Source organism: Crocodylus siamensis, chromosome 4, assembly GCF_052110815.1.
Source record: "Crocodylus siamensis isolate JL-2025a chromosome 4, ASM5211081v1, whole genome shotgun sequence".
NCBI lineage: Eukaryota > Metazoa > Chordata > Crocodylia > Crocodylidae > Crocodylus > Crocodylus siamensis.
Window position 1 is genome coordinate 166,079,951 of NC_143398.1, and position 144,179 is coordinate 166,224,129.

General features: G+C 44.3%; 1 long non-coding RNA gene across 1 annotated transcript; it reads left to right on the forward strand.

The window, feature by feature from the left end:
- The first annotated feature begins 48,015 nt into the window (after positions 1 to 48,015).
- LOC149867128 (uncharacterized) lies at positions 48,016 to 111,435 on the forward strand. The gene is made up of 5 exons (XR_016441612.1): positions 48,016 to 48,070; positions 53,635 to 53,743; positions 70,095 to 70,217; positions 78,895 to 78,973; positions 111,191 to 111,435. It is a non-coding gene; the product is annotated as an uncharacterized LOC149867128 (long non-coding RNA).
- Positions 111,436 to 144,179: the final 32,744 nt, after the last annotated feature.

Here is a 144,179-nt window from a genome sequence, read left to right on the forward strand (position 1 = left end):
TGGTTGGAAGATGGCACTTGGAGGTGGCAGACCAAATCCATAGCTCAGACAAAACATGTCCTTGATAACACAATGGGGAAGTGCTTAACAAAGAAGGGAAGAAAATTATTTGTGAAATCAAACCTAACTGAGCACAAACACTCCTCTTAATTGGGACACCCCATGTGAACAGCTTGTTAAAGTGAATTCTCTGATTACAATGATAGTCCCTCTGCTGTCAGCAGACTGCATCTGTTCCCTGGGAGACATCCCACCAAAACTCTGTCTATACCATTATTCCATCTAAGCTGTATAACTGGACTGCACCACATTTTCATGAAGTTGTGACCAAATCAAGTCCTGGTACAGTATGCCTGCTTAGTGTAGATGGAGGCAAAGAATGGGGAAGATTATTCCTTTTCAAGAGCACACATCACATACAGGACCTGAGCAAGGAGGTTCCTCACAGAGAGTCCCACCTTTTGCTTCACCAGAAGGGACTGCAGTTTGTTCTTTTGGAGGCCAGGCCACCAGCCCTTTCTAGAATGCTGAGACATCCAAATTGTATATTTTTCCTTTGACACCTTTGTGGTGATGTTTCATCCCCCAACCCTATCCAGTGTCTGCTTTCTTCCCCATCAGTGTAGATCATCACAGCCACTGAAATAATGGCATGGTTCAGAGAATGCTTCAGGCAAGGCTGACTCCTGCACTTCTGCACTGGAGCAAGAGATCTATGTACCATGGTTAATCTGGGAGGTGCCAGGTCCCAACTCAAAGCTAGAAATGGTTTGCTTCGTGTTAATTGAGGATTTGTGAACCTTTCAGGCTAGCATTTGAGTTGGGTTTGCTAAACTAACTAGAATTTGGATTTTTATAATCTCTCATTAAAGAATGTGGTTATTTTTTAATTCCATTTGAATTCAGAATCAAGTGTCACTTAGAAGGAAGTTCCTGTAATTCCTCAAAATGTGGGCTGGCCCAACAGAATGCCCTGTGCTGGCCATTTTTCAATGCTTCTCTCTCTTTTTCTCAGTGCTCCCCTTAAAATTCTCTCTCTTTTAACAGTGTCTTTCTTGGGAGAACTGTAAACTCAAATCCAGAATTGAGCCAAGCATTCAGGATGCTCGAATAAGTGCAAAATTTGGCATAATAAGTTATTAAATAATACATGTATGGTAGATGTGCATCCATGAATCTTAGTCATGGTCCGTGGTTTCATTATGTTGTTATACAGACACATTCATTCTAGGATGTTAAAAAAAGGAGTGCAGATAGTGTGGTGCATCATCCCATATAATATGACACATTTTCCTCTAGTTAAAGAGAAACTTGAAGCTTTCTAATATGCTAGGGGCCTAGTGCTACATTTTTCAGTTTAAGATCAAAGCAAAAACAAATATAACTTTATTGGAATGTGCACTCGTTTGCTAGCTTATATATTAAGTTTAAGAAAAAAGGCCAAATATGGTCAAAATAGTCAAAATTTCATAATATTTATAGCTATTACATTTAAATGTACGTCTCTTATTCAAATTAGTGAAACAAAATCTAGTTTTCTTGAGTGTCTTGGCAGTGCCTCCAGTACTTCACTATCAGTAATTTCTACAACTGAATTAATACTACCACACCTGAGTTATGTTTTTTCACTAGCATGAAAAACAGGCTGAAGGACTCTGAAACAGAAGAGAGGCATTACCAGGAATGACTAACGGAGAGTAAAATCACAGAAGAAAGGGTAGTTTGGATAGTGGAACATCAAGGCCATTAAAAAGGAAAGGGGTTCATTAATGTCTATAGAATGAAGAGACATTAGCAGGAAACACAGAGATTATGAGCCATGAAGTTAATTGACTCTGCTTCCTGAACAGAAATGTCACTGCCCCTTCCAGGCAGTTGGTTTTAAAGGTTAGGTATAGCAGAAACAAAGGGGGAAAGGGGGAGTGGACCATTGCACCCCTCTATTCCCCCTTATCTGCCCCTAGATACATTTAGAGCTTACAATTTAAGTAATTGTCCATACTTGCAACAACATTTAAAGCATAAATAAACTAAATTAGAAAATGTTAGCTGAACTTTGATACAGGCCTTCAAAATGCAAAATATTTAATTTGCATAGAGTTCTTTCTCCCATGCAGAGTTCCACTGACCCTTAAGAATCCTGCCAAACCATGATACAATCCCTGTTGGTCAAAATTATCCAGAAGCTGATCCGTCAAACTTCATTAAATGTTTAGTTTCAGTAAATGACTGTCACAGGGACACTAAGGTGCCCTGTTTCTAGGAAGAAGGGTAGCTGCCAATCATAAGGGGAATCCAGGTGATGGTTGCTGGGACAACCAAGCTGGTCATGTGATCAGAAGGAGGCAGGGCCAGGCCTTTATAAACAGCTCAGGCCGAAGCCCAGCAAGCAGTTCCCTTTTGGCACTTGTAGGAGCAGGAGGAACAGTTCCCTTCTAGCAGCTTGGGTGCAGGAGCTCGGCAGCAGAGCAGAGCGGAGCCGATGGTTGCAGTCTGACCACCCTGGCGGCTACTGCATGGTGAGGGTGGCCAGAACCCTGATGGGGAGGCTACTGTTAGAGAGCCATGGGAGCTTAGTTCCTATGTTTGAGTGAGGAAGCTGGTTGTCAGGTTATGGCCGGTGGGCTTATGCTTCTGTTTAGTTTGCTGTGTAAACACCAGAGGACCGGGTGAGGCTGTAGGGGTATGAGGAGGCCTCACAGGGGCTCCCCAGCAGCTTGGGGGTTCCTGGAGCCTTGTGTGGGCACACGAGTGGTGCCTGAGAAGGCACAGCTGTTCAGTGCCGAGGCGGCACAGCGGGTAGCCCTGTATGGGCGATAGTCAGAGGCCTGAGCAGGGCAGAGGACCCCGACCAAGGGTCCTAGCACCAGAGTGGAGCCTGTAGGGCCCCGTGTTGGGCTCCAGAGGTGGGAGCCACACGAGAGGAAGCCTAGGGTGGGTGCTGTAAAGACAACGAGCCCAGCCAGGGTGAGTCAGCGGCTATATAGAGCCCCGAGACAGTGACGAGAAGCTGTAGGAGTGGGCACGTACTTTTGAGAGGCCCCAGGCGGGGCACGTGTAGAGAAAGAAACCTCAAAAAGGGGGGCGTATGGTTGACCAACCCCCGGGAGGGTACGGACAGGAAGGAGCCCCAGAGAGGCTCCACTGCAGTGAGAACCTCAAGGGGCCAAAGGGGCCAGGTAAGGCTCTGGCCGCCTGAGCCTAATTGGATACAAATCGTTAACCAGAGCTCACAGGGGGCAGGTAAGGCTCCGGGCGCCTGAGCCTAAATTGGATACAGATTGTTAACAAGAGCTAAGAGGGGCCAGGTAAGGCTCAGGCCGCCTGAGCCTAAATTGGATACAGATTGGGGTACAAACCCAGAGGGGCTAGGTAAGGCTTAGGCCACTGGCCCAGTGGGGAAGAATACTGTTAGTAAGCCCAGTAGGGCTAATCAGTTGTAAGGGGCACTGGTTGCGTGACAAACCCAGGGGTGCCAGGGAAGGGGCGTTGGTTGCGTGCCAGGCCCAAAGGCGCAGGTAGCAAGTGGACCTGATAACGTCTGGAAGAGTTGTGAGGCTTGGGGCATGCTAAAGGGGAGGTAGGAGGCATGCGTAGCCCTAAAGGCTGGGGTGCACCTTGTCTCCCCATTCTGGAATGGGGGGACAGTGTAAGCAGGTTATTGTGGTCAAGGGAATCAAAGGCAGCCTCCCATATAGAACCAGATATCATCAAAGACATGACAGGCGAGATAGAGGGTGCTGGATGACGTACTTGACACGGCAGGGGGCGCTAGTGGGATCACAGCCGCTCCTAGATCCCACGCCGTGACAATGACTAACCATTCTTGTCAATCACGTATATTAAGTTTATATTATTTCGTCATTTTAAATGTTAGAACTATGTAACTCCCATTAGGAGTTGAAATTCATCATCTCATACAACAGTTGAAAATTATACTTCCCTAGACTGAAGTACAAAGAGAGATTGGATTTTATGTCTGACTTTGATACCGTAAAGAAATAATCACCTCCCTACAGATAAAATGCAGACATAAGATTTATGTTATGCATTCGGTAAAATTTTATCCAATTTAAAGCAATCACATTAATTAGCTGAATTAATTCCTGTTTAATTTATTTACACTGCCTAGAACTGTGTCTTGAATGTATAGCTCCACTACTTGCTATGTACTGTTTTTAAAAAGCGATGATGAGGCAGCACCAGCTGTAAGTCATGTTTAGGCTATAGCTTGAGGCCAGACCAGGACTAGGTAACACTGAAGACCTGGGAGTCAAGATTCACAAGTTATCCACCAGCTTAGGCAAAGTACTCTCCTTGAGAGATTTAACCAAACCCTCCCCCTCACGCCATGCCAGAATCAGGAGAAAAAAAAGGCATCTTGGGCACGTCCACACATGCAGGCATGTGCGCTTTCAACAGCTCAAATAGCAGCAACACAAAAATATGGCGGAGATTTGTGCTTCAGCAAGTGTGCCTGAACGTATACTTTGGTGTGGGGCCAATTGTGTCACTTGGGGCAGACTGACCCTGCCCAGCTTCTCCTGTATCTTCAGCCAGGGGGAGCTAGAAGCCAGGGGCCAGCAGTATAAAAAGCTGCCCTGGCAAGCAGCTCAGGGCTACTTGCCCTCAGGAGCTTCTGAGGGAGGAACCTCAGGAAGGAAGTTGGTCACACCCTTCAGGCTGTTGCCATTGCTGCAAGCTTGGTCTCAGGAGCTTCTGGCTTGTTTTCAGCACTTTTGAAGGTAAGTTGACCACATTCCTTCCTGCCTTGGGTGGCAGCAGTGGCTGCTGCTGCTGTTGGAACCACCCGGGTGACCACAGGGTGGTTCCTCTGCTGCATGCCACTGACACCTCTCGGGGAGGGGCCTTCACACTGCATCACACCCCAGCTTCTGCACCCCTGTTCCAGCTTGCTGCCCAGCCCATCACCAAGCCATGGTTGTGGGGCAGCCTGGGGACGGAGCCTGCGCTGCATGTGAGCCCCTTGCCCACCATCACTGCTGGAGCCTAAAGGTGTCTTGCCTGCCCCAGCTGCCTTGGCAGGCCACCCCTACCTTCACCTCCACTTTCACCTGAAGCACACCCTGAATGGCTGAACTGGATGGCTACTACCACCGCTGCTGCCGTCTGTTCTGCTGCTGCCTCTTTCAGGGGGGAGAGAGATTCCTTGCTGCACCACCTTGCAGCGCTCAACACCACACTTGCATCGGATTATTCCCTAATTGACTGATTGCTCCTGCACTCCCCCACAACTGCCTCACTGCATATGATCCTGCTTTGCTTTCCTGCCTATTGCTGCTGAGTGCCTGGCTGGAGGCCTGAGGGGGCTCCTGGACTGGTCTTCAACAAAAAAAAGCCCCTCTACTGCTACAGCCATCTTTTTACATTTGCCTCAGCAGCCTTCTCTGTGTGTTGTATTTTTTGCCCTTGTGTTGTAAGTCCTGAAGTCTGTTTCCCCTACCCTGGTGTTTGTTGTGTGGCTTGAGTCTCCCCAGCCTGTGTATGTGTTTCTCTCTCCCCCACATTCCTTAAGCATAGCCCTCCCAGGTTTTTTGTGGCTCTTTTCTGTGGGGCTGTAGCTTAGTGAGCTCCTGCCCCTATTAGATTCACCAGCCCCACTGTTTATTTTGATTTTCTCTTATTGTTTTCCCCTCCCTCACGTAAAGCAGTGGGAGGACAGGAACCTTCTGGGGCGGGATGCCCCCACAGAGCTTCCTGTAGTCCCCACTATGGGGGCAGATCCCAGCCAAACCCCCAAAGGGATGCATGCCCCTGCAGCCCCCACCCCAGAGGCAGAGTCCAACCAACCTACTCAGGGAGTAGAGAAGCCTGCAACCTCTGCTGCAGGGGCAGGTAGGACTCTGATAGGGAGAAAACAGTGCCAGGGGGTCTCCCCCAGCGGGGTTCCCAAGCCCCCTCCCCCTGCCATCTGGGACCAAGGGCAAGGGCAATGTGAAGGTTTCCTCTTCAGCCTCCTCCATAGCTGGGGGTAGGAAGGGCAAAGGCCCTGCCCCCAAGCCTAGACCACTGGTGCCTGAGAGGTGGAGTGGGGACCACTGCCCTTAGTCATGTCCCCACTGTAGCTGCCCCACTCCCCCAACCCTCACCTTCTTCTACTGGAGCCTGTCCACCTGAGGACCACCCCATGGCTGAGTGGGTGCAGGTCCCCCCTTGGCACAAAGCCAAGAGGAAGGCCCAGGCACAATTGGATCCCTCTGACATAGAGGACTCCTCCCCCCACTCCCAAGATCACCACAAGGGGGTGGGGAAGAGCAACACAGCTCTTCCCAACTGTTCCTGACAGCCTAACCCCTGGAAAGATCAAATGGATGATTCCTGTGGATTCTGGGGCTGCTGGACAGTCCAAACACAATTCCATGGAGGAAGCCCCTCACTCTGCTGGCCAGGGCCTACCCCCTGAGACCATGGGCACTGAGGCTAAGGCCCCAGTCGACCCAAAGGAAGGTCTGGCAGCAGAACTTCCCCCTCCTCCAATGATCTGGGGGAAACTGGGGCCCTGAGGCTCACCCCAGTGAGTCCTGAGGAGGGAGTTCCCCTTTCCCTGGACCCTGAGGTGGACACCGAAGCCACCCCAGTGCCTGATGGGTTTCTTCCCTCCCCCTTCCAAAAAAAGCCTCACTTCCAGCCTTCCCCATTGTCTTGCACGAGAGGGGGTCAGGGTGGGGTCCCCTAATCAACAGGCCGATCTTGTTGGGAACCCTGCACAGACCCCCCAGGACTCCAGCTCTACCCTACCATCTTGTGAAGGAGCCCCACCTCACCCCTGTCCCAAGGGGCTCCAGAGCTCTTGCAATTCCAACTGGAGTCTGGGGTCTTAGGTACCACTTTAACTCTCTAGTCCACTGAGCAGCCCACTGAGCCCCAGGACCAGGAGGATGATGCCTGAGAACCAGCAAGCTCCATGGAGCCTGCGGACCTCTTGGTCCTGGCGGTCCCCAGGGGTGAGCTACTTCCATTTCTTGACCACAACTACACACAGCAGTCTGCCAGCAAGGTACAGCTTGCCTTGGACCACTGGGGAGATTTTGACAGCATCCTCACCACTACAAAGGTGCTGGCAGGGGAAGGCAAGGGGCCCAAAACTGCAATGCCTGGATGTATAGACAGACCCGTAATTTCACAGATTCCCTCTATACTTATGGGAGGGTGCTGCATGAGCCAGTGACCTCACACTGGGCGTTGAGATGTGTGAGGCCCCTGCTGAACCATCTACTCCACCCCCCAGCCATGAGGTAATTTAAGATTGTAGCCCTCAACATCCACGGCTGCAGAAAGGGTCTCTGGAGATGCCAGGTGCTCTCCTTCCCACAGGAGCGGGGGCAATCCCATGGTATGCTTACAGGAGACCCTGATGACTTTGGCTGATGAGCCTAAATGGTGGCTGGAGTCGGGAGGCAGGGTCTTTTTTAGTCGCCTCTCAGCCACCTCTTGCAGGGTAGCTACCCTGTTCTCCCCAGGCCTGCAGCTGGAGCTTCTCCAGGACGTTGAAGTGGTGTCAGGCCGCCTGCTGCACCTCCAGGTCCAAGTGCTAGGGCTAGTCCTGGACCTTGTGAACATGTACGCTCCTGCAAAGGACCCAGAGTTAGCAGATTTTTTCTGCCAGGTGGCCACTTATATCAGCACCCTCAACCTTTGTGAGTGCCTGGTTCTTGGTGGGGACTTTAATATCACCCTAAACATGCAAGACCGGTTGGGCAGAGAGCAGAACCAGACTGCTATGGGTGTCCTTCGGGAGATCCAGACAGACTACTCCCTGGTGGACATCTGGCGTGCCTGTCGCCCTACTGACCCTCCTGCCTCCACCTATGTGAGTGTGGGGGAGGAGCAGGCATGCCACTCCTAGTTGGACTGGGTTTATATCTCTCTGCTGCACTTTGCCTGGGCCCACTCCTCTGGCATCTGGCTGACCCCTTTCAGCAATCACAACCTTGTCTGGGCCCAGGCCATGCTAGGACCTGGGCATCCAGGGATGGCCTACTGGCATTTCAATCCTGGTCTGCTAGAGAATGTGGGCTTCAGGGAGCCTTCTTGGATTCTGGCTGGCCTGGCAGGAGTAACGGACAGCTTGCCCCTCGGCTCGGACATGGTGGAACGTGGGGAAGGTGTGCGTCTGGCTTTTTTTTTTTGCTGCAGCTACACTCGGGGACACACCTGGCAGAAGAAGGCAGTCCAGGAGCAGCTTAAGCAGAAAGTACTAGAGCTGGAGAGGCATCTGGCCACTGACCCAGCTAACCTGTCTCTTTGCAGAGAATGTCAGGAGAGGCAGGAAAAGCTTTGTGCTCTGGATGACCACTGCACTCATGGTGCATTTGTCTGCTCATGTGTCCAGCTCCTTCAGGAGATGGACTGTGGCTCCCGCTTCTTCTATGCCCTGGAGAGGAGGCAGGGAGCCAGGAAGTACAATACCTGCCTTCTGGTGGGTAGGGCTCTGCAAAGCTTCGGTCCCTGATTCGATTTGGCCTGATTCAGTGGCTGAATCTCTGAATCCAAATCGAATCAGAGGACCCTTTAATCTTGCCAAATCAAATCAGAACCCTCCAAATAGATTCGGAGAGATTTGGTGATTTGGACATAGACACAGCTTTAAATGTTTTTTCTACATACCTGTAGGTAGCAGGCAGCTCATAAATCCTGTGATGCTGGGACACTTGGAGTGTCCCACAGAAATGCAGAGAGCTCCCCAGCATGCTTGGCAGCAGACCTGGAAGTGGACCAGAAGCACTTCTGGTCTGCTTCCAGGTCCACCAGGGAGCGCATGGGGGGAGGGGAGCTACCCTGTGTCCTCCCAGCTTGGTGACTGGTGCCTCCTGGGTCTGGGAGGGGCCACCCAGGGTCCCCCTGTGGCCAATCACTGGGAGGGTGTGGGGGGGCCCCCTTGCAATTCCCCAGAGGACCCAGAAGTGGACCAGAAGTGCCTCTAGTGCATTTCTGGGTTTGCTGCCAAGCATGTGGAGGGCCCTCTGCACGCCTGTGGGACGCTCCATGCTCCCCAGCATTGCAGTTCTAGCAAATCACGCTGGTACCTCAAGGTATGTAGAAAAAACATTTAAAGTTGTGTCTGTGTCCAAATCACTGATTCTGCAAATCAGCATTGAATCTTCAGATCTGGATTCGGCTGAATTGAATCAGAGACAGTGATCTGAATAAACTAATCAAATCACTGTCCCCAATTTGGGCTGAATCTGAATTGAATAGGGCCCACTTTGCATACCCCTACTGGTGGGTGATGGCACCCCCTCACGGATCCAGGTGAGATGCACAGGCTTTCTACGAAGAGCTCTTTTCCCAGCATCTGACTGATGCTAAAGCCTGGCAGACCCTGTGGGAGGGACTCCCACAAATCAGTGCAGGTGACTGGGACAGGCTGGAGGCTCCTCTCACTCTGGCTGAGTTTTCAGCCACCCTTTGCCTGATGCCTGGTGTGGTAGGGCACTGTTTGTGCCTGCCACTTTAAGACCTGGGGCCAAGCACCCAGCAGGTGCTTAATTGTGGTGGCCATTTTAAAGCTCTGGCCGCCTATATAAACAGAGCATTTTGCTGTTGGCTGAAAGTACAGCAACATCACTTGGCTGTGAGGCTTCATGGAACACTCTGAAGGTAAGGGAGGAGCTGTAGGGGGTGGTCAGGAGGCTTCTGGTCCTAGACATGACCTAAAACTGCACCCTGCCGGGAGCGGGTAGCCTGGTGGGGCTCTCAGTGGTGCAGGAGCCCTCAGGAAATGCCAGGCCAGTTACCACTGCAGTTGGGTTGGGGTGCCTTAACCCCAGCTCCCACAACCAGGTGGGTTACCCTTTTGTAGAGTCTGGAAGGTGGAGCCCAGTGAGAGATTAGGTTTCTAAGTCTATAGCCATATCTTGAAATCCCCTGACTAGTCAATGCTGGGGCCAGGACCAGAAGGGTCAAAGGGCTGGGGCTCACCGTGAGGGATGCCCAGAGCTGAGGGCCGGGGTTCCAACTGGCCTGGAGGTGAGGCCAGGGCCAGTGTAGCCAAAGGTCCTGGGGGGACCACACCCATAAGGAGGAGCAGCTCAGGGAGCTATGCAGCCTGGAATGACAGTGGAGTAGGCTGCCTAAATGGAGAGCTCCAGGTGGGATTCAAACAGTAAGATTCTGGGGCCCAGAGTGCGGCCAGTGATGTTGACAACAGAGGATGCCATCTGTGAGGCATAGGCTGCGGTGTAGGGTAGGTATAGAGCTGCAGATATCGCCCCCCGGCATCAAGGCAAGTAATGGGCAGCCTCCCACTAATTAATAAATTAATTAATAAATAAATATCAAGGCGTGGTGGGTGAGAAATTGGGTGGCTGGCCCAGAACAGGTGGGTGGGCCAAAGGTAAATTGGCCCTGAGAAGACCCCCTGTTACACCTGGCAACAAGGCACTGGGCATTGGTGGGCTGACAACAGAGTTCTACTTGGCCTTCTGGGATGTCCTCAGCCCAGACCTTGCTGTGGTCTGGGTTGAATACATTCGAAGTGAGGAACTCTCCCTGTCATTCAGGAGGGCCATGCTGACCCTCCTGCTAAAAAAAAAAAAAAAAAAAAAAAAGGGGGGGGGGGATCCCCATGATGTCAGGAACTGGCATCCTGTGTCCCTCTTCTGCACTCGCTGGACTTGCAGTCTGTGCTGATGGATGTGATCCATCCCAAACAGATGTACACAGTGCCCATCTTCAACCTGTACCTGGTTTGGGACCTCCTGGAGTTGGTGCGCTGGGAGGGCCTGTCTTTCGCCCTCCTATCCCTGCACCAGGAGAAGGCGTTTGACAGAGTGGATCATGGGTACCTCAAGCACGCTGTGGGTCTTTGGCTTCAGGCCCTGCTTCATGCAGGCTCCCCAGGTGCTATACACCTCTGCAGAGTGTTTGGTCAAGCTCAACTGGACCCTGACAGAGCCCATCCCATTTGGGAGGGGGGTGCATCAGGGCTGCTTCCTGTCAAGCCAGCTGTACACATTGGCCCTGGAGCCTGCCCTTGTTCTCCAGTGGAGGTGGGTGGTGGGGTTGATGTTCTGTGAGCCGGTGGTGTGGCTGGTCCTGCCAGCATATACTGACAATGTACTCTTTGCAGTCCAGGACTTGGGCAACCTGGTACAAGTAGAGTCCTGCTCCATGGGATCCACTGGAGTGCAGGCTTGCTGCTTTACTTGGGGGTCTACCTGTCCCCCACAGACCCAGCCCAGCCAGAGAACTGGCAACAGATGGAGACAAGGGTGGTTGAGCAGCTCTGGGCATGAGCAGGGCTCCTGAGGGGTGTCTCCCTGTGTGGGGGAGTGCTGGTCCTGAACCAGCTGGTCCTGTCCATGCTCTGGCACTGCTGACACACCCTGCCTGTGCCACCTGAGGTCCTGGCAGGGCTTCAGAGATGGGCACTGGAGTTTTTCTTGCCAGAACAGCACTAGGTCACTGCAGAGGTCTTGAGCCTCCCTTTGTGGGAGGGTGGCCAGGGCCTGGTTTGCCTCTGTGGCCAGGTCCTGATGTTCTATCTTCAGGCCCTGCAGCGTGTGCTATACAATGTCAGTAGCCATGCAGCATAGGGCCACCTGGGGTATACCTTCCCCTGCCACTTCTGGGGGCTCTGATATGACTGGCAGCTCCTTAGCCTGCAGGGTTTCTCTGTGCAGGACCTGTGAGGACTGCCAGAGTTCTACCAGGACCTCCTCTGGGCCAGGTCCCCTGCAACACTCACCTAGGGTGCTGACTTGCTCATCGAGTGCCTCCTCTGGAACCCCCAGCTGGAGGTATCAACAGCAGAGGCACCCTGGTTGTGACAGAGGTTGATCCTGGCTGGTGTCACACATATTGGAGACCTCCCGGACGACGATAGGCAGGAGTGGGTGAACCCCACTGCACTGGCCCGGCTCATGGGTCTACCTATGACACATGCAACTTGCTGTCTGGTCCAGGAGGTGAAATCTGCCCTACTTCCCAATGCCTTCGCTCTTGTTGACTAGGTCTTGTGCGATGGCAGTCCCCATCCCTGATGTCCTCCAGCCCACCAGAGTTTGTCATGGGTCCAGCCACTTGCCCAGCCTTATGGCACTCCCCATTTCACCACCTAAGCTAGCTGGAGGACACCAGACCAGTCCTCTTTTCCACCATCCATTGCCGCCACCTCTACATGCTCATGTGCTGCATGATCCATCATGCTGCTGTCATGTCCCATCCAGATGCTGAGTGGTAGGACTTGCTCAGTGAGGGCATGGCTGGGGCACCCCAGCACCTTATTCTGTAATCCACCCTCATCCCACGAGCCACTGGGGACCTCGGCTGGCAGCTCCTCCATGGAGCTGTTGCCACGGGCGTGTATGTGATGAGCTTCACAGTCACCCTGTTCTCCTGCTCCTTCTGTGGGCAGAGGGAGACCCTGGCGCACATGACCCTTGAGTGTACTAGGCTGCAGTCCCTCCACTTCCACCTCCAGAGGCTCTGGTTGAATTTTACACCCCATGTTTTTGTTTTTGGTCACCCCATCCATGGCCCCTCCAGGTCTCAGGACCTCCTCCTGGCCCTGGTCAAGTGGGCCCTGTACTTGACCAGGAAGGAGGCTCTGGCCAGGAAGGTGTCCAGAGACTGTGGGTCCACTTTCCTCTCACTTGTCTGTGCATGTTTCCAGGCAGAGCACCAGTGGGTGGCATCCACCAGCTCCTTGGGTGCTTTTGAGGACCAGTGGGTGCAGCCCAGGGGCTCTGCTCTGAGTGCGGCTAAGGGGGACACCTTTTCACATTTTGACTCTCTGACCCTTACATCACTCCTGTCCTGTTTTTTGCCTTTGTTGTCCCAAGTATTTTATTGTAGTATTCACCCATTAGCCCTCACACAATAGGGGCTACTAGTTAGCTGGGTGGCCTTAGGGCCCATGGTATTTGAATGTTACAAATAGATAGGAGCTTCTGAAAACCAGCCATTTGGTATCTGAGGACACTAGCTTCTTGTGCCAGCTAGACTTCTGAAGCAGCACTAACCTACAGTGGTCCCTGTACCCTCTACCCACTGCAGCAGTCTGGCAGTGGGGGCTGCTGCCTGGCTGTGACCTGCTGCCACCTGCAACAGCATCTGCCCTGTTAGACCTGTGACCCCATGGCTTCACACCTGCCAGAGCCAGATGGAGACTGAATGGCTGTCTGGGCTGTGATATGGGTACTGCAGGAAAGCCGTCTTCACCTCTGGGTCGTGGCTGCACACTTGTCCTTCATGAACCACTACTGTCATGCCTTCTGGTGCCCCTGTTCTGCCATCTGGGCATCCATCACCTGAAAGATGTGCTCCTTGCAGTCTGCTTGAACTGTCCCCTGCTTTGAACTGTTGAAGTGTGTCCTCTGGGTTTCAAATGCAGTCATCCACCTCATGCCCTCTAGCTGGGTCTCTGGTGCTGGCCCTGGGCAGGCTTCTCTGCCCAGATCCTACCACTTGCCTTATCAGCAGAGATCCTAGTGTTCCCTGTTTAAAAACTGTAAATTCTCTGATTTAAAAACCCCCAAATTCTCTCATTAAAATACGCCAAATCCATGTTCTTCTATGATTAAAATGAAATGCCACCATTTAGAGATCAGTCAGGCAATGTTTTATTAATATATTTAAAATTTTAAAGCAATTTGGAAGCCTACCAGTGCTTCTATCATAATAATAATAAAATGAATTCTAAATATTTATACACTTTGTATTTACTTTTGTTTTTATCATAGAAAAATCAGTACTGCCCCTGTCCCCTTTGCTCACCAAGATGTGGGATGCTGATCAACACTATGCTGGTGCTCTGTCCCTGCCCATGCCCATGCCCCTCATTCCCAATCCACAGCCCCCAGTGCCTCTCACTCCTGACCTGCAGCTTCTGCCTGACCCCACTAGCTCCCTCCCAGACGCAGCTCCATCCCAGCACCAGGATACGTGTCCAGCTACAGCTGTTCCACCCACTGCTTTGTGGCTCTGAGCTTACTGTTAGGCTCCCTGCTGTGCCCAGGCCCCAGTGATCCCCCTGCCCATTCTGGGAAGCCTGAAATTAGGGCTCAGGAACAGGCCTTTTCTCTTCCAGGTTGGCCTCTCACTGCACAGGTTGCTCTAGGGGGGCAGGGAGGCTCTAAGCCTGGCTCTGGAGGCCTCTCTTACCCAGAGCGATGCCCCATCCCTGATCCCCATCTCTCTCTCTCTCTCTCTCTCTCTCACCCCTGCTGCCGCCACCACCCCTCCCCACAGCCCATCACACCCCAAGTGATTCCTGGGACCAGAAGCCCCACTGGGTTAGGTCCACGTGCCAGCACTGGGCATGGGACAGGGCTGCAGTGTGGCAGTTGTCCTGTCTGGCAGCTGGGCATGTAGGGTGTGAGATTTGTGGGGGAATGGATACGGGTTGGTGTAGGTGTGGGGTTTGTGGGCTTGGCTTGAGGTGGGGTTGGGGGTGTGTTGGGGACTGCTTAGAAGGGGTGGGTCCATGTGTCCTACTTGCCATTGGGCCAGGCCAGCTCCATGGAGGCAGGACCTGGCCTAGTCCACTGGTGCATGGTTCCTGCATGCTGTGCTGGCAGCCCCAGGTGGCAGCAAGGGCCAGCCTGGTCCTGCCTGAAGGCACACACTAGTAGGCCAGGCTGGCTCCATGCACCACATGTAGGCCCCGGATCTCAGGAGGTACCACACAGCTGGGGACTCTGCCTGCACTGGGCCATGAGCTCCCCAACAGCCTTCTACTGGCTGATGCTGGGGGACAGGGCGGGGACGGACTGTGCGCCATGCAGGAGGGCAAGCAAGGGATCCACCCCTCCCAAACAGTCCCCTTTACACCCACAGACCCACCACCCACAGTGCCCATACCCCATGTCCCTCCTTACTGGGGACAGAGCCTGGGTTCAATCCACTGCTGAAGCCTTGCCCCGCTGCTGTTTGCTCCAGCACACTGCCCATGCCCCTGCTGCTCCAGCACACTGAAGCAGTGCGTTGGAGCAGCAGGGGCATGAGGCAGGCATAGAGATGCTCTAGCCAGGTGCTACAGCATCTCTTTGGAACAGCCAGCCTCTGTTTGCCTCTGGGCATGTTCTAGGAGTGCGCCCGGTGCCACTTTTTTTTTTATACCAGAATGTCCCAATATCAAACTTAGAGTCCATGCTGCAAATATGCAGTGCTGAGAGAATTTTTTCATTTCTAGCATGCCTGTTGAGGCATCTCAAACTGCTTTGAGATGCTACAACTGGCATATGCTTGCTCGTCTGGATGTGGCCCCTCTGTTTTTTGGCATTACTTAATTAGATCAGGAGTTTCAAACCCATTCCTTGAAATCCTAAGAGATGTGGATCCCAGGTCCCAATTTTGATTTCTATTTTTTTCATATAAATGGCTGTACACTACACACTGGAAAAAAAAGAGAAACATAAGATAAATACTTTTACAACCCCCAAACTTCTACTGTACTGTCCTTTTACTGTAAGGGTCACTGAATGCCTCCTACAATAAAGAGAAAATGACTGCATTATGTCAGTCTTGGCTTTGTAGACATGGTCATACCTCCACCCCTGCCAACCACCCCCTTAACACACACACACACACACACACACACACACTTACACACGTACACACTTATTTTCTTAGCGTGCTTTATGGCACCTTTTATAAATAACTGGACATATTCATTCTAACAAGCACTTTGGCCAGTTAGTTCATTTCTGTATAACCCCTTGCAGTGCTATTCAATAAAATACGAGTAATTACCATAGCAACTGCAGCATGTGGTACATATGGTGCCTCTGAGAAACAAAGCATTTTCTTCATTTTTTTAAAAAAGCCACACACATTCGATTGCAATATGAAATGATGTTTTACAGCCTTTATAAGAAAAAAATATTTTCAAGCGATGAGCCTTCTCACTCTTTTTTTTGAAGCTCATATACTCAGTTTTCTACATCAACATCTTTTTAATTTCCTCATTTCCTCACATATTATCAGAGTGTAATTTTTCATAAAATGAAAACAATAGGTAAGAGGGGTTTTATAGAGACGGGAAGGTGCAAAGTAGCTATGTGCACAGCGTATGTCATCTGGTTCTCTCCGTGCTATTATTGGTTTGCAGTGAAAATGTGCAGACCAGGCGTGTTCCTAGAAGAGTGACATTATAGGGTTATTAAGATATCACACCAGGATGGAGATATAATATGCTGGCTTAGTGCTTGCAATCTCATCTCTTTCTAATGGCTGGGCCCTACAACTATAAAGGCCCTCTAAGACTGCATGGTCAATCCTTCCTGATGACCTGCAATTTTTCTAAGTATGCAACCATAGTGCATTACCTAGGTTTGAAGTTATGGAGGAGTTTTAAATGACAGGGAGTCTTGCGGAGAAGAGTTAACTGGGGGAAGCCGAGTGTGCCTACTGATCAAGAGTTAAAGGTAAAATAGTGATCTGGGGCTTTGAACTCAGCAAGGAAGTTTCATAGTAGAGTGAATTCTAAAATCTCCCTAAACTAGAAATCTAGGAAAAAAGATAGAGAAGGGGAGAGGGCTGCTACTCTCTGCCGACTCAGCGTAAAGGAACAAAAGAGAGAAACTCTTGGTCAAGGAGTTATTTGGACAATGTTAGCAATGAAGTTCCTTTTTCATAGGAAATGAATGTTTGCTATTTTCAATGCATACATGTAGGTTCTTGCTTTTTCTATGGAGATGGAATTCCAGATTGTTTGTTTTCCACTTTTCCTCAGTTTGTGTGTAGATAATTTGTTCACCCTGTGACAGATCACATTTTGGGGCGGGAGTGGGGGAAGGGATAGCAAGGGACACTAGGGACTACATAGCCTGTCCTCCAAATTATGGGACACTGAAATGCTCTGCCCTGCCCTGAAATGCTTCACCCTTACCTGTGTTTTGTTAACTACAAGTGTTGTGGCCTTATTGGCTTCAATGGGAATGAAGGGCATCAACCTGTATTTAATAGATTCTACGAGCCTGATCATCACCCTCTGGAAGTAAAACTCCACTGAAGGCAGCTCTAATAGGATTCTCTTTATCATATCACAGCGTGCTCCCGTATCTAGAATTGCTCTTTCTACCTGCCACAGAGGCCCTGTAAGAGAGGAGAAAAGGGCCACCTCTGTTGAGGCTTAACATTTCTGTGCCAACTCTGGTTTCCAATGCTCCACAACCCCCACAGTCCCTGCAGTCTTCCTTCTTGTCCCCTCAGCTTCAGTGTCCCTAAAGACCAGGTGTAGACAGGCGTTTCCACAGAAAAGATCATATGGGTATATACAGTCTTTATTATCTAAGCTCAGTAGTTTGAGAAACAGAATAGCATATATCCCCTTTTGGCTGTGCTACAGGCTGCTGCACTCTTTTTTTTCCCCTTCTCAGCACAGATGCTGAACGTGCCAGGAGGCCTTCACTGGGCCTGTAGGAGGAGGCTGAGTGCTCTTTGTGCACTGGAGGACGGAGAATCATGCACAGAGGACCTCTCCCAAGCTCAGATGTCATTTCCATGACATTAACTATTAGACAACCACTGCGATTTCAAAAGCAGAAGTCCATTTTAGTGTTAGATCAAGCCCATAAACCTAGCACACAGGGTAAATTTGCTTGCACTAGGATGCGCACTGCATATTATAAACAGAAACATAGGTATGTGCAGCACCTTTACTGACTTAACTTCTGCAGTTTATTACAGTCCTTTGTTTTAGTGTTTTATTTCATTTCAAATATAAATGATCCAGCAAACAACTGGCTGTACAAATTAATCCTGTGGTCTTCAAACCATGAAGCCCTGCTGAAGAAAATATTAGTCTAAAAGACTTGATGTAGCTGCCTGCATGTGTGAATCAATCAGTTGATGTAATTGGGAGCTAAAATAAATATTACCCTTTAAAAAGAAGATTACTTGTTATTATTTTATATCTGAGGAAACCCAGCTGTAAGCAGGTGGCAAAAATGACCTAAGATTTTAATTAATAATGTCTTCCTCCTGCTTCATCCCTTACTTATATCTCTGTACATCAGGAGCAGTGCGAGCCATCCTGATGCTATTATTTTCGTGCAAAACTGATGTAAACATCTTTTCTCTCCTTGGGACCATATTACTTACCATGTCTTTAAAACATAAATCTTGGACTGGGGTAATATCCATCTGAACATGACTTCCCTTCATAATGATGGGTCACTTCATTTAGATGTATCCATGTCTAGTTTTTACTCTCACTTCCTGAGCATCAACTTTACAGATGACAGCCACTAGATAGCGCCTTTTCCACAGTGATAACATAAGCACTATAAACCTGTTTGTGTTTGAGAATATTTTGCTGAGACGCAAGGAATTCAGTGACACAGGGAATTATTATGCACCATTCATTTCCTTGTAATTTAACTCTCAGTGTAACAAAAGCATAATGTATAGTCTGGTTTACGGGGCTGATTTACAACAGTTTAAGCAAAAAGACGATTTCCTTCTCCCCTTTTAGTGCTGACATCAGCAGACAAGAATTGTGCATCTCATAATGTGACATCACCATTGACAGAGCAATGCAGAATAATATGTTGAAAGGTCTGCTGCAAATAGCAGCAACACAGAAAGAGGCAAACTTGGAGAGGGATGGGCCCATCACTTTCACTTCTGGCCACACCTAACCACAATAAAGCAAAAGAATGATCTTTTACCAGTGTCTGAGTGGAAACAGCAAGGAAGAGAAACAGGAAACCCACCCTATCCTTCTGTTGTGCAATCTGGCACCTTTCCATACTGTCTACAGCACATCGGCTGGAATGCAGGAGCATATCCCAGTCATATGCTCAAACTTTCCTTAGGATATTTTTTCTGTATTTTTTTTCAGTGCTTCAAATCTCATCAGGAAGCTCATGTGATAGGAAAAATTACTGTAGTTGTTAGTGCTGTGCTAATTGTTTGGCTAAATTCATGGAGCCCTATGGTCCTTTTAGATCAGCTTTTCATAAAGTAGTAATAGAGCAGTCAAAGGATTCCCTGGAGAAATCATCAGAAATAGGACACCTCCCTAAAAGATATATCAGTTGGCATAACCAGCACTGCGCCAACATCTACAGGAGCCCTGCCTACAAGAGACATATTGGTGACATACTAGGGGGTATGCCTGATTGCTGGAGAAGCCATGGGCAACCATGTTCAAGTTTGGGTCCAGTCTGGCCATGGCAGCTTTTCAGATATGGTGCCAAGTTTAGCAGTGTCAGGGGAGGGGAATCAGTGAATTTGCTAGTTCACCTAAGTAGGAAAGATAAAGACAAAACACTATGCCCATCTACATTTCAAGAACTCTACTATTACCCTAGCCCAGAGAAATCAGTGGTTTAAAATAATGTTTCTGCTACTGCAGGGGAGAAAATATGTTTCTTTCAACCTAGGTCAAAGTGGTCCCTTCCCTGCCCACAAATGAAAAGCTGAAAGCATGTTTAGCTGCGGCTGAAGCTTGAAATTTCACAAGAATGAACTTTCTCATCAGACTTCTGAGTATTCTGTGGTTCAGCCTAGGTCAAAACTACCACAAGGCACATACCACAAGAGCAGTATTTGTCACAGTATTTCTGAACTCAGCTGGAACAACATGCATATACTGAGGAAAAAACAGCATGTTGTAACCTACATGTTCCCAAATCCAGCAGTGAACTATAAGCTTAGCATGTGGTGCTGTTGCTAATGTAGCTAGTAGCCCTTTAGGTGTAAACAGAGATGTCCTTATTTTCAGTTGAGAGACATAAGGAAAGCAAGAATGATAAAAGGAGATGGAATAGTTTTTGTTGAAAGTACAGGAGACAATGAAGTAGGAGTAGGAGTTACAATAGCTGCCTTGAGAGAGCAGTCTCATCTCCTGTTAGCCATGAATGGCTCATCCTTTCATCTTTCACGCGCGCGTATCAGAGGTGACACAGAGAGGAGAGGAAGGTCTAGAAGAACTAGAAGACAATTACCTTTTAACTGCGATGAGGTAGTGACCCATTTTTTGGAGGAGTGAGCATGCATAGTAACCACCTGGCAACAAGGTGAGTTGCGGGAAAAGGTGCACAACACCTTCATGAGGTGAGGTCTCAGAAAGGTGATTGGCCAGGAGAGCAAAGGTTCTGAGTGACAGGTCACTTCATGATATGATTGGTTGAGAACATGATTGACACCTAGTGTCCTGCCAGAGGTATTTAAGACCATCGCTGAGGAAAAAGTGCACGTGGCTGGGGTGTGACTGGGCGCAACTGGGGTGTGACTGGGACTGTGGAGCTTGATTGTGTTGGCCAGGTTTGTGAGAGAATCTTGCGTCAAGGTGAGAGTCAGAGCCGCTGAATCCTTGGTGTCTAACAGATTATTCAGCGGTGGCTGTGATCCTACCAACAAGTCATTGTGTCAACCGAGTACACTCAGTGGTTGGCTGGAGGAGCAGCCCTGATCAACCAAGTGACCAAGTGGCCATCGAGGGTAAAGTACCACTCCTTCCCGGGTCAAGCACGACACCTCTGGAAGAGAGAAAAGTCCTGTAGGGGAGACGGGCAGTGGATTTTTGCTTTGGTAAAAGTGCTTGCTCTGATCTTAGAGTACGTTTATGACCAGCTACCCTGTATTACCTGCAACAACACTGCATGTTTGAGAGAGAAGCCAGCATTTGATTTTAGCCCTATGTGTACATATAGTTCTGCTGTTCTTCTTGTATACATGTAATTTCTCTTTTACTTACCTGCTCCATTGTACTTTGTTATTAAGTTTTGCTTACATTCCAATATCATCTTGTTTTTTATATATATTTTTGGGTCTGTGATTGTTATACTTGGCCAATTAGGTGTCAGCTAGAGCCAGGCTGGAGGTTTAGGCTGACAGGGGCCTATTAGGCTGCCCACTTCCTTATAGAGGCAAGTTGAGTGAGAACTAACAACTCTCATTTGCCTAGCTGAGTTTGTCCTCTCTACTGCTGGGATGATCAATTCCAAGGCTGGAAGAGTTTGGGGCCTGCTGAAGCCACAGGCTCCCTGGGCTGCACCCCACCACTCCCAAGGGCAGAGGCAGGAAGCAGAAGGCATAGGAGGGAAGAGGAGCCGAGGGACCCTGGCAGCAGTAACAGCCAGAGTACCGGGGTGGAGTGCTACCTAGGCAGTAGCCCATGGGCTAGTGCTGGATTTAGGCACAAGGTAAGGAAGCTACAACTTAGGGCTTCACATTATGAGGGGTCTAAATAAGAAAATAATACAGTAAAACCTCACAAATCTGGCATGCCCGGGACCAAGCATGTGCCAGAAATTTGAAAGTGCCGATTTTTTAAAACTGGCACTGCAGCCGGTCACGGAGCTGGGGATGGATGGGGGGTGGGGGGTAGTGACAGTCAGTCCTGGAGCACCAGCTGCATGCAGAGCAGTGGCACAGGATACTTCATGGAGGTGGCAGCAGTCATTGACATAGCTTAGGGCCCCAGCATGTCATAATCCGACCCTGCCATGGGCTGCAAATTAACTCCTCACAGGCTGTGTCTATCCAATGCAGTTTGTTCCTTGCAATAAGAACACAAGTTCATAGAGAAAAGGGGACAAACGTGGATAGCACAGTTGCAAAGTAAGGACTTCCACCCCAACACCCAGACCAAACATTGAGTTCTGCTTATTTATGAGCATAGAACACAATACCCGCCAATGAAGAGAGCACTAGCACAGTACGCTCTGTAAGAGAAGAAACAGCAGCTAAGGAAGGAAGGAGGAAGCTAGAATGAATCCACTTTGGAGTAATGCTGCCGTTTAATCTGCTATCTTCTAGTCAAGCTGAAGATCTTCTAAACTGACAACTCAATATTAAAACTAACCTCTACCCGTGTCTGTAGGTTTGTCACTGGAGTACCAATAAACTTGATGAACAGAACTGTGTACTTTAACAACTGTTATGTCAAGAGTCCAGACCATGAAACACCCTCCCATACAGAACAATCTGCTACATCATTGTTGCCTTATCTTTATCAAACACATGAGTGATTCTCTAAAAGATATTCACTAAGAATGTTGCAAATTTAAAACTAATGTGTGGACCAGCAAACAATGAAAACATAGGCTTTCTCTAATGGAGTACTGAGTTAATGTGAAAACCAAGGGAGAAATCTAACAGAATCTAACAATCCCTGCACCTGGCGTTAGTACTTGTGGCCTTCTGCCTCTGTCACTAGGCAAAGCAATGGAAGCCGTACTTTGTAGCAAATGGCTGTATTTCAAGGAACCCATTTATCTTAAAAACACATTACCAAGGCTGCTCAAAAGCAGCTGGAACGTCTGGCTCATGTTACAATCACTTCATTGGGCTCCATGTGTAGCTTCTTCATTGCAGATAATGGTAGCAACATAACTGCAGGGCTCGGGGATTCTCATTTTACTACATCCACTGCTTCACTCATGGGGTTAAGTTCCAATCTGATGAAAGCAGGTGTGAACTTCGCTGAAGCCAACATTTTGTACAGTAGAGTCAAAAAGGAGCTTCCTCATGAAGCCCTACTGAGTCCCTTGGTTCTGTTCTATTCAGAGTCTTCTCACTACAGTAGGGGAACACCTGTCAATCTAAACGAGTCATGAGAAATCATAATATCCTGATATGATAGAAAAATTATGACTTCCATGAAGCCCATGCAAGGATAGCTTAAAAATGTTGTGAGCCTACTGGGCTACCGTGGAGTATATGACGACAAAAAACAGTGAAATGTGGGTTTTACTACAGTTAGCTCTACAGTTTATGCTAGTGATACTCATAATATCACTGAAGTTTCATGTTTTGCTTCTGTTTCAGTGCAAATAACTGTGTATTTCTCCTGGGAACTATTTTTGAGACTTCATGGAAGTTATAAACTCTCCCAGCACCACCAATGAAATATATCCTTACTAGAGATACAAGCAGTATAAAGTTATGAGGGTTTTTTTGGATTATAAACATGAGAAAATACAAAATAAAACATTTTTACTGCTTTTAACAAATGTAACTTCCACTGAATTTTCAGATGAAAAGGAATGGTTAAGATAGAGTTAAGGCTAAGAAGGTTTACCTCTAGAATATTATTGTACTATATTTCATAATAATGTTTTAGATTTAAAAACATCAAACAAAAAACCAAACACCATGTACACAGGAAATTCCAGCACTATCCTACACTGTCATTACAAGCTCTTACTTGGCAACAATCACTGTAATCTGTGGAAGTGTTCTGTAAAGTTTAAATTGTGTTTTAAAATCCAGGTTAAAATTCAGATGATCCTGGTTAGCTGTTCAAGATGTGTGATTATGTTTCAGTTCTGCTAAGATAACTTACAAACTCACACTCATAGCCCAATATATATATTAAAATAGGCTCTACAGTTCAGTATTTGGTTAGTTAAGCAGTTACAGCTTGACAAATGCCCAGATAGGGTAGATGGAATCCACACACTGAGCAATAATACCAGACAGTGGGTGAGTCTACACATTGCCCTATGGCATTATAGCAATGAGCTACATTCCTGTACTGCGAGCTACAGTCACATAGCAATCACACAGCACTAGCTATGTTGCCGTACCAGGAAAATTTAAGCATGCACTGCCTGTATGGTGTAGTACAGGCAGCTACTGCGCTGTGTTTTAGTATTTCCAAAAGGAAGTAGTAAAGTGTGGTGCAGTAACAATGTCGCCATACAGTGATGTGTAGATACACCCACAGGCTCAAAGATTTGGAAGTTGAGATCTGATGCCATACAAAAGAAGCAGCAGCAGCAGCAGCTATGCAGTCTGAGTTGTAACAATTATATATTTCACAGCAAACACTGAATAGTTAATTGCCCTATTCCCAGTTCAAATAATCTGAACCTTGAGTATTATTCCATGAACTATTTAAAAAACTAATTTTGAATAATTAATCAATTGGAGAATTTTGTGATTGTTTGTGATCAGAAAGAGGCAAAATTTGAATAAATTATTTGACAAGAATTATTCATTTTTTCTCTTTCAAAAAAGCCTACTAATGGCATTAATGCACTCAGCAGGGAAACTGTAAACCATGTAAAATTTGCAATACAGGGTTCCATTCTTATAGTTTAGTAATCAGTTCTGTTCAGTTTACAAGTTGAAGAGTTTGGGGTTTTCTTCTCTTTTTCATATTTCATACTTTCTAACTACCTTCCAAGTTAGTTATGTCTTGCAAAGTTAACTTAGACCCAAGTCATGCTGAATTATTTCATTTCGTTGGTTGTTACTGCAAATAAGCAGAGAGTCTAAAGCTTAAATTATAGTCTCAGAAACACATAATGAGTTGTATCACCTTTATGTTATGGATAGGGTTTGTAGAGCTGCAAACAAATCAGAATTAGAAACAATACTCTGCTGGCAATGCAGAAGAAGGAATTCCATCAAACTCCTGCTTCCATACCTGGTTGATTTCTGTATCACTATCAGGAATATTAAGCAGTGAAATATATTTTCAAAGTCAGCAGATGCATGCTATTAACAGATCTGTTGAGCAAGGCTCTAATTCTACCAAAATACTTTTCATAGTTGGCCCACATTTTAAATTTTGTGTGACATCTGGTACTTTTCATAAATGTTGTATTTTAGGATTTTTTTAAATTGTACATTTCTTTTAATGTGGCTTTAAAAGGCAGTATATTTTCCTTTCAAACAAGTTTACCTGGAAATCATTAAAAATACTGCTAGATTAAATTCATATTCATTTTATGATCTACTAGAAATATCTTCAGTAAGGGACTATTTTCATGTCCCTGCAGTGTGAAATTCACACCAAGCAAATCTACAGCTATGCAATGTTTTAAGAGACGATAAGAGTCTGCATACCCAATTTGTCTTTTGGCTTTTCTGGGGGGGCAGGGGCGTTAATTTTCTGAAAGGACAGGCTTAATAGGAAAGATCTTAGCTATTGCAAGTTTTAGAGTTAATGTTGCCATTAATGTTTTAAGTATTAATTGTTCATGCACCTAAAATAGGTGAACTGTATAAACTGAAAATTAAATCAGTAAAATAGAGCTGAGTAAGTAGTGGAGTCAACAACTGTTAAGCAACTGTCCAGAGTAGTGATTCTTAACCAGGGTGCCATGATTGCGATCCTTTGAAAGATGCCATCAGGTATGAGGAGTAGATAAGTGCAGGTTTAGGTATGTCCCCGCCTAGTCAATCCCTGCCCTCATTGCTTGGCCCCTCTACAAGGAGATAAGCACTGTAATACATAAATTAGTTTTTGAAACTGGTTGCCACATAGTTCACAAAAGTTAGGGATGGGTGCTTCAAGTCCCTTGAGGGGTTGCTCAAGTCCAAAATGGTTGAGAACCACTGGTTTAGAACTGGGGTGCTCAACCTCCAGGAAATTTGGTGTGGAGTGGGATGAGGCAGGGAAGCAGTGGCTGTTAATACTGCCATCTCTGTTCCACTGCCAAAATGCCAAGCCCTGCATGGTGGGTCTGAGAGTCTGGGTAAGACCCTCCTCACACAGCCCGATTGTTTCCAGGCCATGCTCCCTTTCCTCTGAGTGGCTGGGTTGGCACTGGGCCATGCCCCCTCCCCCTGTGCAGCTTGTTTGGGGCCAGGCCATGCCCCCTGCAGCCTCCCTCCACCATGGGTCTGAGTCACGCCCTCTTCCCTTCACCTGGCCAGGTTGGGGCTCAGCCATGCCCTCTCCCTACTGCAGGGTAAGGCCACATCCCCTCCCTCCAAACAGGTGAAGCGGGGCTGGGCTGCTCCCTGATCCCCTTCAGATAGCCAGATGGGCCCTGCCATACCTGCCCCAGGTTGGGCCCACCAGCTGGATCCAGCCTGCAGAAGGACTGAGCACTACGCATCTGGTCTTCTGGATGAAAAGGTTAAGAACCATTGGTTTAGAGGATATAAACCTCCTTCTGCAGGTTGACTGCACAGTGGTCTTTTTAAAAAAGTCTTACAGCTCAGTATCAAAGGCTTCCTGATAACATGATTTAGAAACGATATTGTCTGGGCAACAGGAGACTAGATTTTTGTTTACTGTGTGTGATCTGGCCTTCTTTGTTCTTATATGACACTGGAACACCTTGAGGAAAAGATTATTACTGTTATCATCATCATCGTTAGTTTTGCTTTGGTTAAAAGGAAGTGTGGAGAAAAACAGAGAACATAATTAAAACAATCCTTCAAAAATCATAGATGGAACTGGTTGGACCTGACCCTCTCTCACTGTTACCATCAAGCTTCTGATCACCCAATTTCTTTTTTTCTAGTAATTTTCCTCATGAATACTCCTATTTCAGCATGAGTATCCCAGCCTGTCCACCATCTTTCCTATACACAATTTGTGAAAGTAACAATTTGGGGGTTAAAAATAAAATGATTAAGAGTACCTGTCTTGATTGCCAATGAGTTCAGGAATCCAGGCTCAGGGAAAGTACCAGCTCCTTGAATTTGTATCCAAATATTAATTTTTATACTTTCTTCTTCACCCAAACCCATTTTTTACTGAGATTAAATAATTTGTTGCCTATGACAGTGGCTATCTATAACAGGAGGTACTAGCAGTTCAAGTGAAGCATAGGTAAGTCAAGTTCTCAAATAGCTTTGACCCAAATCATTGAGAATCACTTATCATCATAACAATAGTGACTTGCACATACAACATATTTTATTATTAAAGAATCACAGCAAACATGTTGTACCAACAGTTAGATCATGCCAAACCAACTTGATTTCATTCTTGGACACATTAACTAATATGGTGCATGAGAAAAATGCAGAAGATGCAATATACATGGACTTTACCAAGATTTTTTATACAGTCTCACAAGGAAACTGGAGAACTGCAGTCTTGGTGGAATTACTATTAGGTAGATACACAACTGGTAGAATAACTGCAAGCAAAGTGTATCTATAAAAGGATCTGTATCAGAATGGCAGGATGTCTCAACTAGGATTCCACAGGGGTCTGTTCTGGTCTGGTCTGGTGCTGTTTAACATGTCTATTAATAATTTGGATGCATGAACTGAGAATTTCCTGATCAAGTCTGCAGATGACACAAAACTAGGAGGGGCTGGAAACACTTTGGGGGATAGGAGTTGAGTTCAATACAACCTTGTTAAATTAGAGTATTGGGCTATCAATAACAAAATGAAATTCAACAGAGACAAATGTAAAGTGCTACATCTAAGGAATATAAAACAACTGCAAACATACAGAATGGAGGAAAGCTGCCTAAGCAATAGCACTACCAATAATGATCTGGGAGTTACAGTGGATCATAAACTCAATGCAAGTCAGCAATATGATACTTTTGCAAAGGAAAGCAAATGTTATTAACAGAAATACTGTGCGCAAGCCACAGCAGATGACAGTACCATAGGGTGGCCATGCAACCTGGTTTGGCCAGGACACTCCAGGATTCTGTAGCCCAGTCCCAGCCGGTTGATCAAAAGTCCCAGACTGGAGTCCAGTGGGGAGGTGGAGCAGCATAGTGAGCCAGGTAGGAGACCAGCAGGCACCACTGCTCCTGTACAGGAGCAAGGATGTGTGGGTGGGGTATTGCCTGTTCCAGGCCATCTGCTTTGCTCCAGCCTAGAAACAGTAGTGCCTGCCTGGCCACCTGCCCAGCATACGATGCTGCTCTGCTTCCCTGCTGGACTCTGGCCCAGGACTTTTGACCAGCTGGCTGGGAGCAGGCTACAGAATCCTGGAGTGTCCCAGCCAGACCAGGACATATAGCCACACTATAGTACAGGGACAGGTAAAATACAGCCTGTGGGCCAGATCTGACCAGCCAGGCACTTTCATCTGGCCTGTGGCACTCACCAACTAGTTGTACCCTGCCAAGCCCTTCTGACCATGTATACACACCCACCAACATACCCTATTGCACCTCACTCCCACCCTCATGGGCAGAAGGGCCTGGCCAGCACATAGCTTCCCGGCTGCTTGATTTTCCCGGTGTCCTGCTCGCTCAGGGAAGCAGGTGGGGAAGTGGCCTGGGTGAGGGCAGAGATACAGCTGGGTGGGACTATGGAGCATGGGGCTAGAGGCAGTGCAAACCTTGTGCCTAAGGGGGTGGCACCAGCACGGAGCTTGGGTGGGCAGCATGTGGGTATGAGGGAGGGTGTGGGTGTGGGGACACTCCCACTTGGCCCATTGCATGCAGCCCTGGTAGACAGTGGTGGCAGCAGCAGCAGCGGGCGTGGGTTCTCAGGGCACTCATGCCCAGAGCAGGCACTGGTGCCCGGTGACACATGGCTCTGGCCAGCACTGCACATTGCAGTGAGGAGTGCAGCGCCGGCTGGGCTGTCCCTATTGCCAGTGTTCCCCACCATGCATGCACAGGCCCCACACTCATGCACCACAGGAGGCAAGCTCCAGGCTCTGGAGCTGGCTGTTTGCACCACGGTCCCTGATGTGCAGGTCCTGTGCATGTGGGAGCAGGGACAAACTAGCCTTAGGGTTATTCGTGCTATAGACGTGCCAGAGCCAAAATTAGAATTCAGTTTTTCCTAAGCCTGCGTCCAATTTTTTGGGGGGGTGAAGGTACTATGTATTTAAATAAAAGACATAATGGGATGAATCCTATTTTACCTATTTACATAGGCACATAACATTTTTGGCACTTAGAATTAATTTAGTTTCTTTTTGCACATATGTAGCTATACTCACCCTGTTTCCTTTCTGAGCATATTTAGAAGGCTGCACTGTAACCATGGGTGAATCTAGGATTTTGAAAGGTGGGGTGCAGACAATGTGCTGCATCATCCCATTTAACACAAAACATTTTTCTCCAGGTTAAAAGAAACTATAAGCTTTACTAATATGTTAGGAGGCTAGGATTTAAGATTGAAGCAAAAGCAAATATAACTTTATTGGAATAAATTCAAAACAGTCCATAAGGCTGTGAAATTGGAACTAAATTACCAGGAGCAACTAGCAGACAACAGAATTGCAGAGGAAAGTCTAGCTTGGTTAGTGGAACATCAAGACCATTAAAAAGGAGACGGGGCCATTACCACCAGTAGAATTAAGAATTTGGAAGGAATCAGGTAGATTTTAATGAGCCATGAAGTCAATTGACTCCCTCAACACTGCCTGACCAGAAATGCTGCTGCCACTGCCAGGTAGTTGGTTTTAAATTTTGAATGTAGCAGGAGTTAAAGTGGGGTGCACTCCACCCCCTCCTCCCGATTCATCCCTGCCTGTAACCATATAGGCTTCAGGATGGAACAGAATCTCTGGGTCATGTATGACTCCCAAAAACTTTTGTCAGAGAAACAAATGTTACTTAGTGGCTGTTTGACATCACAGGAGTACAAAAACCTTCTCACCTTTTAGTAGATAGTATACACTTGCCCAGGGAATAAGAAGACCAGGTTCTTGGCAACCTAATTCAGAGGAGATCTGAAACTGCTTCCTAGAAAAGTGCTTTAACCACCAGGACATATGCTAGGCATTGCCTAGAACACTCTCTAGCCCACTGGAAAGCCAAGAAGGGAAGATGTAGAGCCAGGAGGAAGCAAGCAAGCCTGGAATATGTGACTCAATGAATCTGGCCCTAGCCCCATCACATCCAGTACTGTTTATCTGATGAATATCAACGCAATGTGCAGAAAAGCCGTAGGAGACAAAGGCTAAAGCAGATGGAAATAGCATCTAAAACTGTTTAAGCGCTAAACGTTGCCCATATGTGGCTACATAAGTGCCAGTTAGGCACATTAAGGTGAAATAGGATTCAGCCTTATATAAAGTGATACAAAAATATTTTCAAAAAGCTGTGTTTTGTTTTGTTTTCCAAAGACATGACTTATTAAGCATCTTCTTTCAACAATACTGCTAAAAACAAGGATGGGTTCTGATAAGATCACAATAAATAGAAAGAGTGTGTGATTATGGTGTTTGATGCCATGAAAACAAAGATGTTTCAAAAGCTTTATGCAGTTTTCTTTTGTCATTTTATAGATTATACAATATTTTGGACAACAACAATTGGCTATTTCTCTTTATGACTTCCATCAGCTTTTATTTCCAAGCTTAAATGCTTGAAAATGTTTGTTCTAATAAAAATCATCATTGTCAGCAGTCACAAGGATGACAGTTTTACAGTAGATAGGGAAGTCATCAGTGAATCCGGAGATGAATGAAGAGATCAATCTGAGATCTGCCTGTTCAGCTGCAGACATGGCAAACAGTTCCAGGAGACAGAAATATATCCTGGTGCTGCTGGGGCATAGCTCTTTCCCTTTGTCTGTCTTACCTAGCTGTCTCCATTGAGGCAAGTTTGCTCAAAATTGTTGATTCCCCGTTGTGCTTCATGGTGCCACTAGGGATGATTCAGTGCTCAAGTCTCCCAGGTGTTGAAGTTAATATCACATTTTATCAGATTTGCCTTCAAGGTGTCCTTTTGTCTAACTCTAGAGTTGTGACCATTGGTGAGTTGGGAGTACAGGATCTGTTTTAGGAGCCAGCTGTCAGGCATCCATATGACATGTCCTGTCCAATGGAGATGGTACCATAGAAACATGACACAATAATAACATAATATATAAAACATAACCAGTAATTTAAAAGCTGAATCATTATTTTCATGACTTCTACTCAGATTCCAAACTATAACTATCTTAGAATAAGTCCATGCTTCACTCCAGTTCCTTATCAAGAGCTCAACCAGGAATTCATCAAGGAACTGGCTGAGGCTGTATGCTCCCAGTGCATAGTTGTCATGGGAGACTTCAACTACCCAGACATTTTGTGGGAAGAGCACTTGGCCAAATCCAGACGGTTGAAAAACTTCCTCATGTACGTGGATGAGCTCTATCTAACTCAAGAAGTCTATGGACTGACAAAAGGCAAAGCGCTGCTTAACCTGGTACTGGCAACGGAGGATAATCTAGTTAGTGACCTAATGATCGAAGGTAAGCTGGGAGAGTGACCATGAGCTGATCATTTTCACTATTCACCGTAAAGCTGGCAAGTCAGTCAGCAATGCTGAAGTCACTGATTTCAGGAAAGCTGACTTAGACAAGCTCAGGAGGCTTGTTGGCGAGGCCCTAAGGAACCACGACCCAAAGGGCAGGGGAGTTCAGGATAAGGGGTTGCTCCTCAAGGAAGCGATCCTGAAAGCACAAGAAATGTCTATCCCATCTCGGAAGAAAGGCAGCAAAAGGGCACAGCAGCCCCCTTGACTCTGCAGGGAACTTGGGGACCTCGTGCATCTAAAAAGAAAAACCTATAAAGGATGGAGGACTGGAACCACTTCAAAGGAGGAGTATTCTGCTGTGGTCTGGACCTGCAGGGAGCGAACCAGAAAAGCTAAGGCTGCAATTGAATTCCAACTGGCTACATGTATCAAAGACAATAATAAGTCCTTGTTTAGATATGTGGGGAGGAAAAGCAAGGGTAAGATTGGACTCCTGCTAAACCAAATGGGACAACTGACAACAGATGCCCAGGAAAAAGCCAACCTGCTCAATGGGTATTTTGCGTCAGTTTTTCACCAACCCCAAGGGCAGCCCTGCTCAATATGGTAAGGGACAGCCAGGGTGACAGAGAATTGTTACCCCTACACCAATGTTGACCATGTAAAGGAACACTTTGAGAGGCTGGACACCTTCAGGTCAGCTGACCCTGACAATCTACACCCCAGGGTACTCAAGGAGCTGGCTAGCATCATAGCCCAGCCACTGGCACGGATCTTCAAGAACTTGTGGTGCTCTGGTGAAGTGCCCAAAGATTGGAAGGAGGCCAATGTGGTGCCTATCTTCAAGAAAGGGAGGAAAGTAGATCCAGGGAACTACAGGCCAATCAGCCTGACCTCTACCCCAGGGAAGATCTTGGAAAAAATTATCAAAGAGACCATTCTTGACAGATTGGCTGATGGCAAGATCCTGAGGGATAGCCAGCATGGGTTTGTTGTGGGTAGGTCTTGCCTGACCAATCTCATCTCCTTCTATGACCAAGTGACATATCACCTAGATAAGGGTGAGGAGATTGATGTCATATATCTTGATCTTAAAAAAGCCTTCTATTTGGTGCCCCATGATCTCCTCATGGAAAAATTGGCCAACTGTGGCCTCACCTACAGCACAGTCCAGGGGCTGGGGAATTGGCTCCAAGGTCAGACCCAGAGAGTGGTAACAGATGGAAGTAAATCATCATGGTGTGCTGTGACCAGTGGGGTCCCCCAAGGCTCCATCCTTGGGTCTATACTCTTAAATATCTTTATTAATGATGTAAATATTGGTATCAGAACCAGGCTGGCCAAGTCTGCTGATGACACCAAACTTTGAGGTAGAGTGTCCACACCTGAGGATAGGATGGTGATCCAGGCTGACCTAGACAGGCTCAGAAACTGGGTGGCTGAAAACCTGATGGCATTCAACACTGAATAATACAAGGTACTCCACCTTGGGGAAAAAACCCCTGCAGCATGCTTATAGGCTTGGCTGTGCTGTGCTTGCTAGCACCATGGCCAAAAAGGACTTGGGAGTCATGATTGACCACAAGATGAATATGAGCCACCAGTGCAATGTTGCATGTGGTAAAGCAAGCAAAACACTGGCTTGCATCCATAGATCCTTCTCAAGCAAATCCTGGGATGTTATCCTCCCGCTGTACTCGGCCTTGGTGAGGCCACAGCTGGAGTACTGCATTCAATTCTGGGATCCACAATTTAGAAAGGATGGGAAGAAGCTTGAGAGAGTCCAGAGGAGAGCCACATGCATGATCAGAGGGCAGGAGAACAGGCCTTATGATGAGAGGCTGAGAGCCATGGGACTCTTAAGCCTGGAAAAGCACAGGCTCAGAACGGACCTGGTGGCTGCCTATACATATATAAGGGGGGTCTGGGGGATCAGGATCTGGGGGAATGTCTGTTCACCAGAGTGCCCCAAGGGATGACAAGTTCAAATGGTTACAAACTCCTCCAAGACCACTTTAGGCTGGACATAAGGAAGAACTTCTTTACTGTCCAAGCCCCGAAGGCCTGGAACAGACTGCCTCCAGAGGTGGTGCAAAGGACTCCTTTAAGAAGTGTTTGGACTCCTTTAAGTGTTTGGATGTTTATCTTGCTGGGATCCTTTGACCCCAGCTGACTTCCTGCCCCTGGGGCAGGGGGCTGGACTCGATGATCTTCTGAGGTCCCTTCCAGCCCTAATGTCTATGAAATCTATGAGAATAAGTCCATGCTTCAGTCCAGTTCCTAAAGGACAGGTATCTATATCATGAAGCTATCCCATAACTGGTACCCTAGGGGCATATCAGAAGTGAGGCAATAGTTTGGAGGGGAAAACTCATATGTACAGATTGTCCCACTAAGGCAGTACTAGTATTACCATACTTTCTTGAATACCACATTCCCCCAAATAAGTTATGTACCTTGTTTTTAAGAAGGCAGCATGAAGAAAAAAGTTTCCAGAATTATGGCCACATAAAGCAGTGACAGAGCCTAATATTCAGCTCACTCACCCTCCCTTTCCTACTCAGGCGAAAGCTAGTTTTAATCCTTGAATAAGCAGTAGCTCTTGGCTGCTCAGCCAAAAGCTGAAACTAGCTACTGCTGAAGACTGGACTCCATTAATGAACACAGAATTTTCACAAGGGCTAAAAGCAGTCTGCAGGGCTGTGAAATAAGAAAAGAGAGACCAGGAGTAGCTAACAGGTAGCAAAATTATAGAAAAAACAATAGCTTGCTTAGTGGAACACCATGACCATTAAAAAGGAGACATGGTCATTAACACTGGTGGAATGAAGAATGATTAGCAGGAATTATAATGAGCCATAAAATCAATTGATTCCCTTATGACTGCCTGAATAGAAGTGTCATTGCTGTTCTTGGGCAGTTGGTTTCCAACTGCTGATGGAGCAGGAATCAAAGCAGGGTGTGACCACACTACTGCACCCTCCCTGGACTGGTCCTTGCCGGACTCCACCCCTCCTTGCATACAGCTCCTGAAGGGAAGAGAATTAAAATCAGCACCAGTTATCTTATAGTATCTCCACGCTTCTCTTCTGGGCAGCAAAAAGACCATCCCTGCTTAAGATACACACCCCAGTTTTGGAAGGATAATTTTGAGGGGAAAGGTGAGTGTAGTATGTGAGTAAATACAGTATTTATTTATGTGTTTATTCATTCATTAGATTTATAGGTGGAAGGAAGTTGGTCTTCTGGTTCAGGCAGTAGGAGAGGCATCTACTAATCTGGAGTCAAGTTTCTGTTCTGCCACACAGTGGGCATGTCTATACAAGATGCTATTGTGCGGCAATTACTGCACATTTATTTAGTACTTGTAGAATCAAGTACTAAATAAATGCACAGTAACTGGAGTTACTGTGCAGTAGCACTGGTGAACACCTTTTTAGCGACACTACTGCTCAGCAGCCTAATACTGCACAGTAGCATATTAGCATTGCTGGTGTGGTGACATGCTACTATGCAGAATTAGTTGGCTACTGAATAGTTAGTGTGTCATGTAGACACGCCCACTCAGCGCATCTACACGTGCCCCTATGGCTCTGTTGTTACTACACTATGCTGGCAGCACGTGGCTATTTTTAGCCACTACATTGCCGTAGTGATGCGCTATAGCAAGGGAGCACATCACTGTGATGATGTAGCTGCAGCATCATGGTTTTTGCCCACTGGCGCTAGGTAGCCATAGCATGTGGCTACAGTGATATAGCATTTTGTGTAGAAGCGCCCACTTTGTCTGAAATTTTGTTTCTACATCCATAATAATAATGGTGTTTTATTTTCATAGTTAGTAGGGTCGGAAGGGACCTGAGCAGATCATCAAGTCCAACCCCTGCCATGGCAGGAAAGAGTACTGGGGTCAAACGACCCCAGCAAGGTAATCGTCCAGCCTTGTCTTAAAGACCCCCAGGGTAGGAGGGTTGAACCCCAAGTGTATAGTTCCTGAAGACAAATTGCCATCCTGTTCCTTCCTGACATACTAGGTGGATCTACACATGAAATTAGTGCGACGCAATAAACTCCAGCGCAGTTCACGCCAGAGTTTATTGCTTCCAGGCATAGGGTTTACATGTAAGCCCAGGACCATAGCACATTGAGTTGGGGCAGCACAGCTCCAGATGGCAGGGGGCTGGGGGCCATCCTCCACCCTTGTCTGTTTTCTCCATTTGGAACCTGATGCAGGGAAGTAGTTACGCTTATGGAAATTAAAGCACACAAGTAGTCAATGGCAGCACCCATTCAACTGCTCAAGTGCCCTCATGAATGACAACCCTAGACTGTAAGCTCTTGGAGCATGGGCCATCTCTCGCTATGAGCATGCAGAACACCTGGCACAATGATACATGGTACTGTAGCAAACAACAAGGCTGTGGATAAGCTTGAGCATTAGGATATATGGATAAACTCTTCACTGAGCTGCACTGGCATCATTCCTGTTCACTGCGCATTAAAAAAATGTTACTTAGGCTATACTCTGCTTTGTTAGACAGAGCTAAATCTGGACTAACTCCATTGACTTCAGTGCAGTCATCTCAGCTTTTTACTGGTTTAACAGAGAGGATTTGGCTTGATCTCTCTTGAAGAATGAACCCCTTTCTACTTAAAAGAACAAAAAAAATATTTGGGGGGAGATAAAAATAAACAAAAAAGAGAAAAGAAGAGAATGTTTGGGGTGAGAGAGAGTGGGAAAAGGATGAAAGAAAATGGAGGCTTTTGAAAAGACTTCCAATTGGATTAAAATGATGATAAATGGAGGTGCAGCACAGGGGTCAGGCTCCTCTCGATAACAGGATCTGAGAGTTCTCAAACAGTTGGTGTCTGTCAGTTATGTGGGAGCCCCTTTGGTCTCTTGTGACTAGGGTTTTTCATCGTGCATTTCTGACAGGATAAAGCAGAGCAGCTAAACAGGATAATTCCCACATTCTGCCGGGTGAGTCATTTCCCTCATGCTTTTGAAAGCCTTGCAGGCGAAGGGGAGCCATGCTGACAAAGCAGAGGAAGTGCACTTTTTTGGATTTCATGGGGCGCCTGGTTCAAACATGTGTCGCCGTTACAGAGAACACCTGCAGTACAGTTCAGCAGCAGTCTGGCAAACACAGCCAACTGGCTCAGCTGGCTCTCTGCACAACATGTTGGCTACAGGGATTTTTAACTGTCCGGGCAGCATGATGAAACCTTCAACTGGTACATTCTTCTCTCTTTTATTATACAGCGAGAAGCAACGATTGAATTAATGAAGCTGTTAAATGCAGAAACGATCTACATGGTAAAGAGCCCCATAGTGTGCAGGGAAAGAGATACAGAATAATGATGTTGGGCAAAGTTTAGCTGAACTGAAGTGGTAGCTGGTGACTGCACTGCTAATGCTCCTCAATGCCAGTCTATCATTAGTGCTGTAAAATACTACTTGCGTTAAGAGAGCAATTTGAGTGGTTGATAAAGATTCATAGCTTTGTGATTAGAAGACTAATTAAACCCCTGTGGGTCATAATTCATTAATCAAGCATTAAAATAATCATTTACAAGTGCGACAATTTAGTCTCAGGTATATGCTGAGAATAGGCCTAGGCTGCTTGGGCTTTGGCAGTTCCAGATGCTGTGCCCCATCAGGATCCCCTGGGCCTAGATGAATCTTAGCTGTGCTGTAGCATGGGACAGCCCCATTGAGCTGTTAAATGCTGTAGCTTATACCTAGTCTAAGGTGCTCTCCACATTGCAACAATCCTAGTAACCAGTATCTGATGTCTCTTCACAACTGCCAAACTTTATCATGTGCTCCTGTGACGTATGGTCCTAACCAGCTCCCAATATTCTCCTGCACTCATGCCTCATGGCTGCAGCACTCCTTGGTGCTAAACAGTTCCCTTCCCCTTTTGTGCTGATTGATAGAGTATCAGACAGCACCAACAGCTGTATTGCAACACCATGCAAAAACTACTTAAACTCTTCACAGTCAAAAGCAAACAGCAGCACAAACGTGCTTGGGTAACCCCCAATGAACAAGGGAGGAGACCAAAACTCTGACCGAATTGCACAATACTACACTTGACATTGATGGACACTCTGGAGAAGAAAACATCAGAAATGAAACCTTCAAATGAAAGTATCTTAACGAAGACCATGGCAGAAGACCTGTCTCACCTATCAGCTCTTACATGGGCTGATGGGAGGTGGGAGGCAGTGTTGAGAGCAGAAGTGGGGGAGACTCTTACCTGCTTTGGGGACTTAAAAAGTCCCCAGCTGCTGCTCCAACAGTATGGCCTGTAATCCACAGGGGACCCATGCAACTAGGACTGTGGGGAACTAGAGTCACCAAGCTTCACTGTGGGAAAGGAGATGTGACCATGCCACTGCACACCCTCTGGATGCACCCCTGGAGGAGATTCATGTAAAAATCAGCTGAGCCGAAACACTGTCCCCTTCCAAATCATTCTTTCCTTAAAACTTACAACTGCTAGGATGCCTACAAATCACTTGAATCACACAATGACTGATTGCAAGGGTGTGCTGATACTTCTGTTAATTAAGAGTATCCAGTTTTTGATGTCACCTTCTCCACCAGCCACCTGTTCATTCTTCTCACCCACCTTTTATCACATTATATGTATATCTAATATCTCTTTGGCAGGGACTGTCATGATTAGGGATGTATAGTGTCTAACACAATACAGTCCTGATCCCTGATTCAGCTTTCTAGACCTTCCTATAATAATACACAGTTGTCAAAATACACAGCTAACCCTTATGTAACTACACAGGGGTTATAGGTCGCTACTAGGCTAAGTACTTTGATTGCAGCAAGAATTGAGAGTCAGCCAGTGCAACATGGGAGCATGGGTAATATGTGCTCATATCATCCCACCCCATAAGTGTCTCTTGCATGAGCTGAAGTTTCTTTGTCTTTTCATAGGTTAACTTAAATAGAATGTATTACAATAGGCCAGCCTGTGGAAGATACACAGTTCATACTGGATTGGGCAAACTCCGGTCTTCTGGTTACTTGTAGGTAGGGCACTTTTTTCTATGTGCAGATCCAAAAGCAGATAGAGATCTGAGAGGATACAACTTGCAAATCATACTGAAAAAAACCCCAGTGTTATTTCATCTGAGGATGCAGTCACAATTCTGTACTATTTCTCTTGGTGCCTCTTACTCATCAATCACAAGTTATATCTAAATCCACAAGGAACAGATGTCTGGGTACCAGTGTTTTGATGCCTGTGAATGCAAGAGTTATAACCTTTTACTAAGCTAGTCACAAACTGGTTCAGGGGTCAGGTTATATAAACCTTCAAATAAATCTGGAATCCCTTTAGGTCCATCAGTCTTTCCAGACAGAGCATCAGAACAGATCCACCTCTGCAGAAAGAGCAAGGATATAGTCTGACATCAAAATGAAGGAAGCAATGATTTGACCACAGTAATGGCGTAATTTTTAGTTTCTCAGTCTCCAGACTCATTCCAAAGATAAGATCCTGACTGTGCCTTTAAGTCCGAGCTGAGTGAAAGTAGCTGGGATAATCCCATGATTGTCACGAATGTCATAAGATTCTCAGGCAATTCATAAGCTGTGAGGCCCCTCAGGCCAATATGTCTTGAGAAGCCAGAATAATGCAATGGTGAATACTTCCCCAGCTGATTCAGGCAAGCAGCCTGAGAGGTAACAAAGATTCCCATTGCAAAGTTATCCTACGGTTCAAAAACTGGACTGTTTTGGACACAGTAGCATGACAGTGGGTGGTCAAATGGGGCATGAGCCCCAGGCATTGCCTAAGGTTTAGAGCACTAGAATGGAGCTAGAGGGATACTACACCTTTCTATCCTCCATTATCGCCACTCCCAACACAGTAAACCCTGTACTTTCCCTGCAGTTCCTCTGCTGTCCCGAAAAGTGGCAGTGCATTGTACAGGAACAGTGACCAGTTTTGCTGCTACGAGGGAGATGTCACCTCTACTTCTGCTGCCGAAAATTTGTGTTTAAATAGCAAGCCAATACATGTACTGGAGTCAAAAAAAGGAGGTGACACTTCCCCCTGCAGCAGTGAACCACTGGTCACTACTCCTGTAACGTGCACTGCCACTGCTTAGAGCACAAAACTGACCAGTTATATGTGTGCTAGGACAGATGACTTTCTGAACCTGAGATCAGATGCAAGTTGCACAGCCTGATCCTTTAACTTAGGCTAAACAGAATACTAAACAAACGCTGACTTGAACTGTACCAGCAGCATTAGAAAGCAGATTTTAACTGCACATTTTTCTGCTATCCAGTTCATAGAACTTCAAGCCCAAGAATGCAAGCACTTGTGGTTTTTGCATCTTGCCTATGCATTATACTCCTAGAAATGTGAATAGTGAATGAACCCATTTTTTGACACATTAGCATTTTGCACTATCTTTGCCCAGGTGTAAGCAATCATACACGGCAGATAGAGAATCATCGGACCTGTTGACAGCCAATATTGCATTAAACAGCAAGGCATAAAAGGTCAGGGTCATCTTTGGGTTAGAACAAAAAAAGCACGTTTGCCTTTTAGAAACTCCGTTTTTTAGCTCTTTCTTCTCTGGAGAGGGGTGCACAGGCATCTGTACAGCCAGTCTATATCCCTTTCCTGTATTATTGCTAACACATCATCTTATTACATTCTTCGGGTGTAGCAGCAGTTTTAAAGCACTCTTGAAAGAAACAGGACAGAATCCTGACCTCTGATGTATGAGAGGAGTGTTGAGCGAGACTTACATGCCAGTACACTTGTCTTCTGCCTGGAGCCATATCATCTCAGGATGTGATCCTGTCAGATCTTATAAGGAAGGTTAGTACTTGGATGAGAGACTTTAAATCTAAGGCCTGCAGTTACTGTTGGTAGTTCATTGAACCAAAATCCCCAGTACGATGGTAGAGGTCACTGCAGAATAGAAAGTGCCATTTCTTATCTGAAACACTCCTAACTACAGTTGGTTTTGTCCAACCAAAAAATGCAACATCCAGGAGAATTTTTTTTATGTTTTAAAAACATTTTCCACTGGGGATATTGAAAGCCTTGGGCTGGATTGACTCAGATCAGAACATCTTGTTGTATTAGGAACTTCAGACTGGAAATGACCTTCTGGGCCTATGAGACTAGTCCCCTGCACTTCCAGTCAACCATCTGTCCAAAAGTGCTCACAAGTATATGTACCCCCATCCCTATTACACACCACAGCCACAGAACACCCAGTAAACTAACTCAGAAAGTTTCAATCCAGAGTAATTCAACAAAACAGTATGCATTTCCCCCTCAGTGCATTTCCTCCTAGGACGTATAGTTCAGAGTCTTATCCTTGCCCATGGCAACAGTTACAGCTGTTTGTGCTGTGGCAGCAGTGACAACACCCTACAAGCCTCTACAGCACTTGGAACGACCCCAGCACCCCTTCTCTCACTGTCTAGGTGCCAAAATTCCTACTTATACCTGTTGTCATGTGCATTACAGTGGACTTGCCATTTTACAGATAACTAAGCAGTCAAGGCTGCCGTCATGAAAAGCTTGGAGCTTCCAGCACTATAGTGAAATTTGATTTTGGCTCGACTGTGAGTCTCATTTTCTTGGCTAACTTTCAGCCAGTACCATCATGTTATCTGCAGTTTCAAAAGGATGCTGTATTTCTTTACTACCTTTCCCAAAACACCTGTAGTATTGCTGACTTCTGAAGTCCACTTCAGAGCTGGCTGACTGCCAGTCATGCGAGGAAGAGATATAACTATGTGGTGCTACTGCACTGTGTAGTCTGTAGAGGCATTTGGGATTTCTCTAAACTGTAAACAGTATCCCTCTTTTGTTTTGTTACCTATTTAACACCTATTGACAAAAAATATAACATTTTTTCATGACCAGCCACTACATGAACAGAATGAGCGAAAATGTTCATGTATTCATATAGTGTTGGCCCAGCCTTTATCAGAAATACCAAACCTGACAAGGTCATATAGACCTGAGAACTCCTGTCTTGCAGTTTGCTGTAGCTTCCCTCTCCAGCTTCCAATCATCTCCTGTTTACACAAAGATGACCTCCACAGAGTTTGCTTAATCTATCCACTTGCTGTTCAGAGCCATGAGACCACAAAGTAGATATGCCTGAAATCCAGCACCAGCATCGCACTGAATATGCTATTGAAGTAATAGAATAGCATGGCAATATGAAGCTTTCTGTAGCATAATCAGCATTCTTTAAGGGAGCACCCGTGTATCCCTACACTTGACTCTCTCATTAGGCAGAACCACATGCTGGTAAACCAACCCTTCAGTTTCAAGGGGTGCAGGATTTCTCTTTTCAAAGTGCCATCATCTTGAAAGCACCTTAGCTTGCATTTTGAGGTGCTCTGCAATTTTATGGGTTTATAAATTCACTATTAAAAAGGGGAGGCATCATTTTATGTTAAAACCTTTCAGGAAGTGAGCATGCTTTCTGAGTTCCCCAAGAAAGAATTCCAAAGGGAAAAAGCAGGAGCGTGAAAGCCTGGAAAGCACTATATTTTCTTGAAGGGTGGGCAATCAGGCAACCTCCCAGAATCTGTTAGGAGCTGCCTTCCATTCAAGCTAAATGAAGGAACAGTTTAATTATTTTGTTTAGCGATAGCTGAAATGACGGGAAGTCACTTCCCAGGGACGAGGCCCAGGCAAGCCTGGACAGTGGCTGGGCCAAGCGTCTGAGATCAAATACTGGGGTGTGAAAATGATTCGATTGCACCTGTGTACGTGCATGTGTATGTGAGAGGCCTTGTTTGTGCTTACCTGCCACTTCCAGCATATGTTCTGGCACCAGACAGGAGCTGTGACCACCAGACACCTGGCCATGTATGTGTCCATGCACTTTTGGCTGCTGTGCATGACTCCACTATGGTGGCTGTTCCACAAAGTGCTCTGGCATGGTCTCAACTGAAGAAGGGACTACAGCTGGCAGAAGGCACAGGAGTGTCTTCCCATGCCTTCGCCAGCTCAGACAGTAACCTTACCCTGATCAGCAGAAGTGGTGTGACTGTAGAAAGGAGAGCTCTTCTGTGAGAGAAGAGCTTTGGGTTTCGACCTAAGCAAAGTTTTGCTGGGAAAATGTAGTAGATTAGGTCAGAGAAACCGAGGAAAGCTCCACAGATACACGCAGAGAGAACAAGCAAAGAAATCCTAGGGTAAGCCAGAGACCCTGAGAGTAGCATGCTGGCTGTAAAGAGACTTTGAATTGTGAGAAGGGAAATGATTTATTGCTACTTGATTCTTTTGTATTTACAGAATAATGTATGTTCTTTGTAAATAAACACAACTGCATCAAAGAAATAGCTAACTTGATCATCTGCTTTTCCTAATGGAAACAATGCACAAAACTGAAGTATGGCTAACTGCTAGAACTTTTTGGCCTAAGCAGAGATTAAATTCAAGATCAGTTGAGAATCCTGTGACTTATGAGACCTGTCTAATTCAGCGGACAGGTATGCATAAGGTAGCAGAAACCATTACAAGGATAAGGTGCATCATTCAGATCCACATTTACATTAAGATTTCCATCACCCACAAGGTTAAGGATTATTTGGATTTTGGATCCCAGTTTTGGTCTTTCTTTACAAGCTGATTGTTGCTAACAGCAATAATAGTTGTACACAATCTTTGATGGCTCACAAAAACGAAGTAAAACAAACAAACAAAAATAATCCTCCTTACGCAAAAACTCTTAAAGTGTAACAACACAAGTAGATGAAGGTATGTATGAAGCTACTTATAGGAAGATCAGCATGTAAATGAGTTTTGTCATTAGCATTACCACCCTCATTCTAATGACTAGGATAATTACGCCCCATGTGAGTAATACATTTTCAGAAGCCTGAGCAAACTCAAACTGAACTGGGTGCTTGCATAATTGACCGAAACACTGGTGTCTTCTCTTGACAAACCTGACTCCCAAGTGCTTATGAAACATTACAGCTACAGTACAGTACGCATAATTACAGCATAAACAGTGCCAAATAGACATTCACAGAGGGGTATGTGGTCATCATAGCTGGAACATTTCCCAGAACTGGTAGGTTTTCAGAAGCGCCTTAAATGAGGAGAGAAAAGGGGCTCATCAGGTAAAGATCAGCATTTTATTATTGCTGCATTGATGAATTGGGAACCAGTCCAAAGAGCAGAGCACAGGAGTGATATGGTATAATTGATTTAATCATCAGAGTAGGAAGTCTGGCTGGTGCACTCTGGATCTGTTGAAAGGGAGGCAGAGCATTTGCAGTAAGGCCCAGATGAACAGCACTGCAATAACTAACTTGCTTGTGGTGAATACATGAAGCAGGACAGTGATTTTCCACCAGAGTTCTGGGGCACCCTGGGGTGCCACACAAGATCATTTGATGCTATAGGAAGTGTGAGGAGATAAGCAAGGTGTAAGGATTTAAGCAGATAAAGGAAGGCTCTCGTTCTCCCTGCCTAGCTGCTCCTCTGCCCCCACTGCTGCCCCTGCTGCAAGGATGTAAGCCCTGTAATAAATTAGTTTTTGAAATGGTGTTGCTCAATTCATAAAAATTATGGCAGGGTGCCTTGAATCAGTGGTTGTGAACTACTGAACTAGGCCCATGGCCTCAGCAATGTGCTAGTTAAGGGAATATCTTCTGGCAAAATCTTTAAGACCAGGTGTGCCCAGCTCATCAGATCCCATAGGCAGGTTGAGCTGTGCAAGACCAGTGTGTGGGGTCAGTCTATAGCCAGATCGTACGCATACACTGACTGTGAGCAACAAATCGGGCCACAGACCAACCCTGTGTGCTGACCCTGTGTACCTGAACTGGCCATGGGTGGCCTCATATGCCAGCCTAATCTAACACATGGAGCCATGTAATCTGGCCCACGTTTGCTCAGCGGCACAGCAAGACAGCTCTGTATGCAGGTCAGCCACAATTCATAGAGCAGGACTGGCCGTCACCATACTGATGTCAGCCTCAGAGGTAGTGGCTATTTTTGAGCTGTCCTGCAAAGACAGCCCTCACAGTTACACTACTATGGGTCCAACCATTTGGAGGCAGGGGAGCAATGGCAGCATTGATTGCTATAGTTCTAGAAGAGGGATTTGATTGCATGCTCTGGGAAAACATGGCAATTAATGCTGCCACTATGCCCCCAGATTTCCAGACCTGTGAAAAACCCCACAGGCTGCATGATATGGCTCTACCCAATGGACTCTACATTGAGCACCACTAATCAAGGCAGTAAAAGGCTAGTGCAGTGGTTCTCGGCCTTTTTAGATGCAAGGCAACCCTCAGAAAATGACAGCTCCTAGTATTCACCCATTTTTGGACTTCAGAAAATTAACACTGCATGGCACCTTGCAGCACCCTTGAAAGGATCTCACGGCAGCTCAGGGTGCTGTGACATCCTGTTTGAGAATCACTGAGCTAGTCAAATAATAGCTGTGCTGTTTTAGGATGAGAGCCCACACAATCAAGCATAACCTTGAGATGGTTTCCAGTTTCATACCACTGAAAATGAGATCTGTGAAACTGTCCTAACTTATTCTACTCATGTATCTTTGTAAGTACCTACCCTGCTACAGCAAGACTGGTATACAAGAGGGGAAGGCAAAGGAAGGTTCAAGAGCACGTCTGAGTACTGCTCAGTTGTGCAGCACTAATGTGTTGCAGACATGAGCACTCAACCCACAGAATTGGGAGAGAGTACCAAGTAAACCAGTGAGGGCCATAGGTGGATCTTGGTTTTTGAAAAAGAGGGTGCAGTATGGCACATTATCACATACAGCACAATGCATTTTTCTTTGGTTAAAGAGAAACTAGAAGGTTTACTAATACGCTATGGGCTTGGAGCTACATTATTCAATTTCAGAACAAAGCAAATACAAATATAACTTTACTGGAATGTATAGTACTTTTCTAGATTATATATATAGTTTTAAAAAACACAAACTAGACAAAAATAGTCACAATATATTGTTTCATTACTCCTCTAGTCACTATAGTTTAATGTACGCCTCTTATTCAGGTTCATAAAACAAAATCTAGTCTTCTTGAGTGTCTTGATGCTGCCTCCAGCACTTCACTGTCCATCATTTCTACTCCCAAGTTAATATTACCACACCTGAGTTAAGGTTTTTAGCTAGAGCTAAAAACAGTCTGCAGGGCTGTGAAATACAAGGGAGGCATTATCAGGAATGGCTAACAGACAGCGAAATAGTAGAAGAAAAGAGAGCTTGAATAGTGGAACATGAAGACCATTAAAAAAGAGAGGGGCTTATCAACACTTGTGCAAAGAAGAAAGATTAGCTAGAATCAGGTAGATTACAATGAGTCATTTAGTCAATTGACTCCCTCACTGCCACCTAAGCAGAAACGCCAGAGCCCTCCCCAGGCATTTGGCTTTAAAGTTGGGTTGGAGTAGGAATCAAAGTGGGGTGAAACTGCACCACTTCACCCCCCTGGGCTCTACCTCTGAGGGCAAACCTTTTTTGGCAGGCATGGGGTGCTTGACCCCTGAAGCCCTCATGGAATCAACGCCTACACATTACCTTGCTTTCTGCTCGCTGCCCAATTTACTGCTGTGTTCTCTGTTCCCTTTCCGAACTGCCACACAGAAACGTTGCCTGTGCCACCTGTGGCATGCATGCCACAGGCTGACCACCCCAGAACTTAACTAAGGAAGCAGAATCCAGGGCAGCTCATTCTGTCCTCTTGGCTAAAGGCATAGTTGGCAAGGAGAGCAGAAGCAAGCTTAGATGAAGCATGTGGTGCGCATAATAAGAGAGGCAGAGATATAACCAATATCCCTATTGTGAGCCTTTATTCCTGCAGAGGAGGCTAGAAGGGGAAAACCTGGCAGAACACTGTCAGGGAAAGGAGGGAAAGAGAAGACAAAAAAAGCCATGCTGGGCTACAGAGAATACTAATAAAGTTATATAACAGGGGCTCAGAGAGAGAAAGACTTATAAGGGTATCCTGAGTTTGCCAAGAATAAGTTACATCATATGCCATATTTGCCTTGGCAGAAGTTATATATCAAATCAGAATACTTAATCAAAGCCTTGGAGATGATTTCTTCATCAACATGCTTTATTAAAAAAGCTATTTGGAAAAATAGCTGACCTTTTATAGGTCATTTCTCTTTTTCTAGCCAATCAGAATCCGTTGTTCCCTGAGGTCCTAATCAATTATCAGCCCATTTATTTCATTTGATATGAAGACTGTGCCCAATTAATTCAAAGATGTATTAAAGTGAAAGGTTTTAGAATTGAAATGAACGTATCTTATTTTCTGTCATGTCTTGCTCTGGGAAATTAAATTTAAATAAATGTTAACGGAATTGTCAATAATGCATTGCATAAAGGTCACAATGGTCGGGCTTTAATAAATGGGATGTTTTTATTTCTTTATTATTACAACCTGTTTTCTTCTTGTGTCTTGAGGAAAAGAATAAGAGTAGAATTTTCTCTCATTTAGCATCTCTGTGGCACTGGTACAGCTGAAGCTTCACTGCACAGCATTATGATTTGATGCCTTCTCAGCCAAGACCATAGTTTGATTTTCTGTCCCCAATCTGTGATCATAATTAATGTAACGTTAAATAGCCTCTTCATTTGACATTACGTCAGATAAGCTGAACTCGGTGGTGGTTAAGTGGCCCATTAGAATGATTTGACTATGCAGAGCTAATATTTCTGATTCTACAACAAAAGTCTTTACCTGTTTGAGAGTTTATTTCTGGAGAAATAGGTATGTACAGGAATGGATCCAGATGGGGTGTAGTGGTGTGACTGAACCTCCCCTTTAGGATTGAACCACACCACAGAAGCATCCAGAGACTGTTTTAGTCTCTAAAGCAGGTGAAAATCCCTTTCCCTTTCCCTTTGTACTCAGAGGCACACACCCTCCCCTCTCCTTCCTTCTCACCCCTGTCTGCCACTGTTGCTTTCCCCACTATCCCAGGGGTGGGAAAGCACCAGAGCTCTTCCTATCAACCTGAGCGGGGCTGTGCAGGGGCTGGGCTCAGCTGGGAACAGAGACAGTGGCAGCAGAGATGGATGGCAAGGTTCTCCTTCCCCTTGCCTAGAATTACTCTTCTGCTGTGCTGTTGCTGCTGTCCCTGTCCCCAGCACACCCAGCCCCCTGTACAGCCCAGCTTGTTCTGGAGCTTCTCCCACCCCAGAGCAGTGGGGAAAGTGGCAGGTGGAGGAGGGCTGAAGGGAAGGGAAGGGGAGGGGAGGGTACAGGGGACTTTCACTTCCTTTAGGGACTTAAAGAAGTCCCTGAAGGTTCTCAAGAGTGTCTGCCCACACCAGTAAGGACAGAATAGGCTGTGAGCCAGGCATGCACCCAGCCCTGAAGTGCAGGTTGCTGCTCCTGCACCCACTTTGGGAAATCCTGGTTCCACCCCTGCGTACATATACAGAGTATCTTATAAAACTGCAAAACTTGTCAATTTCATCCACCCTGCCAGTTGGGAATTTCCTCCTGATTTCACCTTTTTTAACTTTTGTCCCATGTAATTTTGCTCTGGAAGAATTGTAGAGTTAATCTCTTTATGGACGAAGTGTATAATTCAGTGCTTCACAACCAGAGGTGCACAGCAATGTTAGCACTTTTAGATGTGCAAGCATGATTCACAAGAGATTTCAAATAGGAATTCATAGGGGTAAAAACATTTTGACTTCTTGTCTTTCTGAGTTCTATGCTACAGAAAAACTGATCTACATTTCTGCAGTCAAAAAAATGCGTGAAAACTAAGAGCTGGCATTTTTCTAGTGATACTACGAGCCTGCAGAAGGGATGCTTTGCATCTAAGAAGGTTGAAAAACACTGCTATAACTGGATATACAGAGGCCCAGGGCTCTACCCATGTGGATCCAATTGCAAGTTTCCTCAATAAATTGTAAGGCGCATTGGCATTCATTTGGACTAAAGGCCTATTAACCGCCTTATCATCAGGGATCCAGGTTTCTTTTTGCCATGGAAAAGCATGGTCAGACACAGATTTTCTCATTTTAAGGACAAATAAAGAAAGAAAAAAAGAAATGGTGGGTTTTTCCTTGCAGGCTGGCAGAGTTGTAGCTTGTGAGTGGCTGGGAGGAGCAAGAGAAGGGAGACCAGCAGTGGGTGCCATGTGCATGTACACATACACATGGCTACCAAGCAGCCCGGAGAGCAGCTTCCTCAAGTAAGTCTGGCAGGGGGGAAATTGAGGCCCCCCATAGTGAAGGTGGGAGGGAGGAATTCAGAAGGGCTGGGGATGCTGCCCAGCCCAGGGCAGAGCTTGGGACTGGGCAGCATCCCAGGTGGGGAGTGGGATGAGGCCACAGGTGGCTCATCCAGGGAGCAGGGGAGGACTGGCTTCCCACTGCTGTGTGCACTCCTGGGGGGGGGGGCAAGTGCCCACCAGATCTGTGTGTGGGGTGATGGTGGGCTGCCTGATGTGGGCTCAAACTCCCTGCCTTGCTGCATTCTCCCCCAGGGGGCCTTCATGGTGCCCTGGGCAGGACCTGGAACAGCAGGGCAGAACAGGGTGGGAAAGCTCGGTGCTGCTGTCGCAAACCCCATGCTACCCTGGGGAAGTGCACCCTGCCCACCCGGCAGCAGCGGGACTGGCAGCATGGGGTTGTGCCCCTCTCTGCTCTGGGGCAGGGAGGGTGTACCTCACCATGGCAGTGCAGGGCTCCCAGCGGTGGCAGCAACAAACTTCTCTGCCTGGCCCCCCTCACTTCTCTGCCCTGCCACTCTGGGTCCCACCCACTGAGCTACGGAGGCCCCAGGAGGACGGCAGCAAGGTGGGTAAATCTAGCCCGCAGTAGGCAGTCTGCACACCCCTCCCCACAATGGGCTCCACTCTGGCCATGCCACCCATGTGGGAGGGGGAGCCAGGCTTCTGCTCCACCACAGCAGCCACTGCTTCGCACGGGTTGCAGCGGGGCTCGGGTGCTCCTGGGGGGCAGGGAGCTGCAGAGCCAGGTCCCTGGCCCCATAGCCCTGGCAGCTGGCATGACTGGGGGGGAAGAGGGTGGAGAGTGAAAGGTACCAACAGGGCCCAAGATGCTGTGGGTAGGGAGTGAGGGGCTGGAAGGCTGAGAGTCAGGAGTGAGGGGCAATAGCATGGGCAGGACACTGGCCTATCTGGGCTGCTCAGTGCCACAAACTAGGTGGGGGGAGGCAGCTGCAGCTGGACCTGCAACCCGGTGAATGAAAGGGGCAGGAGAAGCTCTGATTTTCAGTGATAAAAAATGCAAAAACAGATGCCAAAAGTTATAGGTATTTAGAAATTATTTTATTATAGTGATTGAGGCACTGGTAGGCTTCCAAACTGCTTTAACAGTTTTAATATATCAATAAAACATTGTGTTCACCTGACACCTATCTATATAGTGGCATTTCATTTCAATCACAAAAAAAATGCAGATTTGGGGGTTTTTAAAATCAGAGAATTTGTGATTTTTAAACAGAGAAAACCAGGATCCCTGATAGACACTTCACCAAAATAGAATTTTAAAAAGCACTCAGTACTAGCCTAACTCTGCTTCAGTGGGAACAAAACTAAGCTGATGACAAGTACTTTTGAAAGGTTACATGCCTAACATCCATGTATAGGATTGTTATCGCACCAAGGAAGTGGGAGCCTGGAAATAGTGTGCACAAGTTGTTTTTGTCCAACTGGTAGGTTTTGTAAGTAAGTGGACATAAGTAGTGGATTAGAACACATCAGATCAGAATGGGTCAGAGCAGACTCACTTAACTGAGCTTTAGTTAAAGCACTCCTGACACCATTTTGAAACACAAGATGCTGAATACACAAGACACTGCAGGTATTTTAATTAGAGTCCCAAGAGCCACCTTAATTAAAACACACCCTTCCCCATCCTGGAGCATGTGTACAGACACCCCATGTAATCAGGTGCATCTGGAACGTGTGCTGTTACACACCAGGTGCGGCAGGTCTTCCAACTCAGCAGACACTGAGTTCTGCCACATGATGTTGATCAGTCCCATATTTAATTGCTGCACATTGAGAATGATGGGAGTGACACTGCCAGACAGACTGTTTTCTTTGGCAGAGATAACACATTTAGAAGGGCTTTATTGAGCAGAACTGTACAGTATTTAACACTTCTGCAACAATAATTCCTAACAGAATGGTACACAGTAAAAGAGAGCAATGTTACAAGGATGTGTTGGAAGTTCCAGGGGAAAAAAATGGAAGTAAATTACAGAACTTCCTCTCACAGATGGGATATATGTTTTCTGTGCATTTTGCCAAGATCTGAAGAAAGGATTGTTTCAAGCCAAAGAGTCTGTGTATTCAAAATGTGCTTTTTAATTCAGTGGAAGGCATTGTGTTCTTATCTTGATGGCTCAGTGTAGGGATTGCTGCAGGCAGATATGCCAGCCAGCTGCAGTTAGATGACCTTGGGCACGTCTACACAAGACACTTAATACACAGTAGCCTAATAACACTGTGCATGCAGGGCAAAAACCATGTTAATATGCTACTGCATAGCAGTATTAGGCTACTGCACAGTAAGTGCCACTAAAAAGTGTTCATCAGCACTATCACACAGTAACTACTGTGCATTAGTGAACATGTAGATGCGACTTTTATGTAGAATTTTGTTCTTCAGTGTTGTATGTTCACATTTTATATAGGGGCTGTGATTATGGACTTCCAAGTGTCCCAACAAGATATGCAGAATGAGAGTTCCAGATAGTTAAAAAAATAATGGGGGTCTGGGTTCAAAAATGTAATCTATAGTTTAAGTGGGGGGGGGAATAGGGAAGAAACCTCTGCTGAACAGTTTAGCTCCTTCTTATTTTAGCAGCAATACTGACCAAACAATAAGCAGTCTTAATATAGAATATAAGCTGCTGAAGTTGTAGATGTCAGTGGCTTAAGATGGAAGCAGGTGGCATGTGCTCTAGCATAAAGGAGGTTCTAAACCATGGTGCTGTTGCAATCTCAACTTCTGGGGGAATTCTATTTTTATAGCCAATTCCTAGTCCCACTAAAGTGATGGGTATTTCCCCTTGACTGACTCACAAAGGGCTAACAATGCCCCGCAGATGTTCTGTAGTTTCAGCTTTCCTTTTAAAGGCAGTTTCTATCTGCTATGATGGCAGGGGAAAAATCTTTGAAACATGACAGATGTATAACCAATGCAACAGCTGCTTGAACTTGCAGAGAGGCTGAAACAGTTCAGGGAGATGTGAACTGACCCTTTCATTTCCATGGATATTAATCCCAATTCCAAATGTGATAATCAATAATGCTGATAGCTACAGTATTTCACAGCTTAAAGCATTTAAGAAAGAAGTACTGTATTATGGAGATCTGAAAAATGGATAGGACTTTAACAGCTTACAGGGCTGAGCAGGGTTATGACTGTTTTTTTCTGAAGAGTAGCTCAGCTCTCAGAAGTTTAAGAAATGCGACTAAGGTACTGAGCACCATCAGTTCCCACTGAGCTCTGGGGAATCAGGTAACAGAGCTTATTTTGAATTTTTATCTTGCATGCGTTTTAAGGCTTTAAACCAAAATCATTCCAAGCTGCTTCCCAGCCTCAGCTGTACTCCAAAGCTGAACTAGCATTTATAACTAAACCTGTCTCTACTTTGAAATATTGTGGCTGGTATAACATTCCAGGAATGGAGACTGTAGGTTTCTAAGGATTTATTTGTAAGTATGGATAAGACTGAACTCATCTGCCAAAGCCATCTGCATGCAAAAATTACTTATTACTCTAACTATTCTTATTATTAAAAGAAAAAAAAAACTTCAAATAATTACTGCAAGTTTGTGGGAATATGGATTCAATCAAAAACTGTTGGCTATTTTTTCCTGTTGCAGTTACGAAAGGAGATGAGGTGTTTAAATTACTAGATTTCACATGTGGAAGAAATAAGTCTGAAGGAAATAGCACAGGATTCCTTCCAAGCTTGAATTACAAATTATTCTAGGACCCAGGAGAGGAGGAGAGCAGAAAACAAGATTTCTGAAGATTCTTTGTCAAGTCAGTTTCTCAATCAGTCTTGAAAGGCACCTTCAGGACCCAGTTGGTTCCTTCTGTTGCATTCACCAACTAGTATGGAAGCTGAAAGACTCTAGTTTATACCACTCTTGACTAGTGCTAATATGATGTGCTGAAATATTTATCTGGTACTAAGGCATGGTAATGTCAAAGTTGTATGAAACATGAACTAATTCCCAAAAGATTTTACCTCCTAACATGAATCCAGCAGGTTATGTGGGGCATACAGCTCATTTACAGGCCTGAAGGTGCTCTTTACAAAGCCATATAAGTGTGCTGTACAGCTATTACTGACCATATATCCAATACATGGGAATTCTCACCTCTCTTATTTCAATCCCTTTCTGTAAAGCAAGAACAATGTTTTTCTCGTTGTGTCTGAATTTTCTTCCCTAGCTCTTAAATCTAGTAATTCAATATACAAACAGATCTCAGGCACCCAGATAGGAAATATAAGGCTACTTTGCTACTGCAAATATCACTGATACAACTAAAGTGGCATGTGCCAGGAGGTACTGTTCCTTGTTTAAACACCTACACATCAGTAAAGAGATTTCTGCCTAGAGGTTATCTTCCCTCTGGCATCAAGGTAATTTCTGTCTGGTGCAATGCAGTTTCCATGTCGATCGTTGCCAAGAGCATTCTGCAGAGAAACAGCAGTAAAAAAAAAAGAGTGGCCGTGTTACTTTATTTTTTCCCCTTTTTTTACTAATTGACCTTGTCAAGATAATTACTGCAGATCATGAGACACTGTCTGTTGCATTTGGGATGGAAAACTTAACAGTTCTGAGGAAAAGATATTAAAAGAGCTTGCTGCATGGAGTGAAAAGCAATCGCAGAGTGATCTTAAAAGCAAATTCTTCTTTTTTTGAGAGCTAAGAAAATCCAGTGACATAGGAACTTGCTTTGCACAGGCTGATGGTAGAAACAAGAGTAGACTTTGGATATTACTACTGCAACAGATATTTTCATTGCAATGACAAGCATAGCACAATGATGCTCTGTTCTGTATTATGTAAACAATTTGCATTCTTCTTAACCATTGAGATTAATCCATTGTCATCTTGTTTACATCTATTTTAAATGTAGCTTTTTTACATTCTGCTTTCCTCCCCAAAGCACTCTTGAGAGACAGTGAGCTGGAACATCTCAGCAAGGGGTTCAGGAGTGGCAGGTTGCAAATTCAAACCATTAACATGACAGCCCATCTGATCTCAACCACACAAAACTGCCACCATCCACGACTACCTCATTCCCACATGGGAACAACTGCTTTTAAATGGAAACTACCAATGTCTGGTGCATTGAGATTCAAAAGTGTAGTGGACCGTGCCTCTGGGTCATGGGTTCCAACAAGTAAACTACAGCTTCACGAGAAAAGCTGTGCGTCCCAATTCAGCTCCCCCTCCTATTTTAACAACAGCACTGGCCAAACAATAACATCTGTAATAGTGACTGAGAGTTTCTGAAGTCACAGGTATTATCAGTTTAAAGTAGAAGACGGTACAGTGTTATCCAGAGTAGAAGATATCCTAAATCATGGTCCAACTGAAAGAAAGCTCTCACTGACTTCAACAGGATGAGACACTGGCCATATAATAAAAAATTAGCATTTCCCCAAAGTGAAATATACCCCCTGGGCCACACCATGCAGGATTAATCAGGCCTGGCAAGTATTTTGTGAATCTCAGCTTTTATTTTCTACAATCAGGTCTGTATTCATCATGACCATGAAAAACTTTGAAAACATGACCTGGGATGTAAATGATGACATGTGAACCCTCAAGTTTGCAGAGAGCCTGAAGCAATAGCTCTAAGAGGTATGAACTGCCCATTTGCTTAATTTGGTGCTAACTTGGATTACAATTATGATTATTTCAACGTTGACATCACTAGTTATTCCAGTCCTCAAAACTTGAAAGAAAAGAGAAGTATATTGATTGCAAAGACATACTACATTGGGTCAACACTTATTTTAGGCAGACCTTTGACCATCATGTAGTAGGGCTGAGGCTGATTGTTTTCATCTTTCTAATGGATTGGTCATCTTTCAAATGCTAAAACACTAAATCAGGCTGTTGGCACAAGCTACAGCTTGAACTGATCCTGCCATAGATTGGAAGAAGTTTTAATCTGGAATGGATGCGGATAGTAGGAAGGGACTAACCGTTCCCCCCGAAGTGTGCATAGATTGCGTTACCTTTCCATTCTTTCACCAGGTTGATCATGAAACTAAGCCTAGTCTTAATAGTTTACAGCTGTGCACTCCTCTATGAATGGCACATGGACAAGTAATAGTTGTTCCATTATTTTAAAAAAAAGTGGTAAAAAACACCAGTGGTCTGCTCTGGTTGAATTAGCATTATTAAAGACACAAAAACCCTCTTTGCTTTCTGCACTTTGCCAAGACACTGTAGAAGTAATTGCATTAAAACAGTTAGTAATTCCTTTGTTTACATTATTCCAGCTGTTCTCCATGTTCTGCATATCTTTGGTCAACTCCTTTAACATTATATCCCATCTCCTGCTGCTATAATGTGTGCTAGAGTTTACTGGTTCCTGTTGGGCTGGTGTTCAGTACATCAAAACTTTTTCATGCCTGTGATGAGGTCCTTCAGAGCCCAGACTTGGTTGCTGTTTGGAAAGGGAATGTAGACCAAGCCAGGATTACAATTTCAGATTTATAGCACTGAAAATTGCTGCAAGATGTTCCCAGCAGGAATTATTGACCAGCAGTGAACAAGCAGCAACGGATGCCTGAGTGGAGAAGCTATTAAAATATAGAAGCACCACTTAACATTGAAGAGAAATGCGTTTCTTCTTCCTATCTTGCCTCTCTGTTTTTCAAATAACCACTCAACATTAAAAAGGAGGCTCCTTAAGAAGCCTCCATTCTGTTCTTCAGGAGATACTGAATGAGAGATCAGGGCTAAATATGACTGGAGATCTGCTTTGGTGACAAGTGCAGATGTTGAAACATTAGAGCACTTCACACTTGAGAGCATTCATTGTTCAGGCAGGAAGGAGTCTAGCAGTCAGGGAGCTGGGGCAGAGGCTAGAAATGTGCCTGCTACTTCATAAATGCAGTTCAGCAACGCTCAGTTTCACACACATTGTCCACAATTCCTTTGTTGGAGGTTAGGGGGAAAAAAATCTAACTGAAGCCTTTTATTTCTCTAGGTCTTTTATAGGAGATATGCACAAAGGTTTTTATCTAGGACTTTTTACTGGAAGGAGAGAGATGTGGCTTCTTCAGTTAGAAATTTCCACCTGCTATCTGCTGAGGACTAATTTCCTGCTTAAAATTGCAAGGTGTTAAGGGCAGGGACTGTAGGAGTTCTCATCAGGATTGGGGTCTTTAAGCATGATCATAGTATAACATTTTAAACAGAGATATCAATGTAAAAAGATCAAAGAATCTCAACATTCTTTTAAAGGAGTCAATTTTAGCCCCCTCCGAGACAAAGAAATATGACCATTCCTACTGTATAGGAGAAGAAACTGAGGCAGAGACAGTGGTAAGTGAACCCAGTAACTTTACCAGAAAACCATCTTTCCGTGAAGAGTATTTCAGAAAGAACATGACATCACCCACACACTCAAATCACTTGTGTACTGTATGTTCTTATGGGCCAGAAAACTCTGCCTGATGCCTGACCAATTAAACTGGCAGCTAATGTAAAAATTAAATCTTTACATCAGAAAGACGCAAGATGCTGTCAACTCCATTATTCTGAGGTTTAGAATAACTCATCTGACAATATTTTTCCCAGCGGTGCTATGACCTCAGGGCAGCAAAAGGGTGTCAGTTCTCCTTTCTGCACTGATACAGCCCTAATGTCAGATTTATTTCTGCAAGGGATGTTTCCTACACAGGACTGCTTGGTAACAAAGTGGTATCTGCAAAACAGCAGTCAGACTGTTCTAATAAAATATAAGCCAGACATCTCTATTTAGTATGCATAGGAGAGGCATAAATGCCATTTATTGTTTAGCATACATGATGAAATAATATATTTGCTGAGGAAGAGAGAGGTTGATCCCCATTATTACCTTAGATTTATTTCTCCAGTCTCTGATGTTTCATTTACAATAAGCTTCTTCCTTGAGAGGCAGCAGGTTCGTATGCAGCCCTACACAGCTTGGAAGTGGGTTTTCCTTCTCTCCTGGAAAGCATCCAGTCCTCCTTATCTCTAAGGAAAGGGCAATCCCCTAGAAGAGCAGAGAGCTGGAAACCTGCCATGTATGACTGTCGCATCAGTTTAATTTTACCGGTAACAATAAAGAGGGTCAGCACCTAATGCTGGAGACTGTGGTGTGCATGCTGAAACTGCTAATTTCCCTGCCCCCTAGCCCTTCTTAAATTATGAAGAGCTGAAGCAGTAGAACCATCTGCAATACAGTTGCAGTCATCTGCTTGCCAGAGAGCTGAATGGCAGGCAAGCTCCTTACTTGGAATAACTCAAATTCTTACAGCTTTCAGCTAGTTAGATGTGGGATGGGAATGAAGTCAAAGGAGCACCAAGGCTATGAAATTTGAGGCCTTATAAGTGCATCAATGCTCCATCTCATTCAACCTGCACCCTCCTCTCCCCCGTACCATTTTCTTGCCTTAGGAATATCAGAAGAATACAGAAGCTGAAATCATACCCGCCATTCTTTCCCTCTTTGTAGCAATAATAGCTATTTATTTGACCATGAATTTCATATATTCCTGTTTGGTTTTTGTGTATCCAACATCTTTTTGGCCTAACATGTTTCAATGGAGTTAAAAGATCTGCTTGTATTTTTCTTCCTCAACTTCCCTATTTATTATTTGCAAGCATAAGCAAGTGGGCTGAAAGTGAGGATGATGACTTCAGAGCATTTATATTTCATATCATTTATATAGCACCCTTGTTGCACATACCTCAAGAATCCCGTATCCAGTGCACATTCCAAACTTTTCATCTTAATCCCAAAACTTAGACAATGGCATAGACACATACTAACAGTGAGCTGATTGAGTATTGTGGGTGTTACCAATATGCAGATGACCAGAACAACTTCTTAAACTACAGGTACCACATTTACTCAAGTACAAGATGAACAGCATGGAAGAAAAAGCCCCTCATCTTACATTTGCACACAAGGAAATACATTGTCTTTAAATATTAAGTACATTGTCTATCATTAAACTGCTGCCAAAAAGCAGCATGTGCTCAGCAATGGAAATCAACTATGAAGTTTAATGAATGCAGCCAACACCAAGCATGACTATAAAACACATGGCCCATATGGGGCAAACATGCTGAAAGAAACCTTTTTTTTTCTTTTTACAAATTTAATTAAAAACCCACTTATCACCTACACTCACAAAGCTACACATGTTGAGCATCCTTGTTTTACCAAGACTTCATAATATACAACTACATATATTAAACCCTTAAACGACTTACATCAGCTTTCCACAAAAAATATTATTCTTTAAACCGAACCCCATGAAAACTTACCTTAGTAACCATCAGAAACTCTCTGGGCCTCCCATCAGTCCTCTCTGCAGATTTAGTGAAGCAAATGTGTCCACTCCTTTTTCTTCCACTTCTTCTTCACCTCTTCTACTCCAATCTCTTTCTTGCCCCAATTGATGTAGTATTTCAGTTCATGCTGTCTCAGTCTCAGGTGCTCTCTTTCAGTGAAAGCCAGCCCCTTAAACATCCTGAGGTTTCTTACTTTCCATAAACTAGTTTTAACACATGGTATTAAAGTCCTTAATAATGTTTCCTCTGGGCCCTTTGGTATGAATGCATATAGTACCATCTCTTGTGCTAATGACAAGTTTATTTTGGTGATGCTCAAAAAGCAGTGGACCCTCTCCCACACCCTCTTGCATATGTACACTCCCAAAACACATCCCACTGTTTTTTCTTCCTTGCACTTCTCCCTTGAGCTCATCAAGTCTCGTGTTGCATCTTTCTCACTGGCAAGATAGTTCTTACAACCATCCACACTTATTTTTTTACCCACTACTGCTCCCCACACCTTCTTCACTTGTTCTTCTGTGACATTTCCTACTGGTGCCATCCTGTCTCTCTGCTTTACTGATTTCACCAATTCTTATGATTCTTCAAGACCTCCAGCCCTACCTTTCCCATTTTATACCTCTGCATGAATCCTTCCATCCTGATGTAATGAATTGGTAGTTACCGTGCCCATGTACTCTTCAGAGAAGTCTGATACACTCCCTATTTCCTTAAAATTGCAGCTGCATGAAATAAGGTGATACATGCATGCTGCTATCTCCTCTCCCTCCATTACCACCTTGCATTTCGTACTTCCATATTTTGCACAGATGAACAATCCCAAGTCTGGCAGCCCCTACCTTCCTATCTCGCTTTCTTTGTGCACTTCAGCTCTGGCCAACCGTTCTCCTTTGGCCTTCTAGAAGAACACATACATTTCCTTCTGTACTTTTGCTATCTGATACCATGTCAGTGGGAACATAATTCCCCATGTATAGAATAACTGGCAGTAGCACAGCCTTAAATGCTGCCACTTTTCCAGCAAAGGACAGAGTCCTTCTGGACCATACCCAAACTATTTGCCATACCCTTGCTGTCACCTTTTTCTATACTATATCACCTTTCACTTCAGAGTCCATTGGGATCCCTAGCACTCTGATCTCTCTCTCTCAATTGAAGGCCCAACTTCTCCAAGTCCATCCCGTTCTCCGCTTCCATTATGGTGATTTTTGATCCATTTAGTGCTATTCAACACTACTCAACCCCTGTTATAGCCTTCACTACCTGGGGACCTCCAAGGTCTTTCACCCCTGTGGGTTCAGGTGGCCACAGCCATGCCTGGCCCCACTCCTTTCCTTGGGTCTTACACTCCCTGAGGCCCAGGTGGCTGTATCTGTGTCTGGCCCCCTTATCCACAATGTTGTGGGGGCTGGGGTTATTAAGGCTCCCTGACCTGCCTTTCACTGGAGAAGTGAGCGGTCCTGGTATTTGAACGGGGCTGCCATGCCACCAGCAGTCCCACCAGGCCTCCCTATCCCGGCAGGGTGCAGTTTTAGGTCATGCCCAGGACCAGGAGCCTCCAAGTCATCCCCCTAGCTCCTGCCCTTACCTTGAGAATGTTCCACGCCGAAGGCAGCCACATGTACTTCTCCCTTGGCTGCAAGCAGCTAACTGCTGTCTTTGCTCAGCTGACCTTTGTTTCATAGATTTCATAGACATCAGGGCTGGAAGGGACCTCAGAAGACCATCGAGTCCAGCCCCCCCCCCCGAAGGGCAGGAATTCAGCTGGGGTCATAGGATCCCAGCAAGATAAGCATCCAATTTGCTCTTGAAGGTGTTCAATGTAGGTGCTTGAACCACCTCCGATGGCAGACTGTTCCAGACCTTGGGGGCTCAGATAGTAAAGAAATTCTTCCTTATGTCCAGCCTGAAACGGTCTTGCAGGAGTTTGTGACCGTTTGACCTCATCATCCCTTGGGGCGCTCTGGTGAAAAAACATTCCCCAGATCCTGGTGGTCACCCCTGATAAACTTATAGGTGGCCATCAGATCACCCCTGAGCCTGCGCTTTTCCAGGCTAAAGAGCCCCATGGCTCTCAGCCTGTTGACGTAAGGTCTGTTTTCCTGACCTCTGATCATGCACACGGCTCTTGTCTGGACTCTCTCAAGCTTCTCCACTTCCCTTTTGAATTGCGGAGCCCAAAACTGGACACAGTACTCCAGCTGCAGCCTCACCAAGGCCGAGTACAGTGGGAGAATGACGTCCTGGGATTTGCTTGAGAAGCATCTATGGACAAGCCAGCGTTTTGGTCGCTTTAGTAGCTGCAGCATCGCATTGCAGGCTCATGTTCATCTTGTGGTCAATCATGACCCCCAAGTCTCTTTCTTCTGTAGTGCTAGCCAGCGTAGCACTGCCGAGCCTATAAGGATGCTGCAGGTTTTTCCTCCCAAGGTGGAGAACCTTGCATTTTTTGGCGTTAAACACCATCAGGTTCTCATCCGCCCATTTGCCTGGATCACCCCCCTATCTTCTGGTGTGGATTATTTGCCCCAAAGTTTAGTGTCATTGGCGAACTTGGCCAGTCCGCTTCCGACTCCAATATCCACATCATTAGAGTCAGAAGTGGACTGGCTAGGTTCACCGATGACAATGGCTTGAAAATGGCTGCCTTAATCAGGCACCTGTTGGCTGTCTGCTGCAGCCCTTAAAGTGGCTGGCATCAAAGATGCACTGCCACAAACTGTTCCATGCCACACAAAAATAGTAGTGGTGACTTGGGGTACCTTTGCCTCACCCCTGTATGGATTTTAAAGGCCCTGCTTAGGTACCCATTAATTTGGACGTGACTCTCCACTTCTCTATACAAAAACCTGTATGCATTTCTCTGGGAACCCCATTTTTCCAAGCACCTCAAATATGTAATAATGATCCATTCTGTCATACACTTTTCTTAATCTAGGTTTGCTATGACTGTGTATGTTTTCCTCTTTTGGATGTGGGACAGTGCATCTCTGATCTCTGTGATTGCTTTAGAGATCCTTATACCTGGTACTGTGCATACTTGGCATTCCTTCTCCCCTTCTTGAAGAGTAAGATCCCAATGGCTCTTGTAAAATCTTTCCCTGCCTCTCCTGTTTCTACTATTTCCTCAAAAATTTCCACTATTTCTGTCCCTACCCATACCCAAAACTTCTCATATTCAACTGAAAGTCTAGAAAGAGACTGTTCATTTGTATGCCTCATTTATTCCTTTTCCCCTCTCTTCTCTTCTTCCATTGTCATTTTTGTTTATGCAGCCTATTAAATAAGTGTGATTTCTCACCCAAACTAGTACTCTATAAAGTACATTCCAGTTGAAAATGTCCAAAGATATGAATGCTTCAGAAGGCCACTGGTAGTGTTTCTCCTTGGCGGGCTGACCCATCTCTAGCTCATCTTGGCCAGCCAGAACTGGCAATAACTCCCAAACTTCCACCTCTATTGTAAGAGCAGAACTGATGGAAAGAGGTCTCATCTTGATGAGCTCCCTTCCCTCCTATTATTCCTCCAATCAGAGTTCTCAGGATTGTTCATTTCCCTTTCTTTGTATAGGAATAATTCCCCTGCCATAGTCTTGAATGGGGGAGACAAGCTGGCCTCCAATAAGCCAAAGATAACATTACGTTTAATAAGTTACCTTCAAATTAGAAAAAAATAATTTGAACTACATATGCATATTTTGGTTCTGTCAGACTTGAGGTTTGGCAGGGTGAGAGATACAGCTGGGTCCTAAATTAACAGTAACTAATAAGGAAAAAGACCTAGGCATCCTTGATGAGATCTCAATGGAAAACATCTCGTCATTGGTCAAAAAAGTGAACACAAATGATAGATCAGTGAAACAGTGAAAATATAGTAGCATTTTGTAAGTGGACACCAAATTCTCATATGGAACACTATTCACTTTTGGTCGCCCCATCTTAAAAAAGACATAGCAGAAATAGAGAAGTTGAGGCACAAAAATAATTCCTTTCCAGGTGCACTGCCTTGTATTTGTCAACATGGGTGTTCCTCTGCCATTACATGGGTCATTCTTCCACTTCGGTTAGACTTTTCCCCATAACTGTTATGAACTTTTTGACCATAACTGTTATGAACTTTTTGACCAATTCCTTTATTTTTCTAAACTCCTCCTTTCTAAAACATTGTGTCTCCATGTTATTTTTTGGTACCTGGAGGATGTTGAACTTAATGAAAATAAGTCATTATTGCTTTCTGGTTTATGTATCATTCCATCTTAAATCAACTCCTGTTATAATTCCTTATGACTAATAAGAGATGCCTGTCCTTCAAGAAACAACTGTTTAACTGTTGAAAAATTGTTACTCTAAATCTTTTCCCTTTGCAATACTTGATCAAGTATAGTTTATATGTGGTTAGTTGTAATCCCCCTATTATTACTATTTTATTTGACTTGGCTTCTTCCTTAATAATGTGCTCATCAGAGAAAGCTTACAATTTTATATTTGAATCCATATAGACTCTGTTGCATGATCCTCTCAACTTAAAATTTTACCTTATTAGATTACATGGAATATTTTAGGTGTAGTACTACTCTGTCACCTCTATGACCTAAACTGTCCGTGGGGTATAGTTTATAGCCACGAATTGCAATACCCTATTGATTTTTGTCATTCCACTGTGTTTCAGCAACGCCTAATATATCAAGGTCCTCTTCTCATAGTAGGCAGGAATTTCTAGGGCTGTCAATCTGGCTGTCATTCATGAGCACTAAAATCCACTAAAAATAAATTAGAAGAAAAGAGATCTGACACTGAGAAGCTCTAATTTGAAGATATTAAAGAAAGGAGCTTTTGTCGAATGCGACTCATTTGTAATGTGTCATATAACACGACCTAAACTGTTTGACAAGAACAAATTACCACAACACTCCCTATCAAAATAAGCCAAAACCTCTTGGATATACAAATAAATCCCAACTCAAACAGTGGAATAAAGTACTGTATTACAGGAAATAATTTTCAATGAATAATGGTGGTAAATAAGGAAAAGGAATGAATCTACTAATCAATAATTAATCAAGTGCTCTTTCTTTTTTCATAAAAGAAGGCATGTTTTTAAATCTTGATTTAAAAATCAGTCTTAAGGGTGGATTTTGTAATTCAAAAGGGCTACTACTACATAAAGCAAAACAGAGGCATACAACTTTAAAAAACCCCAAAAAACTCCCCAGCCCTCTGACACCAACAAAATGTAGATTAACTGCAGAAACAGACAAAAGGCCACAGAAGCAGATCAAAGGGAGAGCAGCTTGGCTAAGTATGATGGAACATTATCATAATGAATGTTGTGAGTAAGCAAGATATTTTAAAATAATTCTTTTGATCTTTTCAGAAGTCATTTACTATCATTGAGAAAGGCTTTACTTAGCAAAAAAAAGAGAGAAACTATTTTAAGATTTTAATTTTATTTTACTACATCTACAACGACTTTAATAGATTTTAAGGCCAGAAGAGGCATAGTTTGACCTTTTATAGTCCAATGGTCAAAGAGCCTCCTCCAGTAATTCCTGCACTGTACCTTCTGATCGTAATTCCTGCTGCTTCCTTTAGAGATTTAGAAGGAAAAAGAAGCAAAACAGGATGCTGCCTGACTGAATCAGCTGAAATATGGGAACTGCCATTCACAGAATAATTCTACATCAGTCCACACAAAAATGAATCAGAAGGCAGATTTAGGTATCATAAGATCTAATACAATCACTATTATTTTAGCAGGGATACTGTTGACAGTTTAGGGTGAGAAATGCCTTTTTTTCAGAAGCTTTTCTAGGCTCTGTTAAATGGCTATGGCTGTATTCCTTGGTCTGAAAATTATCTAAGATACTCAGGGCTGTTTACAATAATTCTTAGTGCCATTTTTGATGCCTCCTTTCCTCCCTCTCTCCAACATACAATTCTGCCTTGGAGTTAAAGATGCATGGCAGGCTGAGTGCTCTGTGGGGCGGGAAGTCATTATGTCTTATTAAGTCTGACTGACTAACCCTTTTGTGTGGTAGCTGAATATAATTAAAACACACTTTCATTGCTAAATGCGTAGATTGAGCAGGTTTTTTCCCCTTACTATTATTAACCTTTCAGGTGACAGGTAAGTTAAGGGATATAAAAATCCAGCAATTATATCATTTTATAAAATCCTGAAATTATCACTTGGTCACAAACAGCATTGAACAACAGCTACACATTCTTTAGTCCAACTGAGCATCCTATACAGGAGAAAGAATTCATGAATACAAACTGCCTCTCTTTTCAAAAAAGACAGCAGACTTTCTCAAAGTGTTAAGTTGTAGAGGCAACCACGCAAACAAGCGCAGGCAATAGTTCTTTCATATTTAATGTAGTGGTTAGCTTTGTAAGATTCCTTTTTGCAGTCCTGGCTTAAGTTTCAGAAATTGCCAGAGTCATTCTAATTTTTTTAAGGCCTCAACAAGCTGGTAATCCCTTCCACCCTTGTGGGAATTCCTGCAAGGAACTGAGCAGGCTTAAATATGCCAAAAAAGCAGTGTTTGGCATAAGCAAGTGATTGTAGCTGCTGCTGCTACAGTAATTTAAGACAGGCAGCAGCTGGGAAGGGCCATTTCTCATGGTAACCCTTTCCATGTGTGTCCTCCACCCAAATGCAAAGTCAAAAATCCCCCTCTCAAAGGAGCAGCTTTGAAGTTTTTAAGTGATATTTAACTCCAGCAACATAACCCCTTTTCTTGTTATAAAGTAACCAGTAAAATAAGAAACCACACCCCACAATGTCTCCAGGACTTTAAAGAGGAGACTTAAAATAGAGGAAGGACACAGGACCTTGCCTTGCTTTGGAATTTGAGGAATTGTGCTAGTTTTTAAAAGGGTTGTTTGAAGTAAAAAAATGCAAAGCCACTCATTGAGATTTTAATCTCCTAAATTCAAACAACAGTAGTAATAGAGCTCTACCATAGGAACAAGATTACGGCCTGATTTTTGGCCGCTTCTCTGAGATACAGTTTGAATTCATATGCTTTTAATTTTGAAAAGGAGGAAAAAGAGAGTTTTGGAAAGGAAGCGGGCATAAAAAACAATATACCTACATACCGGGAGCTACATTTAAGAGAACATAATTGTTACAGAGCTGGTGAAGAATTTTTTTGTCTTTCTGGGGATAACTTTAGCATTTTCCGGTTGCTGTATAAAATGCAGCCCCCACAGAGTCACATGACTCTTATGACTCTTTTCAAATACAGATCATGACAATGTGGCACAATATATTGCTATTGGTAGAAAACAATCTTATCAGAAAGTTGCATGCTTTCCTCCAAGTACAGGCCTTAGACAGATCCGGGAGGGGCGTGATGTGGTGCAGTTGCACCTCACTTTGATTCCTGTTTCACCTGAACTTTGAGGCTAGGGACAGACATTGCACATAAACCAATTTAAGTGATCAGAACCTGGTTTAAACCTGTAACAGAACAGATGTTCAGTGCACATAAACCAGTTTGAAAAGGCTGAAACTGGTTTGAGATAAACCTGGTTGAATGCAGTATCAGACTTAACTGATTTGGATCAAACAGGTTTGTGCAATGTCTGCCCTAGACCCCTTCCTGGTTTAAGTTAAATAAGAGTCCCCCAGCAGCCTGCCATGCTCTCTGGGCTGGCCCCTCCTCTCCCCTCCCCTCTGCTTCCTCACTGGAGCTCTGGCAGAGACAGCAGGCACAGCAGCATCTACCTGGCTTCCCCTGCCCCTCCCCCCCCACTTCTGCTCACTGCTGAAGACAGCACGGACTGTAGCTAGCATGTGGTATGCTAGCTAATGCTGAGAGGTGTCTGTATAAGGCAGACAGGACAAAGGCAGACAGGACAGTGTCCACTTAGGGCTTTTTGGAGCCAAACAACAGCTAATATCCCTCCTTGGAATGTTCCCTTCCTTGGAAAAAGTTGTTTAATAAGAGCTTGAACTAATGAGAGAGACTTTGTTTTCTGATGGTGTACTAAATGCTGATAACAGAGCTGATCAATGCTGTGTTATCAAGATGGGACGGAACCCACTCCCCTAATCAGAGCATACTGCCAGGGCCTGGCCATGCCCTGCTTCAGCTCAGCACGGTGGAACAGAAGGGAGGGCTGCTCTAGCATCCCCCTGGCTTCTAGCCTGAGCCACTGCAGGTATGTGCTGCCATTTCCTCAGCCCAGAGGGGATCTCTGTGTGGTTACAAACTGATTCAGCCTAGAAAGGTTGGACTAACTTGCAAAGATTGAATCAATTCAGGCTCAGGCTTTTTGAATATCTGTCCCTAGCCTGGGAGGAAGAACACTATTGCTATTCAGGTAGTGCTGAATCATTTCACTTTGTGGCTCATTAGCATCTCTCTGATTCCTGCTAATCTCTCTCCACTCCAAAGGTGTTAGTGACCCTCTATTCTTATAATGTTCTTGATTTTCCACTATTCACACAATCTGTTCTTCTGCTAGTTTACTGCCTGCTATTTTGCTGTCTCTTAGCCATTCCTGGCTTCTTTTCTATTTCATAGCCCTATGAACTGTTTTTAGCTGTAGCTAAAAACCTTAAATAAAGTGAGGTGATATTAATTCAAGGTGTAGAAATTTCTTATATTGGATCCACTGCCAAGATAGTCAAGAGAGCTAAATTTTGTTTTACAAATCTAAATAAGAGACATACATTTAACTATAATGACTACAGGACGAATGGCACAATATCTTTGACTATTTTGGTTCTTTTGGCCTAGTGTGTGTGTGTGTGTGGGGGCGGGGGGTTAAACATATATATAATCTTGTAAAGTAGTCCACATTCCAACAGTTACATTGTTTTTGCTTTGTTTTTAAACTAAACAATGCTGGTCCCCTAACATATTAGTAAACCTTTTAGTTTCTCTTGAACTGGAGAAAAACATGTTGAGAAAAATGTATGGAATATCATCCTAAATTCACCCATGGCGATCGCTTTACATTAATTATAATGTTATGAGCATTATATTTTTGGAAAAGAGTGCAAAATCATCAGAGGTTCTCCTGTTTCCCCCTCCTTAGTGTTTTAGGCTAAGTTCTAAGATTGGACAAACACTGAAAAAAAATTTGTTCAAATAAAAGTGATTTTTTGATGGTGGTTTATCGATCCTTTCAGCCACTTTCTGCAAACATTTGCATGAATTAGCTTTTTGCATGGCAGAGAGGAAATACTCATGCAAATACATCTAATATTCATGTGAACATATAATATAAATGGACTTGGAAGTCATCCATTCAACATTTAGGAAAAAGTACTTTATGACTCAGGCAATGCCTCACATCATGAATAGCAAATTTAAATACAGAATATTCAAAGCAGAGAGCAGGAGCAAACACTGAGAAATTCATGGGCTGATGGACTTTGATAAGCCATTAATTAAATAATTTCAAGTACATTTATAAAACTCTAACTATATTCAAGGGCATTTTGAAAACAAAATTAGGCTAAAATCATAAAATACATTGATAGCGTAAAATAGCTTACCCACTGCTCAGAAATCGCAATACGTAAAGCCCTGTTCAACATCAGCAGTATCTGTGATATCACACTGCTCATTACAGGTTTTCTTCTTTTACTTATGTACTGCACATTCTGTTTTATGTAGGTTGCAATTGCTTTAGTACTTTTATTGGTCTATTCTCTCATCAATTTGTGAAGAATTTACAACAGTACTAAAACAGAGGCATCCATCTAAATCCTCAGGAAATCAATAAATGAAAAACTCTCTTTTCTATTGACAGAGTTTATGTAAGAGATTTGTATGGTTAGTTTTATTTCTTTAAGGCAAAATAAACCCCAACACATACAAAACCTCAAAACAAAGCAACCCAAAAGGGGTGTAAGAGAGCTGAAGACTCATGAAAGATGTTAGACTGACTTCTCTGAAGAGCAAAGCTTTCTACTTATAGTCCATCCCCCATATCCCATAGGACATCACTTACTGATTAGATTACCTCTCTAGTCCGCTTTCTGCATTCCACTGCATGGCTGGCCAAGTTTATCAAAGCCACTTACCTGTGAAAACAGCATGGCACACTCCATGGAGCTCACTTGTGAACTGTTTTCCCAGTTATAAGCAGTGACTGAATTCTGCATTCTGTTGGCATCTACCTGTGCCTGGAGATCTTATCATTAGCATGCTGGCAGATAATGCAAGGTCAGTGTGCAAGCCTGGTGACCACTGGGAGAGATGAAGAGATCCAGGGCCTGCTAAATTCAGTCCTACCAAATGTTTCTATTTATGACTGGATGTCCTTGTAACCAGCTAAGATGAGCATCACTGGTACCAGTAAGTAACACCAGAAAAAGAAAGTGCCTTAAGGCCAAGGCCATGGACAATAGCAGATCACTCTATGGTGAGCTGGAATGAATGCTTGGTACTCACCCATCCAGACATCCTAATGCAATATGGAGCAGCTTTTTGCACCACAAAAGCAAGTAGCAAGATAGATAGTGAAGGGAATGGCTATTTCATGAGCTGGATGGGGACCAGAAATATGAGGAGCTGCTCTGGCCAATGCTGGCAGTATCCCTTGTTGTATTTAAATTATCCCAACAGCCAGAAGGGCCAGCAGAAATGTGAAGGAAAGTTACTCCATTAGAAGAAACAGAAAGGGACACCTGTATGAAACTTTATGGTGGTAGATGTGACTAGGGAGGTTAGCTTTGCAGCCTTAAAAGCTAGGAGATAAGAGTTTTCTTCGTTATAATAAGCATACAGACTAGGGGTAGACATTACACATAAACCAGTTTAAGTGATCAGAAACTGGTTTAAACTTGTAGCAGAACAGACATTCAGTGCACATAACCAGTTTGACAATGGCTGAAACCAGTTTGAGATAAACCTGGTTGAATGTAGTATCAAACTTAACTGATTTGGGTCAAAGTGGTTTATGCAATGTCTGTCCCAGACCCCTTGCTGGTTTAAAATAAACCAAACTACCCCAGCATCCTAGCATGCTCTCTGAGCTGGACAGGACTCTCTGCTCCACAGTAGAGCTTCCCCTCCTCCCCCCGCTCCCTCACTGGAGCTCTGGCAGAGACTCCAGGCACAGCAGGGTCTCCCTGGCTTTCTCCTGCCCTACCCCTCTGCTTGCTGCTCAAGCAAAAATCCCCCTGTCCCTTCCTCCCATCTCCCACAGCACAAACAACAGCCCTACGGACCCTAGGCATATGGTGCGCTAGCTAATGCCGAGAGGTATCTGTATGTGTGCCTATTCAATTTCATTGGGACAGGCAGACAGAACAGTGACCACTTAGGACTTTTTTTGAGCTAATCAACAAGTTAGCTGGTAAGCTGCTTAAGAAGAGTTTGAACTAATGGACTGATGGGGTGGTAAACACTGTTGTGAGCCCCCTGCTGGCTTTCTTGCCTGTCAGTTTGCTGCAGACAGTATAAAGAAGCAGGGAGGGAGACTGAAAAGCTCCATATCATCAACAGCTGCATGCAGTGCACACTGTGCCATGCCTCAGAACGCTAGCAGAGGGCTGGGGTCTGACAACACTCCCGCTCCTTGAGCAGCTAGTGAAGAAAAGCATGGGACCATGCAAGCAGACCTCTCTAATCAGAACGTCCTGCTGGGGCCTGGCAACACTCCCCCCACCCCCCAGCTCAGAATTGACAAAGGGAAGGGAGGGCTGCTCTAGCCTGAGCGACTGCAGACATGTGCCTGAATTACCTCAGTCCAGAAAGAATGGCTGTCTGGTTACAAACTGGTTCAGCCCAGCCAGATTAGAGTAACCTGCAAAGGTTGAATCAATTCAGGCTCAGGCTTTTTGAATATCTGTCCCTAACTAAATAGAACACAAGACTTCCCCTCTTCCCAGTACACCACCTGACAGCAATTGTGAGCATCATCAAAACTCTAGGACAGAATAATGGGTAAGCTAATGCATAATGAGCAGCCTTAGGTACCTCAGCTTGTTTGTCCAGTTGTGCATAGATTTCTGGTAGCATTCCTGACTCCATGTTTCACTGTTCAATGATCAATGTTCACTTTTGCTTTCTTGTGTAGTATGCAAAATATTGAAGACAGCTATTATAGCAATCATAGATTAGTAACTTGTCAGTGCAAGAGGGATTCAGGCAAGAGGCCAGATACATTCAGGAGCTTTGTATTCTCAGAAGTTCTGCCTCCAATCCCTAGACTCTTTATCATGGGGACTGTTATGACCAAAGCGTTTTCTTTCGTGGGGAAGCCCTACAGAATGAAGGTGTGACTATGAATCCCCAGAAGCCTGTCCCAAGACCAGAAGAAATGATAACACAGAAAAAGCTGAGACCACCTTCTATGAAGGAGGAGAAAGGGCGTTATGTATTTGGGTTTCTAAGGTTTGGGGGGATGTTTTCAAATTTAAGGGGAAACATTTTCTCTGAAAATAAAAGCAAATGATGAAAATATTCCTGTTCAAAGTGAAATTTGATTCCCTATGACCCTTTTTATCCTATTTCATTCCCTCAATCTTAAAATATATTCCCTCAATCTTAAAAAAAATGTTTGAAGTACTTTAAACTACTTGACATTGTCCCTTTAAATATCTACCAAGATGTGTATACAAGGTGAATATTTGCAGCATTCACTAGCTAATGGAAAATCATTTACTCACAATTTTTTTCTAGTGGTATGTGCTCCATTGCTGCTGTGTGCTGTCCACTGTGCTTTCATACGCCATATAATGTATGGACTTTACAACCTAGAAAAGATATGTCATAAAGAAGAACCATAACTTCATCACAATCAAGGTAAAACTTCCACTTTTATGGGTGCCTGTTTTTATCACTTCTGCATTTTATGGTAACTATTAGATCCAAGATATAAAATTTAATTTATGTGTTCAAAAAGTTTAAATGCAATCTTGAAGAACATTGCTTTCAGGTTAACAAAAATGAGAGCACAACTGAAAGTAGGCAGTGGTACATTTGAAATATTACTCAGCATATTATGTGAAATCTTCATATTATTTTGGGGTATTTTGAATATAAAAAAGCTTGTTTTTTGCATTCATCAATAATTTTCTTAACTTCATAACATGGACCTCACCACAGGATCAGACTTTCCAGAAAATATCTCTTCACTGACCAAAAATGTTTTGATAAAAATCACTGTTGTGCCAATCACAGCTGATTTAACAGATTTGGTTTCTTAAGGTGTTTCTGGAGCTGACATGGAAGAGGGAACTGAGAGCAATGGTGTCTATTCTTTTTTGGATCCATTTGGATGTATAGAGAAGTTTTGAAAGGTTGTCTTCTTGTTTTTAAAAACTATCCAGGGATTTTTTGTAATAGAAAGGAACACTGGTCTTTGTGGGAAGAAAGGAAATTCCTTGGAAAACTAGAGAACTAGTATGGGGACATTCAGCCACCAGTTGACAGGATCAAACTAACAGACCATTTAACAAAGAGCTTTTTCTCACAAGTGTTTGTAGAATTTGAGTTAATAAATTTTAAGACAAACAGACCCAACACAAACTCACATGGAGAGAGAATAATTGATTTTGTATTTTTTTGTGACACGTAGATGAGGAAAAATGTGTTTTTTTAAGGTGAACCCTTCTCCCTTCTCTCCCCCCAGTTTGTGTATATCCTGAAAAAAACACACGATGACTGCAGAGTTACTGAAAGTATGACATCATAGGAGAATCAAGACACTTGGCATGTAGTAGAGGACAGGATTTGTAGTTAACCTATGTGAAACTGTTGGCATTTTGTTTGTTTTTTTTAACTTTCACTTTAGTGCCAGAGTAACATTTTGGAAGAAGCAAGCCAGTTAAGGTTCCCAGGCAAATGCAGTTATACATAAGCATGCCCCAACATACACCAAGTTCTGCCTAAAAAAAAAATCCCGAACAAACCAAAGACCGTATTTGACATCCTTATAATCCTATGGTGAAAATCAATTAGAATAATGCATACAACCCTCTCAGCCAGTGGTTCTCAACCTTTTCAGACTCAAGGCACCCCTCAGAAAATGCCAGCTTTTAGTTTTCAAAATTTTTTTACTGAATTTCATAGATTTCATAGACATTAGGGGTGAAAGGGACCTCGGAAGATCATCGAGTCCAGCCCCCTGCCCAAAGGGCAGGAAGTCAGCTGAGGTCATAGGATCCCAACAAGATAAGCATCCAGTTTGCTCTTGAAGGTGTTCAATGTAGGTGCTTGAACCACCACCGCTGGCAGACTGTTCCAGACCTTGGGGACTCGGACAGTAAAGAAATTCTTCCTTATGTCCAGCCTGAAACGGTCTTGTAGTAGTTTATGACCGTTTGACCTCGTCATCCCTTGGGGCACTCTGTGAACAAGCGTTCCCCCAGATCCTGGTGGTCACCCCTGATAAACTTACAGGTGGCCATCAGATCACCCCTGAGCCTGCGCTTTTCCAGGCTAAAGAGCCCCATGGCTCTCAGCCTGTTGTCATAAGGTCTGTTTTCCTGACTTCTGATCATGCACGTGGCTCTTCTCTGCACTCTCTCAAGCTTCTCCACATCCTTTTTGAATTTTGGAGCCCAAAACTGGACGCAGTACTCCAGCTGCGGCCTCACCAAGGCTGAGTACAGCAGGAGAATGACGTCCTGGGATTTGCTTGAGAAGCATCTATGGATGCAAGTCAATGTTTTGGTTGCTTTAGTAGCCGCAGCATTGCACTGCAGGCTCATGTTCATCTTGTGGTCAATGATGACCCCCAAGTCTCTTTCTTCCATAGTGCTAGCCAGCATAGCACTGCTGAGCCTATAAGGATGCTGCAGGTTTTACTTCCCAAGGTGGAGAACCTTGCATTTTTTGGTGTTAAACACCGTCAGGGTCTTGTCCGCCCATTTGCTGAGCCTGTCCAGGTCAGCCTGGATCACCCACCTATCTTCTGGTGTGGATGCTTTGCCCCAAAGTGGTGTCATTGGAGAACTTGGCCAGTCCGCTTCCAACTCCAATGTCCACATCATTAATGAAGATGTTGAACAATATGGGTCCAAGGACAGAGCCTTGGGGGACCCCACTGGTCACAGGGCACCATGATGAGTGACTTCCATCTATTACTACCCTCTGGGTCTGACCACGGAGCCAATTTTTCAGCCAGTGGATCATGGTGAACCCAAGGCCACAATTGGCCAGTTTCGCCAAGAGATGATCATGGGATACCAGATCGAAGGCTTTTTTGAAGTCAAGATATATAACATCAATCTCTTCTCCCTTGTTCAGATGATAGGCCACCTGGTCATAGAAGGAAATGAGATCAGTCAAGCAAGACATACCCGCAACAAACTCGTGCTGGCTATCCCTTAGGATGTTGGCATTGGCCAATCCATTAAGGATGGCCTCTTCAATAAACTTTTCTAAGATCTGCCCCAGGATAGAAGTCAGGCTGATTGGCCTATAGTTAGCCGAATCCACTTTCCTCCCTTTCTTGAAGATTGGCACCACATTGGCTTTCTTCCAGTCTTCAGGCACTACACCAGAGCACCAGGAGATTTCAAAGATCTGTGCCAGAGGCTGGGCTATGATGTTTGCCTGTTCCTTGAGTACCCTGGGGTGTAGATTGTCAGGGCCGGCTGACTTGAAGGTATGCAACTTCTCAAGGTGTTCCTTCATGAGGTCAGCCTTAATGGAGGGCAGGGAATCTCCCTCACGTGGACCTCCCTGTCCTGTAGCGGGCATGGGCGTCCCATGGGACTGATGAAAGACTGACGCAAAGTACCCATTTAATAGGTTGGCTTTTTCCTGGGCATCAGTTGTCAGTTGCCCCATCTGGTTCAGCGGGGGTCCAATGTTGCCCTTGCTTTTCCTCCAGCTCCCCACATATTTGAAAAAGGACTTTTTATTGTCCTTGATGCTAAAGAAAAATAATAGAGCAATTCTTTTGTTGCAAGAAACTTAGAAGGACCACAGCTGGTCAGGAAGATGTTAACATTACAGTTTCATATTTGAAATCTCTGGGTTTCTCTTGTGAATTATGTTTGCACCCCTAACAGTGCTAACATTATTCAGTACCCTGTGGTACTCATGAAAGGATCTCAAGCACCACACAGTACTGCAGCACCCTGGTTAAGAATCAGTGTGCTAAGCGCTCTTTTTACATCTAAGAAAAAAACTCCAGCCCGGTCTTCAAAATTCTTTGTGGGTTTTGTCTAAGCTGCTGGACAAAACATCACTTTCTGTTTGCTTACATTTTGTGCTGTTAGAGTCCCAGTAGCATAATTCTCTAAACAAGCTTTCCAGCACAAAAACCTGATACTTTGAATATAAACCAGACATGTCAAAATGCAGGCCTTCTTCTTGGACTGTAAGCATGCGGGGTGGCTGGTTTCTAACCCATTTCTCTGAAGGTCACCATTAGGGTAGATGAATAAGTATCCCTTTAGCAGTCTTCCCAGTATCCATCCCTTCTTTGCCAGCTGAGTATTTCTGTCATCGATTAATTTTGCTTTCCAATGATGAGTTGGAAGCTCCTACCCTCAGTGGTTATCAGAGAGAGATTTCATTCTGGGCAAGCTGACAGAAATATACCATGGCAGCAGCATCTTCAAATTATGAACAGTACAGGATTTTTCTGTAAACATCAATTTTTCCAGATTGCTGCTGCCTGAAAGCTTTAGCAGCTACACTCACAACTCACTGTGTCTATGCTAGTAAATCTTGTGCCTATTTTCCAGAAACAGCATAACTGCACCAATGCTAACAACAATATATCTGTTAGCATACACCAAGCCAAGGTTTTTGAGTAGGGCTGGATATGCCAGAGGAAACCTACATTAAAGCTAACACTCCTAGAAAATAGGCAAAAAAAATCCCCAGCCTAAATGAAGAAATCAGGTTAAAAATTAAAGTGATTGCTAATTTTGGGTGTTTCCATGATCTGCCTGCTCAATTTACCAGAGTTTGATACTAAGCACCTACTATACTGTATAAAAACATAGTAAATATTCTATGAACCCTCGTTCAGACCTAGTTAAGGATTACCTGGAGGGCTTAGACGTATCCAAGTTGGCAGGCCCGGATGACCTTCATCCGCAGGTACTGAGGGAATTGGCTGGTGTCATTGCAGAACCATTAGCACGGCCAAGTCCCTGAGGACTGGAAAAGGGCCAATGTGGTCTCTATTTTCAAGAAGGGGAGGAATGAAGAGCCTGGCAACTACAGGCCAGTCAGCCTCACTTCTATCCTGGGGAAGGTCTTTGAAAAAATTATCAAGGGCCACATTTGTGAGAGCCCTGCAGGGGAAGTGATGTTGAGGGGTAACCAACACTGGTTTATGCCAGGCCAATCCTTCCTGACCAACCTGGTCTCTTTCTATGACCAGGTAACAAAAAGCTTAGATGTGAAGGAGGAAATTGATGTCATTTTCTTGAACTTCCAGAAGGCCTTCGACACAGTGTCCCACCCAATTCTGGTGGGCAAGCTGAGGGACTGCGGCATTGACCAATTCACAGTCACATAGGCGGCAAACTGGCTCTAGTGGCAAACCCAGAGGGTGGTGGTGGATGTCGACCTGGGAGGGTGTGGGCGGCAGAGTCCCCCAGGGCTCGGTCTTTGGGCTGGTGCTGTTCAACATCTTCATTAGCGACTTAGACGAGGGTGTGGAGAGCACTCTGTTCAAGTTCGCTGATGACACCAAGCTGTGGGGTAAAGTGAATACACCAGCAGGCAGGAACCACATCCAGGCAGACCTGGATAGGTTGGAGAAGTGGGCGGATCTGAACAGGATGCGGTTCAACAAGGACAAGTGCAGGGTTCTGCACCTGGGGAGAGGGAACCAGCATTATGGTTATAGGTTAGGGGCTGACCCTCTCGGCAGCACAGAGGCAGAGAGGGATCTTGGAGTCAGGATTGACTCCAGGATGAATATGAGTTGCCAATGCGATGAAGCAATAGGCAGAGCCAACTGCACCATGTCATGCATCAACAGGAGCATCACTAACAGGTCCAGAGAGGTCTTGCTCCCCCTATATGCGGCGCTGGTCAGGCCGCAGCTGGAGTCCTGTGTCCAGTTCTGGGCACCACACTTCAAGAGGGACGTGGAGAACCTGGAGAGGGTCCAGAGGAGGCTACTCGTATGGTTGGGGGCCTCTGTGGCCAGCCCTATGAAAAAAGGCTGAGGGACCTGAATCTCTTCAGTCTCTGCAAGAGGAGACTGAGGGGGGATCTTGTGGCTGCCTACAACCTTATCAGAAGCCACCAGCAGGGACTGGGGGAAAGTCTGTTCACCAGGGCCCCCCTTGGAGTCACCAGGAACAATGGCCACAAGCTGAGGGGGAATAGGTTTAGGTTAGCTATTAGGAAGAACTACTTCACTGTAAGGGTGGCCAAAGCCTGGAACAGGCTTCCCAGAGAGGTGGTGCTCTCACCTTCCCTGGAAGTCTTCAAGAGAAGACTGGACAGGCACCTGGCTGGGGTCTTATGACCCCTCCCACCCCCAGTGCTCCTTCCTGCCCATGGCAGGGGGTCAGACTCGGTGATCTGTCTAGGTCCTTTCCCAGTCATTAATTCTATGATTCTTATCGATGCTTACGTGGTTCTATATTTCAGAATAGGGCAGAAACCAGGCAGAGTATCTATTCTGTATATATGTAGTTAGGCTTTGCATGCTTGTGTAAAGTGAATAAATATGGTTCTTATGGAGTCTAAAGTGCCCATGTTGTTTCTTCATATTGCTTTTTTTTGTGAAAAGAATACAAATCACTAATATACACCTTCTGAAAATCAGAGCTATCTAAAGTGTCTCCAGTTGGGTATCCAAAAATTCAGAAGCTGAATAGTTGCTTCTAAAACTGGCCTAACTGAATTCATCTGTCCTCCTTCAGATAAACCCTTCATACCTGCAATCATGCTGCTCTTCTTGTCTTAATTTTCTAGTGGTATTGTTTAGAAGTGATATAAACTGAACCCTTTACACAAAAATATATTCCTGTAGGGAGTGGCATTTTGCACTATCGTGGCTGGAAGTGTCAAGAACACTACAGGAACAAAAAGGATTCCTACAAGAGCCATTTAGTTGTATTCTCCAGCATGCTTCATTTCACATTTTTCATTCTTATTTCTTTAAAACCATTTGTAATAAAGCTACTGACTGAAGTGGAAGAGCTCACCTCAACTGTAAAGTCATTGCATAGCAGAAAATTGCACAGTATCTGAATACCAAACTTATCTAAGATTCATGGAATGAATTATACATATTGCTTTGCCTTAAAAATGAAACCTGGTGAAGTATTACTGTAATTTAAAAATCTAAGTGGATTTGTATAGTGAGATTTAAATTTTAAACCTGTTTAAATATTGAACTGATTGGGGGAGAAATATTTGAAAAATGGAATTCAATAGAAAAATTCCCATTCAAAGTAAAAACACTCCCCCAAACTATTTTTGCCTTAAAAACAATACAAAGTAAGGTATTTGCTGGTCTAACATCATCAGTTAAAAACACATAAAAGTCATGGTCACCTGAATGAATTAATGTCTCAGAGTGGGAACTTATTTTGAATTAGGAATTCAAGTCAGCTTCCCCAGCAGGGCATTAACCAAGGCATTCCAGGCACTGTAGATTGTGGTAACTACATTTTTTTTTTTTTACCTTGCATGGACAAAGTTACTACTGGGTACTGGATGTGTTGCATTTTTCAAAGGCTGAGAAACAAATAATCTCTGAGCTCTCAATCCCGAATACTGATCCCCTTTCTCAGAAGAAGCAGTACTTTACTCTACAACACACCCCACTGAAGTCAGTGCAACTCCTCACAGAAAGGAAGTACTACTTAATGTCAGCAAATATCAGAGCCACTCCAATCTGCTAGATTAGCTGGCCAGATATACGTCCCTACCTGTGAACTGATGCTGTTTTATCCCATTTGCCAAGTTTTATTTCTCCTCCTACACCAAATGTGATTATAGAGTTTTATGGGCATTGCTCCCCTGTGTAAGAGTGACTGACCATCTTGTTCAAAACTCACTTGGCTCTTTGATAAGCATTCCTGCAGGTTGCTTTTGCTTACAGGACTGAAATATTTACTTGACCACACAGCACAAAATGTGCCTGCATTAGTGAGGTCATTTCGAAAGTTAGCTGAGATCAGCCATTGGTTTTAATAGTGTTACACAATATGCTTCCTATGCCATGTGTCTTGGAAACAAATATGCAATAAAGCATCCTGGTAAAATTAGCCAGACAGATGGCTGAAATAATACAAGTGAGATGGACTGCTAAATGGATAGGTAAGGAGATAGATGGGTGTTTCAGAAGACAGAGAAAATGATAGTTGATTACAAGGACAGATAGAAAATGGAAGGTATTATAAAAAGAAATATGGGATAATATAAACAGAACCCCTAACCCAGTTGACTGTAAATCCCTTTTCCTTAATTGGTTTAGAAACTGTGGGCTGTAATGTGAGACAGAGGGCTCTCAGCTGCTTTTCTTCTTTGCTGCCTGGAATCACATTAAGTGGAAAACAATAGCAGAGCTGACAGCTCCTTGTCTGTAGGGGCACTTAGAGCTAATCTGCTATTGAGACTAATACAATTATACAGGATTATAGGATTGCCACCGATACATAGATTAGGAAACTCTCAGGGGGAAAGGACAGATTGAGGTATTACAAAGGGGGGGGAAAGATACAAAGGTCCTCATTATTCAAAGGTCAAGAGAAAAGCCACAACGACTTCTTAGAATTCTGTAGTTCTCTGTTTGTAACACACAAACACAGAGGTAAGACTGAGGGAGCAAAGCAAGATTCTTGCAATGATTTTGGCATTACTTTGCTTATTCCCTGCTCAAAGCCCTTGAAAAGTCCTGATCTATCTGAGGTCACAGAAATGCTCATTTTAAATTGCTCTCCCATGGGGCTACCATGTCAATGCAGTTCTTTGAGAGGGAGGTGAAACCTAGACCTACATTTCAAATAGCAGCTACCTGGCCTAACTTTTCCCCAGCATATGCATTCATGCCACATGAATATACCAAGCTTCTCATGGAGAAGTATGAATTCTCATGCATAAGCTTTGAATGCCCACGAATACCACTAATTCAAACAGTGATCTTGCCGTGCTCCGTTCTCCGAGAAGAATTACCACAAAAGTGTGTTAACAAAACAAAGCGCGTTAAAGGTACTCTCTATGGGCATGTCTATTGTAGATACTGTAGTACTAAAAACATATCAATATCTGGGTATCTCATAATCTTTTTTATCCTCTCACCAGCTCAGGGTAGGGAAAGTTTCTTACCAGTAAGCACAGTTTCTTTTTTCCAGATGTATTGTCCAGACACACATTCTCATATGTGGGGATGCAGAGACCAGCAGCCTGTTACCAAAGGCTTTTTTGTATTAACAGTACCTGTAGTGTGTTCTCCAGCCCTGCTCCCAGCCCTTCCCCACATCAAGAGAATAAAAAATGGAGAGCAGAACACACATCCTGATCCTCATTTTCCCCTCAACCGCAGAGTATAAGGAAGAGGGCACAGAGAACGGGATTCAGAATGTGGTATGCTGACAATACATCTCAAAGAACTCCAGTTACCAGTAAGTAACTTCCCTTTCTCTTTTCAATAATTGTTCACACACACATTCTCACATGTAGGCCACTCCAAAGTAGTGCCCACAAATCTGAACATGGGCCTTGAACCCCCTAGGCAAGCACCAATTTGCATACCGCTCCATTCCTTGATGTATGACAATAGCACAATACTTGGTGAAAGCATGAACTGAGCTGTGTTCCTGCTCTGCAAGTCACCAGTGGAAACACAATATACAGAAGCAACGCATATAGCCTGAGCTCTGGTACAGCAGGCTTATATCACAGTTTGTCTGACATAACAATACTTGACCCAGTCTGAAGTCCAGCTGGACAGCCCCTGGGCAGAAATAGCTGTGACTTTAGATCACTCAGCTATGGCTATAAACAAGCACTGAAGCTTATGAATCGATTTAGTCCTGTGAAAGTAATAGGCTAAGGCCCTCTTAATATCAAGGGTATGAAAAGGAGCCTCAGCTTGTGAGGCCCAAGGCTTGAAAAACAGACTGGCATGTAATATGCTGACTAAAGTGAAATTTGAAAACTAGTTTGGACAAAAATTTAGGGTAAGCTTCTCATGTTAACCATGTCTGGGTAAAAATAACATACAGAGCATTTAGATATAGTTTCATAGTTTCTAGGGTCGGAAGGGACCTGAGCAGATCACCGAGTCTGACCCCCTGACATGGCAGGAAAGAGTACTGGGGTCAAACGACCCCGGCAAGGTGATTGTCTAGCCTTGTCTTAAAGACCCCCAGGGTAGGAGCCAGCACCACTTCTCTTGGAAGCTGGTTCCAGACCCTAGCCGCCCTGACAGTGAAGTAGCGCCTTCTAATATCTAGCCTAAACCTACCCTCTGCCAGCTTGTGACCATTATTCCTGGTCACTCCTGGTAGAGCCCAGGGGAACAGGGACTCCCCCAGTGCCTGCTGGTCCCCTCTGACTAGTTTGTAACAGGCCACTAGATCCCCCTACAGCCTTCTCTTGTGGAGGCTGAACAGGTTCAGGTCCCTGAGCCTCTCCTCATAGGGCCTGCCCTGCTGCCCCCTCATCATCCCTCCTCTGGACCCTCTCCATGTTGTTCACATCCCTCTTGAAGTGCGGCGCCCAGAACTGGATGCAGTACTCCAGCTGCGGCCTGACCAGCTTGAGCTGCATCTGTGGATGCATGACAAGGTGCAGTTGGCCTTCCTGACTGCATCCCTACACTGCCTGTCAGACCAACCTGGTGGCCTTCTACAACCAGGTCACCAAATCCTTAGATGCAGGGGTAGCAGTGGACATAGTCTTCCTGGACTTTTGGAAGGCCTTCGACACTGTCTCTCATCCCGTTCTCATTAAGAAACTGGGGGAATGTGGTGTCGACACCCACACAGTCAAATGGGTTGCCAACTGGCTGGAGGGTAGATTTAGGCTAGATATCAGGAGGCGCTACTTCACGGTCAGGGCAGCTAGGATCTGGAACCAACTTCCAAGAGGAGTGGTGCTGGCTCCTACCCTGGGGGTCTTTAAGAGGAGGCTAGATGTACACCTTGCTGGGGTCGTTTGACCCCAGTACTCTTTCCTGCCATGGCAGGGGGTCAGACTCGATGATCTGCTCAGGTCCCTTCTGACCCTAGAAACTATGAAACTATGGAATCGTTAAGTATGTTAGCTTTGTCATCTGGTGTAACTACCAAATTTCCTAGCTTCTCCTGCAGGGGCCCCACGTTACCCAGGACCTTCTTTTTGTCCCTTGTGTATTTAAAAAAGGACTTCTTGTTGTCCTTGATCCAGGAAGCTAGTCCCAGTTCCATCTCTGCCTTGACCTTCCTGACTGCCCCCCTGCATCCATGAGCAACCGCAGTATAATCCTCCCTGGTGATGGCCCCTCCCTTCCATTGGGCGTGCACCTCCCTTTTAGCTAGGAGACATTCCTGGATGCTTTTGGTGAGCCATGGGGGCTTTTGCGCCCTCCTGCCCCCTTTGATCCATGTTGGGATTACCTCCCTTTGGGCTTGGAGAATCATCTCCTTAAGGAGCGACCACTCTTCTTGGACACCTGGCTCCCCTCCCCTCCCCTCCAAGACCTCAGTGCTTTCCCAACTATTCTCCTTAGCTTACTGAAGTCTGCCCTCCTGAAATCTAGGGCTGCTGTCTTGCTGTAGGCCTTTGCCACCTTACGCTGGATGGTGAATTCCAGCAGGCAATGATCGCTGTCACCCAGGTGGTCAAGCACCCACAGCCCCCTCACCAGGTCGTCACCCATGGCCAGCACCAGGTCCAACAAGACGTCTCCCCTGCTGGGGCTGTGCACCTCATGGGTTAGATGGAGGTCCTGCATTCTGACTAGGAACCTCCGTGAGCAGTCAGACCTAGCTGACTGCTCTTCCCAGCAGATGTATGGAAAGTTCAGGTCACCCATGATGACCATGTCCTTTGACCTAACTACCTCTGTGAGCTGACTTAAGAATTCCTGGTCTAGCTCTTCCCCTTTGTTAGGTGGTCTGTAGTAGACCCCCACCATTAAATCTCTCTCCCCCTGACTGTCTTGTATTCTAACCCAGAGCACTTCAGAGTGCCCCTCCTCTGATACTTTGCTAATTGACGAGGATGTGTATTCCTCCTTAATGTAGAACACCACACCCCCACCTTTCCTCCCTGTCCTATCCCTCCTGTACAGCCTATAGCCCTTGATAGTCACTGCCCAGTCATGCGTTGGGTGCCACCACGTTTCAGTGAGCCCCACTATGTCTGTGATGTGATCACCTAACAGGAGGGTAAGTTTCTCTTGCTTGTTTCCCATACTATGAGCATTTGTGTAGAGGCATTTGAGGCCTCCTGTGGATGTGTGCACTGGCCCCCTACTTTCAGCATTACCCTGGCCCCTGTTGCTTACCTGTGTATATGTTCTGCTCATCCGTCTAGGCTGGGCTATACATTTCCTCTTGCTGTGCTAACTGCCACCAAGGGCACTATTTACAGAGAGATGAAGTAAGGAAGAGATGGGAATAAAGTGCAGTCCACACTCAGGCACCTACCCATTAGACCATGCTGCCTCAATACCTGCCAACTAGGGATGACAGGGAATGCTAGTCACTCTGTCTTCAGTGATTTTCTTATAAAGTGGTCACTGGCAGGACTTACACACTAGGGCTGTGCAAAGCTTCAGTCCCTGATTCGATTTGGTGGAGATTCAGCCAAATTCGGTGGCTGAATCTCCAAATCTGAATTGAATCATGGACGCTTTAATCTCTCCAAATCAAATCAGAACCCCCAAAATCAAATCAAAGAGATTCAGACATAGAGACAGCTTTAAATGTTTTTTCTACATACTTCTAGGTAGCAGGTGGCTCATGAATGCTGCAATGCTGGGGCACATGGAGTGTCCCACAGAAGCATGGGGGCGCTCCCCAGCACACTTGGCAGCAGACCTGGAAGTGACCAGAAGCACTTCCAGTCCGCTTCTAGGTCCGGCAGGGAGTGCACAGCCCCCCCCCGCCACCTCAGTGACTGGTGCCTTCTGGGTCTGGGGAGGGCATCCAGGGTCCCCCTGAGGCCAATTGCCAAGCCAGGCAGAGCCCTCCTGCACTCCTATGGGATGCTCCATCTGCCCTGAGCCACACCTGCTACCTCAAAGTATGTAGAAAAAGCTTTTAAAGCTGTGTTTATGTCAAAATCGTTGATTCTCCAAATCGGCATCAAATCTTCAGATTCAGCTGAGGCTGGATAATCACTTAGGTGGGGTCATTTGACCCCAGCATTCTTTCCTGCCATGGCAGGGGGTCAGACTTGATAATCTGCTCAGGTCTCTTCTGACCCTACTAACTATGAAACTATAAACTGAATCAGGGACAGTGATCTGAATCAATGAATTGAATCAACGTCCCTAATTCGGGCCGAATCCAAATTGAATAGGGCCCGCTTTGCACACCCCTAGTACAAACCCTGTACATGTCTATCATAATATAATGAATGATTTTTTCCCTATTCATACTGTCCTTATTATAATGCCAAATCAATCAAACTTGGATGAGAACTCATTCCTTCAAACTGATTCCTTCAAAGAGTTTTGGAACTTGGGACTGGTCCAGAATGACTAGAAGAGGGCCAACATGGTACTTGTCTTTAAGAAAAGGAAGAGGGATAACCCTGAAAACTATAGACCAGTTAGTCTGACTTTAGTCCTGGGGGAAAAAAATGTTAAGGAGGCCATCAATTACAAGCTCATAACTGATGGGGTATTAAGAAACAACTAGCACAGTTTTGTCAAGGGTAGGTCGTGCCTAAGAAACCTGAAATTCCTTTTGTGACCAGGTAACTAACCAGCTGGACAAGGGACATGAGATTGACATCATTTACTTAAACTTCAGTGTAGCCTTTGATTCTGTTTCTCATGAGATTCTCTCAGTTAAACTGGAGGGTACTGGCCTAGACCAATCCCAGAGAGTGTAATAGATGGAAAGGCCTCATCCTGGAGGTCTATCCCCACTGGTGTCCCCGAGGGATCGGTGCTCTTTAATATCTTTATCAATGACTTGGATGAGGGGGTGGAAAGTGCAGTGATTAAGTTTGCAGATGACACCAAGCTGTGGGAAAACACAGGGACAACAAAGGATAGGGTAAGGATCCAGGATGACCTTGACAGATTGGTCCTACGGGCTGAATGGAATCAGATGAGGTTCAACAGGGAAAAGTGCCGGGTCCTACATCCGGGTAGGATGAACCTTCACCATAACTACACAATGGGTGGTGGTCCACTGGCTGGCACAGCATCTGATCAGGACCAGGAGGTAACAATTGACCAGATGAACATGAGCCAACAGGGCAATAAGGTTGCCAGCAGGGCAAATAGAACTGGTGTGCATCAGCCAATGTGTTGCCAATCAATCCAGGGAGGTGCTCCTGCCTCTCTATTCAGTGTTGGTGATGCCACAGCTGGAATACTGTGTCCAGTTTTGGGCACCACAATTCAGGAAGGATGTGGATAAGCTTGAAATGGTACAGAGAAAGGTCACCCATTTGATTAGGGGCCTGGAGGATAGGCCCTATGAGGAGAAACTCTAAAAACTGGGTCTGTTCAGTCTGATTAAGAGAAGACTGAGAGATGACTTGATAGCAGCCTACAGATACATCAGGGGTGAGCACCAAGATCTAGGGGAGCAACTCTTCAGGAAGGAACCCCTTCAGAGGACAAGAACCAATGGGCACAAGCTAACTGAGGAAAACATTTAGGCTGGACATAAGGAAAAACTTCTTTTCCGTAAGGGTAACTAGAATCTGGAACACACTCCCAGCACAGGTGGTGTAGTTGCCATCCTTGGAGGTGTTCAAGAGGAGGCTGGATAAGCACCTCGCTGAGCCTGTTTGAGCCCAATAACCTCCGCTCATGGCAGGGGACTGGATTTGATGATCTTCCAGGCCTTTGATTCTATGATATGAACTTAGCCATTGACTTCAATAGGGTTACCTCTATGATTAGGGATCACTCATGGGAGTGAGAATTCTTAGTATCTTGCCTTACTGAAGTTTCATGTCTAGAGTGTAAAATAAAGTAGCTTGTGGATTGCTCTAACTTGCACCAAGCACCATTCTAGCAGACTGTATGGACAAAGAAGATAATGGTTGGTGTCCAACCCCATTAGGGTCTTGCACAAGTATATTTTGGCAGGGCCAAAGACCTGACTAATCTGATTATGGGTTGGGATAAGCTTTGGATGGTAGCCTCTTTTTGGCTAGTGCAACACACTCAGAATTAGGAACACTTGGCTGACTGGAAATATTTTAATTAAATCACAGAAAGAGTCAATGAAGACAACTTCATCTTGTACCCTAGGAAAAGATCCAGCTACTGTAAACATCTGGGAAATCTGTGTAGGAGAAATGCCTAGCAGTGACTGCTTCAGGACCATCATGGAGGTGTTTAGGAGAGTTTCAAAGCACATTCTTTGGAAAAATACATTTTAGTTATGGTCAGTGATTCAGTGCATATAAATTCAGGACCAGGCAGTCACTCTCAGTGCATTTCTCTCTCATGTCCCCCAGTGCCAATAGGAGGTTTGCAGAAAGGCCAAGGCTAGAATTTGACCTTTCTGTAATAACTACATTTTTTGTTATTATTTATTAGGAGATCAATATCTTATTGCTGCTTTCAACATTATTCAGTTGGAAAACAAAATTCACCATTAGGAGCACTGCCTTGTGTGCTGGCCCTATTCTTCCTCATTCTTTTCTCCATTCCATTTCTTCTTTTGTGTGGGTTTTTTCCTTCAGCATTTCCTTCCCTGCAGCATCTCCCAATTACTAGGCCACTCCATCCACTGAAATGGACTGCAATTGACTAGGTAATGCTTATATAAATATACCCTTGTTAAGGGGCAGAATCAATACCTTTATGAGATGAATGTAGAGGAAGTTATGGCTCAGCCATGTTTCAGAAGATGACGACACTTATATTATGTTTTTATCTGTAAGGTTTTTTAGCAAATAAATATCTAGAATATTTTTGAACGCAGCATTTGAAAGGGAGATTCTTCAGGATTTAAATATAACATACAGGACACACACATATATCAAGCTCGCCAAGTACCTGACCTCCCAAGCTTAAAAGAAATGAAGTATCCAAGTCCTACCTTTTGTAGTACTGAATTTAAAAAGAAAAAGAACATAGGGGTGAGAAAAGAAGACTATGATGCTAAAGAAGCTTGCTGGGCATTTTATTGTATCGTAGATAAGTGAAGATGAGCACACTGATGGTGTGATCAGAATCTGTGAGTGATGCACACAGCTCACCAGCTGGTCAGGGTTGGGACAGAGGCTCAGGTGCAGCTTAGAATGTAAGAGGCTGTTAATGGGCAAAATGAAGTAGGAATGAGAAAGCTCCATAATATATTCTAAAATGGGACAAGTGATAGAGTGACTCATTTTAATGGGTAGAAAGCATCATATTAAAGTGGAAGTAGGGAATGGGAGAGTGGAGCCTAAAGAAGAATTTAGTAGGGAAGGGGAAATAGATTATAGTCTAGAGAAAGGAAGGGATTTAGAGAGAGTGTACAAGGAGAAATCTATGGAAATAAGAGTAAATATTGAGCAGACAAGGCAGAGAAAGGCTATGTCAACAGACCCTGAGAAGACTGTGGCCCAGCACTGGAGGACGTCCATTCCCTTTCATTTGTTTTACTATCCTGCAGAAGGCCTGTCCTTGTTTCCGTTAGAATCAATGGCAGAACCCCATCAGCTAAACTGGACCCTGTGTAGCTTTAACTTTGGGTACATATGAATTACTAAATGTTACCTGCATATGAACAATGGTCCATGATCTGCATGAATAATTAGAAAACTTCTAGCTGAAGATTAACATATAATTTGGTCTGTTATACCTCTATAGATAGAGTGACCATATGAACCAGATTGGCTGGGACAGTCCTGGATTTCAGAGGATGTCTCAGGATCCTGGCAGCTGGAGAAAATTGAAGCAAAAGATCCAACTGGCACAAAGGTGCCTTCATATGCTGCCTCCCAACTCAGGAGCCAGGCATGTGTGGGTGCAGTGGCAATGCGTACGTGGTGCACAGGGGTGCACTTGCACCCCCTGAGAGTGCTGATGCACCCCTAACAGGCTGTCCTCCCCACCTAGGTGATGGGCAGGGGGGCAGGCAGGAGTACCAATGCCCACTCTTTGAGGGCCAGCCAGGGAGTGGGAGCACTAGATGAAGTGCTGGGGCCACTTCCTGGAGCACGGCAGCCACTTCTGGGAGTGCCATGGCTGCTTCCTGGTCAGTGAGATTGGCTGCAGGGGGACCCCCCCCCGCAGATGCTGACTGGTCACTGGGGGGAGCACATGCCTCCCTGACTAAGGTGGCACCAGTTACCCATGTGTGGGTGAGTTCATGCCAATCTGGGACTTTTGCTTCAATTTTCTCCAGGGAGCCCAGCCAATGGGCTGCTCCCTGGTCCACACTCTGCTGTGCTGTAAGCAGAGTTGCTTGCACAGCAGAGTCGGGGTGGGACAGGAAAGGAGCAATGGGGGTGTTTGTGTGTGTGTGTGTGTGTGTGTGTGCACGCGTGCACATGCGCACACATGTATACTATCCTGCTTGGTCCCATTTCTGGGAGCCATGGGTCAGGGGGGAGAAGAGGGTGCACCTCACCCTGTTCAAGATTTCCTTCAAATATTATGGTCACCATACCTATAGAGCAACAGGGCAGCCAAGCTTCAGCCCAGTCCTACAGGCTCCAAAGCTGAAGCCACATTGTTCTAAATAAAGGGAATGTCCTCTGAGAGTAGATCCCTTGACTTTGGAATTCATTTATTTCTCTTAGTCTCAAATAACATGAATCCAATGACTTACGGGATAAATGTCACAGTTCACTTTTCTGCCCATGGATTTGAGTACATGTAATAGTAAGAATGGAATTTTATTGAAGATGAATGGGGAATCTTGGTTTGCTATATCTGTGGGGAACATGGATGAGCATCCTTTACAGCACATATATGAATTGCACAAAATAAACACATGCATGTATGCCAGTAGTAGTGCAGAGCTGTGGCATTCAGAGGAACATAATACAGCTGTAGGTGTAGGAGTATGTGTGGGATTCAGAATCAAAATAAGTTTTAGTTAGTACTGGACCATCTGGTCTCATTATATACCTAAGCAAAAGACCACAAATGCCATACAGTAAACTAGAGAGATAAGTTAACATATTGGTTTTCCATGCCAAAGGAATATAATCTAACATTATATATGAAAGTACATTTACTTTGTAACATGCTGGAAGGAAGTAGCACCGACATTTATGACAGGTATTACCCAACTTTCTGTTTCTAAGTTCAAGTAATAGACACAAGCTAAAAGGATGTGTTACAGATTTGTTTTGTATGTGTGTAGGAAATTTTAAAAAATCTTTGAGCATCTAAAATGTAAAATAAAAAAGGTAATAAAATATTGTTTAGTCATTCATGAGGCAAACACACCTACAATCCAAGAACAGGGAAAAATACATTTTTTGTTGCCAGATTATATACATAGCTTTGAACTTCCTTAATATGAGTAGCAAAGCATGTTTACAGTGATATAACAAACTATGCACCTGAACAGAAAAGAAGACGTATAAAGGAAATAAAAGTCAAATATATAGGGAAGATCAGCATCAAGAAAGGAGGGAGGAGAGCAGGCAAACCGATTTCATTTAGACAATATTAGGGGCTACATATTTAAAGCATTACAGTACCAATACGTGACTAAAAACAGTGCTTAGACATGCAAGACTGAGAGACTAAAGACTGTTTCCATGATCACGAAAGGGTGGAGATGTGCAAAGAATAATAATGTAAATACAATGGGGCGAAAATTTTCAACACTGAATTTGTCATTTAGGAGTGTTTCTCAAAAGAGATGCCCCACCTGACATACCATAAAGGGATCTGATTTTTTTGAAGTGCTGAGCTCCTGCTGTCTGACAATTAAGCCCTTCTTTGCAGTCTCAAAAGTTAAACATTCAGAAATTGAGGTAGAATTGCTGGTCCTGTTTGACCCACAATTACAGAGTCCATTTCATTATCCATCATATATATTTTTGTATAATGCGTTAGGATCATTTAAGATTAAAATATAGTTCACTATGGGAAAGATCCCATAGTATGTTACAAAGTGATAATTCAAATGCAATTTACTGTGTTTTGAAGTAGGTGACACCAGCTGTGTAGATGCATTGAGCAATGCTACACAACACATTGTTTTAGGACAGGGGGTAAAGAATATTGCATCAAAATGAAACTTCAGGGAGAATCAGGGAGGCAGATTCTGATGGCGTTTTTATACATGCTCCAGCACCGGGTGGAGGGGATTGCTTTAATTAGAGTGGCGCCAAGAGCCACTCGTCAAATGAGCTTTAGTTAAAGCGTCCCCACCACTGTTTTGAAGTGCAGGGACACCGATACACAAGATGTAGGGGCTAGCTGGAGCACAGCAATTACCATGTTCCAGCAGACTTGATTAATCATGTCTGCTCCAATGCACTGTAATTACAGCACATCTGTGCAGCCTCCTGGCTTATATATAGGCACCCTAATTTCCCAAATTGGAATGCATCTAGAGCTGACTTTGGGTATCTAGTGAAGAGCACACTGGATTTTTTTAGTGACCAAAAGTGTTTTGTATTATCTGAAGGATTGCATTTTCAACAGCACAGCACCCACCATAGCACTATTTTGCCACTGCACACTATTGTACTAAGGGTGCAGTCCCCACATTCTTGGCCAAGATGGCTGATCTTCTAGATAGGGCTTTAAACTAAGGTTGCATGGGGATAGGGAAACACCAACTGGAGCTTGACCGGAGACTGACATGCAAGAAAGCTCCATAGATAGGTACACTAGGACAGCCACTCTAATGGGAGCTGAGGGAGTAGTTCTTTTTAAAGAGTGACAGGAAGTTGAGGGCCTCAGTAGGAGGACTCAGGTGCCTGTACACTAATGCCAGGAGCATGGGGAACAAGCAGGAGAAGCTAGCCCTCCTGCTCCCCAGTGAGCATTATGACCTAGTAGGGATTATGGAGACCTCATGGGACTCCTCCCATGACTGGAGCATAGCCATACAGGGCTACGTCCTTCATAGAAGAAAAACTCAATCTAGAGTTCGCCCAAGAACTGACAGAGGCCACATGTGACAGAGGCCACATGTGCATGGAACATGGTCGTCACAGGCAACTTCAATTATCCGGACATCTCTTGGGAGGAACTGTACTCCTGACCTGCACTGAAGACCTTTTTCTGACTCGGGAGGTATACATGCCAACCAGAAGTAATGCTGTTCTAGATTTGGTCCTGGCAACAGGAGATGACCTGGCAACCAATTTAAACATAGAGAGCAGCTTGGGCGACAGTGACCATGAAACCATTATATTCACTGTCTGTCACAATGCAGACAAATTAGATAGCAGACTTGGAGTTTTGGACTTCAAGAATCCAATTTTAAACAAGTTCAGGTTGCTAGTAGGGGAAGCACTCTGGGACCAGGGACTGAAGGTGAAGAGAGCAGATAAAGAGTGGTCGTTCCTTAAGGACTTGATCCTTGAAGCACAAAGGAAGTCAATTCCCATGTGGAGGAAAAGTAGCAAAAGGGCTGGGAAGCCCTCTTGACTAAACAAAGAGAGCATGGTCTTCTTAAGAAAGAAGAAAGAGACATACAGACAATGGAAGCTTGGGACAGGCCCCAAGGAGGACTATACAACAATGGTCCACACTTGTAGGGATCAGATTAGAAAAGCTAAGGCAGCGACTGAACTAAAATTAGCAGTAGAAATCAAGGAAAACAAGAAGTCCTTCTTCAGGTATGTAGGGAACAGGAGAAAAACAAATGGGAGCGTGGGGCCACTGCTCAGCAGCTCAGAACAGCTGGTTACCAGCACTCAGGAGAAAACTGAACTGCTGAATGACTACTTTGCTTTGGTCTTTCACTGGGGCGAGGGGAAAATCATGCCAGATAGGGTACAGAACGAGAAGGGTTGAAATGACCACCTGCCTACCATTGCTGTAGAACTCATGCTTGATCAATTTAAAAAGATAGACGTATATAAGTCATCAGGACCAGATGAACTCCATCTGAGAGTGCTGAGGGAGCTGGCCAAAGTCATTGCAGAACCACTGGCAAGGTTCTTGCCAAATTCATGGCACTCCAGAGAGGTCTCTGAGGACTGGAAGAGGGCCCATGTTGTGACCATCTTGAAGAAAGAGAGAAGGAAGAACCTGAGTAACTATAGGCCAATTAGATGAACATCTATCCCAGGGAAAATCCTGGAAAAATTCATTAAGGAGTCTATGTGTGATAGGCTTGAAGGTAGGATTTTGAACGACAGCCAGCATGGCTTCATTGTGGGCAGGTCTCATCTTACCAACCTCATCTCCTTTTATGATCATATAATTCGCCACCTGGATAAGAGATAGGAAGTTGACATTGTATACCTTGACTTCCAAAAAGCTTTTAATCTGGTATCCCATGATGTTCTCACAAGAAAATTGGAGGATTGTGGGCTTAACTGTGAGACAGTCAGGTGGGTGGAAGCTGGCTTGGGGTAGGACCCAGAGAGTTCTGATGAATGGATCTGTGACATCTTAGGGATAAGTGGCCAGTGGTGTCCCACAGGGGTTGGTACTTGGTGTAGTACTATTCAACGTCTTTATCAGTGATCTGGATGTGGGGGTGAAGAGCTCACTGGCCAAGCTTGCAGACAACAACAAGTTATGGGGAATGTGGTCACACTTGAAGATAGGCTGCAGGTACAGGTGGACCTAGACAGGCTGGCAAGTTGGGCAGATCGGAACTAGATGCAGTTCTACATCGACAAATGTAAAGTGCTCCACCTGGGGACAAACAATCCTCAACACACCTACTGGCCTGGCAGAGCTAAACTGACCAGCCAAACTGACCAGCACCACAAATGAAGGGGACTTAGGGGTAATTATAGACTATGGTATGAATATAGCTGTCAGTGTGACGCTGTAGCCAGTAGGGCAAATAATACCCTGGCGCACATCAATCTCAAGTAAAACCAAGGAAGTGATTCTTTGGCTTTACTCAGCATTGGTGAGACTGCAGCTGGAGTACTGCATCCAATTCTGGGCACCACACTTTAACAAAGATGTGATAAAGCTTGAGAGAGTCCAGAGAAGAGCTGCCCATATGATCAGAAACTTGCCTGGCAAGCTATACAAGGAAAGGCTTAGGGATCTGGGACTCAGCCTAAAAAAAGAAAAGGCTCAGAGGGAACTTGGTAACAGCTTACCACCACACCAGTGGAGTACATCAAAGGCTCAGTGAACAACTGTTGACCAGGGCACCCTTGAAAGACACCAGGAGTAATGGTCACAAACTTCTGGAAAACAGTTTCAGGCTCAACATTAGGAAAAACTTCTTCACAATTAGGGTGTCCAGACTGTGAAATAAGCTCCCTACAGAAGTGGTTCAATTGCCTACCTTGGAAATCTTCAAGAGGAGAGTGGACTGGTCACCTTGCTAGGGTCACTTGACCCCAGCCATCTTTCCTGCTTGGTGCAGGGGGCTGGACCCAATGGTCTTCCAAGATCCCTTCCATCCCCACAATCTATGAATCTATATAAAGTCATATTGGTACCTTTGCAAAGCCGTAATGATTAGAGAGCAGCGAAGCTACAACTGTAGACAGTAAAACTGATACAAATTTGTGCAGGTAACTGTCCTTGTGGGAAAGCACCTTTTCATAAATATGCACAGCATTAGTGGGTTTATATGTGGATTTGGACTGGAAGATGGGATAGCTCAGAAAGCACAGTTACTTTAGACAATGCAGAGAAATGTACAAGCATATTTGGAAGACTGTTTTGATCACAGATGGAAGAATTCAACTGCAAGAACCAAACTTTCTAACCATACCGGCGGTGGGGGGTGGGAATTAAAGCAATCCTTTTCAAGCAAGGAGCTGATTGAAAAGAAGACATATCAAGCCCTTTCCATTATATTTAGTTTTGGGATCAACTACTTAACAGCTCTCTTGGTTTGACAAGCAGACTAGGGCCACATATTCTTAAACACCATCCAGTCCTAGGTAAAGTTGGGTAAACTACCTTGGTTGATTAAGATTTCCCCACAGTCCGAAAGTGAAAAACATTTAAGTTTTAAAAATACATTTTTAAGGATTCTGGCCCATCACTCAGATATGGGACAGCAGGGGTCAGTCTAATGAGCTTATAAGCCCCACGTTAACTCCTCTATCCTTCCTGACAACTAATTCTCTCATGTTTTGTCATTTTTAAAGCTGTAGCCAATCTCTCTCTTCTGGAGTCCAAAAATAATGATCACCAACAAATAACACTAAAATAAGTGGATGCAGTAGGTGTTCAGTACCTCTAAAATTTAGACCATTAGCACAATGCAACTCCCATCTGGTATGCTCAGAGGTGCCTGACACATAGAGGAGGCTACCAAGGGCACAGACAGAAGTGACAATTTTATGCCTGATCTGGCCACAAAAAGTGATCTATAGCTGTGACCAACCACAAATGCATGGCTGCAGACCACTTCAAAAGTAGATGATCAGGAGAAAATCTGAACTTCCATTGCGTGAGTAATGAGATGAAGATGTTTCAAAACAGAGCATCTTCTGTAACTTCTGTCTGTGTTGCCTCCCAGCCTTGAGCAGTTTTCAGACTGGGAAGGGGGAAAGGGAGTGGAGGGAGTTGGTCTCAGATTTCTTCAGCCCCTGCTGGAGGGTGGGGTAGGTGTATTGCAGCCCCCTGCCTCCCCAGGGTGAGGAGGCTTCAATTCACCCATCTCACCCTCCAGCACACCACCTAGGATGCATTCCCTCTCTTCCCGTTCCCCCCTCACATTCTGAAACAGGGACAGGCAAGCAGAGAGGATGGGTTGTTGCTAAGGGAAACCATCCACAGGCTCCCTCTCAGAACCTAATTTGCTAGATTCCCCTCCCCTGGAAACAACAGTGAACTTCTGCTTAGTTTAGGGGATCATTGTAACTCAGACCTTTTCCTGGAAAGTGTTCTCAGTTACAGAGGGGAGCTGCACCTCTGTCTGCACCCCAAGAATACTAGGCTTTGACAATGTAGCTGTAAGAAAGCTCCAAAGTCTCTAGCAACAGCAAAGCTTACATCAAAAACAGGAGGTAATGACTAAATTAGAAAGTGATTCTTGGTGCTCTGGGTACATCAGGAACAATTGCATCTTGACCACAACAGCTGTGGCTGGGGATGATGGAGTCAACAGTCCAAAAGTGATCCCTGAGAGCAGGCTATCTAGGACTGATGCAACCGTAGAGTCCTTTTACAGACATCAAAATGAGACAACTCACTATGTTCAAAGCAAAACTCAAGGCCATTTCTTTTTATAAAATGTTTCCCTCTACACTGCTCTGAAGAGAGAAAAAGACAAGAAGGAAAGGGGGAAAAAAACCTCAATGTTTTCTAAAGCACACCCTTACAAAGATGTGAGAAGGGGGTGGAGAGTTCACTCTTCAAATCCCCGCTTGAAGTCAATTCTTTGCTGCTACTGAGGTACCACAATCATGGCTGCACACTTGAAAGCAACTTTCTATGGAAAAAAAACACAAATACCCCTTACAAGCAGGTTTTTAAACAATGTTAATTAAAAGATTATGCACGTCTAATATTTCACACTGTGGATCTCATAAGCTCTCACTGCTTTGTTGAAACTATAACTCACCTAGCTAACATTAGATTCATGCATTACAAAGTCAGAAGGGACCACTATACTCATCTATTCTCACCTCTTGACTATAACACAGTACATAGAACGTCACCCAGCAATTTCTTCATCATGTCCAATAATTTATAGTTCAACAGCAGCCTCTCTTTTAGAAGGACATCCAATCTTGATTTAAAGACTGAAGGCAATGAATTTACCACATCCCTTCGTCATTTGCTGTAATGGTTAATTATTCTCACTTAAATTTGCATTCTAGTTCCAGTTTGCACTTTTGAGACTTCAACTTTCAGCCATCAATGCTGCTTCTACACATGGATACCAAGTCATGTTTTCACCCACTCATGACATGTTGTATCATAACAGATTTGTATTTCTTGTACACTAAATCTTTAATGCTGAGGATGGTAAGTTTTTGCTTGTTAAAACCTTAGCAAAGACTTTTAAATGTTGGCACACCACAGTATAATATTTCATTTTGGCGCAATTTCAATGACTCAACGTTAATGGCACACAGTAGTCCAGATTTTGAGAAGTAAAAATATTATGTGCACTTCATCTGTTTGTTTAACGTGACTGTTCTAATGAAGGCTGCACTCTGCTGAAGTATGGAAAAAGCTTGCAAGCACAGAGATGGCCGAAAGTTAATTCGACAGTTCTGATCCCATTCCTGCCCCTGCAGCCAGATATGTGACCATGAGGAAATAAATGAACCTGTCTCTATAAGCTTAGGGTAATGTACTAAAAAAATGCTTTGCAACCAAAGTTGGGGTGCTAACCCATGAACATGAGCACCCCACCAACTCCCATCATGCATACTTATAGCACTGTGTGAATATATAATGTTCATATATATATTTTTTTATGTACCACATACAGATCCACCACCTAATAAATTTTGGTACAGTTTATACCCTGCTTTTAATCATGTCATAGTTTCATAGTTAGTAGGGTTTGAAGGGACCTGAGCAGATCATCAAGTCCAACCCCCTGCCATGGCAGGAAAGAATACTGGGGTCAAACGACCCCAGCAAGGTGTTTGTCTAGCCTTGTCTTAAAGACCCCCAGGGTAGGAGCCAGCACCACTTCTCTTGGAAGTTGGTTCCAGATCCTAGCCACCCTGACAGTGCAGTAGCGCCTCCTGATGTCTACTCTGAATCTACCCTCTGCCAGCTTGTGACCATTATTTCTAGTCACTCCTGGCAGTGCTCGGGGGAACAGGGACTCCCCCAATGTCTGCTGGTCCCCTGTGATGAGCTTGTAACAGGCCACTAGATCCCCCCTCAGCATTGTCTTGTGGAGGCTGAACAGGTTCAGGTCCCTGAGCCTCTCCTCGTAGGGCCTGCCCTGCTGCCCCCTGATCATGTGAGTGGCCCTCCTCTGGACCCTCTCCATGTTGTTCACATCCCTCTTGAAGTGCGGCGCCCAGAACTGGACGCAGTACTCCAACTGCGGCCTGACCAGTGCTGCATAGAGGGGGAAGATCACCTTCTTGAACCTCCTTGAGATGCATCTGTGGATGCATGACAAGGGGCGGTTGGCCTTCCTGACTACATCCCCACACTGCCTGCCCATGTTCATCTTGGCATCAGCGATGACTCCAAGATCCTTTTCTGCCTCTGCACTGACGAGAAAGGAGTTTCCTAGCCTGTAGGTATGGTGCTGGTTCTTCCTCCCCAGGTGCATCACCTTGCACTTGTCAGTGTTGAATCCCATCCTGTTCTCATCTGCCCACCCCTGTAACCTGTCTAGGTCTGATTGTAGCCTATTCCTCCCATCTAGTGTGCCCACATCCCCCCACATCTTAGTGTCATCAGCAAATTTGAACAGGGTGCTTTCTACCCCCTTTGTCCAAGTCTTTGATGAAGATGTTGAACAGTGCAGGCCCAAGGACCGAGCCCTGGGGGACCCCACTGCCCACATCCCTCCAGGTCAAAAATGACCTGTCCACTACCACTCTCTGGGTGCGGCCTTCCAGCCAGTTAGTGACCCATTTGGTTGTGTAGATGTCTACACCACAGTCCCCCAGTTTTTTAATGAGAATGGGGTGAAAGACAGTGTCAAAGGCCTTCCGAAAGTCCAGGAAGACTATGTCCACTGCTACCCCTGCATCTAAGGATTTGGTGACCTGGTCATAGAAGGCCAGCAGGTTGGTTGCCCCTAAGCATAACCTCCCCTGCTGGCCCCTCGTGGACATGTGCCAGGATAATTCTCTTAAAAAGCTTACCCAGGATCGAGCTAAGACTAACTGGTCTCTGTTTCCCAGGTCCTTCTTCCTCCTTTTTTGAAGATGGGAACCATGTTGTCCCTCTTCCAGTCCTCTGGCACCACACCAGAGCACCATTAGTGCTCGTAAAGCTGTGCCAGGGGTCCCGCAATGACCTCAGCTAATTCCCTCATCACTCTGGGGTGGAGATCATCCAGACCAGCTGATTTAAATACATCCAGTCCCTCCAGAAGTTCCCTGACTAGATCCTGTCTGACCCTTGACCTAGTGTTCCTCCCCTGGGGCCTGAGGGGGGCTCAGCGGGGGGGCTGATCCGGTCTGTGCTCAGGAAAATGGAGGCAAAGAAGTCATTAAATAGGTTAGCTTTGTCATCTGGTGTGACGACCAGATTTCCTAGCGTGTCTTGCAGGGGCCCCATGTTACCCGGAACCTTCTTTTTGCCCCCAATGTATTTAAAAAAGGACTTCTTGTTGTCCTTGATCCAGGAAGCTAGTCCCAGTTCTATCTCCGCCTTGGCCTTCCTGACTGCCCCCCTGCATCCCTGAGCAACTGCAGTATAGTCCACCCTGGTGATGTCCTATTATAAGAATCCCTACTAGGTCTACATCATCTTCCACACTCTAGTTTGCGTATTTTTTCAAAGTTCTTTGCTATTGCTGTACAGCTTTCATTCTTGGCAAGGGGACTATTTTATGTTACTCTTATCTGAAATTCTGTTACCTTTTTCCATAGCACCTTGACAAATTTGACTTTCGTTTTCTCTAATGTTGAAATTAATTCTCTTCCTAAGGAGTATATATATTTCTCTTTCATGCTAATGGCATTCCTAACAGATGTCAGTTTGGTGATAAGGCTCCTTGGAACCTGTTGTAATTTTCTTAAGTTCTATTTTAAATGTGTCCTTCCCCCTGCCCCCCCAACCCCCACCCCCAACTTCCTAATTTTCTTTACCAATAGTTTGGACTCTTGGTTAAGGAGAACATTATTTCTTCTGAATAGGTTGTGCTCTTCAGTAGCAGCTGTAGCACCAGAAACATTTTACACCTCCCTTGTCTAGTGCCTTTTACTTTGCAGCCCTGTAGCTCCCTTTTTTAACTATCCCAAAGCATAGAAGAAGAGCAATGATGCAGCTAGGGTAAGGCACCTGGAGTAGTTCCCCTGGGTGCTGACATGGGGGGTGGGGAAGGAAGGCTGCTGCTGCAGCTATACAATCATGCTAGAAGTGTGGCAGTAACCCCATGTGTGGCAGCTGCTTCTTAAAGCTTCTACTTCATCTTTTAAATGTAGCTTCTACAATACCTTACATTTCCATACATCATAGGCATATGGACACAAAGGGTCCCCCTTTGTACTCTCTTTGAGACATCTCATTAGATATACATCACATTCACATTTGGTAAGCAAGCCATCAAAATGGTTTGCATGACTGCCACAGGCCCAACTCTCAGCATTTACAGAGCTTTTCTACATGGGAAGGATAAGGCACAGTAGCTGATGTGTTATAAATTTTCATACCGTATCTTATGGCACTATTTCCCCCCGCAGCCTCACTTTTTACATACAGACATGCCTACACTGCATAATAACCCCTGAAATGGAGGTAATTTAAGTACCTTAGGGTGGTGAATCACAAGCATAATGAGCTCATTGTGCATCCTGAGTGGGTGTTTGCCAGTCACTGTGGGTTGGGATGGAGGGAGGACATGTGGGTGAGGGGAAAGGAAGGCTTACCTTCTCATGCTATTGCTGCTTCTGCCATAGCTGCAGAGGCATCAGCTTCACTCAGATGGCAGTGGCCCTATGGATGGGTTCCCTAATAGACCCTGATGCTCTTGTCACTCCTCCCTTTCCCCCAGTACACACATATTGGGAGTCAAGCTATGCCTGCTCTGGCAAAGCCTCCTGCGGGCAGAGGGAAGCACCATTCCACTCGCTCTCCACCCCCCAAGATACACGGCTTGGTGCAGCGCTGCCTTGCCTAGCTCCTATAGCTGGGCAGGGCCACACAGGGCAGACCCTGCTGTGGCAGACTAGAAGAGTGAGATTCACCCAACCACCTAGTCAACACCTGGGTCTGCTGACCGATCACGCAACCCTATTGGTGCACTGTGGTGCACCAACAAGTAGAGGCAAGGAACTGTGATTTTACAGATTTCATGAATTCTGGCATTGCCTGCAAAATCTGTGGGGGTTGGGGAGGAGAAGAGAAAACTTACTGAAAATAAAATGTCGGCTCGCCAGATGGGCGGGGCGGGGGGGCTGCACAGTCGAAGGGCTGCCAGCAAGATGACTGCTGCCCCCACAACCCTTGCCACTGATTGACTGCTAGGGCTGCCTGTCATGTGGCCCTGCCCCTCTCCACCAATCAGCGATGAGGGCTGAGAGGCGGGCCATATGACAGGCAGCCCTTCCAGCCAATCCGCAGAGAAGGGCAGGGTCACTGGGGCCCCTCAGCCAATTAGAGATGTGGGAGACCCTGCTCCACCCACAAAATGGCTGCTAGGCCCCATGTTCTGCCTATGAAATTCATGGGCAACTGCTCTCAATTCAGTAGATCCCTCCAATAGGCCCTCCTGAGCTACATTATCTGTTTTGGGGGTGTCATACTTCACTGGGGCACACCCTAACAAGCTCAGACTGTGTATATGGGAAGGTGACCTATCTTAGGGCACAGTTGTTTTCCCAGGTAAAGCAGCCCATAGTGATAGAACCTCTTGGCTACTTCTCACACCTGTCCCAATCACCTGGGGGACCTTTTCCATTGACAAAGAGCACTTACATTGTATACAATAAGAGTATATTGTCAATGTGACAGTATAATCATTTTGACTATACTCCTAAGTCAACCTCATTTATATCTGTGAAATAATTAGATACTGAATTCTACCGCGGCACCATAAACTACACGAAACCCAGCATTCTAGGAGTTAATTCTCTGCTAATTCTTCTCTCCATTTCACACTCAAGTACATAGAAAAGCTTCTAGATCTCCTTCAATCAGAAGCCTTAATTAGAAGGGCCCTTGCCTGGACTTAATTAAGTCCTAAGAGAAGAGCCCAATCAGGTAGCTTTCTAATGACACTGCCGATCAGACAGCAAGGTTTGATGGCAAGAAAGCTGCAAATCAAAAGGCAAATTCTCACAACAGTGTAAATACAGAACTGGAAACCCTCCCCCCACCCAGTGCCCAAGAAATAACTCCAGATTTACATCTGTTTAACCGAGGAAGGATTGTAGCTCCAAGTTTATGACACTGGCCTCTTTTACCTCTCTGAATCTCTCAGACTTGTTTCTTGTGCAGGGGTGGAGCCAAATAGCAGTGAGGAGCAAAGTATTTTTGGAGACAGTAAACCAAGGGCTTCAGTGAGATATTATCTCTTATGTGTAGACAGTTTTGCAATCTCATACATAAATACATAAATGATGAAACTGTGAGAGTTTCCTCCTCCTCTACTCCTATTACCCTTGATGGATGATATATTCCCATGATACACCTGGGCATTGTGATCCTCAGCATTATTTGTGCTTACATTGTTCAAACAATAGCAAAGGTGAAAAATGCCGTTTTATCTCTATACATAAACAACAACATGAAAAAGCACTTACCCTGAAAGATCTGTTTATTCAACTGCTGTTGGCAACCACTAGCCTGAATACATTTGAGAGTGCTAGAAATAAGGAGAACAGAGCCCATTGTGGGGTCTGATAAGTAGGGAGTGCTCCAAAGCAAGATAACTGTTAGGCAAGAATCAATCAAAACCAAACTGCTACTGTAGCTGCTAAGTTTTAAATACTGGACGGTGTCAGACCATTCATTCAGGGTTCAGATGAGAACTCTGGTACCAAATGCAGCAACTACTGAGGCCCACACTTAATTTCAGTCTATAAGAAATAGCTTTGAAGTTGTGATATATGATAATTGATCAAGTCCTCATTATCTAAGTACTCAAAATATTGTTGCCTGTATCTCACAACAACCTTTGAGATCAAATTTATTTACAGATGGGGAACACAAAGGACAGAGAAACAATAGCCAATGCATAGCTGGCTCTTCTGGCACCCAGAGTGGAAGGGGACTGTGTGAGGGGGTACTGGGCTGAGCACCAGAAGGCAGGAGGTGGCACATAGTCCTACCTGCCATGGCAGTGGCTCACCATGCTCTGGCAGCATGGGCTGTGGCTGATGTGGCTGTGAGATGGGCTCCCCACATACCTGCTGCAGCAGCTCCAGTGGTGCAAGCTCCCTGAGGGCTGCCATTCTGGAGCCCCTTCTAAAACAGTACCCAAGCTGGTGCCCTGCACACCCACCCCTAGTTATGCTGCTGTACTACAGGATTTGCCCAAGGTCATACAGAAAACAGGAAGTTTATAGATTCATAGGTTGTAAAGCTGGAAGGGACCTTGGAAGATCATCAGGTCCAGCCCCCTGCGCTAGGCAGGAAAGACAACTGGGGTTAGCAAGGCGACTGTCCAGTCTCCTCCTGAAGCTTTCCAGGGTAGGCAATTGCACCGCCTCTGGAGGGAGCTTATTCCAGTCTGGACACCCTAACTGTGAAGAAATTTTTCACAATGTTCAGTCTGAAACAGTCTTCCAGGAGTTTGTTACCATTACTCCTGCTTTTCCCCAAGGGCACCCTGGTGAACGGTTGTTTGCCGAGCCCTTGATGTACTCCCCTGATGTAGCGATAAACTGCTACAAAGCCACCACTCAGCCTTCTCTTTTTTAGGCTGAAGAGTCTCAGATCCCTCAATCTTTCCTTATATGGCTTGTTGTGCAAGTCTCTGACCATACGGATTGCTCTTCTCTGGACTCGCTCAAGCTTTATCATGTTCTTGTTAAAGTGTGGGGCCCAGAACTGGATGCAGCACTCCAGCGGTAGTCTCACCAATGCTGAGTAAAATGGAAGAATCACTTCCTGGGTTTTGCTTGAGATGCATCCGTAGGCCACAGAATGGGGTGGGACACCCGGGCCATGGCCCAGCCAACTTTTGGCATGTTCATTTATATAACCCACAAATGTGCAACTGTCATTCCAGTTAAAACTATATAGCTTTTTTTTTTTTAACTGCATAGCTAGCTAAATGAATGTGCTAAAAGTTGGTTTGGGCCATGGCCTGGGTGGCTCACCCCATTCCACAGCCTATGGATGCTTTGATTGATGCACACCAGAGTATTATTTGCCCTACTGGCTACAGCGTCATACTTATGGCTCATATTCATACCATAGTCTATTATTACCTCTAGGTCCCTTTTATTTGTGGTGCTGGTCAGTTTGACTCTGCCAAGCCAGTAGGTGTGTTGAGGATTGTTCACCCCAGGAGGAGCATTTTACATTTCTCGATGTTGAATTTCATCTGGTTCTGATCTGCCCAACTTGCCAGCCTGTATAGATCCACCTGTATCTGCAGCCTATCTTCAAGTGTGACTACACTTCCCCATAATTTTGTGTCATCTGCGAGCTTGGCCAGTGAGCTCTTCACCCCCACATCCAGATCATTGATAAAGATGTTAAATAGTACTGAACCAAGCACCAACCCCTGCAGGACACCACTGGCCACCTCTCCCCAAGATGACATAGATTTGTTCATTAGAACTCTCTGGGTCCTACCCATCTGACTGTCATACAGTTAAGCCGACAATCCTCCATTTTCTTGGGAGAATATTGTGGGATACCAGGTTAAAGGCATTTTGGAAGTCAAGGTATACAATGTCAACCTCCTCTCTCTTATCCAGGTGGTGAGTTACCTGGTTGTAGAAGGAGATGAGATTGGTAAGATAAGACCTGCCCATGACAAAGCAGTGCTGGCTGTCATTCAGAATCCTACCTTCTGTAAGCCTATTGCACATAGACTCCTATCCCAGGGAAAATCCTGGAAAAAATCATTAAGAAGTTAAGCTAACTGGTGTGTAGTTACCTGGGTCCTCCCTCTTCCCCTTCTTGAAGATGGGCACAACATTGGCCCTCTTTCAGGCCTCAGGGACCTCTCTGAAGTGCCATGAGATTTGGAAGAGTTTTGCCTGGCGTTTCTCAATGACTTCAGCCAGCTCCTGCAGCACTCTTGGATGAAGTTTACCTGGTCCTGCTGACTTATATATGTCTATTTTTTTAATTGATCACACACCAGTTCTACGGCAATAATAGGAAGGCGGTCATTCCTACCATGCCCATTCTCTACCCTATCTGGCATGGTTTTCTCTTTGGCCCGGTGAAATACCAAAGCAAAGTAATCATTCAGGAGTTCAGTTTTCTCCTGAGTGCCAATAACTAGCTGTCCTGAATTGTTGAGCAATGACCCCACCCTCCCATTTGGTTTTTTCCTGTTTCCTACATACCTAAAGAAGGACTTCTTGTTGTCCTTGATTTCTATTGCTAATTTTAGTTCAGTCGCTGCCTTAGCTTTTCTAATCTGATCCCTACAAGTATGGACCGTTATTATATAGTCCTCCTTAGGGCCTGTCCCAAGCTTCCATTGTCTGTATGTCTCTTTCTTCTTTCTTAAGAAGACCATGCTTTCTCTGTTTAGGCAAGAGGGTTTCCCAGCCCTTCTGCTATCTTTCCTCTGCATGGGAATGGACTTCCTTTCTGCTTCAAGGATCATGCCCTTAAGCAACAACCACTCTTCATGTGCTCCTGTTGCCTTCAGTCCCTCAGTGCTTTCCCTACAAGTGACCTGAGCTTGTTGAAATTGCATTTTTGAAATCCAAAACTTCAAGCCTGCTATCTAATTTGTCTGCCTAATTTAACACGAGTCTCCTAACTGGAACTGTTTTTCTTTTCTATGTCCTGCCCAGTGTTTTCCAGACTTTTGATACCTGGGGTACATTTTTTTCTGGGTTAAAATTTGTGGCACACTTGAAATTTTATGGCACCCTAGTTGAATGTCACTGAGCTAGATCTAAATTCAGAAAAGCCCTGGAGGAGGTCTTGAGCCTAAAAAGAAAAAAAAAAAGAAGAAGAGAATTAGTGACTTATCCCGTTCCACTTAAAGGCACCGGAGGCAGGAGCTCACCATGCTATGCCCTGCTCTTAATACTGTCTGCCTGCTCCTGACCTCTGATCTGTACCTCAGAGGGCAAGGCCAGCCCCTGCTGTTGAGGCTGTTTCTACAGGTCTCACACCCTGGTGACCACCCCTGCGGCCTCTCCTGCCAGCCCCAGAACATGGGAGGAATGAGCCAGGCTGCAAAGCATGGCTCTGCCTGTATCTGCCTGGTCACCTGCCCATCTGCTCACAGCAGAGTGAGCTGCTGGGAGCACTGGGGTTGGGAAGAGGCAGCACACAAGCTGGTGCCTGGGGAAGGGTAAGGACAGGGAAAGGCAGCAGTACTTCCCAGAGGAGCAGCTGGGACAGGCATAGGATGCTGGACAGAATTTACCCCAAAGGGATCTCACAGCACACTTCTGAAATTCTCACAGCATGTCAGTGTGCCTTGGGACACCCTTTGGGAATCCTTGTCCTAGCCCATGATAGCAGAGAGAACCCTACAAGCTACTTCACAACATGTAGTGGCAGCAGCCTAAACCTTGCAGTCCAACTGAGTAAGGAAGAGAAAGCTGATTTAAAGATATTTCTCTCCTCTTCAGTTTTGCTGGGCTGTGCCTGGAACACAAAGACCAAACCAAAGCATCTGGCCCAATATTCTGCATTCAGAGCATTTGATCCATTTTAAGCTGGTGCCTTTATATTTCATCAAGAATAGCCTTGCACTTATGCCCTGGGGCATGATAAAATTCATTATCTCCTCTCTCTTATCTTCTCTATTACTTTGCTGCTTTTCAAATTAAGTAATCCTCATCTTTTTAACCTCATCTGGCATGGACTCCCTCCCTTCTCCACTCTATGCCTTTTATAATTTTGCTTGCTCTTGTCTAGATTGCTCTCCGCAATGTCCATTTAGAAATGAAGCAATCAGAACTGAATACAGTACTTAAACTGAAACTGGAACATCAATGGGTACAATTTCATATCATTCTCTCCCCGTCTTTAATACAATTTAACCGTTTATTTATTTTTTTGACCAGTGCTACGTACTGAATTGACATTTTCACTGAAGTTTTTCATGGGCAGTTACAGCTCAGTCAGAACCAAATGCACATGTTTGCATGTGTGTAAGTGCAGTTTACATTGTCTCTTCCAAAATGCTCTTGCCAACATATATTACCAAATTTCTTTCCTTTGCTGGGAGTTCCCTGCCATTATCTCTCAATATTGTCTCATTGCCTACCCTCTCACTTTGCAAAATTTGTTGTCAGTGGATATCTACACAAGGAATTCCCCTCCCCCTTCCTATCACTACTCTGGTCCCCAAGTTTCCCCATCTGAAGTCACAACAACTGTAATTCTAGTGTAGAACAGACTCCATGGAGTTTAGGCCCTCTGTCATCTCACGCAGCTAAGAGCAACTTGGGGTAATGCACTGTTTAAAATTCCCAGGCCATCTAGAGCTAACATTTTTTCCACTGCTGAAGGTAAAAAAGAGACCTCCCTAGTATAAAGGAGCTGTTCCTCTTGGCTAGGGACAGACATTCAAAAAACATGAGCCTGAATTAATTTGATATTTGCAGGTTAGTGTAGGTTAGTCTAACCTGCAAAGCTTGAATCTATTTGAAGGTGGATAGGCATTCCCTTTTCATTCTAGAAATGCAGGCACATGTCTGCAGTGACTCAGGCTAGAAGCCAGGGGGTGCTAGAGCAGCCTTCCCTTCCATTCATAATGCTGAGCTGAGGGAGTGGGGGCATGGCCAGGCCCAGGCAGGGCATTCTGATTATTCCCCCTCCCCCCACCTTAAGCTTCCCAGCAGGGAATGTTTATCACCCCTCAGTGTTTATCAACCCATTAAGAAAACAAAGCCTCTCTCCAAACCCCTCTTAAACAATTGTTCCAAGGAAGAACATTAAGCTACCTGTTGATTAGCTCTGAAAAGTCTGTCTGTCTTTGTCCTCTCCCACAGCAGTGACTGTAGCCAGCATGTGGTCTGCTAGCTAATGCTGCGGTGTCTGCATAAATCAGAGGGGTGGGGAGAATAATCCATGCTTAGCAGCAAGAAGCCAGGCAGAGGCTCTGTGCCTGCAAGTCTCTGCCAAGCTCCAGCCAGGGAGCAGAGGGGAGGGGCCAGCCCTGCTGTGGACCAGAGGGCCCTGCCCAGCCCAGCCCAGAGAGCATACGGGTATGCTGGGGGAGTCTGGTTTATCTTAAACCAGCAAGGGGTCTGAGACAGACATTACATAAACCAGTTTGAGCCAAATCAGTTAAGTCTGATACTACATTCAACCACATTTATCTCAACTCAGTTTCAGCCATTTTCAAACTAGATTATGTGCACTGAACATCTGGTATGTTACAGGTTTAAACTAGATTCTTATCACTTAAACCAGTGTGTAAACTTATGTGTAATGTCTGTCCCTAGCCTTAGAGCTCCAATAAAGAGTAGATGGGTTTACGAGTATGATTTGCCTGTTTGCCTACTAAGTCACAGTGGGCAAATCACTTCCCCACACTGTGCTTATTTCCCCTCCCAACCTTTGTCTATTTAAATGGATTACAAGTTATTCAGGAACTCTTTCTGCCTCTGTAGCTGAATAGTGCCTAGTACAATGAGGCCTCTGTCTATCTTGGTGCTATTTCGGTTCAGTCAGTGCTTCCCTAAGAAACTTCATAGATGATGGGGGGAAAAAAGAAAAAAAAAATTAACAGAAAATTACTAGGTATCAATATACTAAACACAGAAATTACTCCTGGGTTCATGTTTTCTTGAGAAACACAAGAAGGATTACACTCTCTTTGAACTACAGTAGTAAAACCTTTGAGTACCTTCACAACCATGAAGTGGATCATTCCTTAGAGGCTATTCATCGTTCATGTCTAAGCCCAGGCACCAGAGGAAGTGTTACCTCAATGAAAAGACGTAATGGAAAGAACAGATCCTTTTATTGTGATTAATGGTTTAGGCTCCTGGACATCAGAGATAAACACAATCCAAAGCCCTGTATTCATTCTTTCCCCAAATCCTGACCCTGTTTGACAACCCCATTTCTAACCCCAATTAAGGTCTTGCTCCTGCCCCAGTAACTGGTTATTATCAAGGAAAATAGTCAATGTGTAATGGTTTTGTAGATGCTGGAGAACTCCCTCAGAAACTGCTAATACAATACTAAGCCTGTATTTGCAACCACCTGTTATTTGCAACCTTTCTTTGCAACCTAGAAAACCATGGGTGTTGTACAAACCAGCACAGTGGTACCAGAAGTAGAGTTGTTACATAAACAAAAAAACAACCAAATGACTGTCTAAGCATGCTCAAAAGCTTCCTGAGATCCATTACACTTCTGATCTGTTAATAAGAGGATTACAGATCCCAATTACGTATCCCTACTTACAAATGCAGCACTGCTTCTTGCTGAAAGGCAGGAAAACAGCTTTACTAGAACAAAGGAAGCATGCAATCCCCAATGCAAAAATTCTGTTCGAATAATTTGAGTCTTACGGTATAGTCCTAACAAAATCCCATTAATTCAAAGAGTCTCCAGGTGCTAGCTATAATATACTCTAAAAAGAAAGGTAAAACCTGCGTATTTCAGGGGTTAGTGGGTGATGATTGTATATGTTCTTTTTCACAGATTGTAAGCTGGCAAAACTGCCAGAGTACAAGATTTTGCTTCATGCTTCAGCAAATGTATCGCACTAAGGGATGACCCACTTAACAAGTCAGAAGCAATTGCTTTAGTGCATGATTCAATTAAAAATAAATACAGACAGACAGTACTTGCAGTGTGAAGGCCCACCCCCCATATATGGATTTTTCAGGGCTTCCCTGGCAGACAAACCAAACATACTTGATATTTTACGTAGCCTGTATGCTCATCTTGAACATTTTTCTCATTATGGAGATAACATTTCATAATGGTTCCCCAATACACACTTTGTTATATGATATACCTGATGATGCAAATGATGCTTTGCATATGGGATTGCAAGTCGGTCATAACCTACCTCCCAAGCAGGAAAACATTAGTTCTTAATTCATCCAGATTGTCTTTAAAACCCAGAAAAGTTGAATGCTGTTACCAAAAAGAGTCACTTTAAAAAGCAGTGATCCTCAGATTTACGGAGCTGGGAGCTGCAGCATGGGGGAGGTAGACTCCCACAGAGACAGATCGTCTCACATATTGATGCACCACCACAATGCAAATATCATATTGCAATGGCACGACAACATGCCATAAATGTTTTGTGGCTCTCTCAGAATCCATTTGACATGATATGTCTTCCCTCTCACTCCTTCTGTTTGCCAGAAAAAAAACATGGTTTGTTTCTCGTCTCTTCCCAGCTGCTTGGAGCAATAAGGCATTACAGGTCTAATATGCACATGCATAAACATCCACATTTGCTGCCCCCAAAGAGCAACAAATAGCTATATTATTTATTTATCATAAAATAGTCTTTTTGTAGAAGCCTTAGTTAGGATTGGGCTTCATTGTGTTAGGCACTGTGAAAGCACATGTTAAGGCAGTCCTTGTCCCAGTATGCTTGCAAATCCTGATTACAGTCTCTTGCCCATTTCTGTAGAGTTAATAAATTTCCTTATCTCACATGAGTGCTTAAAAGGAAAGCCTTATCCCCATTTAATAGATGGAGAAACTGAAGCAGAGAGGCTGTAGAGGGTCAGAGTATCCTCAGTTTCCACTGGTTGTGGTTAAAAATCCTGGGTATTTACTTCCTTTTAAATTTCAGTTCTTAAGTGATTTGCCTCAAGTTACATTGGAAGTAGGTGGCAGAACAGGTTTCCTGAAATTCAGCACCTTCACCAATGATCAGTTTTCTCCTCAGTGGCGATGATGTGAATAAGTGGTAATGATTCCTACTTGCAATCCCACCAGTCAGCCTAACCAGTTCGAAGAACCGCTTCAAGGGATAATGTGAGAATCAGTAATGTAGCTGCAGGACTGCTGAAGCGGTTATGATAAAGCCTTCTTGCTTGGCCTGATATACCAGCCTTTTATGTGGAAATATATATCAGATAAGTAGCTGCTTACATTGCACTCCTCGCGGAGCACATGAATCTCAACCTTGCCAGGAACAACCACTTCTCCACCTACTACAGGGGTTAAAGGTCACAGCATTAAAGTGAACAAGGTCAATGGTAATTAACAATTTAACTAATCACAGGGTAAGTGCTTCCAGCCACAGGAGCACAAGTTGACAATCTACTATAGATATGTTCCAAGTTACAGCCATAGCAATAATTAAAAAAAAACAAAACAAAAAATATGGTGACCAAAGGTTAAAGTCTTAGGATATTAGGCTAAATTTTTCAGAAATGGCTTCTAATTTGCCTGCCTCAGTTTGATTTGACTTAATAGATTTAGATCTGATTTTCAAAGGTGCCAAGGATTTGTGCTCTCATTGACATTGCAATTTGGAATAGTTCGCTCACACACAAGCCAAATTCTTGTTTTCTCAAGTCAGGCATCTAAAAAACAAGGGCACTCAAAACCAACAGCCACCGATGAAAGTTTGGGCACAGTGCACGGATTATAGGAACAATAAATCCTGTTCTCTGCCTCTCAGAGTTGTAACCTGTCTCTGGTAGGTCTAAGATTTAAAGACGCTTCCAGAAGCTTGGGAAAAAACAAAAACAAACAAAAAAAGGACACAAAAATCTATGGGGAAAAGTGAGGATCTTCAACCTCCAAACAATAAACAGCTCCTTTGATCCCAGTATCTCCTCCTCCTGATCTGACAGGCATTAAAAATGCCAGACCCACACCCTCACCCCTTCAGTGATTAATGTGCTATGGTCTTTCAGAAAGCTTAAAGAGCTCTCCCTCTAGGCCACAACATTTGATAAAGAAATGAATCTTTGCGATTAATAATTCCCTGGGCTGAGTTTTTGTTTAATAACTATTCTGTCAGTGATAGATCTAAACGGCTAGGGTGTGTATGTGTGTGTGTGTATGGGGGGAATAATTTGATTGTGGCCAGGAGATTTGGCAGGCTGGCATTACAAAGCAGCTCTTTAGCAATGGCTAGAAAACCAGTGTGACAAATCACTCCCTTCCCTGCTTCCCCCATCCCCCTTCACAGAGCTATCTGATTAGGCTCAAACCAGCCAATCAGAGCATATGATTTGGGAAATATTTCCTCCTTGACATTCAAGAGAACAATTCCTTTCCCAAGGAAAATTACATTTAAAAATAAATGGAAAAGCATCAATCAGTTAGGAAAATATATTCAGCTTTTTGAATCTCTGGAAGGAAAGTGATTTTTTTTTTTTTTTATTTAAATAAGACTGAAGGCTGTGGTTTGATTTTTTTTTTTTTTTACCAAGATACTCAAAAGATAGCACTGTAACATTTGCATATAAACCATTACCTTTACTCTCTATAGAGACAGCATTTTTCATTAAAGCTAAACCTTGAATATTTACAGACATGTATAGATGCACCAGCAGATACCTGTTGGAAAGAAAGATACGCCACAGTAAAAGAAATTATGAGGCCCATTTCAGGATGATTTGTATTATAAAAGCAAGTCAATATCATCTCCAGCTGAGTTTTTTTAATGTTATGAAGCCTCCTCGTAAGCTTTAAAAAAAGGTACAATTTAAAATACGTTTTTAAAAGTTCACTCTACTGGAATATACTCCTCTGCTTGCTTTGTCCAGAAAAATAAAGAGAATTAGCAACTATTGGACTTCCCCTGCCTATACAGCAGTCCTAGCTGTGGCCTGTCTGCATATTATTTAATAGGCTTGTTTGCAGCCTATTAAATAATATGCAGAACTGAAGGAAGTGGACCTATTCGTAACAGCATTGCAGTGGCAACTCTAGAGTCTCCAACTTGAGATCAGGGCTGCCATCTGCTAGGTTCTGTATATACACAGAATAAGAAACAGCCATTGTCCCAAAGAATTTACAGTCTAAATAGACAAAGTAGACAAAAGTAGGAAAAGCATCCGGAGATGGGTTAAAGGACCTACCCAAGGTCACACAGGACATTAATGGCAGAGTGAGAAATAGAACTCAGATTTTCATAGACCTTGTCCATCACTATTCATGAGACTACACTGGTTTGTTCATGAAACATAGCACTGTGATGCGATCCATTTAGCAAACTATTTAACAGAGATGCCCACAAACAGATCTAAGAGAACCTTTCCTGTCAGGAAGAGGATGAATCTTAAATGAGGTATATAATCTAGTGAGTGAAATGTGTCATTTCTAAATCATTAAAAAGGGAATGTGTTATATCATCTTTTCCTAATGGGACACCATAACTGATGGTATTTTATGTCTGTATAATGCAGCTGCAGTCCTACAAGCTCTACTATATCCCATAATTCACTGCAGTGCATTGGAATTCAGGCTTTGCCCATATCATTATATGAAGATGAAGTGCGGGTGCTGCGCTGAATTACATTTCTATCCGTTTTACTGATTTTTTTTTTTTTTTTAGTATTTGGTTCTTGTACAGAACTGTTGCTATTGTCGAAAGATTCACGAAGACACCTTGCTGACAATCTTACTTTTTTTTTAAAACATTTCTCTGAATTAATAACAAAATGCAAATCAGTGACAGTGTTTTTCCTCCACTTAACACAATACTTGAACAGCAGAATGTCTAAAGATATGCAATACATATTAATGGAACTTAAGCTCTCTTTTGAGTAAGTAGTCCTTTGTTTTCCCATATGCACTCCCCTTACATGCCTTTTTCTGCTTTGTTCCCACTCACTGCCACCTCACACTTTGAACAAGGCCATCTGATCATGATTTCTTTCTTCTCTCCTTATGTCTTTGGCAGGAAACAAAAACTATTTCACAACATGAAGACAAATGACCACTCCCCCCTCTTCTCAACTCCGCATTAAAGATCTAGAGCTCAATATGTCTGACTGCCTAGATAAATCCAGGTGGTACTGTCAAGGCTGAATGTCAAGCGGCAGTCACAAAGGCTACTGCTCTATTAAATTCTTTAGCCAATATGTGATAGCTTTAGTCCATGCAGTCCTACAGACAAGTAGCAATTGCTTATTAAATCAAGACAAATGCAATTTTCAGAGGCATGCAAATTTTTCCTATTTTACCTAATTAAAGCTATCACTTACAGCTAGATTTTTTTTCTGTCTATTGAACTACTCAATTACTAGTTTTTTTTCTTATGGTCTAATAATAGTTAAGCTTTGTTTGGAAAAAAACCCATGAAATCATCTATACAGAACTTTTCAGAAGGGAAAAAAGACAACACAAAACCACCCCTTTTTTTTTTCTTTGGCACTTTTACCTTCAGCTCATCTGGTAATAATACGACTTAGTAGAACTTGGGAGTTGATGGATCATCTGAAGGAAAATGATCATCTGAGCCACAAAAGCGTTCCTCTCCCAAGAATGCCTGAACCCCACAGGCACAGTACCCTAATAGTTTCCCAAGCAAACGTTCTCTTCTCCCCACTCATTTCTCCCACCATTTAGATCCATGTATGGTTATAACAGCTGCTGAGACACAGGAAAAAAAAAGTTTGAAATCTCTCCATTTGTTGTCCTCCCCACAGGCAGGAAGACAACATTTTCTACCAAACGCATTGCCTGCCTGAAGTTTATTACCATTGTTCCCTGGCCCAAAAAGTGTGTTTCATTGTTGATCCTCTAGTTCCCCAGTTTCTCCAGTTTGGGAATTATTGCTAACTTCAGGAGCACTTTGTGAATGTACTCAGTTTGGATCCATTACAGTATTCCTCCTACTGAGAGGTTCCAGAAATTCCTGAGGTGCCTAAAGAAAATGAGAGAAGAAGTAACAGCTTTCCTTTCCTGCTTGCGACTTGCTAAAACCTGGATCCTGTAGAGAACATTCATTAATGGATACTAAGTGCACCGGAGCTGGTTTCCTGTTCGCTAACTCCAAAATACCGAAAAAGAAAATAATAGTAACACCTGAAACATACTTCCCCAAACATACTCCAATTTGAAAACACATTTACTTTAGGCAAGATCCGTGTAGGCAAGGCCTGTGTACTTCCCCAGGAAGTACTGGTTCATGGCATTGCCAAGCAATAGCTGCACTATCATTTGTGAGAGTGCCAAAAGTCATCACTGGATGGCAGGCTAGTACAGCACTAGAAGTGGATTTCATTGTAGGTGCCAAACTCCTCTCACGTCAGTACAGAACAGTGTGTTTACTACGAAGAAAATGCCGTGGAAATGTTATTTTTTCTGTTCTTGGTGGTAAAGCAGGATCAGTTTAAGGATCCTATCCACTGGGTGCTCCTCAGCGGACACATAGACAAAGAAAAACCATGCAGTGATCTTTCACAGCACACAGGGATGGTAGCAGGTTTGATTTTTTATTTTATTTTTTTTTACTTGAGGACCAAGGTAAAAAGGAGAACTCTTGCAAAAGAAAAGGCAGGAATAGAATTTCTTGAAACAGCTAATCCAGTATGTGTAATTTTAGCACAGAGCAGATTCATACGCACACACTCTGGCAAACCCTACAGCAACATAAAAACAACTTTGCAGCTAGCATCCTTCTTCCACTTCAGTACAAACAACAAAGGGTATGCCCATGTTGTGGAGACAGCATACCCACTGGAGGTTGGCACCCCAGTATACCCCATCCACCTGCATCCTCCAAACCTAGAAATGCATAGATGAAAATGCTCCAGAGCCATCCACAGCAGCCACTCCCAAGCACCACAGACACTGAGGTCTCAAGAGCAGCCCCAGAAGACAATCCCAGAATATATTCAATGTATTGATGAGTTTCCAGGTTTGAAGTATAAGTGAGAGTGTCCCAGCCAGGACATGTTGTTGCTGCAGTGTAGATGCACCCAAATGCTACCACTAACCCCAGGAGCAGAACCAGCCCTCAGGGTGGCCCCCTGCATGCAAATAACCCCTTTAACCTTCCATTGACCCTAAAAAAAATATTTTTTCCCATCATATGTATATGGCACAAAGGCGACTGCTGCATTAGTCCCCCTCCCTGGGAAGCTGCTAATACTTCTGTGCACTGTAGTAAGTCTGCCCTTATTTGCCTGAATGGAGGGTCACAGTCTAGTCACCTCATTTCCTTCTGTGCCCACAGTGATTCATACCAAGTGTCTACAGACCATTCAAACACCAGGGGCTATCTGAATGCATGAAATCCTAATCTCATTAGGATTTCTCATTTTCAGTGTAATATTGTCATGGTGTTATGCACCACTGCCACAGATTAGTGGGCTTGCCAGAACGATGCTCCACTAATGAGTTAATCCAAATAATGCTCAAATCCCAAATCAGATTTAAAGCAATCTAGACAGAGGGCCTGCCAAGGAGGGGCAGGGATAGGGGGAGGAGGGATAGAGTTGGCATGGTTTTGCCTGTAATAGTTACCAGGGACTGGGGCTATTAGGAAGATTTAAGTATAAATTTCCTTTTGTTTTGCTAGGGCAGACTCAGTTAAACTTCAGGGCTAGGGACAGACATTATACAAACTGGTTTAAGTGATCAGAAACTGGTTTAAACCTGTAACAGAAGAGACATTCAGTGCACATAAACTTGTTTCAAAATAGCTAAAACTGGTTTGAGATAAACCTGACTGAATGTAGTATCAGACTTAACTGATTTGGCTCAAAGTAGTTTATGTCCCAGACTCCTTGCTGGTTTAAGATAAACCAGACACCCCCAGCATCCCAGCATGCTCTCTGGGCTGGGCAGGGCTCTCTGCTCCACAGCAGGGCTGCCCCTGCCCCTCTGCTGTCTTGCCGGAACAGGGAGTGGCAATAGCAGAGACACTGGCCAGCATGGCCCCATTAAGGCAAAGTGGGCAGAGAGGGGGTTAATTCTTCCCTCCCTCCCCCCTTCCCATACTATAGCCAGGGTCAGCCTGTCTGCCGGGAAGCAGTGGAGAGGGGGCTGCAGTGGTAGCCCCTGGAGCTGGCAGACCCCAGCTGCAGGGAAGGGACAGAGGGAGGAATTAACCCTTCTCCTTGCCCCCTTCACCTTAACGGGGCCATGCTGGGTTTGTTGTCCCGCAGGGTGGGGAGGGGGGCTCTGTTCTGTGCTGGTAGGGACTATTTGCCCTCCTTCTCCTCCTAGGGTTGGGGGACTCTGTGAGGTGCTAGATGGGGACTCTTCCTCCTCCTCCCCTTTCCCCTCTGCCACTACAGGACTGGGCAGACTTTCCCCCAATGCATGCAGCCCCCACTCCCTGGCAGCAGCAGCAGCAGCAGCAGGCAGGGAGGGAGGTCAGGGTGCTCGTGCCCGGTGCAGGCAAGGCTCCAGCCAGCACTGTGCAGTGGGAGGGAGTGGAACCTGCCTTATCCCTGTGGCTTTGCTCCCTTAGTCTGAGCCAGCTGCTTCCCCCACTTCCCACTGTGCACTCTGCTGGGGGTGGAGGGAGACCCACCCCGCTTCCCCACAGAGTCTAGTGAGGGGCTTCCCCTCTGTGAGTGCGGAGCTGCAGACGCAGCACGGAGCTGAGACAGAGGCAGCCAGCACTGCGCTGGGGGTAAAGAGTGCAGCCCCGTGCAGCCTGCCCGGCTGCTACTACCCCTGGGGTTCTGTGCCATGTCATGCCTGCAGCTCCATACTCACAGAGGGGAAGCCCCACACTGGACCATGGGGAAGCAAGGGGGGTGTGCTCCCTCCACTCCTAGCGGAGTGCAGGGCCCTGCATGGCAGGGAGCGGGGGAAGCAGCAGCAAACAGGGCCCCCCTCCCAGCTCCATGGTGGTGGGGGGAGAGGGAGGAGGCAGCCCTGTGTGCCAGGATTGCTCCCAGCTGTCAGGGAGCCACAGGGGCGGGCCTGTCAGGGTCTGGCCATACCCTGCCCCGCCTCAGCTCAGCTTCCCTGTGGAAGGGAAGGCGGCTCTAGCACCCCACAGCTTCTGGCTTGAGCCACTGCAGGCATGTGCCAAATGTCTATCCACTTGCAAACCGGTTCACTCTCTGCAGGTTAGACTAACCTGCAAAGACTGAATCAATTTAGGGTCAGGATTTTTGAATGCCTGTCCCTAGCTCAAGTTTGCACTCATGCCCTATATGCCTTATGGTGCATTTGGGAGTTATCTGCCATACCATATATATCTTTATACAGTGTCAATGTTTGTTTTAGGAGAGAAACTTTCATGCAGGTATAATCAGCAACTATTACTGCTTCTGCTCCCTTCATTTAAACTGCATTGCTCAGAGGATCTCAGCCATCTACTGCTTCAAACTCGATTCATTCCAATGAGGAATCTGGAGGTGATGGGGTTATTTTCATTTGTTAATTTATCATTTTGCCAACAGGATCAAGGGAGAGCCTCAGAAGAAAAGCACTGGGGAAAGTAGCTTCTACTTCTGGTTTTCATTCCCAATGTGTCCTTTACATGTAGTTATACAGCCTGAAGTGTACAGCAGTGTTGATTAGCTGAAGAATATAGTGGGGTCAATTAAATGAATTTTTGTTGGAAAATGCTGATTTACTTACACATATTTCTCACAGGAACATACCGGTTTCAACAAATCTTTCATCAGGAAATAGTTTCTCAGGTCGAAGTTGGAATGTCTGACTAAGGCCTAAGGGGTGGGAAGAAGAGCGCTGCTCCAAAACAGCTAGTTGCCTGAGAAACGTGGGCCGAGCGCCCATGACACCAGGACTCTGTGTGACAACAGCAAAGGGCTGGAGAGTTATTACTCCTCCCACAGAAAATGGGACCTTTCATTAATGTATCTGTAGTTGGTGGATTTTCAGGTTACAGTTTGAGCATTGAACTACAGCCCATCCCATTCAACCTTTACAAACCAAGTGGAGACCAATCAGGTTCAACAGAAATATGTATTGGAAACCATAGCCATAACAGCAAAGATATAAATCACCACTGCAGAACTTGGATCAACTGCATACACAAACACTGAAGCTTAACTATAACAAGGAAACATAACGCTCTTATGGAGCCTGGAGATGCGAGTAGGGCCTGCCCTGGGGCTCACTGACAGTGCGGTGACAGTGACCCTAGACAGCTTTCAAATCCTTCTCCCTTAAGGCTACTCAGATCTGAAAGTATAAGGAAGAGGGTGATACATTACCGAATGAATGCTGAGATTCAAAGACTCCATCTCCAGGCAAGTATCCAGGTAAGTATCTTTACATCCAAGGTTATCTTCGAGATGCGGTCTTTGCATCACAGATCACTGTCATGAACACCAGCGCTATAAGGCCTCTTGCACACCTATTCTATACGCTCTCACCTCACGCTGCCACATCTCATGCTCTCTCTCTCCTTCGCTCTGCATTCACGTGCAATTTCCTTTTATATCTCTTCAATCACTCCACCGATCAGTCACCATCATCCTCCAATCATAACACTGTGCACACGCTCCCAGTTACTTTTGCACTCCATCCCTGTGCAGTGCACACATTACTCCACTTGTCTGTAAGATACACTGTGCATGTCCCATCCCATAAGTGGGTCGCTGACATCATTAAGGTGGAAAGTTCAGCTGTCCTGGAGCTGTCACACCTCTAGTCAGAGCGTGCATGCTCCCGAGGGTGCTCAGGTCAGGAATCCACGTCTACCAGCCTGGTGATCAGAGAACCCACTCAGGATTTAGGAAATTGAGATTCAAGTCCTAGTCAGGCTCCGGCCAAACTTGGGTGTCTCATACACCAGCGTCTCTCAACCCATGGGTTGCAAGAATATATGAAAGGATTGTGAACAAACTTTAAAAATGCATCAACAAATTTAAAAATGAATTTGCCATTACAGGAGAAAAACATAGAAAACTGTGGCTTTTCCCTTGCAGGCTGGCAGAGTTTCAATCTGTGAGGGCTGCTTGGGACCCCCCCTAACATACCCACCCACCCTTGACCCACACACTGGGGGCCTGGGGCCAAGAGGCAGCAGGTCAGGAGTGAGTGGTACTGGGTCTGAACTGGCTATCGATGTTTACAAATGGGTCCTGGTACAAAAAAGCTTGAAAACAACTGTCATACACCCTAATCTCTAGCCTATTAACTGTTCTGTCTCTTATTCTCATTTTTTCACAAAATCCCTTGAAAGGTATCAGTTTGATCTTGGTGCAGAGTGGAAAAGTCTTTGCAAAATGGGAAAGACTCACAAAACGGGAAGTGATTTCCTTTTCATTTCTATTGATGAGCATTTACAAGACACTGTGACTTTTTCCTTTTATCAGTGTGCTCCTGATGAGCCCATGCCCACGATCCTTATTTTAAAAAAAGGTACCCATCACTTTTAATGGAACTTTTTGCCTGAGGCATAGGATCAGGCCCTTTGTGCCTTCAGTCCCGTATCTGTTTGGTTTACTCAAAAACCCACATGCTTATTATCAGGACCACTGCACGGTAGATGAGAGCACAGTACCTTGTTCTGCCTCACGCACAGTCAACAAATTTGCTCATCAGAGAAGTTTAATTTCTGAATCTTTCATTTTGCTATTGATAGATGGAACAGAAGAAACAGTCTGATTTTCAGATACTGGATTCGACTAAGCAGTGTTGCAATGAGAATCTGATTTTGACTTGCCTGCTGAGCCAATTTGTTATGGAAATCACCACAGGGAAACTTCTACAGAATAATAAGTGTCACATTTGCAAAATCCTTTCTGCCTATAGCCACAATCTTTCCGGTACCATTTTCTCATTGGCTTTCCAACTCTGATAACATCTAGAATCAGCTGAATACCTGATCCCATACATGCATCAGGAGCTTATGTGAAAAACATCAGTAGAAGTCTTTTCATTCACAAAATTTTGAATCAGACCCTACATCCTGTCCTAGCACACAGCTGGAGACTAGGCCACCTAAGTCTAACTACTAGGATCTTGCACAACCTGCTAAAATAATAATAAGAAACAGTGCCTGCACAAAGAGTCTTCACATTTGCTTCCCATATTGGACTCAAACTAACTTGCCTTTGCTACATTTTTTCCTTAAAAGAAACAAATCTGTTGCTAATATTTACATACTGGATAATCTTTCTGGTCTACTTCCTCTTTTCTTGAAGTTGGAAACCCAAAGAGTACAAAATCTTAAAATTCCTCAAAATTTTATATCTAGATGTCTGCCAGCAACATTTTTTGCATAAGCCCCACCCTTTTTGAGACAACTGCCTGGAGCAATCTTTTTCTTCTCTGCTAACAAGGTACTAATAACAATAGTAATCACCCTCTGCCTATTCAGCTCACCCCAGGAGCATGGCAGCAAATTGATGATCATTTCTCATTGTGAATTATGACACAGGCACATCACCTCACCCCTGGAATAAAGCAGCACCTGCCAATCCTGTTAAAACAGCAAGGGGAGCCATGAAAGCCCTGCTGTAGCCAATCTGAATCCCTGCTGACTCTAATTACTCAGACAGGAATTTTACAATTGCTTCCCCCACCAACTCCAGCTCTGTAGTCTGCAGACTTTGGCTGGATCTTTCTTTGTATGCCTACTGCCACTGAGTGGATTGGGTTCTTAATGAGTCTTGACACTAATGGTACAGTGAGACAGTGCAATTACATCTCCCCTCCCATTTGAACAAACCTGGCAGGAAACGACCTGAGACCTCACACCCTTCCACCCCAAAGAAATCAGTTATAATGCCTCACCAGCAGGGCCAGCTGGTGCACTCTTCCCGTATCCGCCCCCACTTCACTTCCCCCCTTCTCATTGTGCAGGTGGCTGGAAATAAATGTTTATGGCCTGAGCTATGACTGGTTGGTGGAAGACAGTACAGTTTCTTTTCAATCCAGAGAAGCCAGGGCAACCTCTGCAGGCTTAGAAACATGAAATGGAGCTGACCGAAAAAAAGATGTTTTCATTCACGTATTGTAGGGCTCTAATGCGCACTTGCCATTGACTAGATGCTTAACAACTTGCATAACTGTGGTTGCTTTTAAGGGGGAAGGCCATGTGCTTCTGTGATTTCCGTGCTGATTGTAGTACAGGTGTAAGAGACTGCCACTACCTATTGAACTGTGAGCTAATTATAGTAAGAAACAGATGTTGTCTGCTAATAGGGAGGCAGCATCCGTAAGAAACATTTTAGTTAGTGAAGGGTAATTGTGTCCTCTGTATCCTTAGAGATATGGTCTATAAAAGATGTGCGGTCCCCCTTCCACTCCACATCTGACACGTCACAAACATAAATGATTTTTGTTCTACAAGACCCCTGTGAGACAGGAAAGTAATAGCCCCATTTGACAGATCAGGGAACTGAGGTACTGGAAAACTAATTGACATGATCAAGGTCACAAAGGATTTAGTAGATGAGGCAGAAAAAACAATCAACCTAGATTCCTCAGTTTCAAGTCCAGGACTAACCACAAGCTAGTTGTTTGATCCATACTAGTAGCTTCTCACATGTACTTTAATCTCTTCCAGTCTCTATTATGATAGTATAATCTTCCATTTCTATTAACCTCACCATTACTCCCCACAGAAGTCTTTGAGTCTCTTTATACCACAGCTGTTTATCATCAGGCGGGGCGTTCCTCTCATACCCTGGCAGAGTTCATTTGGCCTCCACTCCTCCCTTCAGGCAACAGGAAGCCCCTGTGGATCTCTGCTGTTTATCAAGCAAAAGTATTCCCGTAAGCTTGCCCTCTCCTCTGCCCAAATTCTGCAACTGTCCTCAGGACAATGTTAGCTGTGTAGCACCCTGAGCTTGCTGTGTGCACAACAAATGTCTCTAATTGGGATGATTATGGATTATAAAGATTAAGAGGCTGTTAACACACTAAAATAAAAAGGCAAATGGAACAATGGCAGCAATGGAATTACATATCGTTTTAGTCTCTTCCCCCCAAAATATGCTTTAAAATACAAAGGAACCATTTAAAAGAAATCCTGCTTTTCTGTTTAATCTTTAGTTTACTGTTTTACAAAAGTGGATGGATCCACATTTATACATCTTGCAGTTTTTAGGGACAAAAAAGTGTTTAAAAACCATCATAGTTAGATAAACAAGTGTTCACATTCTTTGTCCCAAAGCACAAAATGCACAATTCTGGTAAAAAATAAAAAGGCGGGGGGGGAGGGAGGGTAGTACTTTAAAGTGTCTTATGGCACTTCTAGCTGGTGTTCTAGCTTTTTTTCCACCCAGCCCCCTGCAGTTTATAAAGTATTATTTATTGTGGTATTCAATTAAGAACAAGGGCTTGCTATAGCAACTACAGCAAGAAGAAGTACTATTCATAAACTGCTTCTGAAATACAGGCTTTTAAGCACCTTCTTAAAAACACTTGTTGGTAAACCTGTAGCATATGAATCTTTTACATAATTTATAAGAAGTAAGTTGTGCACTAAATGAATTTCACATCAATTTATCACTTGGGGTCCTTTCCTCTGCTTTATTTTTTTTAACCTTAGCACCTTTCACTGGAAAACAACAACAAAAATATATTAAAACAATTCTTTAGCCAAGGACTGCAAGTAGGAACATAACATAACCAAGTTCTTTTCTCTGCCACCATGTGGCAGCAAAAGTTAGTTACTACCCCTCACAGCGTCAGTGCCTTCATACACATTCCAGCTGCGACCTTGTGATCAGTCATTCTAGGGACCCTTTCTGGTTCTACACCTGCCAGCTGTCAATGATGGACTCCAGGGAGAATCATACAAGATTTCTGGAAAATTACAGGGGGCAGCTGAAGAAAGAATTTGATTTGCTTTTACTCTCCTATTTTTAAAGAGAAATTATAAGTTTTCCTGCTTCCTGGCCCTTCCTTAATTCTATTTTCCTTTGGCTTCCCAGCTCACTAGTTCCTTGTCTTCTGAGTTCCTCTTTAACGGGCTGCCCTGCTCACATGCTCCAATGTCATAATGACTAAATTACAGCCTTTTCAAGCAAAATAATTTCCTTTCTCTCTCTTTCTTCATGTTTGTACCAGAAGCCTCAGAGCAGAAGAAAAACGACAGTTTCCAATTTAAGCCTGAGACGAGTGTAATTTTGGCCCACGGAGGAGTACTTCCTTCTTCCATCTTCCCTTCAACAGAAAACACTCAAAACTCCATCATGGCACAGGGCCCTTTAGGAACCCGTGCTGCTCTGAAAAGATGCATCTGCAATATGAAAATCCTGCAACTAACAGCTGGAGTTAGCCAAAGCCAGCTAACAGTTTTAAACATTTCTGTCCTTGGCCTAAAGGCTTAATAGTGTTTTTAAAATGTATTGAGACAAAGCCTACTGGTGATGAGAACCAGATTATTCATAAACTTTCTAATTTCCCACTTACTGATTGAGAACCTCATCTGAAATTATATATAGTCCCTGCCAGCTTAATATTCAAAGTCTTCAGTCTTTCATTTATTTTGTAATCATTGACTTCAGCCTAGAAGAGTGCCATGTTAATGGATGAAAAATGCTGCTTATTGCGTGCTGACTCTGTCCCTCCATTTCAACTAAATGCTGGATTCTTCACTTCCTATTCTAAATCACGTTGTTTCATGCTGCCAAATAGCTACTACAGTCAACTATAGCAGTAATGACATTGAAGGGCTGAGTGAAGCAGCTCCTGTATATGTACAGTTTGTAAAATGCTTTCAGATTGTTGGCACAAATCAAGCATGATGTTGTTCTCTCCATAAGGCTACCTGCAAACTTGTTAAAAACGAAATCCTATCATATGCTTAGTGTAGTGCTTTAGTTTTAGAGCTGTGCAAGATGTTCCTTCTGCTAGTTCTTATCAACACCTCCTGCAATCCTGGCCCGCAAGATCTGTAGCAATAACAAGAGTCTGATCTATAAAAAGAACTGCTTAGAGCTATTGTTTCAGAAGGCTCAGGAAAGTCTCTATGTGTAGGTGTGCTAGGTGGTGTAAACAGAGTTAAATAAGCATACCTTATTAGAATAGGGAGTATTGACTAGACCCCAACCATTATTTTCAGCTACCAATGTTCACACCCACACACAAATTTTAGACCTTTGTGCCTGCTTTTCCTTCCATTCCCCTTGGCTACTAACCTCTCCCACTCTTTCTGTATAATCCAAATAAAGTCCTGATTACAGTTTCCTGCCTTCTTTAAAAAGCCCTAAATGATTCTAAGTGAAATGATGTCACATGCAGTGTTTAATTAAAGGATCTCATTTTCGCCTTGAGTAGACTCAGACCTCAGGTAGCCACCATACTGACAAGAAAACCAACTGTTGGCCTGATTGCCAATTACCTGAGTACTGTGCCAGCCTTATTCAGCACATTTTTAGCTAGTTTGGTTGCATTCATTCTGACATTTATAGTTCAATTTATTAATGAATCTCTTAATCCAAAAGCTATGAGTTACACTAAATCACTTAAAGTAAAGTTGAACAATTTGTACAGTTCAGCAGGATAATGACAAAAAAATGCAATGTGGTTTTAATCAATTAAAGAGTGATCCATTCAGATCCAAGATGTGCTTTGGTTTGCTGTGAAAGGGGACTCCTGCACTCTTGCAAAGCATGTTCTAACTTATATTTTCAGTCTCAGATTGCTGAGTATTTTAAAACTTTGTCTCAATATGATCTTGTTATTGGAAAGTGGAGAGCTGTTTCCAATAAACTGTATGCATGTTCTACTTAATCTCAGAAAAGGTGTGGAGGATGAACATGGGGAAATATCCGCCACTGCAGCGTTTCTCAGCTAAGAATGCTTGGCAAGAGACGCAAGCTGTTCTGGTGTCAATGCACTAAGTTCCTTTCTATTCATCTGTCTAAAAGGGTCTTACTCAGCAGCTATTTAGTGCTTTACTTTCTGAGCTCCCATTTGTACAGCTTCCAATGACTGGTTCATTTTCAGTACCTATGTGAGAGAAGCACTTAGGGCTAGATTGACAAGTAGGACTTAAACCCTGATGTAAGAGGCAAAGATTTTGGGAGGGTCCAATTTTTGTTGGACCAACTGCCTATTTGGGATAAAGCTAGACAAGCTTTTGCAAGAATGCAAAGCACTCTTCTTCAGGTCTTCTTAAACCCTGATGCCACGCTAAGTCCAAAAGCTAGATCCTCAAAATACTCCTGGCCTCACAGCGGAGGTGCTTAAATTTTCTACTTGAATTTTTCTCCTCCTACCTGAAGTTCAAATTCTGGATATACCCAGGAACCCTTAAAGCTGAGTACTCCAATGCTTAACTCATGTCTAACCCCTCTTGCAATCTATCAACTAGACATTCTGCGGCCTCGCTCTCCTGTTGAACTCAGTCACATAGGTGATCTCAGAACAAATCTATCAAGTGACTACTGGACTGGCTCCAGACATGGTGATGCGGATTCCTGTTACGCAGCAGCTTAATGATTAGAGCATGTATCAAAGATGTGGGAAACATGGATTAAATTCCCTCTTCAGCCTGAGAGGAGTATTTTGCCTATCAGATAAGAAAATACTATTGGGAATATTATTGTAGTTAGGGCATTCAACTTAAAGAGAGAAGACCTGCCTTCTGGTTCCTGTTCCAAGACCATTTTGTGTATTTTACATTAAAATCATCACTGGATAAAGTATATAAGCAGCCCTTGGTGTAGGGGCTGGCACCCAGGTCTCCCCTCCTATATTCCAGGTGAATGCCATAACCACTAAGATAGAAAAATAGCATGCAGTTTTTTACATTTTCATTCTTTACCCAATATATATTCCATGAAAAGGAGAGAAAAGGTATGGAGCATGTCCCCAGCCCACAAATACCCTGGTAGTTAAGCCTGATTCCCTAGGAGGTGAAAGATGTGGGTTTGTATCCCCTTAAGTCTTGAAGAAAACAATATTTGAGTCTTCCATGTCCTGGACCAGTTCTCTAACCACTAGGCTACTGGATAACAGAAAAGTGGTATCCTTTTCTTGTCCTGCTGTCTGTTGAAAGAATGGGTATAAGTGCTTACCTTCAGGAAAGAGATCAAAGCTGTATATCCCAAGTGAAGAGAGGCAATTACAGGCAACAGTGAGTCAGGCATAGAGTTCTTAGTGAGGGGCAGGATTTCAGACTCACTTCTGTCCTCAGCATTCCCTCACCGCCCAGTGTGCTCACTTTTGTTAATCCTTTTTTAAGGTACTTAACTTTCCCCATGAATTGTTTAGGTTCCCTGGACTGTTAATTCAGGTACAGGCACCTATTATCAGAACCATAATTTCTGTTAGAGAAGAACATTAGAGAATGCAGAATTTTCTGTGGTTAAAAGTCCATGGAAAAAAATGCTATCACCTTTTTTCCCCCTTTAGTCATAATTCCTTCTTCTGTACCATGAAGTCTTCTGGAATAAGATAACCTCCAAACCACATCCCCACATTTGGAAGGTATGTCCTGTGAGGATATTCAAATATCTGACCAGTGTAAAACCAATCTGCTTAAATGTAAGTTCTCAGAAGCTAGTTGATAATCAATAATTGTCCATCCTGATTTCCCTATGCATCCATTCACAACTGTCTAAGTTTTGAAAACAAAAAACAAAACAAAGCAAAGTTAGGCTCGTGCTCTAAAGATGGCTGAGCTGAGAAACTATGAAGCATGTCTTATCATGAGTATGAAGAGATGGGAGTAAATTTTCTGTTCTTACCCTGGCTTTCACATGACAACTCCATAGGATTGCAATCAAGGTAGGAGAAAACCTTATAAAAAAGTGCAAAATACCAAGTATAACCTTATAACAAGTAGCACTGAAAAACAGTTTTGTGAAGGGTGATTTGAAGTGGTCTTTCTTGACACCACAAGTAGTAGTAAGAGCAACTAGTTCTGGGGTATTTAGACACATGCTCTGGGAGGTGGAGGGAGGGGCGCCTCAATTAGAGCGGCTCCAAGAGCCACTGTAATTAAAGCGCCTGAAGCATCACATGTATCAGTACCCCCATGCTGACAAATGTCAGTGGGGGCATTTTAACTAAAGCTTGTTGAATGAGCTTTACTTAAAGCGCCCCTGCTGCCATTTTTTCAGCATGGGGATGCTGATACACATGATGCTGGGGTCTGCTCTGAAGCACCTTAGTTACAGGACATTGGAACAGCCTCGATACACTTGTATAGGCACGCCCTGAGTCCTGAATAAGAGTATGTAAATAACAGGTTTTTCAGTTCAGCAGTTAAACACAAAAGTTGGCTTGGAACAAACTGAAGTTTTACGTATTTTGTCTTGCTGAGGCAAAACCACAAGCATTTCATTTTTTTCTGTTTCATCTCAAATGGGTCATTTCGTTTCCAGGTGCTTGTAAGAAAAACAAAGGAAATGAAGGGCTAGGATCACAAAACTACCGCAGGCATTCTTTTAAGGTCGTAGTCTTGTTGTTGCCATGATGGTACAGGGAACAAGCAAGAAACAAGGTTCTTTTGGTAAGGTCTTTTTTTCCCCATATTTGGTTCACTATCTTAGTGTTTGCAGCACTCACCCAGGATGCAGGAGACTCAGATTTAATTCCCTCCCTAAATAATTAAACATTTACCAAAGTCTCACTTTCTGCTGGAGTGTCATCACCCTCAGATTCTAGTGCCGTTCTCTTTCCTGCCCAGTTAATATTTAAGTATTTTTATAAAAAAGTAGAAGAGCTATACCAGAAGAGAATGAAGGATACCTGCCTCAGAACACCTTATGGCACAATGAGTTGGACACTTTCTAAGAAGCTGCAAGATGCAGGTTAAAATCCACTCAAACACAAGAGAGACGGTGACCTGAAAGGCCAAAATAAGATCTTGGGTGAGTGCCCCAACCACTTACTTAATGGATAATGTGGGGACAAAACTATTCAGTGACTTTGAGCAAAACCACCAACACTTTTCAAATGACCAAAACTGAATTCTTCAGTCTTTGTTGCATAAAACAACTAGCTATGAGTGAAAAAAACGGAAGTTCTTATAGGCTACATAAATACCCCTCAGAGAGGGGCTTTCGCTAGTCATGATCTAGACCCAGGGCAATAGCAACAAACTTCTTTAAAAAGTTTCAGGCTAAAGAAGGAAGATTAGATAAAATTACCACTGGTGTGGCAGGAGGACACTTGAAGGAGTATAAGTTGCTTCCTCAAAGATACTCCCAAGCCTAACAGCTGATAGGGCTGATGTGGCTAAAGGCAAGGGAGTGACAGCTAGCATCACATTTGGCCATCTTGGACTCATCAGCACAAATGATTAGGACTTACTGCTGGACGGGGAGGATGCATCTTGTGCTGCCCTGGAATTTATGCCCCTGGAGTTGTAGCAAGACACTTTAATGACTGTGCCATCAAGTCCCTTTCCTCAAGGACATTCTGTTTAAATACTAACACAGTTCAGCTAGTTTTATTAGAAATCTCCTTGCTTTAAGAAGAATTCTTTTCTCTGGTGAAGTGTTTAAATAAAAGTAAAAGTAACAACTTTCCCCAGTCTGATTTAATGCGTCATTTATTTTTTGCCTGTGTCAAACTGTGACTCATTCACAAGCATTCATTCTTGGGAAGCAGAGGTCAGTCTAGCAAGTCTTGCCCTTTTTGTCTACTCACAGAGGCCTTTTTGTGGCATAGCTTCTCCTCCTGCAAATCCTTCTGCAGAAAGCCAGCTCTAATGCCAGGTTTGGAGACAACATTTCCCTCTATGGGATGTAATGTTCTTTTGCAAAGCAAACTTTGCTTTCAACAGCCACAACAAAATAACAAATCCACCCCTTAATTTTCTGCACTCTATTTTCCTAATTAGGTGGGTGGGAGAACAAATGTCCACATGCAGAAAGTAGGTGGGCACATGGTAGATAAATCCCATATTCCCAATTCTTGGCATGGAATTGTGCAGCCATTATGCCTTCTAAATGTCAGGGAACTAGCTCCAACTCTGAGAGGTGCCAGACACCTGCTCCCACTCCTCCCAGCTTTGCCTTCTGCTGTTGCAGCTCTCTGAGGCCATGGTGTAATTGTGTTCTGCACGAACTGAGCTGCAAGAGAGAAAACATTAGGGTTCTGACTGGAGTTCAGAACCTACGCTTCTCTCTTTTGTGCATTATTAGAAACAAACACAAGCCTGGGTAGTAGCAGAACCCAGGAGGAGAAGGCTGCAGTTGGTATTTCAGTCCCTGGAATAGCAGAGTTCTCCCTTGGTATTCACTCTGCATACTCAGTAAGAGGGAAATCTGGACCGGCTTAAAAAGCCGGAGCTGTAACACACAACGTGTAAAGAACTGGCGTTCACATGAAAGAATTTGTGGTTGGCACAAGAGATCTTTTCAGCCAAGGCACTCCATGTTGGAGAGGTCGAGGGTTTCAGTTGGTCTTTTGCTCCCAGAATATTGATGAGGAGGTTCCAACCCCAGATACATAAGCACACAAGAGGAGCAAGGGCTGTCAAGAAGAAAGGAGGACCTGATGGAAAGCTAATGTCTGGTTTGTGAGCAAATCCTCTCCTATCTTCCTAGGCACTGAGGACTTCACCCATAGCAGAGCCAGTACAGTTTGCTGTTCAGAGGAGGCAAGATTTAGGGAGTCTACCTATAGGGCAGACATTCATCTGCCTGCCGTAAGAAGTTATCTACATGCTACCAGACATGAGAACTTACGGCAAGGCACAGCCAGATAATCTACTGGCTTCACAGTCTGCAAAGGGAGGGCTTTTTTCCTTCTCCAGTGGCAATCTCCTGTTTACCACTCAGGTATACAAGTTGTGCATTCAGGAAATATTGTCTCTAAAGTTCAGTAATATGCCATAGCATTCCACACCATCACAACACAGCACGGCATCAAAATGATGAGCTGTTGTACTGGGCAAAAGAGGAGCCTGATGCAGGTCATTACTGCATTGAGATACAGTCCAGAGAGTGGTATCACCTTCTCAGTTCAAGAGATCTGACAACAGTTTAGGAATCAGCACTGACTCTTGTAGTTACTTCCATCTGAGATGGTTATATCCTGAGACAATTGCCATTATCACTAAACCTATTTTTTATAATATATATTTGAGTGACTGAAGTCATATCAATTCCAGATTCCCTGGCATGAAGAGAGATGGTGTGCACATTTCTTTCATTATGTAGTCTATTTGTAAAAGTGGGGTTATTTATCTACTGGCTGCTTCTGAGCGCATCACAAGCCTGTCTCCCTGTAGCTATATTGCAAGGGTCACATTAGTACACACCCTGTCAGATTGGCCTGCAGTGAGCTAGACACAGCTTTACAAATCAAACATGCAGTCAATGGCAAATTACACTGAAGCCATTTAATCCTTTGGGACACTCCTCTAAAAAAACAGCTGTCACAACAACTCTGTATTACAACTTGGACTAACAGGGACTGATATAGACAAAGTCACATATAATATTATAGTGACTATGTAGCAGATGGGAAAACGAAAGCACTTTTCTTGATAAGATGACCACTGCTAGCACATCATACTCCACAAACAATTCAGTAATACCGGGACTGTGCAGTTTCCCCTCACAACAACATCATCAGAAGTGTAACTGGATGCTTGAAGACCTTACATTATCATTGTTGGCACATATTTAATGCTTATTCTCTCCCATGGTACCCATAACAACACTCAGGCTGTGTACAATCAATAAAGATATGCAAAGCCAAATGCAATCGAAGCAAAATCCTTTTGGTGGCTATCAAATGTCTCCCATGAGCAATAAAAGTCTTATTCTTCCAATTCAAACCACCCCTTCTGGAGGGAGCTGCTTTTACTTCTCAGTGGCCCTCATCTCAGATTCATCCTATCCGTCTTCAGGGTGGCGAAGGAAGTGCTTTTCCTGGTTACAGCAAACAAACAAAAAACCCATGTGATCATCTATAGTCCATTCTTTGTTGCTTTAAAACTCTCACTATTCCTTCCTGGTTACCTGCATATTTCAGCTCTGGTAGTAGCCTCAGCTACTCAGTTTTCTGTAGGCTGTCAGGAAATGTTCTCTAGAAGAGTGGGGGCCAACCGTTGGCAGGCATGCCACATACTAAGCCCTGTAGCATCCCCCAACTGCCACATTGATCCTTTTCCCCCATCCAGTCTATTGCTCTGATTTCTGCTGTCTGCCTGGGAACAGGCACAAGGAGGGGGAGCCCAGCTGCTGCTGCCGTTGTCCCCAGCTGAGCCTGGTTCCTCCCCACAGCCCCAGCTGGAGCAGGGCAGGAGTGGTCAGGGCAGTAAAAGTGGCAGATGGATGCTGTGCATCCAGAAGTGTAAGTACAGACAGAGAGGGGGAAAATGGGAGGGGCACTGCCACTGAAGGAAAGGGAGGTGATGCCAAGAGTGGGTGTAGGGGGAGAGATTTACCTGATTCAGGGATTTAGAAGAGCTGTTACTTCTGCAGTGTGGTTTGTCTGCCCCAACAGAGGCAGGGTGCTAAGAGCAAGGGAGTGCTTTCCCCTTTTCAAAATCCTGGATTTGCCTATGTCTCTACATGAGGTCTCACTCTCTCTAGAAGCTATAAAAAAATCATCACACCAACTACTGTTTCATTATTATGTCTAGTTTGTACTGCAGTAGCACCCAGAGGCCACCAACCTAATGATAGGCACTGTAAAAGTGCAGTGGAGGTGTAATTGCTGCCTTGTTGGCTTTATAAGATGAAGCAATAGGCGGATGCTAACCAGACAATATTTCTCATGTTATGAATCATTTTGTTTTTATTTAAATAAAGTTGTGGGAAAGGGCTTAGTAAAGAAAGATGATTATCAATAGCTGAAGAACATACTCCAAGTACATCCTTTTTCTAGTTGAATTGCTTAGCTTAGCTCTTTAATCCACACTGCTCTGGGCAACCATCACTGAAAAAGACTGTTATATTAACATTGCTCTGGGCAACTATCACTGAAAAACACTATTATATTCACTACCAAGTACATCATAATTCAGCTACTTATATAATAGTCATGCACAAAAATGGAAGAAAGGTACCTGAATAGTCAAATGTGCGTAGGTCAGATTTTATCTCAGTTAATCCAGTATAAAAGTCTATTATTGTTCATGCAGAATTACATCACGTTATATGAGCTATAATCAGGATCTCTCCAACAGGCCAGCCTGTCTACAAATACCACTGTATGTTTTAAGAAACTTCAGTTTGGCTGTTAAGACTTTCAGATTCGTGTGTAAATCTTGTATTCTTTGGAGCCATGTGGAGTTCCACTTCTGGAGCATTAACTTCTTTTCAGCCAGTGCCGTCCACAAGATCTGCTTGTCTTGGAATCAGAAGAGGCTAACTGGCTATTTCACCAGTATAATTAGAGCAGATTTACAGTTATGAAAGTATTATAAAGAATATCTGTTGTCTGATGCCAGAAACAACCAGGGTCCCCTTTAATATCCAGGGGCAGCCTACAAGCTGACTTTCTTTGAAGATACACCTAGCCGCAAAGTTGAGGCCAACATGTATGGATCTCTAGAGACCAATCACCATAAAGGAAGAAAAAGGCAGAGAGATTCTGATAGATACTTTGAAAAAGATTCAAGTTTATGATTGCATAACATGTTGTCTTGGAAAGTTGCCCAGTTTTAGCCTATACAGGAAGCATTAGCACAGCCAAATGTGCTATAAGCATCAAAAATAAAACAAGATCCTTCCTGAGCTTGTTCAACAATATCTACTTTTGGGGGAGGGAAAGGAAGAAGTCAGGATAATGGACAAGGAAGGGGAAGATCCAATGAGTAATAACAGAAGGAAAGGAGATGAATGCCTTGGATTTCAGGGATGATGTAAAACTGAAATGAGAGCATCTAAATTCCATTAATGTTATCCATTTCCTCTTCCTACAGGTGCAGTCAGTTCAATGCCCCGACATTTACACAGCTTGCAGAGTCTGCCTCCCCATCTCACTTGTAGGGCAAACACAGCATCAACACATGCTGCTGCTGTAGTAGGAGGAAAACATATATTTCTTGGCAGGGGAGGAAGAATGCAACGTTCTAGAAGACTTCAACCCATGGCTGAATGCAATCCAAAGTTTAACAAGCATGTTAACATCTAATTATTGCTCTAACATAGATAGAGATAGGGCAAAAAGCACAGCCACAAATTCAAACTCCTTTGTGTGTTGTGGCAGATAAAAAATTAAGGGGAAAAGGTGCATTTGAATTTGTGCTCCCACATATGACTAAAATTGTGGCTCTTGGCTGGAGACAGTACTAGTAGGGATTACTGGTAGAGATCTAGTTTTCTTACCTTAGAAGAGATGCAGCCAAAAACTTCTAAAGCCTTTCATATGAAATGTCTGATCAAGGTCTCCATCATTCAAGGAAGTAAAAATATCAGGAATAACATGTCTATGGTTTGTTCCAAGAACAAGTGATGGGAGTTTGCTCCTGTCATATGCAAACTAAGCCAATGGCCCAGAATGATTATCCTCATTTTCAAAGAACTCATATTTGACATTTACTATTTCACAGATTCTGCCATTTTTACCTGAGATGATTTATAGCATTTTGAAGTATGATTTTAATGTTTGCTTACAGACAGTAATGTAACTGTCTCAAAGGTGCTTTCTTTTCATTACTGCGCTTTTATACAAACAATTTCTCTCTAACTTATGTATTTTAATAATTTACTCATCCATGTAGTTGCTCATTTCCCTTTCAATTATCAGTGCAGCCACTTGGGTGCAATTCAGCAAATGAAGCAGCTACGAAAAACAGTGTCACTGTGACCTTAGGTGACCTAACTATGCCAGAAGTGTTTTCTTTTTAATCAATTATATTTTGTAGTGACATAACATACAATCGCTATAATCTTGTGGTTCTTCTTGTCACAGTATCACTGGCTGAAATCTTTCACACTTCAAACCTGAAATAAAAAATTAAGTTTTAAAATTAAAAAAGGAAAAAATCTTGACAATTTTAACAAATTTTCAAGATATTTCACACATGTATTGAGCTGGTGGGGTGAGACATTCTGTGGTAAGTTATTGCATAAAATGAGAAAGCATATCATCACATAGTTATTGGCTTCTCATAAGACAACTTACCTGTGAATAATGTCTCTCACAAGATGGCATTCCTATAAATAGAGGACATTACTGATTATTAAATTCCTCAAGTGAATATAAAAAGACAGCTATTTCATAAGGCAGAATATGGCTTTGTCTGCTTTTCTTAAAGAGAGGCTGTTCACAGACAAAGGGCAAAGAGGTTTCCTGAATGTCAGCGTTGCAAAAAAAAAAAAGAAATATTGGAGTGTAATACATGGGAGTCTGCAGGGTGGCCATAACGCTTCCTGGTGGCTCTGCAACCATGCCCTGCTCCACTGCTAGGGTGTTCTCCCTGTCCTTCCTCCCATGCCTTGATGGATAATAAATTAAGAGGAAAGCTTACCCCCCAGACCTTTACTAGGCCTTGGTCCCACTGGTCTTAGGCACCTGCCTGAACCTCTGTAATCTCAGGCCCCTGGCTGGGCCTCTATACTCTGTTGTGCCTGGCTGGGCACCCAAAGCCTTATGGGATAGTTGTGTAGTTCCATAACCTCCCCTTTAACACGTCCCATGCCTCATGAGTGTTATCAGTACAATGTCCCTTTTTGGGGGCCTCAGTCTCCTCGGACTCTGCCCCTTCAATCTAGCTCGGTCTATCAGCATAGGCCCACTGGATAGGACCCCACTTTGAGGCACTAGCTTCCCTTGTGCGTTTACAAGTTACCAAGCCCCTGGCTCCTGTACACTGGGCCCGTGGCCCCTTTGTGCATGTGCCTTCACTGGCACGGGGCCCCTGGTCCCTCTGTGGCTCACTTGGCGCCCAAGCCTTGAGCATGCCCCTAGCAGGACTCAAGGCGATCAAGTGCTCTCCTGGACACCAATGAAGCCTCCACCTCCCCTACAGCCTCTCCCACAAACCACCAGTGCACATAACATAAATACAGGCCCCTGAGCTATAACATAAATAATAACATGCAGCATGTTAAATTCTCCCCTTTAAGAATATAGGCCCCTACTAACCCAGTGTCCTGGGCTCCCCTGGGCAGAAGCTGTTTCCCTGGTGGTAGCCAAGGAGGGACTACCCCTGCTAGCCCCAGCTCTGGGCTTCAATGCTCCCCTGCTTTTGCCTGCATCCAGTCATCTGACCAGCTGACCAATTACCTCATTAGCTGATTGCCATGGCAACTGGCAGCTTCAGCACTCTACCTACCTGCAGAGCTCCCTTGCTAGGCTGCTTTCCTCTGTAAGTAACAGAGAGCCTGAGGCTCTCTGTTACATGGAGGACCATTATTAAGTGGATCCCATTTAATGTCAAGACGAGTCCAATAAAGCATGAAACTCCATGAATCCATAGAGTTTCACCTTTTTATACTAAGGAGAAGTTTAGTTCTGATATAATCTACTCTACCTTCATCTGATCTTTTATGCAGAAACAGAGTCTCTGAAGGCTATTCTGCCTGGAATAAGGTGATACTGGTAGACAATTTTTGTACCATATTTCTTGCATACATCATGCAGTTTTCCCAAAAAAAAGTCTGGCCCCCAAAATGGGATATAGGTATTAAGTGGGGAACCTGATTTTATGACCAGGAGAAAAACACCCTGTTAGACTCCTGTTCCACAGTGCAGCAGCAGTTGTATTACTATTCAGGCAGCTGAGGGAGTCAACAGACCTTTGGCTCATTGTTCATCATTCCCCAGTTGTTAATGATTGTCTTTCCTTTTTTAAGATCTTGATGTTACACTAATCAAGCTAAATTTTCTTAGGGTAATTTTGCTGCCTAGTAGCTGCTCCTGGTCTCTCTCCTCTTAGTGGGACTCTTTAGCTCTTTTCAGCAGCAGCTAGGATTTTAGCTTTAGTTAAGGAGGAAAAAGATGGTGGGTCAGCTGAAGAGTAGACTCTGTCCCTGCTCTGCAGCTAAACTCTGGGAAAAAATTATTTATTCTGACTTTAAAAAATAAAGTGCACATTATATTCAGGAGCAAACACAATAATACCTATAAGTCCAAATCACAGAGCACAGACATGGTAGTTTGGAAAGTATATAGACACGTTCAGCCCATCTGTACCCTGAGGACTTCCACTAAGGATGTCATCCTCCTGCTTTACTCAGTTCTGGGCACTGCACTTCAGGAAGGATGTGGAGAGGCTTGATAGAGTCCAAAGGAGGGCTACGCATATAGTTAGAGGTATGGAGAGCAGGCCATATGATGAGAAGCTGTTCAGCCTGGAGGAGAGAAAACTCACAGGGGACTTGGTGGCAGCCTATAAATATATAACGGGAAAATATCAGGGACTTGGTGAACTAGGACTACCAGTTATAAATTGCTAGAAGACCACTTTAGATTAGACATAAGGAAAAACATCTTTACAACTCAAGTGTCCAGGATCTGGAATAGACTCCCCACAGAGATGGTACAATCACTTACTCTGGTTATCTTCAAAAAACATTTGTATGCTCACCTTGCTGGGGTCATCTGAACTCAGCAGTCTTTCCTGCCCAAGTGCAGGGGCATTGGACCTGAAGATCTCAAGAGGTCCCTTCCAGCCCCTAACATCTATGAATCTATGAAACTGTAATATAAATACAGTAATAACAATGCAGAATTTCAAAAGCAACAAAGAATACCCTAATGTCTGATATCTTTTTTTTTTTTTGGTCAACATGGAAAAAATTGCAAAGGGACAGAATAAAGATACATCCCAGAAATAACATGAATGATTTTGAGATGAGGAAGACAGTTTCTCTGGTAAGGTTTCCTGTATTAGAAAGGCTTCTTTGAAAAGAGGTGGTTTCCCCCCACAAACTCTTAATTGATATTAAAGAAACCTTCAGGCAAACTGATCCCAAGTAGAAAACCATGTGGCCTAATTTGGCACTTTTTCACCAGCAGGAAGCTCTTCTGCAGGCTATTCTCAATCCAATTTAGGTTGGCATCTATGCCCAGTTGAAACTGACATACTGTGCCACATTATGAGTGGGAACAAAATCATCCTAACAGATTAGCAGGAATACAGGCATGCCAGAATACCAGCATGTGGATGGATAAAGCTCAAGTGTTAGGGGTGGGATTCCTGACCAAAATGTTGAAATGACAGTCTGTCTTCAGCTTGCCCATCTCTAGTTAGGAAATATGTCACAGATTGTACCAGCTGAGCTTTATACATCCAGAGTGGTTTCCATAGGCACATGCAGGTGGTGTTTTTGCTCTAGGAAATCAAATTCTACAAATAATGAGGCATATAACCAACTCTCCATGAGAAATCTTTATATACCCTGGTGAGGGGGTTTTGTGTCTCTGCTATTTCTCTTGCTTTACTTAGCAGAAAAGTCAAAACTGAGATCCTCTTCCATCCCACAGCATTTTGCTATTACTTACTGTATGGTCAATTTTACACTGAAAAAGAGTAAGGGGCAGATTGTAAACAGCTCTATAGGAGTAGTCACCAACCCAGGGATCGCGATCAACTGGTTGATCCCCAAGCCTCTTTAGGTCGATACTAGGTTGGTGGGAGAGCTGGGCGCATATGCACACCCACTACCCCCAGCTCCAGCCGGTCAATCTATGGGGGAGGGAAGGGGCAGGGGGGATTGAAGTCCCCACAGTGAGGGTCTGACCTGCAGCTCAGCCAGGAGCAGGGGAAGGTAAGTAGGGCTGCACCCCATTGGGTGGTGGGAGGAATGGAACCCCAGGGGGGCTCCTCCAGGGGTACGGTGGAGCTCCCTCCCCATCTCTGCAGGGGCAGAGGAAGAAGCAGAGTTGGCTGCTGCTGTGCCTCAAGCCCCGCTGCAGCTGGCCACATGTGGCTCAGCTCAGCAGCGGGGACTCATGTGGCATTGGGCCCCAGCCTGGCTGGGTCTGGGACTCTTTGCCACCCAGGTATATGTCAGGGGAGGCTCCCACCACTGGGCACAGCCTGGCAGAGGCCTCAGGGTCTCATGCCCCCGACACCTGTGATCTGGGCGCAGCAACCAACCTGCAGCAGCAGGTGGCTCATCCCAGAGGACAGGGGACGAAGCACGGGCTAGGGCAGGGGCAGGGCAGGTGGGGGGCAGGGTAAATCCTGGAGTGCTCTTAACTTCCAAAAACTGATCTTCACCATAAAAAGGTTGGAAACCACTGCTCTATAGATACAGAAGATGAGGGACAGAGATCACACATCTATCACATATATTGACCAGAGGAGTAGGGCTGGCTAGGAGGCTACAGCATGGCACAGTATACAGGGCATGGTAGTTAGGGTGTGCTAGTCAGCAATAATGCCTGCAGTGACTGCACTCTCCCCACCCCACCACACCCACTCCCAAAACAGCTTCAACTCAACAGACCTTGTCATACCAAAGATGATGTTTCCAGGGTCAGGGTTAAGAGGGTCAAAGTGCTTTCAACTCTCAGTGAGTAGGGTCCCCCACCTCCACTGAGATTTGGTATAGTTTAGGAGGTGCACAAGCATCTTGCAAAGCGCTAATATTTGTAATACATTCAAAGGTCACGCTCACATGATCACTGCCAGTGCAACTTGATTGGCATCCCATTTGGATCTTATTTTCACTAAATTAGGCTTTCCTCCATAACTGAGATACACAAGCTAGATGTTAGCTACAGTTGATTTGTGATAAGTTAGTATATTTTTAGTATCCATTTAAATAATTCTATTTTCTGTACTGAATGTAATTTTATGGTTCTTTAAAAAAAAACTAAATTTGCACAGACCGTGGATTTGGTATTTGGGAAATTCTTCAAAGGTACATGGTACACTTTAAAACTCAAATATTTTTAACAGAAGATAAGGTCAAGGAAACATTTACTGGGTCTTTGAGAACATGTAAATAAAACCTGCAATAACTGTCAATTTTCATTATTTTACCTTTTTAATCCTAAAAAGAAAAACACTGATTGCCAGGAGTTTATTTTTCTACAGCTTTTTTAATATATGTATGTTTATATTAAGTGTTTTGGGAGTGATACTAAGATGGCAGCTTGCTGAATTCTAAGTACCCTTCAGTAGCTGGAACATTGCATTCTAGTGCATTTTGATGAGTCACATTACTTACTTGTCACATATGTTGTTAATGCAAGGAAATGTATTCAATCCAGAAATTAACCAGGCAGCCAGCCATGGACAGATGAATGAAAGTGACCAAAAGCAGATTGGAACATAAAGCAATGGTGGAAAGGAACTTTAAAGCTGCTTAGACTTCAAAACCTTTTAATAGTAAATAAAAGGCTTAAAGGATGAAATCAACACTTTGCAATATAAAATGAAAAAAAAAAAAGGATCCCTTTCCTCTGGCTCATGTGCAGTTATCCTGGTTTGAGAGACCACTGCATAATTCCCTTTCTGGGACATATCCATCCTCTGCTGACTTATCTGTTACCCTAATAATAATTAAGGGTCATTCATTATATAGGAAGCAGGGTAACTGCCAACTTTATACCCACACAGCATCAAAATCCTCCAACATACTCACGACCCTTCTGAAGGATTGGACAATATCCATTGCAGAGCACTTCAGTCCTGTCATTTAATTGCTCTAACAGGTTGCTTTTGACCTATGAAAGTCTCTCTTTTGACTGAATTGTCTCCCTGACACTCAAACCCTCTTGACCCAGGAACTAACATCCCAAGACCAAGAATCAAAGTGTTATCTCATGTGTTCCCATGAGCACCATTTCTGTTAACCTACTAGGAGGTCCCCAATGATAATTTCATTTACCTTTATGCGTGACCTTTTGTCACCGTTGGCACCAGCAGACCTCAGAGCTGTCCTGTAACAAAGAAATTCTAGATAGCATAAGTGCAGGGCCAGAATTGTTTCTCAAAGCTGTGTTGTCATAGCAACCTGATTCCTCAGTGGTCACCTTAGACATCTACCCATTTACTCTGGGTAGCCGACAAAAGTTGGGAAAGGGTTAAACTAACTTACTCTTCTGTCTGACATAAGGTATGCAGAAGAAATCTAGGGAAATTTATATAATAAAATATGGTTTAGAGGAGCTGACAATTACTTTAAGAAATTACTTTTTTACCAAATTATGACTAGGTCTTCCCTTCTTAATGACAACCTCTCACTGAAGTTACCTCTGGAAAATCGTGTGTACTTAGGCAGTTTCCCGGGGGTTAGGGCCTCTGATAGAAAAAAGGAATAGTCAAGGACCTCAATTTTGGATTAAGCTGTTTAGGAATCTTCACTTTTCATCTTTTCCCACTTACTATATTTCGCCAAATCCAAAATGACTCTGAATTTAAGATGACCCCCCCACAATTACATCCTGGGCACGGAAAATTTAGAAATTTGTTATAATTTTCTATGTCTAGAATCTAATTTTTGGAGGGTTGTCTTAAATCCCCCCATCCCCAAATGCTACAGCAGGTCACATAGCAGGAGGAGGTAGTGGTGAACAGGCAGTGGGAGTCAACTGGCCTGCCCCCTGCTTCTCCCCAACTTGTCCTCCTGGCTACCTGCCCTTCCCCATGCCTGGACACCCCACGCCTGTCCTCACAGTGCCTCTGTGCCCCACGCCTTCCTCCTGCCTCCTGCCTCCTGCCCCCTCACTTGCACCCTCCTGCCTATCCCCTGCCCACCTCTGCCACTACTAACTGGCCCCCAACCTGTCCCCTCTGCTGCCTGCCCCACATGCCACCCCTCCCTCTGCCACTTACCTTCCCATTGCATATCCCTCTCTGGCTGGGGCCCTGCTGTGACCAGGGGCAGGAAACACGCAGCACATGTTGCCTCTGCAGTGGCCATGCAGTAGCCACAGCAGTTTCAGCCCCAACCCTGGGCTGAAGTGTGCCGCAGCTGGAGATGGATATGCAAGGGGAAGATAAGCAGCGGTGGGGAGCAAGGGCAGAGGCGGGGAGCAGAGCTGTCGTGAGCAAGTTGCAGGGCGGCACTAGCTGTGGCTGTGGCTTCAACTCTGATCCTGAGCTTGGGGTCAGAGATGCAGTCACTCCCCCTGCTCACATTTGTACTCAAGAGCTTTGCCCCCTTCTCTCTCCTCCCCGGCAACAGTCCACATTCACTACTGGGATAGTCAGCTGCCCTTTTCCCAGTGCAGCTATAACCTTCATGCCAGCAAACAGTTTTGTCCGAGGGGTCTTAGCAATCACCGTATTTTTGGTGTGGTTTTGGTGTGGTAAATGCACACAGATTTTGTTTTCTAGCTCCAGAATTCCCTCCAAATCATGCAATTTGAAACAAAGGAAATCTAGGACAATGCATTTCCAGGGTGCCAGGAAGACCCAGAGGCAAATTTGGGTCTGCCTGAAGCAGACAACTCCCAGGGGCATTAGTGGAAACTGCATCTGCTTAAACTAGAGCTGAATTTCACGCCCCATTATAGACATTTCTTCAAGATTTAATACAACCAGCAGAACACTTACATTGCAGCCCTGTTCTGTCAGTCCTATTCTGCCCATTTATATCATAGTTCAAAAACTAATATTCCCCATCCTTAAGCATTTCACAATGAGTTATTTGTTTAGTAGCAAAAGAAAGTGATTAAAATACATAACATAGCTAAAATCATATTCTCATCTTCTGTACTGCTGTATAATTCACTCTGAAGAACAAATAAGATTACAGTTCTGGGACTATATCCAGAATGAGTTACATTTGTCCTGTTTCCCATTCTTGTTATAATCTTTGTCAAGACAGAATGATATGTCCCATTTGCTGTCCCCCTCACAAGATTTGTCAAGCATAGTGCAATAATGGAGTTGCCTGATGCCATATATGTATTATGAATTATTTCTGGATGCAGTGCAGGGTTTGCTTTCATTCTGCTTTACTATTTCAGCCCTTCCCATTACATCTATAAGCAGGCATTGGTCAACATTATTCCTTTTTTATTACTTTTAAGATAGATTGTGACCGGAACAGGGAATCTGTTTCTTTGGCAGAGGCAAAAGGTAGAATGGCATGCAAAGTATGATTTTGCTAATTGCAGAGTGATCCAGGTGTTAATGAAAACTCAGAACACTAACATCACTGCTAGTGATGTGATATCACTGGCCCTGAAGGACAAATAATTACAGTACATAAACCACTATTCAATAAACATACCATTAAAACAATCGCCTACCCCAAAGCAAACAGCTTTGAGAAAACTTATCTTCTTATGCAAGCACTTGTGTAGGATTGATAGTCATCAGCTAACAGCATTTATTTAAGCTTACTTCAAAAGTGGATATGCTCTGGTTGCCGCTGAGTAAATGCAAATAGGGAAAGCAAAGAAAAAAAATGAATGTATGAAAAATGCTGGAGAGGCTTCAAAATTTATGGGGAAGGAGAGAACAATTGTTTGCCTGCATGCTCTCACGAAGAGGAATTTCTCACATGGCAGAATACTGAAATGGTCAAGTTATTAGAAGACATGGGCAAATACTGGGTGTCTTGGAGGGACAGTTTGGAGTCTTATCAGCCACACTTTGACTTGAAATTTCACGAAAGCAAGCTCTCTGGCACATCCTAAGTTTCTTTAAGTTGGAAATCAGATAGGATTGGATATCCCTCCCCAGTGTTGGAAAGGGTAGGTCCAGTTATGAACATCATAGTCAACAAAAAACAATATCAAGGTGCCCTTGAACCTGGGAAAAACTTAGATAAGATCTCATATTGGACCAAACTCTGCTAGCTGTTAAATGTCACCCAATTTTGTCAATGTAAAGTTAATATTGTTCCATGGTGCTTCGTGGCCTTCCAGAATGTGGAAAGAAACTACACTTTAAGTTCTAAAAAACAGGAATTAAGAGTTAAGGTATGTTTAACTTCAACTTGTTGGAGCCAGGAAATACAGAAGTAAGTACTATTATCCCTATAATGCAGCCTTAACTCTGCACCCTAAGGTGATAAGAAACACTGGGAATGATTCAGCAAGCATCTTGCCCTAATGAAGCTGGTTTAAATACAGTGGCAGGATAAAAATACTTCTATGCCTCCTTGGCAGCAAAAGCATTTTGAAAATTATTTAGCTCTGTGTTCCTAGTTATATCTTGCATTTACCTTTATAATATACTGCCTCTTATTTCCATAGCTATTATGGTTAAGCAAAAACAAAGCAAATGTTTTTAAAAGAGAAGAAACAAATCCCAAGAACCACTGGGTTTCAAAATGTACTGTACCTTGCTGCAGGACAGCAAACAGTTGTATAATTATTCTAGCATGACACATTTGTGCATAAAATGAGGCCTTCTCTCCCAACACTGTCTGTCAATAAACCCCGAAAGTTTATAAGAAAGCTGTTCATAATGCATTCAGTTTTACCTATCAGTGTGATGTTCAATTACTTGGGAAAGGGTGAAGGACTTTATGCCATATTCAAATATGACAGATATAACCTTTAAGTACTGGCAAATGCCAAGATACTACTGGCAGTATGAATTCTGAGCATGTTTATTTTTCCCTTTGTACACTGTTTTACTTCTTTATGCAAATCATGAAGTATTTTAAAACTGTACATTATCACAGCTTCCATCCAGGGAAGAAACTGGTACCTTCACTCTCATGCCCAGCAGGTCCACTGTTTGGTCCTGCCACGGGTATTACAAATCCCAGCTCCCTGACCCCTAGATGTGACGCATGCAAGCATTTGTGCTACTAGCTCAAAGAATAAGTCCTATTGCTGTACCCCATGTTAAGATCTCAGTGAATAATGTCAATGCTGTTTTATTGAACATCCAGTTGGCAGTGGCAACTCTTTAAAACTTGCCAAAGTCTTCAAGGTCTCCAAACAGTTGTCCTTCTGCAATGAAATTGCTTTTTGCTCTCCTTACCCGCACTTTTCAACAGGGGGTGATGACAGTGGAATAGGCATCTCTCCTCTTCACCCAGAAATGGAAAGAGCAACCTCAGAGAGAGTTGCTAGAATGGAGCAGGCCAGCATAGAGGAGAGAAAAGGATGCACACCAGCACCTTCCTACCTCTCTCCTTTCCTGGGCCTTTAGGCATGTGGGTCCTGTTTACAGGGGGCATGGAAATGCAAGCTTGCAGGAGACTTAGCAAGAAGAGGAGCCACAGCCACTGTGCAGAGTAAGGTTGCCAACCCTCCAGGATTACCCTGGAGTCTCCAGGAATTAGATATAAATCTCCAGGAGACTGCCGAGCGTCACCCAGGAGATCAATAAACATCAAATAAACATTAAATGTTGAATCCGATTTATACAGTAGTTCAGTGGATTTTTTAAATGTAATAGTAATGTGCATTTGCCTTCCTGACATAAAGTCTACGCACCATGATCTGTAACTGATATATACAAGCACACAGGCACATTTGCGTTGTGCATCACGGGCACGTTGGCGCTCTGGAAACCTCCCAGACTAGATTCAAAAAGAGTTGGCAACTCTCGTGCAGAGAGAAGAAAGTAAACTTTCTTCACCTCACCGCTAGCACAATGAAACAGGAAAGAGAGGAGGCAAACTTTGGGGGCGGCTGAAGGGAAGAAAGAGCTGAGGGAGTGAGGCTCCTGTTGTTTCAGGTTAGGATTATAATCCCATAAGGGCTTTCAAACCCTGCATTTTGAAAGGTTGTGTACAGAAAATAGGAGTTTCTCAATGAATTATTACTAGAAACTTCAAAAGAAGGAAAAATATGCGTTAAAACCCTGCAAGGAGATGCCAGAAGTGAACATCAGCTTCAGGCCCTGGGGTAACATGATCTAAAGCAGAACTAGAACACTCTAAAAGGCAGGACTCATGTTTCAGAGAAGGAAGAACAATGAGTATAGCAGCTTGTTAAAGTGCTATGTATCCTTAATGAACAAATAAAAGAAAACCACTACTCAACCAGCCAGTCTGTAGGGGAGGGGAGATGGGGCTTCATGTATTCAAAACCTCACCTTCCCATAGGCTGTTTATTAATTTTCAGGATTACTGTTTGTCTTCCCTGGGGGCTATGCTGTTGGCATCTTGGGTTTCTGCCACCTGGGAAGCTGTTGTGGCCTTGACTGGAAGCCTGTGGCCTTTTGGGACATGTGGTTGAATAACTGGGTGGCCGTGTTGCAACTTGCGCTCACGTGCCTCACAATTGCTGATTTAAGTCGTTTTGCTCTTGGCTCTCTAAATGGAAAGGGTAGGAATGAGCTCTCTTTACAGCATGTCTGATTTAGCTGGGAGGTTTTTGGGGGGTCTCTTATAAGCAGGGGAGAATTTTAGATTCTTGGGTGGCAGAATCCTAAGTAATCTGTTGATAACGGATGTATTTGCCTAAACAAGCTATCTTTCACCCTATTATAATGAACCTGAAAGGTGTTAAATAGGTTTGGCTGGATCCTTACATGAGTCAGTGTGGGTCCTTGGCCTGAGGCAGGGGTGGCCAGCCTGTGGCACTGGCAGCCTCTGTGTCTGGCAAGTGGCAAAGCAGGAAGAGGGCAGGCAGTGCAGTGGCAGATAGAGCAGGGAGCAGAAAGCAAAGCAGCAAATTGGGCAGGAAGCACAGGGAAGGAAGTAGAAGGTCGATCAGGCAGGGAGCAGGAACAGAGCAACAGATCAGAGAAAGGGATTGGGATGGTGCTGGGGGAGGGTGCAGAGCTAATTTGTGGCACGCCTGCCAAAAAGTTTGGCCACCAGGGGCCTGAAGGAAGAGATGTTACAAGCAGCCAAACTACAGCACTGCCTGCAGCTGGGATTTAGCAGCTAGAGGGCCAGCCTCTCCTGTAGTGGGGGGGCTGGGTTTTCATGTGGTGTTGTTTGGGAGATGGTGTAAATAAATTACATGGGGATGTGTAGCTCAGGTAGAAATGCAATGTGGAGACTACCTCTGTACTAAATTTGTATAAGAGAGTAAACATGAGATTAGGAAATAGAACTTCAATTCCCATGTTTGTCACTGACTGTCTGTGGTACTGGATAAATGACTTCACCCGCTTGCTTCCGCTCTTCCCAGTTCGCCCAGCTGATAAACGGACATAAATGTACACCCAGCCACTTGCCTCTGTGATGTACTTAGAGATATATTTGTCAAAGGTGACTGCGTTTGGAAGAGTGTGAATCCATACTGCATCT